Source organism: Panthera tigris, chromosome D1, assembly GCF_018350195.1.
Source record: "Panthera tigris isolate Pti1 chromosome D1, P.tigris_Pti1_mat1.1, whole genome shotgun sequence".
Classification (NCBI taxonomy): Eukaryota; Metazoa; Chordata; class Mammalia; order Carnivora; family Felidae; genus Panthera; species Panthera tigris.
Window position 1 is genome coordinate 16,978,703 of NC_056669.1, and position 139,533 is coordinate 17,118,235.

Genomic DNA, 139,533 nt, shown 5'->3' on the forward strand with positions numbered 1-139,533 from the left:
GGATCCACCGTGGCATTTGTGGTGAGCGCGCTTCCCCTGCTGTTCCCGTCCCTGAGCAGCAGGGCCAGGTGCTGGCGTAGGCCGTTCTGGCAGGACTTCTCCGACTCCGGCTGGAGGGTTCGCCACGGGCCCAGCGGCAGCTTTCACAGAGCTGTGCCGCAGCCTGAGATTTGTCCCACGTGCTCCGCCCTTCTTCCCCACTCCTTCCTCAGGGCCGGACCTGTGTTGAGGCCAGACCTGCCTTCTGTCCCCTCTGCTTTGGCCTCCACAGGCCTTCCCTCCCAGGGAAGCTCCCGTCCATCACATCTTGTCATCTCTTCCAGGAGGCCTCGAACTAGCACCGGTGACACCGGGAACGGCCCGAGAAGGATAGGTGGCAACAGGTAACCTGGGCATTTGGGCCTGGCAGCAAGGAGGACCTGGGAGAAGCGCCCTGGTGGAGGGGATGCTCTGTCAGGCTCGGTGATTCAGCCGCTGGAGACGTGCAGGAAGCAGTGTCAGGGAAGTGACGGACTTGGCTGGTTATTTGGTGATGCTGGCACTTAGGGATAATGAGAAGCTGGGAGTCACCGACAGCGAGGGGCTCGATGTGAGAGCCGGAGGCCCTTGTAGGGGGAGACAGAGAGGCCCCACCTCCACCTGCAGCCGACCCAGCAGCGGGGCAGATCCAGGATTTGAGAATAAGCATCACAGAGCTCCAGAGATGCTTGGCCAAGCCAGGTGTGTTGTGCTAGGGCTCCGGCTGGGAAAATCTGGAACTCGGGAACTGAGGTGACAGTAAATGGATGTGTCCCCTCAGAGCACGCAGGTGGCCCACCCATCCCCGGCAAGAGTGAGCACCATTCCAGGCCGGAAGACGCTGCGGGGGTCTTCCCCCTGCAAGGCCACAGGTGCCTCCCTCGGGAGCTGCCCCACTTCTGTTCTGGGCTGCCAGGCTGATAACTGAAGATAAAGTCTGGAGTGACCCAGCTGGGGACAGCTGGCCTGATGAAAGAGGAGAGATGCCACCCAGGGAGAATGCGGTGGTAGGAATTAACTGGCTTGTCCCGGCAAAAACCAGGCTAGCGCTCCTGGGTTGGAGTTGGGAGGTTCTGGATCAAAGGGGCCAGAACCAAGGCTGGATAGGCAAGAATGCTTTTACTTGGGGGTGTCTTCACGGGACATGGGATTCAACACCCTGGCAAGGACCTCAGAGAACAGGGCAAATTCATTGCTAGGCGGCATGGCATTTGACGTGCTCATACCGCATTGGACCCTTGGTCTGTGGGACAAGAGCCAGGTGGAAACCTCTGGAAATGCCCCCACCAGCCAAGAGGGCAAGTCAAAAGTGATGTCATTGCTGAGGTCGGGGAGAGACTAATGCTGTCATTACAGCCCAGAAGGATACAGGGGTGGTCTCTGTCTTAGTTCCGTTTAACCCATAGTCTCTGCCCTGCAGAAACTGGATGGAGCCCAGAGAAGGATTGTTGGCTACCAGAGGCTTAATTGAATGGCAGCCCCATTTGTAGCTCCTGGACTATCCAAATGCCAGCAGAAGTACTAGCTCGGTGGCAATACTTTGAAAGCCTCCATAGGGTGCTGTGTCCCCAGCAGGGAAATACATGGGTCTGAAGACCCAAGGGAAAACAGGGGTGGCCCCACTGACCATCACTCCCAGTGGCCCAGCGGGGGAAGCTCTGTTTCCCAGCCTCACAACCGTGGGCCCTGGAGGGCAGAGGGCCCCACTGCACATTGAACTCAGGCTACTACCGGGGCACTTGCCTGCTGGTGTTCAGGCACCCTTCTTGGTGGAGCCCTTCTTGGTGGAGCTAATTGGCTCTGATCGGCAGGAGGAGGCGGGGCTGCTGTCACACAGGGAGGGATATGTGCAGGGCACAGGTGACTACTGGGGCTTCTACTTTAATGGTGAATGGGCACATGCAACGGCCCCCGGCTGAGCAGGGTGTGCTGGTCAAGGGCTCAGACTCCTCAGGAATGAAGATTTGGGTCGTGGCACTGGGAAAGCCACCGAGACCTGCCGAGGCGGTAGCTGAGGGAGAGGAATCTAGAAGGGGGGTGGAAAGGACAGATGCGTACCAGCTGTGACCCTGAGATCTTCTGGAGCGACAGGGGTCACGTCCCTCAGGAAGAGGGGCCCGCGTGGCACGGAGCAGACCTCCGTGGTGCCAGGGTGGACCATGGCGGCCGTGGACATGCGCCACTCAGGGCTGCTGTGGGCAGTGTGGCTGACGCAGCCGGAGCTGGATCCCTTGCCGTGTCTGTGCTGAGGTCACAGCCCTCCGGCTGCTCCCACCAAGGACTGAGCATGGCGGGGATCCCGTGCGGGACCGTTCCTGCGGGGGCAGGACTTTGCTAGCAGTGAATGAGTGACTGTGGCTCCAGGACCCTGCGGCCTGCCCCAAACTTTTGTAGAACGTGAGGCAACCCGAGACTCTTCCCACCCAACCCTCCTTCCTTCCCCACCCCCTTCCCAGGTGTCAGGCCTGAAGCAGGGGCTGACAACTCTCCCTGACTGCTCCCTCCTTGGTCCCTCACAGCTGCCCTCCCCCCCCCCCCCCCCCACTGCATCTAATCCCATCTGGGTGGCTCCTTCTTGAGAGACACAGTAGTTTCAGAACTCCGTCCCTCCAAAGGTCGTGGTGTCTAGTCTTCTGCTCCGAGCCTGGGCTTTGTCTCTCCTTCGAGACAAGGCAATGTCTCCTCCTGTTGGTCTCCTAGAGTTCATGGCTCCGCTCTGGAGCCTCTGGGAGTCCTTCCTGAGTTCTAGCCTCCGGAGCCACCAAGCACGGGCACTGGGCCACCCAGGCTCTAGTTGCTGGGCCCCTGGACCCCCTGCAGCCCTCTCACTCTCCTCCCCAGCCCTGCTTCTGCGAACAGTGCATGCTCCCTGCCTGGCTCCCTCTCACCACTTGTTGGGAAGGAGAATTGATGACGACATCAATAATGTGACTTGTATACAAGCCGCACTGCCAACAGACCAGAGCGCCGGGGATAAATCCTCTCCCGGCCCGGTAATTGCTCTGTGAGCCAAAAGGAATTACACTTCTTTTGGCGACAACACCACTGCCTCCCCAGGACACCAGAGTTGACCTCCCTACGCCACCCTACAGGCCATTCTCATGCGCACGCATCCGCCCCAGTGCCCTAGTCGCGTGGCCTCTGGGTTCGGGACCGTAGATGTCCCCATCATCTGGCCCCGTCTGCGCCGTGGCTGATTGGTAGAGGTTGGCTCGCTCTGTTCTGTGTCCCAAGTGGTCTTGTTGTGTTTCTTGAATGCATAAGCTCAATCGGGGTTTCCTTCAATCCGATATGAGCAGAGGCCGGGGAGGGAGGGCTAGGAGGGAGGGGACAGGGTCGGAGCCACGTGCCGAGGTTTGGGGCTTATAGGAGAGAGGTTGCAGGGGGAGTGTGATTGGGGGTGCGGGGCCGAGGCGGGCTGTCCTGGGGTGAGGGGCTTGTACGAGAGAGGGCGTGTGTGTGTGTTAAGTGTGAGCATGTGCTTTGTGGGGGGCTGAGGTGGTGGGGCTGTCCTTGAGCTGTCCGGCCCCTCCTGTGCCCCCAGGGAGGGCTCTGCGTGCCAGGCTGAGGGGGCAGCAGTCAGAGCGCAGGACTGGGAAGTCGTTAGTGGGGACTGGGGCCAGCCGGCTGCAGCTGTCCCGTTACATCACAGCGATTTTTATGCCGAGCCTGGGCCCCTCTTCAGGGGATCCCGTTGGAGGCTTCCGTGACTTTCTAAATCACCAGCCTCTCCCCCCTGTGCCTCAGCCCTCCCCCCGCCCCCATTTCTGCTTCTTTCCCTCCCTCCCCCCTTCTCTGTCCACCCAGGGCTCTGACAAGTTTACGGATTCTTGGCTAGGGCCTGAGCTGAGGAGCGAGGCTGATTTGGAGAATCCTAAACAGGGCATGGCTTTCTCCTTTCTGGAAATATCAGGGTCCCTGCACTCCCTCCTACCTTAACCATGCTCAGGCCTGGGAAGAATGTCCTTTCTCACCGTCCGGAGGAAGGGGTGGGTGAGCCGAATCTCTGTGTTTGTGTGGCCCAAAGTGACACCCAGCAATGAACTCAGAACGCCAGACCCGAGCTCTCAGGGGCTGGCTTGTGTGCTCTCTGGGTCCCTGGAGCTGAGGGACAGCCCGGCAGCGGAGCTGGGCATTCTGTTTCAGACAGGATGCCTGGGGCTGAAGGACGCTCTGCATCAGCTGGTTCCCACCCGGAGGCTCTGCAAGTCTCGAGGCTCCTGTTTTTAGGTGAACTCCCCACCGGTCTGCTCATCCTAGTGGCTGCTGCGTGGTTAGGGCCTGGACTTGGGAGCCAGGGGACCAGGGGTTTGAATAACGCTTTTCCCAGCGCTCTCTGGGTGATGTTGGACAAACCTCGCAACTCCACTGAGCCTCAGTTTCCTCCTCTAGAAAATGGGGGCGATAACAGGACTTAACAACGTAGGTGGTGGTGAGGGTTGAACAGAACAGTGTTTGGAACCTCCCCACATAGCAACTGCTCACGCCGCCATTATGGTCCCTTCTGTTGGAATTGACAGGACCACGCAGTGCAGCCTGGGACGCAGGGTTGGGCGTGCACCCTCACTTGGGAAGGGGCTGTCTAGCTGCTGTCTAAGGAGCGGACTTTGTGTCCCCAGCGTGTCCTAGCTTGCTTCCAAATCTCTAGGCTGGTTGAGGAACAATAAATGGCTGGGGGTCTCCTTACCCCCTGCATAGAATCAGAGGGTAGGGGCTAGGTTGGTCCTCTGGGCTTGGCATCCTGGGAACGCTACCCCCACCAGGGGCTGGATTTGGCATCTCAAGATGGGCTCACTTTGGCTCTCCCAGCAGAGAGGGAGGATGGCTGTGCCCTGAAGACAAAGGCCTGGTTCTCCCACCAGTGCCAGGAGAGAATGTGTTATCTTTGGGCCCAGGTGGTCTGGCCTGGGTCTCTGGGCTGGTGCCGTCTAGGTGCCGCCCCAGCCCCCATGTCTGCTGAAAGGCAGAAGCTGTGGGCAGAGATGGCAGCCATTCGAGTGGACGCTGGCCCTCTGAGCGGCTGGGAGTGGGGCCAGGAGGAGGGGCCGCTGCTGGCTTTTGGGTGGTCGTTGGCAGGACTGAGGACTGGGGTGCAGGACGCAGAGATGGAGGGCGGGGCTTGGGGGAGAGAGAGTTGGGCTTCAGGTTGGGGTTCCACCCCACTGGAAGCCCCACTCTCCTGCCCTGGTCTGTCAGCATCCGAGACCCCGCTTTGCCCAGGGAACCCGCTGCCACCATGAAGGGCCACCCCTCCCCTCCCTAGTGGGCTGACCTGTGCCTTCCCTGCCCCATCTCCTGGGCTTCCTCTGCCCTCTTTCCCTCTAGGCAGCTGGGCTCGTGGCCAGGCTGAATGGAGCTGGGTTTGGGGAACCCTCCCGGAGGTTCGGTGGTCCTTACCGAGGGGCAGTAGGAGGGGGAGGTTCCCAGGTCATAGTAGGGGGTCTGCAGGACCAGCTGTTGCATTTCTTTTTCTTCCGGCTGCACCTGCTGCTTCCCTGGCTCCAGGTGGAGAATCTGGAAGAGAAGGAGGCCAGCGGCTGGCTACCCGGCCTATTCCCTGCACCCTGCTCCCTGCAGCCGTCTTGGACCCCCCCCAGTCTGGTTCCCATGCATCCCCATCCTGGCACTCACCACGCTCGTGGCTGTCTGGGAGGCACAAGTGATCAGCACAGGGTCAGGCATCTGCTGGGTACTTGATTTTTTTTTTTTTTTAATGAATGAATGCACCGAGCAGTGGAGGAAGAGCTTCCCCTGTGGGCCCTGGGCAGGGAGGGAGGATCCTAGTTTGTCGTTTCTGTAGGGGGAGGGGAAAGCCTGGGCCATGGCCTCTCACCCAGGCCTGGCCTTTTGGGAACTGGCCAGGGTTAGCATCGTGCTGGGGACTGGTTAGAGGCCCATGCATGTGGGAGGGCTCTGCCTTCAGGTGGCCATCTCCCAGTTTTCCTCCCCAGCCCCCCATTCCAGGGCCTCAGGCCCACCTGGATGTCCTCAGGTGCAAGGTGGCTCTGCCTGTGGTGGGGAGGCTCCAGCTTCTGGGAGGAGGGCATTGAAGTCCTGGGGGAACAGAATAAGTCTCACATGGGGGTTCTGTTCCAGGCAGGCCATCTGACAATCCTGGTCCCTGACGGCCCCCCAGTGCTCTGCTCCTAGGCAGCTTCCCAGATGGTCTGAGCTTGGGGTGTGGTTACTCAGCATAGCTGGGTAGAGGCTGAGAGTGCCCCTCCTATCTCTCTGGGCATCTCTGCTCCCAGCCCAGCCTGTCCCTCCCTCCAGCTCGGGTATGGGAACCGTGTGAGACTCCGGTGTCCTGGCCTGGAGAACAGTGGGAAATCCCGAGGATGCATTCGGGCTACGACCAGGGTGACGGGAGCAAGACCTCAAGTGCAAAGCTTATGGGGGCCCCAGAAGTGTCAGTCATCACGATAAATAATAGTTGAATACAATATATTTAAAACTAAAATTAATGCAAAAAAGTCCAAGACGAACAAAGTATCAGCATTTTAAAATAAGGTAGGAGAAGGGCGCCTGGGTGGTTTAGCTGGTTAAGTGTCTGCTTTCGGCTCAGGTCACCATCTCATGGTTGGTGAGTTCAAGCCCCACCTTGGACTCTGTGCTGTCAGCACAGAACCGGCTTTGGATCCTCTGTCCCCCACTTCTCGCTGCCCTTCCCCCGCTCATGTGCGTGCACGCTCTCTCTCTCAAAAATAAAAATACTTAAAAAAAAATAACATAAAAGTTTAAAAAGTAGGATTAGTATTACTGATTTTTCCTTTCACCTCATGCTCCAAAATAGCTTGCAATGATACTATTTCTGATCCTGTCTTGACTTAACATGTTGACATTCCGTTCATCATGGACTTTTGCCTTCACCCTTTGTCAGCGGCTGGGGTGAACGTGTGTAAAGCATTTAACCTGTGTGCCTCATTTCCTCATCTGTAAACCGTGGATTATAATCGCACACCTGCTTCTCAGAAAGGGCAGCGGCAGCTGAAAGGGGGCGTCTGGGTGGGCCGATGGGTGGGCTTGCCAACACTCACCCGCCACAGTCCGGCTCCATCTGGTTCTTCTGCTGTCGGTGATGCAGTATGAAGATGGCAAGAGCCACGCCAAGGATGAGGACAACGGCCACGGTACCCCCTAGAAACCTGGCCACATTTCCAGGGTCTTCCTGGGGGAGGGGCTTTTCTAGAGCCGAGAGAGGAAGGTGGAGAGAGAGAGAGGTTGAGAGAGAGAGAGAGAGAGAAAGAGAGGGAGAGGACTCTCGGAGTCAGAGAGGTGGGCACAAAGCAAGAGAACCAGACCCTGAGGCAATGCCCCAGCCTGGTCCCCCTCCCCCTCCCCTGTCGTGCCCGTCCTCCATCCCGCTCCAGTTCTGGGAGGGGCTGGCCCAGTTAGGGTGGGGTAGACCTCCTACTCTGGCTCCCCAGGGCCCCATAATCTCAGGCTCTGATCTGGGGATCTGGGGCATGGAGATGGGGGTGGGGGGTGGGGAGCCAGGGCAGGCAGAGGGGTGCTCAGAGATGGGGGTCCCCACCCCCTAATTCTATCTCTGGCCCTGCAGGGAAGATTCCTGTTGAGGAGTTTAATTTTCTTCCCCTCCCTACCCAATTAAACAAGCAAATGAACTAATTGGTGCTTTGCCCTCCCAGCTCTGGAGAGGGAGGGAGGACCGGAGGGAAGGCAGACACGCCGAGATTGCAGGGGGACCCTGGGTTGGTGGCAAGCCAAGTTTGTCCAGCGTGGAAGCTGAAGAACTCAGAGGGCCTCCGTCTAAGCCCCGGGGGCTGTCTGGACATACCTGGCTGTTCTCCCAGGAGCATTAGCCCCACGGTCAAGAGTGGGGCTGGGGTGCAGGAGCTCCTCGCCACCTGCTCTGTGGTGGGTGGGGCAAATCACTCAATCTCTCTGGGCCTGGGAAAGCAAGGCGTCCTGGGGGTTTGTGAAGGTTTGTTGACTGATTTCTCAGCCTGAGCCAGAGCCACTGGCTGTCCCTGAGGGCGAAGACGCCACGGGGCTGCTGGAAAGGCGTCTATGGCAGGAAAGTGGGGAGCACACGCTGCTTTCTGGCCCGGCCCTGCTGCCCCAGGTTGGCATACAAGGCCACGGCCACGCCAGGCTTTCTTTTCCCTCCCTCTGCTGGGCTCCATTTCTCACCTCTGACCCTTACATCATGCAGGGAGGGAGGGACTGGTGGGAAAATCATAAATGCTTCCTCCCCTCTTTCCTCCCCGCACCGTATTATATATAATTAAACACAAGAGCACCTGAATAGGGATGCTAAATTGCAGTTTGCAATAAACATCATGGAGCCAATTTTCCTGAAGCGGGATTGACAAGCACCCGCCTCTCTCTGCTCCATCCCAGTGCCCTGACTGAGGCGGTGCCCGCGGGAGACCTCAGCACCAGCCTGGCTCCCAGCGAATCCGCAGCCCCTCTCTGGCTGGGCTGCTGTCCATCCCCAGCCGGTGGGCTGCGGCCCCATTGGGAGGGCAGTGTCTGTGTGTATCATGGGGACTCAGGAGCCCCAGACACCCTGGACTCTGTGCCAGCACCGTCTCTTCTTGACTGTCACAGCCCCCTGGGTGGGGATAACTGCCATCGGTTAAACAAACCTGCCCCCTTTTCTCCAAACCGTAGCATCTTACCACCCCACCCTCCTTCCTGGCCTTTCTTCCTTATCCTCAAACCTTCCTGCTTCCTCCCCTGCCGTCTTCCAACTCTGCTTCTCCTTTGGTTTTGCAGGCACTTCTTTGCTCCTCTGCTGCGTTCCAGGCACTGTTCTGGTGCCGGGCAACAGAAGGGCACAGGCCCTGCCTCTGAACGCCGCTGGGTCCCATTCATCTTCCTTCTGCCTCGTGGACAGTTCGCAAGTACGGCTGTGCCTCCCTGGCTCCGGTGCCTCCACGCCGGTCCACACCGCCAGCATCCGGACCTAGCCTCCCTGCTCCCAGTCTTGTCCCCTCTGAGCCCTTCTCCACCCTGAGCCTGAGTGACCTTTCTAAAATCAAAACTCATCAGGCTACATCCCTGCTTAAAACTTTCCAAGAGGCCCTCGTGGCCCCAGCAAAGTGTCTGAGCTTCAAGGCTTTGACCTGGACCCTGCTCATTCTGGAGGAGGTGACTCAGTGCTTCCCATGGCTCGGCTTGTGCAGCCCACCCAGGCTACTTGCAGGTCCCAGTGGCGGTGGCGAGGCGGGGGTGGGGGGGGGGCGCGTCCCCTGCTCCCTCCCTCCACCAGGCTCTTTCTCTCATGCACCCTCCTCGCCAGGCCAACCAGTCCTCTGGGGGAACCCTCCCTTCTCCTTGGCTGGAATGGGCGTCTTCCTTTTCTGATATGACCGTGAATGCGTGTCTGGTTAGTCTCTGTCCCCCTAGTCCTCTGCACAGCACCTAGTATGTGGGAAGTTCTCCGGAAGGGTTGACGAATCAGTCAATGCTCGCTTGAACAAAGGCAGCTGGCGGTTCCTGAGCCCGCCTGTCCCTTGGAATCTCCGCTCCCACCGGGGGGTACAGAGTCTTCAGCCCCTCTGCGCTGGACCTGGGAATTCTGTTTCTGGGGGCACAACCCAAACCTATCTCCCCGTTTCCTCTCCGCACAGCGGAGGCAGGCTGGCGCTTCAAAGGACTGGGTGGGCAGAGCAGTGGGGGAAATGAACAAAGAGGCATTAGCACAGGTACCGGGTCTGGCTCACACGGTTCAGGTTTCTCTCCTCCCACAGCCAGCTCACCATGGGGCTTGGGGGCGACCCCATGGGGGAATCCGGGCAGGAGGGAGAGACAGTTTCACATCGGCCCTGCCTCGGCTCCCTGCTTCCAGGTGACCTCCCCCTGGAACTCTGGAGCCACTTCAGCAGAAGAGGGAGGCAGCTGTCCTTCTAAGGGGCCTTCTGTCGTGCTTACGGTACAGACAATAACATGGTAAGTGAGATTGTGAATGCGCCAGTGTGGGCATCGGGGAAAGGATCATAATGGGTGGGATGCTGTGGGCAAGGCCTCAAAGGTGCCAGGACCAGAGTGGATAACTCTGGTTTTGTTCCCTCCCAGCTGCCCTCTCTGCATGTCCCACCCTCACAAAATAGGAGTGCAAGATCCCAAGAGCCCCTGGGCCCTGCCTGATCCCCCTGGAGGGTGCCCCCCTGGTGGAAGACATAATAGCAGAGGAAGAATGAGAAATGGAGACTAAGGAAAGACAAGGAGAAGAGATTGGCCTGAAGTCTGGGCCAGGCACCTGGGCTGATGTGGGGTTGGTTTGATCCTCACATCAAGCCTGTAAAATTAGATAAATGTTACTCTCAAGGAGGAAAACAAGACTCAGAGAGGTTAAGTAATTTGCTCAAGGTCACCCAGCCAGTCAGTGGCAGGGTGGGCACCGGAACCTGCATCTGTCTGACATTCTCTGATGAGGCTGCGGGTTTTCTTAGTAATCCTGGTCCCTCGTATGGCAAGAAGCAGTTCCCCCACCCCCCTTGACAGACACATCCCTACCGACCCCCTCGCCTTGGGTTGCTTTGTGTCTGAGCCTCCCCTTGACAGCTGTGAGGTGGGGGCCCAGCGCTGGCCCCAGCTGGAGCCCTGGCACTGAGCCCTCAGACATTCTCTGGTTACACCGGGACGAATCCGCTCCCCCAGCCCCAGCTCCACAGGCTTGAGGGCAGGGCTGGTCACCTACAGGCAGCCGGGCCTGGCTGGGGCTGGAGTGCAGGGCCTGGGAGAGGGGGGATCAGTGTGCGAGGGAGGAGGATCTGGAGAGCATCTCCTGGGAGGCGGGCTGGGTGCTGGGCTGAGGCTGGTTGTGTTGGCCTTATCCTACTGAGAAAGCTCACAGAGGTCAAGTTGGTTGTCCAGAGTCCCACAGCCAGGAACGCCACAGCTGGAATCGGACAAGGTCGACTTCTGAAATCCCTCTTTCTCCTTTTGTCCGCAGGGGCTGGTGTCTCTGTGACCCAGGAGCCCCTCCCCAGGCAGCGCCTGCCCTCGCCCTGGCTCAGGCCCCAAGGACCACCTGCCTCTGGCCTGTATCTAGGGCCACACCAGTGACATCTCCAAGCCTCGGTGTTCTCACCTGTCACATGGTGACGTCACACCTGGCTTTCCTGCCCTCTGACTGAGCAAGTGAAATCCCCAGGTAGGACATAAACACAGACCTAGGTTCCAGTCTGGGGGGCTGCAGGCCAGGGAGGGTCAGGGGCTTCTTGGCTCTTCTTCAAACCAGATCTGCCCTCCGCCCTGAGGCCCCAGGGTGGGGAGTGTGAAAAGCTCGGATCCCACCCAATGTTCAATAATCCCAGCCTGCTTCTCCCCACCTCGCTCTCAGCCAGATCTCCGCGGTCCTGAACACCCGCCCTAGGTCAGTAGGTCAGTGACTTCACAGCGTGCTCGCTTGCTCCGCCCCCTGCCCCTCCTTCAGTTCAATAAACTTGTCCCGAGCACCTTCTATGGTGCCAAGCGCTGTGACAGGTGCTGGGGGGCTTGCCCCTGGCTCAGGGGCAGGGAGGGGAGTCAGAAATGTACACAAATAAGCACCGTCTTTTGTGATTCCTCAAAACAAGTCTGTCCAAGGCCCAGGACAGGTGTAGAGAAGATTAGCTCCGGGAGTTCATGGCTTCACACAGGAGGGGCCTTTTGAGCAGGGTTTTGAAAGCGTACGAGGAGTTTACCAGGAGAAAAGGAGACGGGCATTGAAGGCAGCGCGAGGAGCGGTGCAGGGACACGTGTGTGAAACGTGGGCTGTATGAGGGAAATTCCAAGGACTGGATCTGCTGGGAAATGGGATGCGAGGGGAGACGGGCAGGACAGGAATCTGGGGCAGGGGAGGAGGCAGACCCCACTCAGAGGTTTAGATTTTACCCGGAAGTAATGTAGCACCTTCTCTCCTGCTCCCCCTGCCTGGGGACAGAAACACTGCCTTCTCAGGAGCTGGACTGACCAGGGCTCCCTTGTGGTTGCCTCTTAATGAGCCCCTCGGGGCAGCACCCGGCTGTTCTGCTCACAGAGCTGTCCTGGGGGCGGGGGCCACCCTCAGCATCCTGTGACGCAGGCACAACAGGTGTTTCTGGGGGACCAGGGGTTTAGAGGAGGCTGGGTGTCTGGATTTGGCCCCAGTGCCCCAAGGTAGGACAGGCCGGTGGAGGAGGGGCTGTTTATACTGCCTAGGGCCTGCCTGGTGGGTCAGAGGCCATCTGGCTATTTCCCCAGCCCAGGTGTGCAGGAGTGGCTCCTTCCTGACGGCCAGAGGCAGGTGGCAAGGGCTTGAGCGAGGGCGCTCTGGACCACTCTCCCCTCTCGGGAAGGTCTGAAGGCCCCCCAGCAGTCTCATGGGTACCCCGCATTTCTAAGTGCCAGACGGAGGCAGGGCTCCCAAGATCCATTTTAACCTTGTCGCCGTACAGAATGTCAACTGTGAGAATACAGGTCCTGATCCACAGGCGATAGGGGGCTTCTGACCGCACAGGCCGGGGCACCACTGAGCCTGGGACAGTGAGGGGCAGGGAGCTTCTGGCACAGCCCTCTGCACTAGGGAACAAGCACTGGTATCCCTGTAGCTCTGTGGCCTTGGCATCGAGACCAAGCTCCCAGCCTGCCCTCCAGGGCCCCGCGTGAACTCCCTGCCGGGCCGCACATCCCTTCCGCACAGCCTGGTTGTGCGTTCCGGCTTGCTCCAGATCTCTGCGTCTCTCTCTCTTTTCAATTCTTCCTTCCCGGGACTCCTGGGTGGTTGCTGTAGTGCCCCACTTGGAGATTGTGGAAATCTCCTCCCCTTTGCCCGGGAGCAGACGTATCCCTCTCTTCTCCAGTTTGGCCCCTACGGGAGGCACTTTCCTCTGACCCAGGGAGGTGAGGGAACCCACCCAGAGGGCTGGAACTGATGTAGCCAGCCAGTGGTTACCTTGGACTCAGCCAGGCCTCTGCCTTGGCCTTTCCTTGGGCTATAGAGGCAGGAGGCCTGGCCCGTTAGCTTATAGCCTGAGGTGGCCCTGGGCTGGCGCTGGGCTTGAAGCTGGGGGAGTCCCCCGCCTGCCTCTTCCCTGGGGTGGGCTCCGGGTCGCTCCCTCTGCCTTGGACTGCGTTGCACTTCAGCCCTGTATCTGCCCTGGTGTATATCAGGATTAGCGCAAATAGCCTTTTCTCTTCGGCCACAGAATTTGCTAGGTTCTGAACCCAGGTGGCGGTCCCTTTGCGGTCACCTTCTTCAGGCCTCCTAGTTGGAGCCTGGAGGCTCCAGGTTGCTGTAGCCCTCCCTCTCGTCTCCCTCGCCCCTGACTTCCGTTCCGCCTGTCTCGAGCAGACGCGGATTATGGAAGGTGCTCGGCACAGTGATTGGCACATAGTCGGCATGTAACACGTGCTCAGTAGTTTTGTTGTTACTATTCAATAAATGTAAATTGATGGTGATGACGTTGTTGCTGACGGTGATGTCGGTGCTGATAATGACAGTGATGATGTTGGTCCCTGGAAGCTTGGCGTCTTTACCCAAAGCCCATGGGCCCCGTTACCCCCGAGGCCACACTGGGATATCACTTTTATCGTACGCATATGCATTTTTACTTCAATGATCTCATTTGAGCCTCCACCCCTTTGCCTCTGTTGTCAGGTGGGTAAGTGGAGGCTCAGAGAAATTTAGGAAAATGCTCAGGGTCACGCAGCTCACTGGTGATGGATATGGGACAGGAACCCAGGCATCCCCTTCCTCAGGGCAGTGCTCTGACCCGCCCCCTCGAGGACCCTGACTGGGGCCTTTTTCCTGCCCTCTGCTGCCTCCATTTCTAGGTATATCTGCGGAGGAAGACAGGCCAGCTGTCTTGAGTTTGCCGCTTACGTAGCTGTATAATCTCGGGCAATTAGGAAACCTTCTGAGCCTCAGTGTCTTCACCTGTAAAATGGGAATAACAGGGTTGCTGTCAAGTGTAAGTGAGGTAATGGATGTTCAGGCTCAGGCCCTTAGCACGGTGTCTGTGCCTACTTACAGCTAGGAAGCTTTGTTTCTAGAAGGGCAGGGACATGTCTGCTCCTTGGGCAAATCCCAGGCAGCCGGGGCTCTGACCTCTGCTCTAATCCTGTCTGTTGGCCTCTTAGCCTTGCCCTCAGCTTTCCCTATACTTTGCCAGTCGTGACCCACAGACCCCAACTTGCGTAGGGCCGTGCGCGGGCTCTAGGACAAGGGGTCAGGGCCTCCCACTCCGGGTGAGCATGTGCAGTGTGAGAGACTATGGCACTCGGCACACCATGTTCGGCCATCTGGAATGTTCTCCCCCGTGTCACCAGGCCTCCCAGCCCCTCCCAACCGGCTCTTCACACCTTGAGTTGTCATTAGGAGAAAAAAGGATCCCGAAGAGGCTCACTTTCCCAGAAGCTCACCCCCATCACAGGGTTTGTCAGAGCCGCCTCCAAGGTCAGGACCAGCTGGAGAGAGTTACTGAGATTTCACGCACATTCCTAGGGGGAGGAGGACTATCTCTCTGATGGGGATCCTGCCAGGCAGGGACCTGACCCCCATCCCTCTCTGAGGGAGGGGATGAGTGAGGGGTATGCAGCCAGGGGGTAGGGCTGGGGGCACAGGGAAACCATTTATCTGCCTCCACCCCACAGGGCACGGTCGGTCTGCGGTGTAAGTGGTGGTGGGGAGGGCAGGGGTAAGAAACAGTCTGACTGCCCCTCCCCCACTCCAAAATACACACTACCCCAGGTCTCAGAAACAGCCTGTCCTCTGAGCCCCCTGCTGCCCGTTCAAGGGGGCCCATCACTCCCTCCCAGTCTTGGTGGTACCCAAGGAATCCCTCACCCACCCCACGAGGCCCAGGGCTTCCCCCGTGTGGATTGAGGATGGCCTGTGAAGGGCTGTACCTCTCACAGGCTCTTCTCTTCCTGATGGCCCTCTCAACAGGCCCTGACTCTGGGGTGGGGGTGGGGGTCCTCGACCCCCTCCCCCACGCCACGTGGCCCTGCCAGCCTGAACTTCTTGCCACGCCAATTACTACCCGTAGGGCCAGGTCATTCTGTCACTTTATTCCACTGGGACAAACTGAGCATTTTTCAAAGGGAACGTTACTAGGAAAATAAGAACAGGCAGGCAATAGGGGCCCCTGGGTGGCTCAGTCGGTTAGGCGCCTGACTTCTGACGGCGGCTCAGGTCATGATCTCACCCTTCTCGAGAGTTGGAGCCCGCGTCGGGCTCTGTGCTGACAACTCAGAGCCTGGAGCCTGCTTCAGATTCTGTCTTCCTCCCTCTCTGCGCCCCTCCCCCGCTTGCACTCTGTCACTCTGTCTCTCTTTCTCAAAAATAAATAAACATTAAAAAAAAAAAGAACAGGCAATATAAGAACACAGGAGTGGCCAAGTTCACGGAGAAGCTATTTCTTCTCCTAATGTAATTTGTCATCCAGCCACAGACTCACTAGGAATCTCTGAAGGTCAAGTGCTGCTGGCAGAAAGCTTGGGCTTCCCTGGAAGGAAGTGAGGTCCCTGTCATTGGAGGTGTTCTAGCAGGGCCCTGATGGCTCCTTGGTGGGAGGTGATTTTGAAAGGTCAGTACATAAGGAGGATTCTTTACATCCACTCTGAACTTCAGGGTTTACGTAGGGCTTTCAGCTGTTTTCTGATGTCTTTGGTATAATCCTAGAAAATAGAATATGGATCACTGTCACTGTTTTACAGGTAAGAAAACTGAGGCATAAGAGAAAAGTGGCTTTTTCAAAGGTGCCTCGAGGTAGTGACCACCCTGGCTGGGATTCACATGGGGAGGCCCCTGGGGTACCCCGAGCTGCTTCAGCTTCGGGCCCCCCCCACTCTTGTTCTGCCCCCATCAAACTGGAGGTAAGGGTGGCCCACATTTGCAAGGTACTTAGGAGGTGGCCAGAGGTGATTCTGGAATTAATGGCCTTCAGCAGGGACAGTGGAGGCATCACTTCCCCCAAAGGGCGTATTAGCATGACAGACTGGGGTGGGTGGGGATGGGGGTCTCAAGGCTACTGGGAGGGGCTAGGAGGGCAGGGGACCAGAAAGGGTAGAACTCCCAAAACAAAGGCAGGAAGCCGAGGGGCAGTCTCCCTGGGGGTGATGGGTGTTGATGGTCTAGCAGTCTGTCCATCCCAGGCAGGGGGCCCTCCATCATCTCAGGACCCCACACCATGGCCTCTCCTTGTAGAAAATCTCCCACATCAAATGTAGAATGAGAGTAACCACGCACCATGTGGAGTTATTGAAACGAGAGGGGATTTAGATATGAAAATGCTCATGCTAAAATGTAATGACCCTTAATGGCTTTTCTCTGGGCCTTGCCAAGGTGGCAGGCACAGAACCCCTCCACTCAGGAGGGGCTCTGGTTCTTAGAGGGGGTGTGTTGGGGCAGGTTGGCGATGAGCTTCGAAACCCTAGGGGGCGCAGAAGACTCCAGAATTCTGGAGGTCTCAAGACCTGGACACATCTAGGAAGGCGAGGAGGAGCAGGCCAGCTTAGTTCCAGCAAGTTCTATGAGCGACACCATGGGACGCCTCAGAGAGATGATTTGAGTCATCTGTTTTCCCCAGGGGAAAACAATCTCAAAGAGAGAAGTGGGGACACCTGGGCTCCAGGTCCTTCCTGGAAGAGACGCTGGAGGACATCTGATGGGGACTGGGCTGTGAGACTTGGGTGGGGGCGTGGGGCTGGGTGGGGGTGGCACGGAGAGGGTATTTCCTGTGCATAGGTTCCTCAGTTTTTCCCTACATACCCCTCACGGCGGCCCTTGAAATAGGGGTTCTCATCTCCGTTTTATACTCCTGGTCTCAAATCGCCAAGCTAACACGACACAGATTTGGTGGCTGCACCCGGGCCTGTGTAACCCCAGAAGCAGGCCTGCCCGCCAGTGTTCGCAAGTGTCTGGGCTGTGCTTTAAGGCCCTGGAGCACGACCTCGGATGGGACTGTGTGTGTGTTCAATGTGTTTTGCAAGTTACAAACCATTGCAAAATCGTGAGGCACGGTGGCATTTTGGTTCTTTTTAATGTGAAGTTCGGTACATTGCAAAGAGCACTTGGCTTGGAGTCAGAAGGCCTGGGTCCAAGTTATGAGTCGCCTCCTCACCACCTGTGTGACTTTGGGCACGACACTGAACTTCCTGAGCCTCTGGTTAATCATCAGCTAAATGGGGCCGGGAGGACCTGCCTCCTGCTTGCCTCCCCAGCTGGCCGTGAGAATCCTGGGGCACAGAGCTTCCCTTCCTGCAGCCCAAGGGGCCTGGCCTCGTCTGGTCGATTCCTGCTGCAAACGTTTGCACGGAGGTCCTCCCGGTGCTGGGTGTTTGACAGCTTTTGCAGATCATTTCCGCTTTGCCACGTCATCTTTGGTACGACCTTTTTCCAGGAAACCTTTTCCTGGGAGCCCCGCCTGCCTTGGATGACTCCATCCGATAGCAAACATCGTTCCCACAAGCCCGGTTGTACCCGCCTGGGGCACTTGCTGCTTTGTGGGCGTACTGAAACTTGTGTCAGGCCCAGGACCGCCCCCCCCCCCCCCCATGCGTCAGGCTGGTGTGGCCCCTTCTCCTGGCCCTCCTCCTACCCTGTCGTCAGGACGTGGCTCTGATCTTCAGGGTCTTGATGGTGGCAGGCAGTGCGCACGCTGTAAAGCGGTTAGAGACACAGCTTCTGCGGCCAGGCCGCCCCCTTCCTGTGCCAGCCGACTCTGTCACTCAGCAGCTCCCTTCATGTCTTCGTTTCTGTGTCTTGGGATGATGGCACGAATACTACCTTACCTCCCAAGGCTGAGGTAAGGGCTTCTTATCATAAAGTCCTTTGAACAGTGCCAGGCACTTAGTGAGCGATATTGTAAGTCTTAACTATCAGTAGAAGCCCTTGGGTCATTCTGTAATTTCCAAACATTACGTAACGGTAAGGAATTCTTACGGTTATTAGCCTTCTAGGACTCAACTTCCCCATCTGAGGGTTGGGGCAAATGATCTTTGAGGTTCCTCTGGTTTTAGTGACTTATAATTCTAAAACAGGTAGGTGAATGTCTTGCTTGGGACCCGCATGTGTTGCGCTGTAGGGACCGAAGCACAGGGCACGGGGGTGACACCCAAACGCCCAGACTTTGGGACAGAGAATCCGGTAGCTGGAAGGTGATGGCAGAAAACACGCAGGAGGAGGGGCAGACGTTAGATGGTGAGCCTTCCCAACCAGGGCGGCCCTGTGTGCTGTCTTTATCTGGAGCCTGTAGGAAGGCCAGGACCAGCCAGCTGGGGGCCCCAGTTCCCAATGGGGGGCTGGGATGCCTCCTGAAAGAGCTGTTTGTAAGGGACCAGCACTTCTCACTGACCAAACCCCCCAACTTTTTCCTTCTGTGGAGGAAAACCCTGGAGACAGACAGATAGCGGCCACAGTCTTTCTTGGGGTTCTGGCCTTCCCCCGACCCTGGTACTCCCTAAGTGGGTTGTCAGAAGAGACATTCTCACCCATTCTCATTGTGATCTTCTCTGTTGGGGACCCCTTCTCTGCTCTGCTCAGGTAGGTCTTTGCTCTGTTAGCAAGGCAGATTCTTCACTTCTGTGCAGAGGAGGGCAGAGCAGGGAGGCTCAGCAGCAAGCGGGGTGAGAACAGCCCAACGGGCTGCTGTCCACCCTCCCACACGCTCCCACTGCTGCAGCAGGCCGGACTCTTCTGGAAGCTTCCCTGGCCACTATCACCCTGGACACCTGGGCTCAGGATCACTTGTAGTAGATAGAGGTGATGGATGGGGTGTGGTGACTCATCACTGTCCTGCCGGGGAGCTCTGGGGGACCTGCTACCCCAGCCCTACTTGGTGTCTGGGAGAGGCTGCCAAGCTCCCGTCCTCCAGGCTCTTGGTTCTCCATGCAGATAGGCATGGACTCAGGTGAAGAGCCTCGCTGGAGAAGTGGCCATGATGGAAGGAGAGCCCCAGTCCCAGTCCAAGACTCTTCCTGCCTCTTGCCCGTCCTCGGGCTCTGACATCCCTCCAACCCATCACAGCCATCAGTGAAAACTGCATCTGGGTGTGGCTCACCGTCCCCTGCCCTCCTTGTGAAACCCCAGGAAGCCCGCATTGCTTAGGAGTCCATCCAGGCAGCAGAGGAAGGTTTCCCAGCTGGCCCCACCCAGCGTGGCCATTATGGCACCTCAACACCTCATCGTGGCCACAGGGCATCACCCTGTTTTGTGTCAGGATTGGCATTTCCTGATCGCTGGCCCTTCCTTCCCGCTGCTCGGGGGCTCCTCCAGAGACACACCATCCTCCCTCCACTTCTGGCTCTCCCCATCCTGTCCTGCCTCCCCAGTGCCTCCTGGGCCCCCCAGAACAGGGACCTGAGGAGGATCACAGCGTAGCTGGATGGACACCAACCCCTCCTCCTGGGAATGCATGACAATGCGTCTTCAAGCTTTTTTTTTTTTTTAAAGTCCTTTCAAAACCCCAACTATCAGATAGTCATACGAAAATGTGCTTGACATTCTTAGTCATCAGAGAAAGGCAAATAAAAATCACAATGGGATGCCACTACGCCCTTGCCAGAATTGCTCCAACAGAAAGACCAGATGGTATCATGCCTAGGCAAGGAAGTTGAGTAACTAGACCCCCTCATATTCTCCTGATGGGGGCATATCTTGGCACAACCACTTTGGAAGACTGTCTGGTTGTATCTGCTAATCCTCATTCTACTCCCAAGTATATACCAAAACAGCAATGAACGTCGTGTGCCCGAAAGTTACATATAAGAATGCTGTAGCAACCTTATTCATAATTGGCCCAAACCGGAAACAACACACACGTATCTGTTGATGACAGCGTAGAAGTAATACATTGCAACACATTCACACAATGCGATGTTACACAGCACGCAAAAACACTCCACGTGGATATATCTCACAGATATCATATGGAGTGAAAGAAGCCAGGCAGACAAGTAATTGTATACTTTGTACGATTCCATTCATGCAAATTTCCAAAATAGGGGTATTGTCTGGGAGGGAGCTTGAGTGACCGTCTGTGTCTTGTCTGAGGGGGTAGTGACGTGGGTGTATACGTGTGCAGCTGTACCCTTAAGACTGGTATGCTCTAGGGTCACCTGGGTGGCTCAGTCAGTTAAGCGTCTGACTGTTGGTTTCAGTTCAGCTCACGATCTCACGGTTTCCTGAGTTTGAGCCCTACATCGGGCTCCCCGCCGACAGTGTGGAACCTGTTTGGGATTCTCTCCCTCTCTCTCTGTCCCTCTCCCACTCGTGCTGTCTCTGTCTCTCTCAAAATAAAAAAAATTTTAAGATTGGTATACTCTATTGTTGGTATGGTATCCCTCACCTTAAAAAAAATACAAAAAGTTAAAAACAACAAAGAACGAAAACCTTACATGGAGCCTTGGTGGGTAAAACAGGTGGAAGCCAATACCCATCCTCTTGCTTCCCACATCGGGAGCCTCCTGGGGCATTTCTGCAGATACCACTCTGGAGGACACACTGGAAGCTTGTACCCCGGAGTAAACATGGCCTCAGGGGCCTCAGTCAGGGTCCTGCCTCTGAGGGACACATCCTAGCTTCTCCATGCCCTTGTCCCTCCCACAAGATGGCAGGTATTATGGGACGATGCAAATAATGGTGGTCACCACCGAGCCAGGAAGGCCCAGAGCTGGGCAACTAGCTGGGACTTGGCAAGTGTCCTAAAACCTGATGTCATTTCCATGACAGGTTCTGTTTGCCTGCTGTAGTTTGCTGCTTAGGGCAGATAGGCAGGGGTGGAAAGAATAGTAAGAGATAATTCTATCCCCACTTAACTTGGCTGAGCACTCACTCTGTTCCAGGCATTGTGTCAAGTGCTTTACAAAGGGATGATTCTCCTTTAATCCCTGCAGCAGCCTTCTGTGGTAGGTGCCACTATTATCTGCTTTACAAATAACTTCCTCTATATACAACTGTTTTTATTCATCTCAGCAGTCAATTCATGTAGCTTGAGTTATAAAGCTCAGGGAAGGCAAGCAACTTGCCTTAGGTCCACACAGCTGATAAATGGTACAACTAGGGATGGAATCAAGGTCAGTTGGACCCTGAAGCCTTCCTCTTTCCTTTCACCAGGGTTTCAACAAATGTCTGCTGTGAACTGAACTGATGATAGAATCGTCGAAAAGGACCACAATGGGCTGAAATACTGACCCAGATCATTAAGATAAATGGATAGCAGAGAAATCACCACATTTAGAGAGAAAAGTAGACAGTACAAGTACTGAATAAGAGAGATCTGCTTAGAAATAGCACACATGAAAAAGACTCAAAGATTTACTCATCCATCCACCCATCTATCCACTCACCTATCCATCCACTCACTCATCTACCCACGCATCTACCCACCTACTCACCCATCCATCCATCCACCCATTCATCCATCCATCCATACATCCAAACCATCCATCCATCCATCCATCCATCCATCCATCCATCCATCCATCCACTCACCTATCCATCCACTCACCCATCCATCCATCCACCCATTCATCCATCCGTCTGTCCATCCAAACCATCCATCCATCCATCCATCCATCCATCTATCCATCCATCCATCCACTCACCCGTCCATCTGTCCATCCATCCATCCATCCATCCACCCACCCACCCACCCACCCAGAAGCTTAACCACCAGGATGGAGCCCACGCCACCAGGTGTTTCATGTCACCACTATTATTGAGGTCAGCTGGGTTGGGTATATCCACGGTGTAAGAGGAATAGGCCAGGTTCAGGGAGGATACTCAGACAATCCTTCCACCCCTCCATCTCCCATTCCCTGCTGGTCAGATCAGTTCCAGGGAAGACTATTTTATCCCTGGTCCTCAGAATGAGCAGGAGCTGGTTATGTGTTGTTTTTCCAAAGAGCTGGAGTATCAGATTATGTTTTTTTTTTTAAAGACAATTTTTTAGGAGCAGTTTCAGGTTCACAGCAAAATTGAGTGGAAGATATAGATATTTCCCATATACCCTGTGACCCCATTATGCACAGCCTCCCCTACTACCAAAATCCCGCACAAGAGTGGTACATTTGTTATAATCCACTTTGTTACAATCAATAAACTTCTGATACATTATGACCACCCAAAGTCCATAGGTAGAGGCAGGTGGGGGGATGGGTTAAATAGGTGATGGGGATTAAGGAGTGCACTTGTGATGAGGACAAAAGTCCATAGAGTCCAAAGTCCATAGGTAACTGGGATTTTTTTAATTTATTTATTTTTATTATTTTTTAAAACATTTTATCTTTGAGAGAGAGAGAGAGAGCATGAGCAGGGGAGGGGCAGAAAGAGACACACACACAGAATCTGAAGCAGGCTCCAGGCTCTGAGCCGTCGGCACAGAGCCGGATGCGGGTCTTGAACTCACGAACCATGAGATTATGACCTGAGATGAACTCGGATGCTTAATTGACTGAGCCATCCAGGCGCCCTGGTACCTGGGATTTTTGATGTGGCTTTGAGAGCTTGCTCTATGCTGAGCATTGCGATAATGCTTTTCTACAGCTACTGGTCACCTGAGCCGAGACTTGAACCCAGGTTTGCCTGACTCAAGTCCAGGCTTCTAACAGATGTGTTGCTAAGTGGCCTGATGTTTCGAGCAGAGGGATAAACACATGCGGAAGAAGTTTGGCCAGGACTAACCATCTCCAAATATTTGAAGGACTGTCCTAAGAAGGCCAGGCCAGCTTCTCAGGGAAATACTTGGACCCGTGGGTAAAACTTAGTGGAGGGGGATTTTGTCTGAGTAGAGGAGTTGCCATATGATGGTGGGGCTTAATTCGAGAGGTAGTGAGCTGCCCGTCCCCAGAGGTACCTGGGATGCTTGAAGCAAAACCCTGCCTTAAGGGAGGTTGGGTCATTCCACCTACAAGGTCTTTTCGATTCCCGCTTTGATAACGTTTAGTTGTGTTCAAGCTTTATTGAGCACTTACTGTGTGCCTGCCCCGGGCCAGGCACTGCGGATGAATAAGCCCTGATTCTAGCCTTCAAGGGGCTTCCAGCCTATGGGCAAGGCAGCTCGTATGGCTCTGTACTTGCCTCCAGGTACTGGCCTCCACTACAGTCACTAGCATCCAGGGTCCCAGGTCTCAGAGGTGATGATGATGGCGATGATCTTGTCATGACAATAAATAGCATATTGGCGCATATAAGCTCTTACGTGCTTATCCACTGCATCGCCCACCTAGCCACCCCTGGATCCAGTCTCCTATCTCAGGACCTGCTTCTTCCTCATGATTGACACCTGGGGTGGCCTCTGCCTCCACACCATTAGAATCTCCTGGGTAGCTTGTTGAGAATACACCTGTGTGGGTCCAACTCCCAGAGGCTCTGACCCTCTTCATCTGGGGTGGGGCCTGGATATTTGTGTTTTTAACCCCCGAGTGATTTGGGTCTGTTCCCGGGCCCGATGGAGCCAGTGATGTGTGCGGATGGTGCCCTGGAGCTGGTTCTCGAGCCAAACAAGGCTATTCCTGTGCCCTTCCTAGCAGAGTTCAAGATGAGCTTGGATGCACCAGGCCGGAGGGGCCAGCTTGGATGAGGCCCCAGGCAGTGGAGTGTGTGTGCGGAGGGGAGGGAAGAGGGCAGGGCCTGTAGCTTCTCATCTGGAGGTTGAGTGTGGAGCTAGAGTGAGGATTGGCCTGGCTCTCCCATCAAGCCTGCAGACCAGGGGAGAAAATAGGGCGTGGGGGCCCACAGAAGCCAGTACCAAGGTGGTGCCCAAGGATTGCTCCCCAAAAGTATCTGGCCCTGGGGGCAGGGCAGAGGTGCCTCCAGGAGCCGGGGCTCCCCTCCAGCTTGCACAGGAGGCCTTGCCCCTGACCCACCTACCTCCCATTCTTCAAAAGCATGGCAGATATCACCCTATATTGTGATTTATAATAAGAAGCACGCATTTGGTCTTTGTCCTGGTTCCTGGCACAAAGCTCCTACAACCCTTGGAATTTCCTAAGCGATAAGAGCCATAAAAGGTGTCTTCACGCTCAGAAGAAATCCTTTCAGCCACACCTGGGTTTAAGTTAATGAAGTTTGGAAAACACCTAAGAATGGGGGCTGGCTGCCAGGGGAGCCAAGCATGTGATAAGAAGTTTGGAACTTTCCGCCCCACCTCTGACCTCCAGGGAGAAGGGAGGGGCTGGAGACTGAGTTCAGTTGCCAGTGGCCGATAAGTCAGTCAATCAGGCCTGTGTAACGAGGCCTCCATAAATACCCAAAGGGACGGGATTCGAGAGCTTTCCGGGTTGGTGGACACCCGCAGGTGCGGGAAGAGAAGCTCCCAGCCCCTTCCCATGCACCTTGCCCTAGGCGGCTCTTCCATGAGTCACAGCCCTTTATAATAAACAGGTGATCTACTGAGTTAACTGGCTTCCTACGTTCTGTGAGCCACTCTCGCAAATTATCCGAACCCGAGGAACCTCTCTGATTTATAGCCAGTCGGTCAGAGGCACAGGTGGCATCCTGCAGGTGACCCTGGCGTTTGGAGTCGGGGACAGTCAGTCTTACGGGACTGAGCCCCTGGCCTGTGGGATCCGATGCTCCCTCCGGGTCCGTAGCGTCAGAACTGAGTTTATTGCTTGGTGGCGTGGAAGAAAAGGCACACGGGCCCTGGAGCCAGAATTGTACCGTCTTTTCCACCGAACACACCAAATGTGGCGCCCGCGAGCCCAGCTGATAACCCGCGGGGGTTCGCTCTGCTCCGTGGGTGAATCGAAAGTGGTGTCAGCTCTAGCATTCTCCAGTCAGGCGGGTGCCACCCCCTTCCCTGGCTTCCTCCCCCCCACCCCCCACCGCTCTCAACACCTGGCTCTGGTTCTGGCCCAGAGCATGTTCAGCATGTGTTCTCTGCTGGTCTGGTCGCCAAGCCTTAGTTTCCTCCTCTAGGCTTCTGTTCTCACCGTGCTGACTAAGTGTGTTGGACTAGAATGATCTCTTTTAGAACAACTGATATAAGATGCTAAAGTCTCAAGTTAGCCTGGGATGCTCTTAACACACCTCTGGTCTGGAGAACTCCTGCACATCCTTCAGGCCCAGGGGGAAATCGTCACATCTTCCATCAAACCTTTCAGACCTTCCCAAGCGAAATGAGCCATTCCCGTTCTGTGCTATCGTAGGGCTCCGCACACAGCCCTGCTCCAACCTGTGGCCAGCAGGCACTGGCTGTTTTGGAATTTGGGACCCCTGGAGCCTCCGAATTCTTTCAAAGCAGGGACTCTGGGTGGCACTATCACAGTATCTCACAGGGCCTGGCCCAGAGTGGCCAAACGAATGAATGCACGCGTGAGTGAAGGATGCAACCCTCAAGTTCTTCAAGTTCATTCTCTTAACCGTCGGCAAGCAGAGTGCTCAAGGTAAAGAGGAAGGGAAAGAGGCCTCCACGGTATCCAGAAAGCAGCTCTGGGTGCCCAGCTATCTTAGTCCTGTTCCACAGCTGAGGTAGGGCAATGGTGGGCACACCCAGGGGGACCTTAGCCACCCAGACAGGTCCTGTCCCCAGGACCCCAGGACCCCTGTCCCCAGCGTTTGGTCCTCTGCTGTGCTGAGGGTGGGGATGCGGGGACAGGGCCGAGGGTTGAGGTTGGGGCAGAAGGACCCTAACGAGCCAAGTTCTTCCCGCACCCAGCTCAGCTAGCACCTAGAAAGCTAGGTGTTCCCTGGACTCCCGGGACCCTGGGGGAAGGGGCCAGATCGGGCTCCTCCCGCCAGGAGAGGCTGTGCCGGGGACTAATTGGCTTGCCCTCCTTCCGATGCCGGAGAAAGTCTTGGCTAATTTGCCGGAACACTCTAGTTAAATGCCAATTAGGACGTTCTGTCCACTGCTCTCTTCCAATATATTAATAATGTAATTAAGCATTTATTGCCTGCGCAAATTAAAAATTAACTTGAACGGACAGCCTGGAAAACTGAGGAAGTGACCACTTAAACAACCAATTTGCATCTCGTTCGCGAATCCGCATCTAAACACAGTCTAGGGTGCTGGGTTTGGCCTTCCAGTGAGGGGCCCAGCCAGCTGCCAACAGCTGCCGGCTGCTTCTCCCGGCCCGATTCCGCCTGATTCCTGCTGGCCCTGGCCTCCCCACCCCGATCCTAGGAAAGGAGGACGGGGCTTCCCCCCCAAATGTGCAGGAGGGCTTTCCGCTAAGTGGCCACCTTGGCTCTCAGCATCCCTACCCCCTTTTCTCAGAGGTGTATGGTGTGGATTTCAGGGAAAAGAGGCTACCGGGGGTGACTGGGGGAGGTGAAGCCCCTGCCACTCCCACCTAGGATCGATTTGTCCTGCATTCCAGCCCTGGAGATGGGAAGCAGATGGTGGTGGAGCGGGGAGGGGAGGTAAGCAAGGAATGAGGACACCCTCCCTGCACCCAGCCCTGCTCCCCCCACCCCTGGAGATGAAGGGCTGGGTCTCTTGGAGAGACCTGGCAGGGGACAGAAGATAAAGCTCCCCATCTCTTCTCTGTCTGACACGGCGGGCGATAACTGTTGGCTTTCCTCTCCAAAAGACCACAGGAGGCGAACTGGCAGGAAGGAGCAGGGCAGCAGGGAGTGGGCGAGAAGGGGGAAGGGAAGAAGCCTGAGCTGTGCTCGGCTGCTGGAGGGCAGCAGAGGCCTAAACTCAGGAAGGCAGGGACTCCGGCCAGCACAGGGAGGGCCCTGCCTCCTCCCTGCCTGTGCCTGTAGAGGCCCAGCCTTCCCGCCTCTGCTGCCCACCAGTCTTCCCGGGTGTGGGTGCTACTTCCTGGCAGCCTGGGAGCTGGGGTGACATTTCAGGCAGGACCCTGACCGCCCCCCACCCCGGGAGGCAGGCTCCTGCAGGGGTCGGTGTCACTGTCCCAGAACCATGGGACCTGGGCACCGGCCAGAGGCTCCCTCCCCTTCACTACTGTGCTGGCCCATCTCTAGCTCTCCCCTGTCCCCGTGCCCCCAGCACGGCCACCGCAGGGAGACGAGCGACACAGGCAACCAACGTTGTTTTAAACACTTTATTTATAAAAAAGTACATTTTTTTTCCCTCAGTACATTTTTCAACTCATCATTTTTTTTTTTTATACAAGTAAAAGGGGGTGATGCAAACACCCCCTGGGTCAGAACCAGGAGAATCTGCTGGGTCGTCCCGGGAGCAAAGACGAACACGGTGACGAAGAAACTGATGCCAAGGTAGCGCATCGCACTCGGAGGTGAGGGGTGGCAGCTTCTCCTGGATTTTGCTTCCATTTGTACAAAAAGAGAAAACCGTTTTTTTTTTTTTTCCTTTTTTCCGGCCAAGAATCCCGTTCCTCACAGCAGGAGTTAGGAGAACAGCACCGGCAGGCAGGGGGCTCGGCTGGGCCTTAGGGTCGGGGCAGCAGCGGCAGCAGCAGAGGTGAGGCCTCGGGAGCCCCTCACGGCACCCGTAGCCACAGCAGGTCTCTTTGTGGCCTGGGAGGGGCCCACGTGCTCCTTAGCAGGAGAGGGCTCCTGGTGGCTTCAGAGGTCTCTGTCTGGGCCCCTGTCCTCCCAGGTGGGCCACCCACATCCACCTAACACAGTTCCCGATTCCTCTGCTTGGAGGGTGGCAGAAAAATTATTGCACCAGTGACTTGGGCACATGGAGGGGGCTGATGAGGGGGGGGGGCTGTACGCCTGGGAAACGAGGCCCCTGTGAGTCTCTCTTGCGGCCTGAGCACTGGGAAATCACGTCTCTGCTGCGGGGCTTTCGGCAGGACCAGCCCGTTCCTCTGCCGTGTCTGAGCGTCTGTGCGTGTGCACCTGTCGGAGGGGAGCGTGCCCCGTGTGCGCGCAGACTGGGCCCGAGGGGGCCGCGCTTGCCTGCTCGTGGTCACCGATTCCCTGCTGCTGCTTTTCGGCTCCTGATGAAAGGGGACTCGGGGTGGTTCGCTTACACGTTAGAACAATATCAAAATCTTAAAGAAATAGGGGGAGCAGGGTCGGGGGCAAGAAGAGGGAGGGTAACAAGAGGCAGGGTGACAACGGGGGAGGCCTTGGCACAATGAATATCGAGTTTATTTCATCTCCAGCAAAGGCAGAAGGCTCAGCTCATGCTGGGAGCACAAAGGAGAAGCAGAAGATCCTCATCTCTCTGTCGGGCCACACCTCCCCTTTGCCCGCTGGCTGTGTCTGTGGGCCCGGCGGCAGTGCCCACCTTCCCGCAGACTCGGGGCGCAGAAAGCCCCATCTCCCCAGGCCCGAGCGCCGACCCCTGCCTGCCCCTGGCCTACCCTGGGCCCCTGAGGAGCGACCGCCCTGCTGGGTGTGCTGCTGCTGGACAAGGTAGGCAGGAGCCTCCCACGCGGCCCATGCGTGTGGCATGGATCCCATACTTTGTGCTTTGCTTGGGGTGAGGGCATGGAGGTGTCTTAACGGGGACTCAGGGCTTTGGCTGGGCCCAGGGACCCTCCTAAGTACGTCACATAATGAGGAATAGGGGGTGGCAGGAGGGAGACTTTCGGTTTCATGGTTTCAAGGGGTCAGAGAATGCCTCTATCAGGGAGGCCCCTGGGATTTCCTCCTGCCAGGGGGTGAGGAGGGGGGGGGGGCAGGAGACCAAGCAGAGGGGCCAGAGTGCCGTGAGGTGGAATGGGGCAATGATGTGATATGGAAAAGGTCCTCTGCCCTGGGATGACACTAATACTGCTGGGAGAGGCAGCCCGGCTCCTTCACCCCTCTCTGCCCTGTGGCTTGAAAGACCCCAGAATTTTCTCCCCCGTCTCCACCCAATGCCAAGAGGGGAGAGCTGCCCCAGGGCTGGCATGGCTTCAGACTTCTGCTACGTGGCTACTGGGCAGCCAGGGCTGGGGCTGGGGCAGTGGGGGCCGGGTGAGGGTGGCCCAGCTGGTGGGCCCAGGGTCGCCAGGGCAGAGACGGGGCTGGTGGGGGGGGGGGGGGTGGTTAATAGCAGCACCAGGGAGGGGAGGGGAGGGAGAGGCCTGGGGCCTGGGGCTCCCTTGGGAAGCCTATGGCAGGGTAGGTCAGTGCCCGTGGGGCACAGAGTGGTCTGCTTCCCTCCCCCCGCAACACTTGCCATCCCACAGAGCCCCTGATGGCCTAGGTTAACCGGAACCCTAATGGGCAGGCATGAGCCTGCTCTCCCATCCCAGGGTCTTTCCTATCTAGAGTGCCCGGGGGGGACCGGGGTGGGCAGATGAAGGAACTGAGGCACTTTGAGCTGGGGGAACTGAGAGAGCTGGGAGGGGCCTGTCCCCCACTGTACAGACAGGAAACCCTCGTCTTGGGTGACGGATGGGCCCCGGAGCCCCATTCAAGGAGGGAATCTGTAACTCAAAGGGAAAGCTTCCCCAAGGTCCCTCCCGCCCCATCCCAGAACGGAGACCAGGGATAGCTGAGCGGGGAGTGGAGAGCAGGGAGCAGGAGCTGCAGAATCGGGATTCCTGGCTCCCCCATGCCCCTTGCACTTTCTGGCAAGCCCAGAACATCTGCATTGGCCTTGGCGGGTGAGCCACCACCTACACTCTTCAGCATCTGTGTCTGCAAAGCTTCTACGCGGTGGACTCCCTTCCCTGCGCCCTCCATGGTGGTGCTCAGTCACCTGTGACTCCCGGACAGCCTAGGGACCCCCCCGCCCTGACTCCCCAGGAGAATCCAGACAGAGTTGCTAGCACGTGATAGAGAAGGGAGAAATCTGAGGACCTCCCGTGCTGAAAGAAGCAATTTAGGGCCAGCATGAGCTCCTAGGGTGGAGGCTCCAGGGGGCCCTGGTCTCTGCCGTCCCTGGAGGCTTCCGAAGGCTGTCCCCATCCTCAGCTGGGAGGGAAGAGGTGGGGCAGGGAGGGGTGGGCCTCGGGCAGTGTCCGGCCGGAGAGGGCCTGTGACCCCAGGGGAACGAGGGGCAGACACGAGTGGCGAGTGTGCATGTGGGTGCGTGTATGCGTTGGTGGAGGCGTACGGGAAGTGTGGGCCACCTAAAGTCCCACTATGTGGGGAGCAGAGAGGGGTCAAGAGGACAGACACACCAGAGCTGGGCCAACTTCACTCTCTGCTGGCCAATGGGGACAAAAAGTGTAAAACCAACCTCACCAGGAGAACGTACTGCCCAAGGCCCCCCCCCCCCCCCCCCCCCCCCCCCCCCCCCGGTAGGGACCTCGATTCGATTCGCTTAACAAACAAGACAACCCTGGGTGCTTTGGAGAAGCCTCTCCCTGTCTCTTGGGTGCAACGACTGTCTAGAGCGGGGTCCCCAGCTCCTGGCTGCTCGGGGCAAGGGGTGTGGGTTCCCCCTCCCTGGGAAAAGAAGAGCGGCATCCGGGGTGGCTTGGGGCTTTTCCTCTCGGAGCCCCTCAGCCCTCCACCCCCAGTGGAAAGAACACAAACAAATTCCAGTGTTGGGGGGCCGGGGAGGGCTGGCTCCCCAAACCCTGGAGGGACGCCCAGGTACACAAGACGAGAACAGGGCTCCCCACAGAGAGGGCAGGCGGGGGGGGGGTGGGGGGCGGGTGGTGGCGGTGGTCAGGGGAGGGAAGGTACAGCGACACCAAAGCCACAGTGAACACAACACCACGGGGAGGGCGGGGGACAGGGAGGAAATCAAAACAAAGCCGGGTCGTGTCTGCCCCGGGCTCCCCGCTCCCCGGCAGTGTGGGGCTGGCTTTGGGCAGCCGGGCGAGTCTCTGTCGAGCTCCTGGAGGAGTGGGCGAGTGGGGGAGGGCAGGGGGCGTGCGGGTGGGGGCCGGGGAGAAAGGGGAGCCGACAGAGGCTCCGGAGAGGGAGGCTACACGTACCACTCCTTCTTGGAAATGAAAGACCCGTCGTTCTGAGAAACCATGTTCTCGGCCAAGTCCAGCTGCTCAGGGTCATACTGGTAGCCCAGAGTCCGGTCCCCGTAGCCGTCCTGACGGGCCTCTGCCTCATCCACCGTGAAGTAGGGCCGCTTGGCGTCCTCGTCGTATTTGGGGTGGGGGCCGCCCACCTTGCGCTCGCCCCCTCCGCCGCCCTCCTCCTCCTCTTCTTCCTCGTAGCTGCTCCCGCCCAGGGGGCCGGCCTTCTTCTCATCGTCCGAGTCATCAGGGTACTGCAGGTTCTGGGCCATGGGCGGGTGGTGCTGGGGGATGCCCGCCTTGCTGTAGCCGTTGCCATACACGTGTTTCTTGGTGCTGTAGTCGCCCTTGAAGGTGTGCCTGCGCCGGCGCAGGGCGACCACGATCCCGCCGACCACGATCACCACCAGCAGGATGCTCCCTGCCACGCCCCCAATGATGGCCGTGGGCACCGGCCCGGCGCGCCGCCCGTGCTCGGGAGGAGACGGGGTGTAGGGGAATTCTGGGTGAGGAAAAGACACGGAGGGGGACAGTGTCAGTGACTGCTCCTGGGGGTGGGGGCGTCAGCAGGGATGGCAGGGAGGGAGCGAGGCAGGGGATGGAAAGGCCGGGAAGTGGGCCCAAGGCCCAAGGGCGGCTCCAGTTCCACAGGCCCCTCGGTGCCCCAGCCCTCCAGTGCGCCGCAGTATTGTGGCTGAAGCGGGCGAAGAGGCAGCGAGTCCCGGACCCCCGGAGGCTCCATGCTGGCTTTCTCCTTGGCTGTGGTGCCAGCCTGGATCACCCCCATTAGTGGAGCCCACCGTGGACCCAGTGTCCCCTAGCTGCCAGTCACCATCACAGCACCTTGAGAAACAAGTATGCTGTTAATTTCTAGCCAATGCACCAGGCAACACGTCTTAGGTTAAATAGCTTGCCTGTGGCCACCAGCCAGTGATTGACATTGGTTCTCTTGCACGGAAACCCTGTGCAAACGTCCCCAAAAGTGTCCGCCGCCTGCTGGTCACTGGGTACCCCACGCCTGATTTCACCTGCTCCCAGGGCACAGGGAAGAGGGCGGGTTCCCAGGCTGGCCCCATAGATGCCCTGTGAGTGCCAGAAACCGGGGCTGTGGCTCTCGGCTGCAGTCTGGCCCTGAAGGGCAAGGTGGGTGCCAAGGGTGCTGCCAGCCTGGGCTGTGAGCAAAAGACACTCAGCATGGCTGTGCAGAGACGGGGCACGAGCGCACGTGAGTTCACGGCCACGATGACGAGTGGCGTCACAAGGGAGCGCGTGCCCGGGCACACCCTGGCCCTTCACGGCGAGCCTGCATACCTGTGCTGATGCGATGAACGTATGTGTACGAACATGTGCGCGCTGAGGACAGGGTGGAAACAAGAAAGCAGGAAAGGTGGAAAGGAGGGAAAGGAAGTAGGTGGGAGGGAGGGAAGGCTGGGCGGGTGACTGCCCGCGCTGTGGTCAATGCTGCCCGGAGGGGAGACTGAGGGAGGCGGTTCCCAGCACCGCCACAGGGTGGCACCGGAGACCACGGTTGGCCCCGGTCAGGAGGCACAGGTGGGCAGGTTTTCCAGGGAACCTGGGAGGGCTGCTGGGCTATTCTAGGCCCTCCTCTCTTTAGGCCAGGGTAAAGGTGTATGGTTTGGGCATTTGTTCCGGTCCCTGGGAATCGGTTTCTGCCAGCTCACTCCCTGATTGAGCATCACTCATTCCAAGGGAATCCTGCTCCTCCTATGGGCCCACTCCCTCCTCCCAGAGGTAAAGCCGGCCCACTCCAGCCATGTGTGTGAGTGGGTGGGGTGCTGGCAGCAGCAGGCAAGAGCAGGGCAGAGGCCCTAGAAGAGAAGAGGAAAGGACTTCCGGGAGTCCAGGCTGGAAGGGCTGATGAAATCACGGGGGCCCCGACAAGGGGAGGCGATTTGCCTGCAGTCACATGGCTGAGCAGGGACCACCCAGATGCTCCCGTTCCCGGCCTCTCCACATGCAGGAGTTGGCAGAGAAACACAACCACTTGTCACCACTGTGTCCTCAGTGTAGGTCACCGAGTGGCTGCCCAATAAATATTTATTGAATATTTGTCCTCACTGCTCACTTCCAGAACGGTTTCCGTGGAACCTCAAGCTTCTCTTGCTTCACCAGGTCTGTTTACTGCCTTTAAAAGGGCTGCACACCTGCTCCCCAGGAAGTGGGAGCTGCCTCCACAAGGCACACCCAAAAGGCAGCTAATAGGAACCTGGCCTCTTCCATACTTTCTACCTGTCTGCTCCCTCTTCAGTTCTCACCCCATATCTGAGTGCTCTCTCCTCTGTACATCTGCCTCATTGCTTCACCCGTATACCCACCCATCCACTAATCTGTCCATCCATCTATCCATCCACGCACCCACCCGCCCACCCATCCACTTATCCATCCATCCATCCATCCATCCATTCATCCATCCATCCACTCACTCATCTATTTATCCATCCATCCATCCACCCACCCACCCACCCATCTATCCATCCACCCATCCATCTACCCAACCATCCACTGATCCATCCATCCATCCATCCATCCATCCATTCATCCATCCATCCATCCACTCATCTATCTATCTATCCATCCATCCATCCATCCACCCACCCACCCATCCATCTATCCATCCACCCATCCATCTACCCAACCATCCACTGATCCATCCACCCATCCATCCATCCATCCATCCATACATACATCCACCCATCCACCCACACACCTACCCATACATCTATCCCCCCACCCATCCCCCCACCCATCTACCCATCTGTCCATCCATCCACCTATCCACCCATGTACCCATCTACCAATCCACTCATCGACCCACCTATCCAATCAATTTGCTAGTCACAGGATACAAAAAACTCACAGCCTATCTGGGGAACCAAATGACACCCTTAGGGATAAAACCGCCCGCAGACAATCAAGGACAGTGGCAGAGAAGTGCCTCAGGAATGCAGGGGAAAGAGGGCACTGTGGCCTGGAGTCAGAAAATGTTTCTCAGAAAGACTTAAGCCAAGCCTTGAAGGATGGCAAGGACTTGGAGAGGCCCAGAGAATAAGAAAGGTATCCAAATGGAGGGAACTGCATTTCAAGTCTTTCCATCAAATCTTGTTGACTTCTCCTATTCAATTTCTTACCACTTCATGCCAGGTTTTACTGTAGATTCCTGAATCTCCCACCTTCATTTGGTCTCTGTTCTCTTTCAGTCACCGTCCACAGTCACCAGGTTAATTTCCATTGCATACACACTGCCACTCCCTTTCTCAAAGACTAGCAATAACGTCCCTCCCCACTGCCTGCTGGACCACGCCAGTCTGGGCTTCAGAGCTTTCATCATGCCACTTGATCTTGGCCTTGGCTAACTCACCATCCTTGCTGAATCCAAGTTGACTCTTTCCTTCAAGCCTTTGCTCATGCTGTTCACTCTGCCAGGAATGCCCTTCCTCATCCCCTCGTGCCCATTTCCGTTCTTCAGTCCTGTCTTTGTGCAGCCTGGCCTTCTCCAGCTCACACTTCCCTGTTCTCTTTTGAACTTTTATGTATTAATGGTCTACACATCTCATTCTAGTAGAAACAATACCCAATTCCATTCCATTTGTCATATACCGATATATGATGGTAAAGCCTCTGATGAAACACCCTGTAGTAAATGCAAATCAGGATCCACCACAACTGGCTCTGGTCCTTCCGCCAGTTTTCAAATGGCTAAAGTTCTCCCCCGAAGGAGCGAGGAGAAGAGCTGGGGAAATGGCGGTCTCATGATAATTTGGGACTGCTTCCATTCAATGTGTTACAGTTGTGTGCAGTAGAAGTTCCATTATATTTATTCTTATGCTTTTTGCACCAGCAGAGACCCAATGAAAATAAAGCTCTCCTATGTTTTATTTGAATAGATTGAATTTTTTGGACCCCACTAATCACAGTATGGTAGTTTACTACCCGTTTCATGGGAGTGGCTTGTGTCCCAAATTAGTGAATAAGTTTGAATTTAAAGTAAATCTAGAATCTGACCATTTCCCACCACCACCACCTCTCTAATCCATCATCGGTCACCTGGATTATTGTAGTAATTGCCTAACCGGCTTCCCCGATTCTACCTTTTTCCTCTATAGATGATCTTGAACACAGGAGCCACAGAGATCCCGTTAAGTCTGAAGAGCTTCAAATGCTCTATACGACCTGTGCCTCTGCTCTCCACCTCTGATTCCATCTCTTGCTTTCCTCCTGGCTCACTCTGCTCCAAACGTCCTCAGGGCCTTCGCACTGGCTGCTCTCCACCCCGGAAGACTCTGCTCCCATGTCTCAGGTTACTCCTTCACCTCCTTCAGGGCCTGGATCAAACTTCCCATTGACATCACCTTCTCACCAACGCCTCCCCTGACTGCCCTGTTTAAAACCACAGCTCACAAACCCCACCCCTGTACTTGGGACCCCTTGACCTTGCTCTTTTCTCCAAGTCACCTTCAAAATGACTACGTAATTTTTCAAATGTATTCTGTTTGCTGTCCTCCTTCTGTGCTAAAACATAGACTCCAGAGGGACAGGGACAGGCCACTGCCTGGCATGTGGCCGGAGTTCAAGAACATTTGTTGAATGAATTGTGTCAAGGCAAAGCTTGTCTTAGAGCTGAGCCTCTGGGTCCCCCTCTAGGTCCTTCTGTTTCACTTTTCTTCCCCAAGTCCTAAGGGAGTTTACTCTTCCCTGGGGTTCTTTTGGGACCAAAGGGAACCCTGGTTATCTGCTTTAGGGCCAGGTCTGCCTAGAGGTAGACAAGTGGCTGAGATGACTGTCCAGCATCGCAGACTTCCGTGTGAAGATGCCATATGGGGACCTCATTCATCTGGAAGGAGAGGCGGCTGCTTGGTGTGGAATGAAGCACCCGCCCGCCCCCTCCGTCCTTCCAGCTGTCACGGTCAGCTAGTAGTTCCTGGGGCACCAGAAGCAGAGCCTCAAGGGCCTCTGCTGGCCGGGGAGAGAAGAGCTGGGTGGTGGGGTCTCACGGGCCTCCCTTACATCGTCTTACAAAGCGGGCAGCTCAGCCCCCTTTCCTGAAGGACTGCAGCCTCCATTCTGGGATGGCAGGCTGGCCGGGACCCTGGGGGCAGTGGGAGCTCTGCATTCCTTTGGGGCCAAGGTTTCCTGACTGGGACGGGTGGGCTGGTACAGGGGCTTTGGATGGATCTGAGGTGGAGGGCAGGTTAGGGTTTATAGTCTGGTTCTGGGATCTGGAGGAGTTTTAGTGTCAAAGAGGATGTTTGGGCTTGCTTCTAGAACCAACGCCTGGTGCTTCCTCAGGCAGGCGGGAAATGCTCTAGCATCACGGGATGAGGCCGGGAAGCTGCTGGAACTACAGCTCCCAGTGTGCAGTGCAGGGGCCGCAGGGAGAGTGGGAAGGCCCAGGGTCAGACAGCTGCAGCAGCTGTGTAGGCCACGGGGCAGGGCCTCGTCATGCTGGAGCAGGACCGAATCCTCCCAGGCGCGCAGACACAGCTGTCTGTTCGGGGGCTCCCCGACACACCCTGCCATCTGCCCGCCCGCAGAAAGGCACGTCTGCCCATGGCACAGCCAGGGTTCCCGTGTGCCCGCTCGGCCTGCACATAGGCACTCGTCTGCTTGCATTTACACGCTCAGAGGCATGCGCCCTCCGTCCCAAAAGGACCCCGAAGCCCCACCAACACACGGTCACGGGAACACCCGGTCTAAGAGGGAGGAGCCCTGTTACCTTCACCTTCAAGTGGTTGTCCCCAGTGGACGAACCTGGGGCTTCCCTGGAAATGGGAACTGGGCCAGACGCTTGCACCACAGTGGCCTCCCTGCTCTGCTCCTAGAGCGGCCTGGATACTCTTCTCCCAACAGTCCCCGTCCCAGGGATAGATGCCGCCCCATTTGGCCTCTTTCATCTGGTCAAGGCTGTACCCTGAGCGCCCCTCCCCACCTTTCACATTACCCCTGGAGGGAGAAGGGAAGGAAGCTCACTGGGTTGTTTTGTGACTGTTGGGCTAACCCCATGAAATTGCTCTCAGTACTCAGATCTCAAAAATGGGCCTGTGTGAGGGCCCCGGGCCCCATGGACACGTCCACGCCAATTCTGGGGAGTCTGTCTCTTCGTCCTCATGACCACAGCCGAGGCCTGTTGCTTCCCACTAGGGACATCCTCACTGTACAGCCCCTCCCAAACGCTTGGTCTAAACCACCTGCTTCTCTGCTGAGAACCCTTGAGAGGCTCCCCTTTGGCGACACAGAGAAAGCCCCACTCCTTCCAGTGCTCCCACCGTTCTCCTCCCACAAGCTTCCCCTGCCTGGGGACCCCCACCCTCCATCACTGCCCACTCATCCTTGTAGGAACAACTCAAATGCCACCTTCTCCAGGGTCCGGGACCCTGAGAAGCCTGTGCAGGTGCAGTGCCCCGCACACGTGTGCCCTGCACACACACGTGTCTCTGGCACACACCCTGCGGCCCGCCTCCTCCCACCCCTGCCCCGGCTTCTCTTCATTTTCCTCTCCAGATGCGCCCAGGGCAAAGCTATTACCCGAACGGATGGCCAGAATGAAAAATTAAATTTCCACTTATCCGTCTCGCTGATGCATTCCCTCCTGACCAGTGGGGCTTGGAGCACGGGGCATGGCTGTGCCCCCACAGTGGACCCCCAGAGAACGTGATAGGCACCGGCTGATGTGGGACAAGGGCCGGTGGTGTCAGCGGCTGCTCGGAGATTTTCTGTGAGCCCCAGAACACATGGCTGTGAAAAGGCTCAGGCTTCCCGGCTGAGCTGTCTTGCGGGCCCGAGAGGTCCTCCCTCGGGAGGGCCGGCTAAACGGCTCCCGGGCCCATCAGTGATTCAGTGGGCACCACGCATCCCTGGCTTCTGCCTAACTGGGCTGTCAACAAGAGTGTCCTCATGCAAGTCACCTGCCTGTGACTTTGCTTACCAGCCCTGTCTCTTTCTGTGCCTCCGGGAGCACGGGAGGCTATGTCGCATGCATCTTCCAGCTGGAGCCCTGGGCAGCTTGGGCCGCCTGCCACAGGCCAGCTAGGCCTGACCACAGATCCCACGCAGGGCATCCCACTGCTGCCATCAGCCCCAAGGAGACGGCCCGCCTCCACGGCTGGCTTCGCTTCCTCCCTTTCCTCTCTTTTCTTTAGCCTGGGCCTGGGAAGTGCCCCCTTCCCTTCCTCCCTGCTCCCGGATGCCATTGAGTCCCTGATGAGCAGCGTGCATTCACAGTCATCCTGCCTCCTCTCGAGCTTTGGGAGAAGGGAGGCCCCGACTTAGCTGGGTAGCGCCACCTGGCCCCATCAGCCTAGAAGGGCCTCTGGCTGGTCCACTCATGCCAGGGGTAGGATCACGGGAGATCACTGCTCCCGTTTCTTGGCCCCCTCCCCTGACTTCCCAGTCAGCAGTGTCTCCAGCCAGCGGAGTATGCATCTGGCCTGAGATAAGTATGATGATCTCTGCCATACAGACTGGGAAGCTGAGACTCTGTGAGACGTGAAAGCGACACAGCCGGGAAGAACCGCTACGTGACCACACTCAGGCCAAGTCTGACATGGCCCCCGTACGACATGCCTCCCTGTGGCGTGGTTATGCTCCCTTATGAATACTCCTCATCCCTGTCTGTCCCGTGGCCCCACGGCCAGAGCTCGGGCACCCGTGAGGCTCTTACTGAGCTTTGCCCAAATTCTCTCCAGGAGGGGAGAAGTCTGTGCTTCTGGCCCTCCCCCTCCCCACCGCCCCCAACCCTAGCCTGGAGGACGGGCTGCCGTAGCTTTTCCCAGGCTCCACCTCGGACGCTTCTACTTCTGGTTCATGGGCAGGGAGTTGACCAGTGTGAGAGCCACGGGCAGGGAGTTGAAGAAAACAGCAATCGACAAGCGACTCCACCTCCCCCTGGTGAGAGTGGGACGGAACGGCCCTGAGTGTGACTGCACAGGTAGGTGCAGACCCTGGACAGCTCCTTTTGCCGCTGTGCCTCGGATGGACCCACACATGAGGTCTCCTACTTCTGGGACGCGGGCCCGGAGCCGATGCGTCTGTAGGGCTTGCCCAAGTCCTGTGCCTGGAGTCCAGCAACCACTGCCCAACTTCCCAGACTCCGGAGCCCAGTCCAACATCTCCCTGAGGTCACTTCCTGTCCATCCCCCCAGCCGCATGACACCCCTGCCCGTCCCAGGTGGTTCTTTCTGTCACTTTCTTTTCCTGCAACTACCTCAGCCACAATGTTAAGGACACTCCCTCTTCTGGCTGTGAAGCTGTGATGGCAAGTTTACCCCTCTCTTGGCTTGTTTTGATCCTCCCATTAATAATGATAATGACAGGGGTGAAGATAATGATCACAGAGCAGGGGCCATTTATTGACAGGCTGGTCTGCGCTAGGACCTTGGCCCACATTACGTACATTCCGACAAGAAGCTTTCAAGGCACCTCGAATTATGCCCATTTTCCGAGGAGCGCTTGTCCACGTCCCCGCTGTCTGACATTAAAACCCATGCTCCCTTCATGGCCCACATGAAGGCTCCCCCAGGACATCCTAGCTCTTTGCTCCCTTTGCCCCGAGAGGGTCAGGCGGCCGAATCTCTTCATCTGCACCGACACAGGGAAAAATGCAGGGAAGACAGCAATTCAGGGCACACACCCACCATGGCTCTGGGCTGTCTCCTTGTGTTTCCTCCAGTGTCCCTGCTTGAGGACAGCCTCACCCTCCCGCCCGCCCGTGCGGGTTTCCTGAACTGCAGGAGCAAATGAGCTCCACCTCCAAGCCCAGCCCCACCAAGCCGGCATCACAGGACCTGGGCAGGCTCTAACACCTGTCCCCCCACCGTTCCCCCACCCGCAACAGCACTTACTTCCTCTCTGCTGGAGCCTCTCTCTGATCCCTCTCCGATCGGGGGTCACCCTATTTCACACACAGCCTCGACAGAGGAAAGAGAAAAGCAAAGCAAGGCCAGTGGCCAGAGCTCAGGAGAGAACCAGAGGAAGGGGAGACAGAAACTTCCTGCAGTGACCTAGCCCAAAGGCAGAGCAGTGGGTGGGGAGAGGCAGGACAGGGGACAGCTTCCTACCCGTGATGTTGACCTCCACCTGGCCCGAGCGGGTGCCGATGGGGTTGGTGGCCTCACACACGTAGGTCCCTGCCAGGCTGTAGTTGATAGGCCCCCTGAAGAAGAGGGTTCTGTTCTGGGCCTCCACGCCCTTGGGGAGAGAGCCATTCAGCCTGCAGGGATGGGGAGACATGGCAGTGGGTTATGACCCTCCAGCCCAGAAGCTTCCCCGGGTGTCACCCAGCCTCCAAGACTCCCAGCCGTCTTGCTGAGTTGATAGGCAGGGTCTGTCTTGGACGGAGTACCAACAATAACCACAACAATAATCTCTTGCGTTTGGCAGACTCCCGTTATTCGGCATCTCACGCTCATGTCCCAGCACCGAGATGTAGACAGGCCGGAAAGGGACTGGTCCCACTGAACAGATGAGAAGCTCTTTGAGTTCAGGGTCAAAGAACACAGCTAGTAAGTGACAGAACTGGGGCTCTAGCCAGGTCTTTGGCTCCTGGCACGGCGCTCTCCCAACTACGCCTGGTTCCTGGTGCTAGTTGATAATATAGACGTTCGGGTTCTCACCCCAGATCTACTGAGGTTGAGCCGCTGGAGCCACAGCTTGGAGATCTGTATCTTAACAAGCTGCTCAAGTGATGAGATGTGACCCATGTAGAGGAATCGTGCTCCGGTACACTCTCTCATTTTCTTGCTGGGCATATCATAGGCCATTTTCCTGGGGGAGACACAGGGGAGCCTCCTCCTGGTTTTCGATGTCACAAAGCTATTATTCTGTTGGACCTAGCAGCTCCCTGGTACACAGAGCCGAAACTGGTCACCTGTACCTTCAGATAACCCTTCTGGCTCCAGAAAGTGGAGGGTGAGAACTAGCTAGGGCAGGCCAATGCCTTCTACTTCCAGGAAACAGAGTGTAGACAATGTGGGCAGCCATCTCCTGGCCATCCATGTCAACCCGCTTCCTGGCTTCCCCACATCTGCCTTTCTATGCGTCCCATCCAGCTTTTCTCTGGGAAGAACCTTGGCTCGGGCCATCAGAGCCGGCTGGAGGGGCAGACAGGACCCTTCAAGAGCCAGGCTGTGAAGCCAAGAATGGCACGGCGGGGTACGGGGCAAGCGCTCCACGGACGCAGGCATTCTGGGGTGACGGCTGCCCCCTCCTTGAGAATCTGGGGGTGCTGGAGAGAAGGAACGGGAACAAAGAAAGATCTGGGATGCTCCAGAAAGCCAGCTTCCCTGGGGACACCTCGATAAAAATAAATACCGGGGGCTGGGGTGGGAGTGACTCAGACTGAATCACCAAAGGAGAACGACTAGATTCTTTATTAGGGGGAAGAAGGCAGGCGGTTGATGAGGGGATCCCCCTCTGGCAGAATGGTTTGTCCCACTGACCCTGATGCTGTCGTGGCTGGGGTCTCTCGCAGCCCCTCCCCTTCTCACGAGAATCCTGAACCAAGACCCTAACTTTCTCCCCACGTAACGCTCCTGGAGGTGGGGTGGGGTGCCTCCCTGTGACCAGCTAGGCACCCTGCAAGGCGACCAGCCAGCCCCAGAGCACTTACGTGGTCCAGTGGTAGTCGGTGGCAGGGGGGTTAGCATCGGCTTTGCACGTGAGCTTCACATCCGTCCGCTGCAGGTACCAGTTCCCATCAAACCCCTCGATGGTCACCTCGGGCTCGTCTGTGGGGCAAGGGACGATGTTTGAGAAGGGTGAGGTCAGGAGAGCAGGGCTTGGGGCGAGGGAGTGAGCCTCAGATGGGGCTGGGGTGGAAGGGGCAGTGACATGGAAAGAGCTGGCAGACGGGGAGAGACGGGGGAGGACCCTCGGAACAGAAGCAGCAAGGGAATGGAGGAAGGAGGAGGACAGATGGGCACAGGAAGGAGATGGGGAAGAGAGAGGGGGGAGGACAGCGCACCCCTGAAAAGAGAAAGGGAGGGGAAGGCTGGGGGGTGGGCAGGAGCAGAAAGGGGGCAAAGGAAGCAAAGGAAGAGAGATCGGAGCAAAGGAGGAGGGAGGGCTGGCAAGAGTGGGGCGGTAGGAGGGGACAGCAGCACCCCCCACCCCGAAACCCGCCTGCGCTGCGCCCTGCTCACACTGCACGTTGAGGGTGAGGCTTTCCCGGAAGCGGTCCATGTGGTAGTTGACGATGCAGGCCAGGGTCTGCCGGTGGGCTTCCCGGCTGGGCACCAGGCGGTAGCGGCTAATGACGGTCACCGTGCCGTTGGGGTTCCGGATCTCTTGGTACTCCGCCTCGCCCTTCAGGCGCGTTTCCCAGGACACCACGCTGGGAGGCTTCCCGTTGGCCGAGGTGCAGGTGGCCACCAGGACCTTGTCATCCTGCCCCTTCTTGGCTCGAAGCACCGTCTGGGTGCCCTCTACCCAGTTGGTGGGTTTGGCTGCGGGGAAGCAGAGGGAGCCGTGGGGCTAGCGCTACGGCTTCATCCAAAGTGTGCTGGCCCAGGAGGTCACCCTGGCCATCCCTGCCTCTGAGCTGTGCCCAAAGCCCCTCCCAGCCCTTCTCATGGGGACTGCTTCATGTCTAACCTGTGTCCTTCCTGCCCTACCTGGCACCCCCTTTGGTCAAGCGGAGGCCTTCCTGGAGTCTTGGCGTGCTCAAGGCTGGCGGCTCACGTGGCCCTTTTCCTTACCGTGGTGTCAGAAGCTTCTGCCTGCTTCCTGGTCACCCACAAAGTACCCTGTGGTGGGGGCTTCCAACCCGAACCGTGCCCCTCAGCTCTGTGCACAGCTAAGGCCTTGCACCCAATCCCGAGTGAGCTGTGGGACAGCCTGGCCGGAAGGGACCGGAAGCTTTGGGGGCATGCCAACCAAGAAGACTGGGGCCACCGAGGCACACGATGAGGGTGGCCAAGCCCCAGGCCACGGGCCTCTGCATGAGCAGGGAGGGGGGGTGGTGAGGCCAGCTTACCCATTACAGTGAGGTTGAGCTGGCTCTCTCGATTGCCAGCAGGGAAGGTGGCGAACTCGCAGATGTAGACGCCCTCGTCCTCCAGCTCAAGGCGGGAGAGGCGGATGGTGCCGTCGGTGAAAGAGGGCCGCAGGAATTCTACGCGCTCACGGTAGGGAGCCAGCACGGAGACGCCCATGGCGGGGTTGTAGATGGCCACATTCTGCTTGGAGCCGTTGGTGGCCTTCTGCCACGTGACCTGGGTGATCTTCACGCCGGGCAGCGGGTTGGCGAAGCTGCAGTGCAGGACCACGTCCGTGCCGATGAAACCGTACATGGAGTCGTTCACCTGGACCACCTGGGTGTGGGCGCCTGGTCAAAGGAACCGGCGGGACTGGTCAGTGACAGGCACAGCCGCCCGCCCACCCCCCCCCCCCGCCCCCGACTCCCTGTGCGCTGCTCTTTTCTTTCTACCCCTTGTTACTCTTGATTCTGATCATAAGAATAAATAATTGCTTGTTACTAAAGCACTCTGGAGGATGCTGAAAAAGACCGTGATCCCCACCACTCAGAAGGATCACTGATCGTCTTGTAGGAAATCCCTTCTTTTATTTTTTTCTCGCTATATTAATTTCTCGATCTCCAGGTTTCTCTGCATGACCATCTTTTTTTTAAGACGAAATCAGAATGATACTGTACGTATTGTTCCATAGCTGCCTTTTCGTCTAGCGATGCATTACCCATAGTGCTCCATTGGGCAGTAAATACATACCTACACCCTTATTTTTAATAAGGAGTCGAATGCACTGCTTTCCCTAGGAGCCATCAACTGCCTCACCTTCCTGGGCCTCAGTTCCCTTCTGGCAAATGGGGCATAGAATCCAGTCCTCTACCTCACGGGGTTGCTGGGAGAACCAAATGAGACTAACTAGAGAGTCTCAGGAGGCAGGAGGCGCTGACCATGCGGGCTCACGGTGGCCACCATTATGCTCCCCGCCATGGTCTTCTCCCTCAAGGCGGAGTGCCTGTGCCCTGGGGTGCGCTGGCTCTGTCCCTCTCACGGGGCCCGGGCCGCTGCTCAGAACATGCCATGTTTCCATGTTCCCTTCCTCTCTCTCTCCCTCCTCCTATCACTCCTAGACCCTTGCTCGTGCAGTTCCCTAGAAAGCCCTAGAAGGCTCTCCCCCCTCCTTCCCCTGTGGATCTCCCACTCGGGCCACCTCCTTTGGGAAGCTTCCCAGATCTTCCCTGCACGTGTGAATCCAGCCACTTCTGTCACAGATCTTTTCTGCCTCCGGATGTGGTTGTTCACGCCTGTGACTTCTCCGCCAGCACAGGGTCTGTGTCTTTCCCAGTCGCCCCAGCCCCAGCGCCCAGCCCAGCATCTGGCACACAGTAGGTACTCAGTAGATAGGTCTGGCCAGGCAGACTGCAACGGAACCCATGGGAATAGAGATTTGCAAGAAGGAGGGAGTGATCAGTGGCGTTGGATGAATGAATAAATTCCCCCCAGTCTCCTTACTGATTGCTTTGTTTCGCTAGAACGGCTTGTTTGAGCTTTTCCCTGATCCTGAATGCAGGGCAGAGACCCTCCAGCGGGTCTCTCTGGCCCAGGCTCTTTCTTGAGCTCTGTTATTGGCCACGCATCTGTACCCTTCATATTGTCGTATCCTTACTTCACTCAGTGTATTGAGCACCATCGATAATATCAATGCCGGGTCCTGTACTGACCTAGAGGCGGGGGGATGGCCTCAGTGGCTCCCCAAGGGAGTGGAAACTCGGGGCTCACCTTAGCCTCTGCATGGTGGAGGCACAAGAGCAGGGCACACTCCTCTGAGGGCTTGGAAGCCCATGATAGGGGAAGCTGTCCCCCCCCACCCCTCCCCTAAGGAGGGCACGGGCTGTGTCTCCCAGGTCACTGCAGTGTCCTCTGTGTGTACCATACAGCAGATACTCAAAAATTTGCTGAATAAATAGATCTTTGGCCCCTTGTCATGCCCTGAAAGCTTCCCCAGTGCTCCCTCCTTCTTTATGCCTATTCACATCCATGCAGCCCTTCAAGGCCCACCTGGGAGTGCCCCCACCCCTACCCCTCCAGTTGTCCCCCTGGCCGGTGTGTGGGGTTCTGACATGTCCTTGGGCAGAGAGCACCGTGGGCTGGTGGGAGTACAGGAGGAAGCACCCACCAGGGAGGCAGGAGGGTTGGGTTCTGCTCAGCCCTATTTTGAGCTGAGACCTTGGCCGGTCACTTCTCCCTCCCAAGCCCTATCTTCCTCCTCTATGAGAGAGCGGGCTGGACTCCCCAGTCTTAGTGGTCCCTTCTGGGCCTGAGTCTGATCCCCTGAACCGCAGCCCAGCCTCGCTGAGGCCCCACCCCAGATAGAGTCCCATGGTGAGGTCAGCGGGCCAGACAGCCCAGTACTCCTGCTGACTGGCCAGCTGGCAGGCGGCTAAGCCCCAGGCCCTCCCAGGAGGATAAGTGGGTGCTCCCCCCCCCCCCCCGCCTCCACTCACCAACCTGCTGGAGGTTGCCCAGCAGCTGAGATAATGTGGGTATAATTGGGGAACTTTCACCACACAAAGCCAGAAACAGGAAAAGCCAGTTGGGAGGGCTTGGGCTATAGGTTGTGTGTATGTGTGTGTGTGTGTGTGTGTGTGTGTGTGTGGTGGGGGGGGGTTGGCGTGTGGGCACCAGGAACTACCTTGGGATTGGTGCCAGGGCATGGGGGGGCCTATAGCCGGACACAGCCCACCAAGCCTGCCGCGACCCCCTCCGCCTCCCCACCCCCCGCTCCCCGCAGGTGTGGGGACAGGCAGGCTTCAGCGGCCGGCACACACACTGCCATTCATTTGCTGCGTCTTCAGCAGTGACCTCACCCTTCAGAGCTGTGAATGCCAGGAGCGAAGATCGCTGATAGTGGCCTGGGCGTGGGGGCGGGGCGGCCGCTGCCAGGGGCCCGGGCACCCTAGCGGCCCCGTCTCCTGCATCGGTGCCTCACCAGGCCAAGGAGGCCTTCCCCACCCTAATGTCTGTTTTGGGGTTAAGGCCCCTCTCTCCTCTCCAGTGTGGCTCTCCCAGAAGCAACCCCACAGGGAGCAGTAAGGAGAGTGCCTGGGGTGTCCACCCACTGCACACAAAGTGGGTTCTCCTGGCCCTTGCCCCTTTTGCGCTAGTGAAGAGTGGGCAGGCCAGAGTGGGAGAGGACCTCTAAGGTGCAGGCAGACTTATTCTGGTGTTCGCCTCTCCATCCACAGCCTAGTGGGCACGAGGGAGCTTTTGGAGCATAGGGTTTGGGGCCACTCCCTGAGCCCAGAGGAAGTGGGAGGGGCTGGGGCCACTGGCAAGGTCTGAAGACGCTCCCTTAGCCCTCCACCCCACTCTGGGCTAAGGGACCCAGAGCTCTTGCTTCTGGCTTGGGGCTTCCCGTCTTTTTTCTTTTTTTTAATGAGAGAGAAAGAGAGAGAGAGAGTGCTTACGCGTGTGTAAGCACAAGCACGAATGGGGGAGGGACAGACAGAGAGGGACAGAGAGGATCTCCACGCTGTCAGCTTAGAGTCTAACTAGGGGCTCGAACTCACAAGCTGGAAGATCATGACCTGAGCCGAAATCAAGAGTCGGACGCTCAACTGGCTGAGCCACCCAGGTTCCCCGGGGCTGCCAGTCTTGGACCGAGGGTGCAGGGTTGGGGAGAATGTCCCTCATTCTTTAGACTGGTCAGGTTGGGAAACTTTCAGAGAAGGGGGCAGACCTCCAGGGTCTGGGTGCGGCAACGAACGGGAAAGTGGGGATCCCCACTGAAAAGGCAGAGAAAGGGCTGGATCAGGGCAGGAACCCAGGAGGAGGGCCCTCCTCTGTGCAGGAAGAGGTAGAACCATAGGCCTCGTCTGGAAGGCCCGGGGCCAAGGGGCAGAAGCAGGAGGGCAGGCTGGTCCAAGTGTCTGCACCAACCACTCAGGCCCAGATGACCTGGAAGGTGAGCTCGCTGCCCGAGCTCCTCCCACCCTCTGAGGGGCTGCCCCTGCCCCCCTCACCCCCCCTCAGTATTGCATGGGCTTGCGAAGAGCCAGACGGTGTGGCTTTGCAGACTCCCTCTGTCACTTACGAGCCGAGAAACGTTGGGCAAACGACTCAACCGCTCTGTGCCTCAGTTTGCACTGAGATTTCTCGTCTGTGAAACGGGGATTACAACAGCACCTATCCCATGCAGTGGTCCTAAGGATCAAATGACCACACGGGAAGCTAGAGAGCGGCACTTAGCACAGAACGGGACGGTCAGTAAGTGCTGGCTGCCATCATCCTCCTCCTCCTCACCACCACCTTCGTCCTCATCTGTATCCCTTTATTTTCTGTTTCCTGGCGTGCACGTCTAGCGTGTTTCTTGTTGTGTGTCCCCCGGCTCCCAACAGATCGCGACTCCCTGTGTGAGAGGCAAGGCACCGGCGAGACCTCGGGTTTTGTTTGGCCACATCGCGGCTCCCTGGCAGGGTCTAGGGCCTGGAGACTACCCTGCTAACTTTCTGTGGTTCCCCGGGCAGTTAGGGTGGTCCACACAAGGCATCGTCTCTCCTTCCTCACAGGCCCCCTCTTACGTGAGAGGCAGGGGCTGTCCCAGATGTGGAAACCAGGACCACTAAAATGGTACCACACTGGACCTCAGTGGAACACGTGATCCATGGTTTTACAAAGGAGGAGTCCAGAGTCCACGAGGGGCTTGGGGACATGGAGGGGCAAATCCAACCCAGTGCGCTTCCCACCCTGCCTTTTTATAAGGGACTCCCGTTCTCAACCTAACCCCCCAGGGCCTCCCTCCCTCTGGGCGGTGTCCCTCCTGGAATAAAGCTCAGAGCCTCTCTTGCTCCCTTTGATAAGTGGCAGGAATACCGGTTACATTACCGTAGCCACAGTGCCCGGGGGCTGCCCTGCACTGGGCTTGGTGGTGGTGGGGGGGCGTTGGGGGCCAGGGGTAAAGTGCAGTGGAAGCCAGGTGGGGGCACCTCCAGGAGGCTATGTACAGAGGAGGGAGGAGCCAGAGAGGTGGGGAGTGAAAGGTAGAGGGATCCATGGGAACCTCTGCCCTCAGTAGAGAGGTTCTTGCATCCCAGGGATATCAAGGAATGTTTTTCTTTTTGATCTCAAGCACTGCCTGTATTCTCCCTGACCACCCTATGGGCTCCACGGTCTGGGACTCAGGCCCCTGGGGCCTGTGTGCCAGTGCCTCAGTTTCCCCATTGGAGCTCCGGTTGGGCGGTTCGGGCTGCCTTCGTGGCTGCCCAGAAGTGCTGAGCCAACAAGGCAGGCGACGGGCCGGCCCCCCCGAGACGTCACAGACGTGCAAAAGCCCGAGCTCAGCAACAAAACACAAAGGCTCCTCAGTTGTGGCCGACAAACCTGCTCCCCAGGGCCCTGCCCGCCTGCCCTGCCCGCCATGGAGCTAATCTGAGGCTGGGGCCATGGGTTCCCACGCAGCGGGGTGTGGCCCGGAATGGGGGGGGCACTCTGCTCCCCGTACCCACCTCAAGCAGTTTCTCTTCCCGCCCTTTGAAACTTCAGACCCTTCTCTCCCTGGCCAGGCAGGCTGGGACTGGGCCCATGTGGGTGAAAGTGGCGGGGGGGGGGGGGGGCGGGGGGGGGGGGGGGACGGACACAGGCAAGGGGGGAGGGGTTCTGGGATTTCTGGCACAGACCACCTCTTTTTGTGTCCCCCACCCCCGCCGGGGTACCCTCAGTTGGGCGGTCAGCAGTGGCAGACCTGGCCTGGAGGCAACCGGGGACACCCTGGGGGAGGAGCGCTGGGGACCTCACCGGGGGCCTCTCTGAGACCAGAATCCTTTGGGGTCCATCTCTAGAGCTTCCCAGGGATCCCCCTCCCTCCCACCACCCCAGAACTGGCAGAAAGGAAGAGGACCATCCGGTCAGAAACCAGCTAAGTGGTAAGTGGGGATGACTCACCTATGGGGGCGGGGGGAGGGGAGGGCCTCCAGCCGAAACCCTGCTGAGTCAGCACAGCGACCTGAAGGCTACAGGGCCCCTCCTCCCAGTGCAGCTACTTCCCCAAATGTCAACTCCCAGGCTGGCCAGCTCCTCACTTTTGGATGCCAAGGCTGATCCACCCGGGGGAGAGGCTGGCAAGGAGACGGTGTGATCAGGAGGGAATCCCCTTTCTAGGGCCCCCTCCTCTGGGCAAGGTTTGGCCAGTCAGTGTTGCCCAGACCCAATCGCTCTGCCCCCAAGGACCCACACGAGCAGGCTTCTCACTGAGGTCCTCTGAACTTGTCCTGTCCCGTATCTATGTCTCCTCATTATTCAGGAGCCCCCTAGGGCCCAGGCTGCACCTCTACCCTCGGACTCCCCGGCCATGCCCGGGACGGGGTCCAGGGTGTCCCCAGGTCAGAGGGCACAGAAGCATCAACTGACCCGGTCCTTGTCCCCACACCCCTAGCCATCCCTCGCTGGGGCTCAGTGCCCCTGCCTCCTGCACGCAGGTGCTCTGCCTGGTGGGTGTGGGCCCTGGGGGACCCTGTCTGGGAGCAGTGCCTGCTGGGATGGCTCCAGGTGTCCTGGGGCCTTGAGTCCCCGCTGCATCCACCTTGCCGGCAGAGGTGATAACATCCCATGATCCCACAGTCAGGGCTAATTGCTACTGTCCAAACCCAGGCGCCTCCGCCCCTTCATTTGGGGTCACAGAAATTGCCGATGTTTTCTTCTTCTTGGCTGATGCCCCCCCCCACCCCAACCCCCGACTCCCCGACACAGAGTTGGTTAATGATGGGCTGTGGGGCTGGCGCCGGAGCCTTGGGCGGGTGAGTGCAGTGCGTGGGAGAGGAGGGGGCGCGGCAGCCTGGGAAAAGCAGGAGAAGGAGCCCAGGATCTTCCAGACGGGCTGGGCCAGCCCAATCCCCAGCAGCATGAAAGCCGGGAAGCCCCGGGGTTGTGGTGACGGCGCTGGGGGCTGCTCTGGCAAGTCCCGTCTCTCTGAAACCTAGCAGGACAGGTTGGGGGACAGGGATGAATCAGGGAACTGCGTTTTGTCTTTTCCCACCGAGGAGCAAGTGGCCAGGGACATCTGGATCTCTCCGACAGGCCAGTTTCACATTGGCTACCCCCTCCCCAAGGCCCAGGGCAAGGCCAGTCCCGAGCAGCACCTCTTGGCTCTGCCCCTCTCCATCTCTAGCCTTCTGGTTCCACCTTTTGGTCCCCTCTGTACCACTCACCCTTTACCTGTCACACTCCCTCTGGCCAGGCGGTGGGGAGGAAGGGTACATATCGGAGATCAGGAGAGAAGTCTCTGGTCCCCACTACTTGGTTACGGTTTTCTAGATGGCCTTAGGTAGGTAGGCCAGTTCCCCTCCCTGGCCTCAGTGTCCCTTTCTTTAAAATGAGAGTGTTGGGACCCCATGACCCTGGAAGACTATACTTTGGACATAACCTGTCTGGCCCTCTCTCTGCCCTACCTCTGCACCTTCCCTGGACCAGACTCTGGACTGTTTCTACCAAGTGGCTGCTCCACCTCTGTATACTGCCCAGCTCCTCCAGGAAGGCCTCCCAGATCGACTGGGATGCCAGGCAAATCCAGGCTACACGCACAGGGTTCTTCCGCGTCCGCGCGAGCACAGTGGGAATTCATCTTTGTTCTCTATCCCCACTGGCCCCAATCCAGACTCCCCCTGAGCCCCCTCCCGCCAGCGCAGCCCCTTCCCTGCCCCCCCACCTCCAGCAGAGTCTCACTTCCTTATTTTCTCAACACTCCTGGGCCACGACTGCAGCCCAGCTAAGCAAATCCCAGACCCTTCCCTTTGCCCCTTAGCACCCACCATCTCGCTCCTCCTGCCTTGTCCCCTCCTTCTTCCCAAGACCTGCCCCGGTGCAGGCCACAGTCACCGCTTACCCGGCCACTGTAGCATGACGCCAAGCCTACGTAACTGCCTCCAGGCCTTCCCCTAACCCGTTGGCCACTTTTTTTATTTTAATGTTTTTATTTATTTTTGCGAGAGACAGCTTGGGCAGGGGAGGGGCAGAGAGAGAGAGAGAGAGAGAGAGAGAGAATCCCAAGCGGGCTCTGTGTTGCCAGCACGGAGCCCGAGGCGGGGCTTGAAGCCACCAACCGTGAGATCGTGACCTGAGCAGAAACCAAGAAAGAGCTGGATGCTTAACCAACTGAGCCACCCAGGTGACCCCGCTGGCCACTTTCTAAATCTGGAATCCTTTTCTGTTTAAAATCCTTCCATGGTTTCCTGCAGCCCCCGGATCAAGTCCAAAGCCCTTTTGGGCTCTGGACCTCATCTTGGGCGTCAGAGCCTGCAGCCACCTCCTCTCCCTCCTCTCTCTCTCCTGCCATATGGAACAATACCATCCATTCCCTGCACTGTTACTCCCTCTGCCGAAAGCACATACCCCATTTCCCTGTCTCGGTCCTCTTCATCCGTAGTCAATGAGCTGAGCCTTGATTTTGAGGAGGTGGCTTCCTGGGGCACACCCCCTGCCCCCGAGTGGGGTAGTCCAGCAGCCCGAGGGCCCAGTACCTGCACACACATCCATCACAGCATCTCCCCGGCTGAGGGCAAAGGCCGGGGCTTCAGCCAGTGCCTGGCATACAATAGGGTAAGGGGGCCCCGAGCAGCTGGTGAAGGCTGCAAGCCAGATGGGGCTCCAGACCAGGCTCGGCAGGTAGGGCAGGAGGAAAGAGCTGGGAGGTGAGGCCTCCCGGCTGCACCGAGGGCCAGCAGGTCAGGGCCGGAATCTTCTCCCTGACTGGAGCCGGGAAGCTGCACCCCAAAAGGTAGAGGTCCGCCTGACCTCTTGCCTCCCCACGGCGTCGCATCCTCTGCCGGCTTCCCAGTTGTCACTTCTTGCTTCCTTCCCTCTCTCCTCTGTCCCACTTCCTAGCACCCAGCCCCACGTCCTTCCTCACTCTAGACCAGAGGTGAAAAATATTCTTCTCACCCAAGCAAGCTGCAGCCGGAGGCCCTGCTCCCAAGGTCTTCGCCCTGCGAGGCCTACACCACCCGCCCCCCGCACCCCCCCGCCCCCCCGGTGCCATTCCCTTCCCAACACACGGCCTGGGTTTCTCCTGGCCTGGCCTTTTGAGGCCTCGAAGGCCTGGCTCTAAGTCTGGGGTTTCCACGGGTCCCGTCTCCGCAGCCCACGCCGACCGCGTCCACCCCACCTGCGCAGACGACACGTCTCACAACAGACGCCCACGGCGGCCAGGGCTCCCCTCAGCGAGGGTGCGTCTTTAATGCCATATTTTGGGGAGCGTAGGCGGCAGCCTCTTCAGAAGGCTCGTGTGGGGGTGGGAGAGGCTGGGGGCTGCCTGAAAACAGAGGGAGAATTCCCTGGGCCTCCCCAGAAGAACCTCTTAAAATCTCAGTATCAACATATGCATTGTCTCAGTCCTGTGGGTTCTGTGCCGATGTTCACCACCTGTTTGGAAGTGGAAATCTCTAGATGTGCCTCTTGCCAGGAGGGACCAGTCTGACCACCCCGGTGCCCAGCCGTGCCCACGCGCCGTCCGGCTCCAGTCAGCTGTCTGCACCCGAGGCTGGGGGCTCGGCCGGTGCCGAGAGGGGACCGAGAATGTACCTGCCTCTGTGCGGGTACATTCTGAGAGGGAAGGGTTGGGTGGGAGACTGACAGGGAAGGGGTTAAGAGGACGGTGGCGGGGGCGTAGAAGGTCAGTCATCCATGAGCACCGAGCTGGAGTTGAGATGGGCCCGGGCTTGTACATGCGACTCACTGGCTGGGTGACTGAGCAAGCGTCAACCTCTCTGTGCCTCAGTTTTCTCATGCAAGAAGTGGGAATAATTAATACTGCCGTTGCCTAGGGTTGACGTGACGATTAAGTGAGATAATTCATACACGCTCTCAGTGCGGCGCTGGGCACGTAGTTATGCTGCATAAAGGGCCATATTATTGTTATTACAGTCTCAGGGGAAGAAGCTGCCCAGAGATCAGGTAGGCTGGCTTCCATTCTGCTTCTGCTAACCGCCGGGAGATCTTGCGCAAGTCCTTGCTATGGCGAGGCCACTGCCCCCGAGCAGAGGTCCTCGACCTCCGCACCGTTGACGTTTGGGGCCTGATGATTCTTTGTTGCAGGGCTGACCTGTGTTTGGTGCCACCGCTGGCCTCTGCCTACCCTTCCTCCGTCGTGACAACCGAAAGTATCTCGAGAAGGTGCCAAATGTTCCCTACGGGGCAAAAGGACTGTCCTAGAGGAGAGGGCATGGAGCTCGGGCAGGGGTGCTGGCGTGAGTGAGGGATGTGCAGGGCAGACCCACGCCAGCCAGGGCAGGAGGGTAGGGGCGGGTGGGCTCTCTGGAGGGGAAGTATCCTGCGTCCTGGGACAGAGGGCCCAGCGGTGGATCAGAGCAGGGGTGCAGGCCTTCCGGTGTGGAGAGCCTGCCGTCAGCTCTGTAGGAGGAGGAGTGTGAGGTGTGTGTTTGGGGAAGACAGGTGGAGAGGACTGGAGGCCCCGGGGAGCCTCGGAGCTGACTGCCCCGTGCTGTCAGAACATGGGTTACAGAATGGCACGTTCTCAGAGGACAGATCAGGAGAGACGCAGACAGTGGAAGGGTGGCTGGAAGCCTTGGGTAGGGAGGCGGGGAGGCTGCGGAGACCAGGGCGTGTGTTTCTGAGAGCGGAAACGAGGTCAGGCAGCGTCTTCCTCCGGCTGGTAAACCGCTATCATTTCGGAAGGTTTGCACCTCATTTGGTTCCTGCTTAAGTGAAATCCACAACATGTGTTCCCTGCATTAGTGGAGTGTTTGTGCTTAATTAGTGGCAAATTCTTTCATATTAAAGTCATTAAGTTTTGCCGTTTGCTCTTCTCACCCCGGGCCTGGCTCTCTTCTGTCTTTCCTTTTAATGCAGGCGGCCTGACTACAGGTTGTTCAGTTTCTCGGCCTCGGGAGGCATGCACGCGCATGTGCACATCCTTCCCCCCCCCACCCCCCCCGCCCCGCGGGCATTCGGACCCTCCAGCATCAGCCCTTGTGCCCGTCCCACCCTGGGCTGGCATTTGTAGCTCCCAGCACCTCCGTCCCGTGCCAGGTTCCTCCATGTGGGCCGCCAGCTCTGCCTCCTGCCCCTGGGGGCTCCTCCTAGGGCTGGGCTGGCAGGGGCCTTCCAGACTTCTGGGTACGGGCCGGGGCACAGCAGCTGGTGGGGAAATGAGCCCAAGCCCACAGCAAGGCCTTGGTCTCAGCGGTCCCTCGTGCTGAAACGCGGGACCTCCGTGAAGATGCCCGTAGCCACCGCATGGTGGTGATGCCATTCGGGCCCAAGACAACCTCCTCACCTGCTTCTGAGGCAGCCCTAAGAAGGTGCCTGCTACAGGTCCTGAACCTGTTTCATTTCTGGGCAGGACTCACTGGTCTGGACAGTGGAGCTGTCTCAGAAATCCAGGCTACGTCTGGGTAGCACCCCAGTGGGGCCTGGGGCTGACTGGATCCCAACACGGGTGAGCGGAACTTAGGGAAAAGGGAAGGGAGTGTCTTTTAATGGCCCTTCTGTCACATTCACAACCTCCCTACTGCTCTGGCTCAGACACCGCCTCTAATTCCGGTTCTCTCCCCAGTCTGAGGCTCAAGTGAACATGAACATTTCTCTTCCAAATATAAGCCACAGGTGCTGAATCCCTCGAGCCCTTCCAGCCTCTCTGATGACACTGTACCCACCCTGCCACTAGCCCTGAGAAGCAGCCTCCCCAGCCGCAACGTAAACCCCAACACCAGCCCCGGCCCAATCCCAAAGTCAACACCAAACCAGACCCTGAGACCTGGGTTATCGTATCGCCCTACCCCTGGTGGTAAGCTCTTACTGGTTTCAACCACAGGAAGAAGTGGAACGCGACGTGTGGCCGCCATTTCAACCCTAATCTCAATTCACCCCTGGTCTGGACTCAGCCTCAGCTGGGGGGCACCCCAGGAGGAAGGAAGTCTGGCTCACAGTTTTGTTTTCTTTTCCCATCTGACAGTCTTCCCTTTTGGCGTAGCCAGAGGAAGTGGGGTCTTCAAAGGGTCCTGACGTCACAATGAAGGGAGAGGCTGGCTGAGGTTGAAGGCCTCCCCTGGGTGGGTGGGTCTGCTTGACGGGAGGGGGGCACTGGGCTTCCCATGCCATCTCGCTCTCCCACCATGCCACCTGCAGCTGGGCCATGTAGACATGGGCAGTCCCTGGAGAAAAGCCTGCCCTGGGCTGTCCCTTCCCCAGCGCCCAGGAGGCTGAAAGAGGTGGTGGGTGGGCACTCACTTTCTAGTTTGTCCTGAGCATTTCAGCCTCAGCTCTTACTCTAGCAGTAGGACCCAACGCCTCCCCGAAGCCCAGCCTTCTCACCCACAAAATAGGCCCAAAGCAAGGCCACCTTGTTTGGCTGAGGAAGGAGGGAGGGCATCTGTATAAAAGGACTTCCTTGGTCCTGGGGCCTCCGGGGACACCGCCTGCCTGGCCTCCCTGGGCTGCCGGCCTCAGGCTGTCACCTTGCCTCCTTCCTCAGCATTGAAATCATCACCCTCTTCTTGGCAAAATGCTGAGGGGAGCGGGTCCCTACCGTTGCCACGGCCTGTCCTCTTCCTGCCCCACGGGGCAGGGCTACAGGGGATGAGGGGACCCATGAGGCAGGAGGTGAAAACCCCAAGACCCAGCCATTCCCCTCAGCACCCCTGTCACTGGGAGTGTCAGAGTTTTTAATAGAGGGGGGTTGTCTCGCCCATGCTCTTCCCCCCCCCCCCGCCCGCCACCCCGCCATCCCTTTGCCCAACATAAATCTATCAGGAGCCGCGCCCAGTCCCGCTTCCAGCTCAGACTTGTTGGGGTTTCAGGAGTCACTGGGTAGGGGCCCGGCATGCCAAGACCTGTTTCCTGTCCTGCCTTGCAGAAAGAGTGAGCACGTAGGCAGTGGGGCATGGCGCCCAGCTGGAGGGGTGCAGCCCAGCCTCCTGGCCACCCGCTTCCCCTCGCTCCCCTCCTTCCCCCTCCTGCCCATTCTCATGCCCTCTTTGCCATGCCCACCACACTGCTCAGAATGGTCCCCGGAAGCCCAGGGGTGGCTGGTGGCAGAGGTGTGTGTGTTGTGGGGGGGGGAGGGGGTTCACATTCTGCCATGTCTGAGAAGGGTGCTGCCTGCCACCTTCAGCTGCCCCAAGATTGGGTGCTTAGCAGCACAAGCCAGGGGTCTCACATGCTCCCATGTGACCCCAGGAGAGAAAGTACAGAAGGATGATGTTCCCTGCCAGGCCCTTGCCAATGGATGGCAACAACAGTTAACACATGTGTATAACTTATCTGTGCCAGGCCCAGGCCTGAGTGTTTACTTATATTAACTCACTTAATCCTCATAACCACTCCGGAGCTGGGTAGTCTTATTGTCTCCATTTCAGAGATGAGGAAACAGAGAGGTCAAGTAACCTGCCTAAGGTCACACTGTCTATGAAGCCGATTCCACGCACGCGGTCTCCACGAGGCTCAGTTCAGGGAGAGGCTACGCTCTTCACCACGACACGGGCTGCCCTTGGCCTTCCTTTCTTCCCTTCCTGGGGAGACGAGTGGCCCACACACACCCGCAAGCCCCAGAATCACGGGAAAGGGTGGGACTTGATGCACGGGACCCTTGCCAATTGGGAGCCAAGGTGATGGGGTTCTTTGTTGGGAGGGCAGACGGCACCCCCTCTATTCCCACCCGTCAGGACCACAGGGCTGGCTGGGACCGGGGCCTTCCTAGCCAATGAGATGTTACTGGAAGCCTGAAACACATAAAACCATCATTCTCCCCTTGTTCCCTTTCCCTTCCGGCTCAGGAGTTACAAAACTTGACCCCTAGTCTAAACTCTGCCAATCTCTGGCTATGGGTCTTCCTCCTTCTGTTCCTGGGATTCTCCACCTGGGAGATGGAAGGGTCACATCCTCCCTCATTGCCTCTGGGGCCTTGGGACGACCAGGTGTGGATGCCAAAGCTCTGGAAATTCGAATGATGGCCACCGCTGATGATGTGTCAGGCGTTTACATATATAATCTCACTTGGTCTTCATGGCCAGCCCACGAGAGGAGTCCCCTCAGCCCCAGGGTCAAAGAGGAGAGTGACTGCCAACGTCTGTCCTTTCCCCAAACCCCAGAAATGTGGGGTTCTGCTACTCTTCTCATTTTTCATCCCTGCTCCTCCTACCTGGCACGCGTTGCCCACCTACTCTGGGTAGTTAACTACCCTGAAGCCCAGGAAGTGGTCAGCAGGTGCTCAGGAAAAATCGGCAGAGATTCTTCACCCCCCTCCCTGAGCAGGGGACTGGAGGCCTGGAGGGGGTACTGTGGGGTCCACTCGGTGCCCGAGGTGAGCGTAGAGCGCGGACAGAGAGCTCCCAGCCAGCTCCACTGGCGGGCTTCCCACCAGAGGCTGCCGGGATAGCATGTCAAATTAGCTTAATGAGCGAGGCCCCAGCTTTAATTGGGGCCCTCTGCTTTGCTGTGCTGTCTCCTGCTTTCATTTTTAATGCTGGGAAAGGGTGGGTTTTCTTTCTCGCGCCTGTGCGTTTTCACCCTGGCTAATGGCTCCTCGCTCCGAAAGGCCCCTACAATGCTAATTGGGTTTAATTACTGGGGTAATTAATGATTCTATTGGAAAACTGAAATGTCGTGGGTGAATTCTGTGTGTAAATAGACAGGAAAGTCAAAGGGACAGAGGGATGCAGAATGAGACCCCCGGGAGAGACTGGGGGTGACGGGAGAGGCCAGGCGGAGAATCCTTCGGCTGGTGGTGGGGACCACCTAGCCCAAGAGCTCCCCCGTTCGTGGATGAGGAAACAGAGGTGCAGAGAAAAGCAACGCAACCGAGATCGCCAAGGGGTTGGTGGGGATGGAGGCAGGAGGAGCTGGCGGAGCTGGGCCCTGGAAGAACAGGGGTGGGAACGTGTGACTTGAGCCTCCGAAGGTTCAATAATGTGATAATGGACGTGAGCGTGCCTGGGGAACAGCTATCAGCCCGACGCCGGCCCATGGAAACATACTGTGGTTGTGTCTGGTTGCAGTGACAAAGGCCCTGCCTCTGGGTCAGTAGGGAAGCAAAGAGCTCCTCAAGCCCGGAGGCAGCCACGTGTAGAAAGGAGTAGTGGTGGGCGGGTCGTGGAAGGCCCTGGAAGGCCACCGCCTCTACACCACTTCTGGATGTGCATCTTTCCCCCTCTCTGTTCCTTAGGGACAGAACCGGGTGGGGCGTCTCTTGAGGTATCTCCTGTATCTTTCCTGCTTGGCTCGGACCCACGAGCCTGATCCCGAAGGGTTGCGGAGGAGGGACAGATAGAGAAGACATCTGCCCCTTGAACTTCACGGTGGCCTGTAGGTTTGGCACCTTGCTGGGGAGGGAGGGGACTGGGGTTGGAATGGGAGACGAGAAGCGGGTGGGAGAGGACCGGATGCCTGGGGGGTGGCTACCCGGCCCCCACTGTAGGGTGAGCCCACGTGTCCCACGGCCTGGAGGACGCCTGTATGTCGGGGGCCCTGAATCCAAGCTGTCCAGCAGCCAAGTGGGCACCTCACCCTCCCAGGGCCCCACTACACCAGTCACCTCTTTGCATCCCGTGGACCCCGTGCTCTGAGTTTCCAGAACACAGTCCTTGACCTCCCGATCCTTACTACGGCTTGGCTGGGAGGTCAGGCCCCCACCTTTTCCTATCTGGGATCCAGGCACTAATAGCACTGAAAAGAGCCAACCTTTAATGAGCACTCACTATCTACGTGGTATTGTGAGGCACTGAACCTCCTCTCATCCTCGCGAAAATCCTCCAAGAGGGGTCTTCCTGTTACTGCCAGGAAACTTGAGACTCAGGCTGGCGAAGGGTCCAACCACAGCCACGCTGTTAAATGGGTCTGAATACAGACCTGACCTTGTCGCACAGGTCCTAGCTCTCCGCTGCCCTGGGGGGACGTCCGAGATGGATCGGAGCTACTGATCAGCCTTCACAGTCTGTCTCTGCCTGTGCTCCCGGCTTCTCTGCTGTCCTTCCCACGTCCCCGCCCTCCACATCGGCCGCCATAGAAAACTTGCACCCACCCTGCCACCAGCTCCGTGCCCAGGTTCCCACACAGCAGCTCTTGGGGGCACAGTGCTGGGCTTTGCCAGAGACGGGTCATCTCTGAAGCCCCAGCATCCCTGCTCGGGATGGGGCCTCCACCTGTGTTTGTTCAACGACCTGAGCCAGGCTAGTCAAATCTCAGAGAGCACACTCGGGGGACGTGGGGCTCGGTCGACTTCTCCAGTCCTTGGGATTCTTTAATCAAGACTTCTTAGGAAGCTCACGATCAAAGGAGGAGCAGACTCCCTGGAGAATGCCATGATTATTTGTGAAAAGGAAGGCTTCTCTGTAAGAGAAGGGCTGAGAGGCCCACGTGTGGGAGAAGCATCCAACTCCTTCTCCCCCAGTGGGAGGTGGGAGGCCCCCTTCCTCTGCTCTCCAGTCTGGTCTGCCAAGGCCAAATCCCATCGCTCTGCTCTTCTAGCCCCCTTTACCCTGATGATCCTAGCTTCTGGAATGATTCAGGGAAGGGGGGGCCACCCATTTCACAGATGTCCAAGTGAGGTGACTTACTGAGGCTCTGCAGTCAATTAACTGAGAAGCCAAGGACAGAATCTGAGTCTCTTGCCCCTTCTTTTACTTTCCTGGTCCCAAAGGGATGAGGAAGGCAGGAGGAATTGCCCCTGGCTGAGTGAGGGCTTCTGGGTAGCAGTCTTTGGAAGGCAGGTTGGCCTGAGTGAAGGTGAGATGGGTGCCCCCCCTTGCCCCCCCCCCCCACTAGGCCTCAGCAGCCCCAGGCTGGGTCCTGGCTGGGTGCAATCAGGAGGTGCTCTGGAGTTCACCCCGGCCTGCTCCCTTGCGGAGGGGGTGGAGGAGGGAGGGAAGCCTAAAGAAGCAGGTCAAAGCAAATCCTCCCCACATGCCCCACCCCCACTGAGGGCGGGCAGAGCAGGAGCCTGTAGGACCAGAATTCAGGCGCCCTGTCCTGACACGTCCCAGGGAAACAGCTTGACTGGGAAGTGAGGGAGTGAGTTAAGGGGTTGGGGGGCTGAGAAAGTGAGGGGGAAGGACAGGGAGGGGCAGGCAGGGGGCTGGGTGGTCTGTCCCACCTCAGGGGACACGGGGACCAAGGCTGGCAGGAGGTAGGGAAAGGGTGGGCTTGGTGGGGGTGGGTGGGGGAAATGAAGAGTGTTGGCTCAGCGGGTCTTTGGCCCAAGGCCCCTGCCTCCCCGGTCGGTCGCAGGCTCAGACAGGTCCGGAAGGCAGGGCTGCTGGCTGCAGAGAGGGGCAAGGTGGGAAGCAGTATCTAGTCTCATTGTCTGGGGAAGAATCAGGACAACGAGCTACAATCAACCTCTGGCAGGCAGAGGTGGGGGGCTGCCTACTCTCCTATCTCCCTCCCTGCCTCCCACCAGGCCTGCCGACTCTGGGTGCGCAGTGGGCAGCGGGGGGGGGCCCCCCCGGAAGGCCAGCGCCCACAGTGGATGTGGGAGGTGGGGGCGGGATTAGGGCGGGGAGACACTTTGAACTCAAGAAAGACTGGTGGGAACTGGTTCTTGACTCAAGGCAGAGAAAGGGGGCGGTGGGGGGGCGGGAATGGCCAGGCTTGTGCCTTTTTTTTTTTCTTTTATGAGATGTGGACTCAAGCAATTAAAAATCTGCATTTTGTTCTACACAACCTGCCTTGCTGTGTCTCTCCGTCTTTGCTCTATCTAGCTCTGGCCCTCTCAGAATGGCCGCAGTCACCATTGGCCTTCAAAGTGATGAGACCAACTGAGTGCGTCCCCAAGTTTTTACAAGGCTCAGCTCCCCCTCCTTGTAGGTTCCCTCATCCCTAAAAAGAAATACTGGTGGGCAAAATTTGTGCTTTCTGCCTCTCAGAATTCTAGCAGCAAGTTATATTATTTCCACCGATGTTGACTGAACACCTCTTATGTACCAGGCATTGGGAAGTGTTTCCTGCTTAGGGTCTCATAGTATTTCACTTCCATCCTTTGGAGCAAGTATTGATATTCCCACTTTACAGAGGAGAAAACTGAGGCCCAGTGGTGGAGAGCTTTGCCAAGTCGCAAAGCCAGAAAGTGGTCCGTCCGGACTTGAGCTGCAGCCTTCTGGCTTCTGTGCACTGTACTTCCTTTCGGAATGAGAACGCCCTCTGTTTTTCTGTCTGCTCAGTTACAGCCTCTCCTAAGCAGATTCCAGCTTTCTAGGCATGCAGTGCCTAACTCAGAGCCCAAACTGGCTGACATTCACAGGTCCTCTGCGGACTTGCTTAAGAGAACAGGGTGAGTTTCCCCGGAGGACAGGGTGGGCATCAGAGGTTGAAGACCCGCCCGGTCTGGGTTTCCTCCCAGCCCGTTCTGGAAGCAGGGAAGGGAAAGGGAGTAAGACCGGGGTTTTGGAGTAGCTGAGCTCTCACGGTGGAGTCGACGAGTGCCTGGACAGGTAGCTGGGGACCACACCTGCCCAGGCCCTGCCCTACCCTGCCCAACATGCTGCCCCAGGCACCACCAGCTGGCAAGGGCTACCAAATGGACTTGGGCAAGAAAGCGTGTCCTTGGAAAGGCGACACTGTGCTTGACCCCCTGGGCCAGGTGGTAGCAGCAGAGGCATGCCCAGCCAGAGCTGGGGGCCTGAGCCTCTGAACTGCCCAAGCAGAGGTTAGAGAGAGGGGCTGTCAGGGGCGCCTGGGTGGCGCAGTCGGTTGAGCGTCCGACTTCAGCCAGGTCACGATCTCGCGGTCCGTGAGTTCGAGCCCCGCGTCAGGCTCTGGGCTGATGGCTCGGAGCCTGGAGCCTGTTTCCGATTCTGTGTCTCCCTCTCTCTCTGCCCCTCCCCCGTTCATGCTCTGTCTCTCTCTCTGTCCCAAAAATAAATAAAAAACGTTGAAAAAAAAATTAAAAAAAAAAAAAGAGAGAGGGGCTGTCATAGACTACTCTCTGTCCCTGGCAAGGTTTTACCCTAAAAACCTTCACCCAGGTGACTAAATAAATCTTTCCCCCTTCTTTTAAGGTCTTCATCGTAGGAGATCCTACCCTTTCCTACTGGGGAAACTGCTAAAATGTTCTACACCCTTCACTGATGGAGAAGTTCTTCCTGATGTCTGTCTTCAATTGCTTTTGTTGCAATGGAAGCAGACTCTGTCCTGTGGTGTTCTTGGGCCTCTTGAACCCGGTACCAGAGCTGGAGATCAAGCAGGCCCTCCTCTTAAGGAGAGAAGAGGAAGAGTAGGGAGGGGACGTATGCGGCAGACAGACCTGGGCTGGGCTCTTCCAAGCACTGGTAATGAGCCTCAGTGAGCCTGTTTCCTCATCTGTAAAATGGACTTAATATTTACAAAAATGACTATAAGCAGTCAATGAAATAACGTATACACATGGTGGGTGCGACACAGAGTGATTGATCAGGATGTGGCAGCTGGTATGCAGATACTTTGAGGTCATGGACAGAGCCCATAAGCTGAGATCCTTCCTGAAGACTGGAGCAGACCGTTTCCAGCACCCCAAAGGCCAAGGCTACCCCCACATGCCTGGATCCTGGAAGCTACCTGTGTCCTCCTGCAGAAGAATGAGCAGCCTCAGAGCTCCACACCAAGTCTCAGCACAATTGCCTTCCCCACCCCCCAAATCAGCATCCTTACTCTGGCCTATCGTGCCTGGCCTGGTCCTGGGGTCCTATGGCAAGGGGGGACCCAGAAATGCTCTGCAGGGCACCCCAGTATGTTCCTGCAGAGGGTTAGTGGCAGCGCCCCTGTGTCTCTGCCAGCTGGCCTCCTGAGCGGGTGCCAGCACAGACCCGTATTCACACCTCGGGCCCTGAGGATGCAGAAGAAAGAAGGACTAGAGGTTCTAGACGTTTGACGTGGGTGGAGGGCCTTCCTCCAACCTCCTCCCCCAGTTCTGGGAGTCTAAGAGCGTTCTGAGTGTCCTTATGGGAATTCTGGGACTCCTTCACCCGTCCGGCCAGCAGATGCCAACTCTGCCAGCTCCTCCCTACCACCCCAAGCCAGCCACACCCAGCCGAGTCCTGGAGAGCAGAGGCCCCCGTCCGAGCTGCCCGCCCTCCGGGCCTGGCTAGAGTAGTCACAGGATGGCTGGGAGGGCCCCATTCCACCAGCTCGCCCTGCTTCCTCATTACCCACAAACGTGCGAGGGACCGTGGCAGGAGCCTGGGGTAGGGCCTTTTGAGAGACACTGGGCGGACTCACTGGGCACTGGCTCGCCTGGCTCAGGAGCTGCTTAGCGTGACCTTCCGGGGCAAGCGCTAGGAGACAGCTGAGGAAGAGGAGGCTCGGCGGCACTCGGGCACTCAGGCACGGTCAGTCAGTGGTGGAGTGGTGGAGTCAGGATGAAAACCCAGGTCTGCCCCCTGGCTTGCCCCTCCCCCACAAGGCTTCCAGAATGAGGAGACCTCAAGACCAAACCCAGAGTGGCCACCCCCAGCACCCCTGCTCTTCCCTAGCACCTCTGCTCTTACAGGCTTGTTGAAGACATCGAAAAAGACCAACTCTGCAGAGAGGGCTGAGTGGCCAGACCAGAGGTGCCCAGCTACTACCGGTCCATGATGTGGGGACACGGGACGGGACTCTGTCCCCCGTGGGGGTGGGCCGCCCCCCGAGAGCTTTGCCAGGGGTCCTGGAGGGGGTGGGGGCAGTGACTCGCCCCCAGACCCGCGCCCTGCGGTCCGGCCACGTTGGCGAATGTCCTATCCCGCAGGGGCATTGCACCGTCTGGCCACCGCCAGGTCCTCAGCCTGTTTTTGGCTCTGAGGGTCCCTGATGTGACAAATTCATTTTGTTTTGATGTCATAGCCCAAGCACTAACACCTAGTTCCTGAAAGGCGCCTGGGCTGGGAGTCGGGAGTCCTGGGTTCTAATCCCGGTGCTGCCACGGGCCAGTGAAGCGTGCGACTTCCTTCGTGTGGGCCTCAGTTTCCTCATTTAAATGTAGGAGCTAGTCAGTTCAGGCTTCCTGCAGGTTCCTTCGGGCGTGGCTGGCCTGGGAGTCTCTGCTCCGTAGCCAGCCCCCAGCGGGCTGCAGGTGCAGAAAGCAACAGGCTCAGGGGCCTCAGGGGGACGCTGCTGGGTGGGGGTGTTCACCTCCGTGTGTTCCCAGGGGCCCCGGGAGGGAGGGGGCTGCAGGTTGGCAGCAGTGGAACCTTTGGGACGCTATCGCTGCACAACAGGACAGAGAACAGACTGGATTTTGCAATTCTCCGAGGCGTTGCAAACAAGGTGTGGCTGGTCCTCAAGGGCTTCTCATGCGCCTGGTGTGGAGGGGTGTTTCTGGGAGCTGGTTACTCGCTGAAATGGCAGGGCTGGGCCCTGTTCTGGGACAGGGGTGGGTGTCTGAGGGAAGCCACCAACTCCACAGAACGAATGCAGGCTCTTGCCCAAGCCGAGGGGCAGCCTGCAGAAGTGCCCGAGCTTTGGTAGCTGGGGAGGCCCCTGGGCTGGAGACCTTGAACTCACACCCAGGAAATGAGGCGTCTGTTAGTAAGTGAGACTCCGGCAGTGAGTCAGGTGTCGGGTCCCCGCAGAGCCCAGGGACAGGGGTGGGTGGCTCAGGCCTGGAAACGGAGCTCTTGCCCAGCTGGGCTCTGATCCCATCTCTGCAGCCATTTGCTGTGTGGTCTCAATAAGGTACCTAACCACTCTGTGCTTCCTTTCTGTCACCTGTGAAACAGGAATACTGGTGACGGCTCTTAACACCTCCTGAGATTATCGTTAGGTGGCCTTTGAATACGAAAGAACTCGGAGACCTTTGCAGTGCCCCAGCTCTGTCTCTCAAAGCAGCATCGAAGGCTGACCGCACCGGGCACTTACTGCCTCCCACTCTCCTGACACCCGGGGTCAGGGGGCTGGGGGGAGGCAGGCCCTGACTCGGCTTCACCGATAAGGTACTGGAAGCTCAGAGGGGTGAAGTAATGAGACCTGGCGCTGGGGTTTCTGGGGCTCCAGCCCTCACTGGTGCCATCCCCGACGGGACCCAGGGAAGCGGACGAGATGACTTTGTGGACCTTGAGGCCCAAAGTCTGGCCTCTCACAGACTCCTCCCTTCCTCCTGCTCAGGGGGGCATCTGGAGAGGAGACGAATCTGGGGGAGATGTTAATTAGTTCTGACAAATTAATAAAGAAAGCCTAATTTATTCTCCGGATCTAATTTCCTTCCCCGTGCTTTATTTTCCTGCCCAACAAGCTGCTGCTTGGGAAATGGAGGGGAAAGGTGGCGGCGGCGGGGTCATCTGAAGACGGGTCCGGCCCAAATCAACCTGCCTCCTCCTCGCTGGCCACCCCGCGCCACCCCGCCCCTCCCCGGACATTAAGCTGTCAAGCCACTCCCAATTATCTCCCTCCATGCCCGCCGGCTCCAGGGGCGACAGTGGTAGCAAGCTGGCGTTGACTCATTCTGTCACCGGCCTGCCCTGCTTCGGGAAAATGCAATTTAATGAAGTCCGATGGCAGGGCTGGGGCAGACAGGGTCCCAGGAAGAGGGTGGCGCTAGCTTGGGGACGGCGGATAGCCTCCTCTCTCCGTGGGGCGGGGTCTTCGATCCGCCTGACATTATGTCATTTTCAGCGCCCAGCCAAATACCAGCGGGAGGGGTCATTCCTCTAGGTTCCTCTGCCTCCACTCACCCCTTCTGCGGCTCTGAGCAGCCAAGGCGTTGACCTTCTCCACGAGGGCCTCCACCTCCCCCGGCTGCCTGTTTTAATAGCGTATGGTCATGACAGCTCGGAAATTCTTCCCGCTGTTTAATCTTGATCCCTTTCGCTGAAAGGCAAGTGCATTTCCCCATGCCTTTTGATACGGAATCTGGGAGAGGGTCAGCCACTGCCAGAAACCACCAGGCCAGTCCGGGGTTGGGGAAAGAGGCCGTGCGTGAATTGGCAGGCCAGCTCTGGTGCCGGAAGGAAGCGGGTCTTCCCTTTGGGTTTGGGTTCGCTTGGGCTCGGCCCTGCCTTTTGCACGCTCCCGGTCCTGCCTCGTCAGTGGCATTTGCTCCTCCTGAGCAGGAGGAAGGGAGGAGTCTGTGAGAGGCCAGACCTTGGGCCTCAAGGTCCACAGAGTCATCTCGTCTGCTTCCCTGGGTCCCGTCGGGGATGGCACACAGACTGGTGTGTTTTCTGGTGGGGTAGCAGAGAGGTCCCAGCTCCAGGCTCCTGGGTTCAAAGCCCGGCTCTGCCGCTGGCTTGCTGTGTGACTTTAGACTTTCTGTTCTGGTTTCCTCACGTGTACAAACGGAATGGCAGTAGTAACTTCCTCTTGGTTGTTGGAAAGATTAGCGCCCTCACCCGTTAAGACCCCCTTGTGGCGCGTTCCCGCCGGGCCGTCATCGTCTTTGGCCATCGCTACACCCGGAAGACCTTGTTCACTGTCCGTCCCCCACTGGGCCGGGGCTCCGGGAGAACCCTGATGGCGCCCGCCTGCTCAAGCTGGACCCCAGCGCCCCGCCAGGGCCTGCACTCAGCCCCTCAGTCTCTAGAAGTCGATTGATATATGGCGTGACTGGGAGGCCACGGTGTCTGGGACTGAGACAGTTTCGAGAAGTGCTCCTGGCAGGGACAGAGGGGGCCGGCTCGGATCGTAAGCCTCTCCTGCCTGGCTCCATTCTGGGTCCCACATGCAGGAGGCCCAAAAGTAGTTGGGAAGGACTTTCCCACTGGTGGCCAAAGGGACAGAGGAATGTCTTACGGTAAAGGCAGTTAGACATCTCTAGACCTCAGAGACCGGCCGGCCCCTGGGAAGTCACAGCACCCCATTCTTTTGTGCCCTTCCTGGCCTCGGAGGGCCTTGGACTTGACCACGTGGTGGAGGACAGCTATGGGCCCTGCTTGCATCCACCGTGCGCCAAGGATGGGCCAGAAGAGCCTGGACAGGACCGACTGATCCGACCCTCGTGCTGTACAGACAAGGATACAGGGGCTGGACAGTGCCAGGGTGACCTGGCCGGCAGGTGGCTGAGGCAGGACTCCTAACTCTGAGGCTCTTTCCCCTGCTCACAAACAAACAGAAAGCAAACCTGCTTTCTGTCTGATTCCCACATTTGATTCCCGTCACCCTGGATTACTGTGAAAGTAACTTCCCCGTCCAGTGCTCCAAGTGAGGTCCCAAAAAGGATCGATCACGTACGGTGCAAGACGTTCACAATGCCAGGTTAAAGAAATGTGCACTTGGCTCTTCCAGACCGTCTACTCCACTGCGTCCATGCCTCTTCTCCAAGACCAGTCGCTGCCTCCCCCCGACCCCCCCCCCGGACGCTACTCCTTCAGGAAGCCTGCCCCTATGAGTGCCACCAGCTCCTGGCTCGGGGACCCTGCCTTAGCACCCAGTGGAAGGAGCACCTCTGGTGGCTCACCCAAGGCCACACGGCTGGCATTTTTGGTTGCCATCTTGTTTCTGCACGCGCACTGGCGGGCAGGGCTGTCTCCCTCCTCCCTCTGGATCTTTCCCGGGACCACCCCAGTTGTTTCTGGAGATGGAGAGGGCCCAGGGCTGTAAGAGAAGGGCTTCCGGGGACAAGAGGGCTGTCCTCAGTGTAAAAATAGGTTCCTTGGGCCCTCCCAGCTTCCACCTCCCCATCTATAATTTGGTTTACTGAGCACCGTGAGGGCTCACTGAAGGTCTGACTCTCCTCCTTGGGGTAAGCGCAGGCCCCGGAGGTGCTGAGAATACCCCTGCCACATGCCCAGCCAGGTGGACGGACGCAGGGACAGGGCTGAAGATTCAGCTGTGACTGTGTGCAGGGAGGGAGGGGAGAGGGGCGGGAGGGGACCCAGCTGAGCCGGGACAGGGGCAGCTGGCGGTCAGCAGGAGCCAGGCCAAGACCCAGACTGCCCTTGGCTGTGAAGGGAGAGCTACTCCCAGGACAAGTCAGTGTGCATCCCTGGCCCAGTGTCAGACCCGAGGCTGGGGCCGGGCTCGGACATTCTCCCACTCACAGCCTGGTGGGAGCTTCTGTGGCAAATGTGGACAGCACCGTCTAAGAGCCTGCTGCTCAAGGTGGGGTTCTCCCAGAACTTTCCGCAAATGTAAAACAGGGATGACCACCCTGACCTCTGGAGGCTGCAAGGGGATGAGGTTGTGAGCCCTCGGTGGATGCTACAAAGTAGGAAGAGTGGCCCTGGCAGGGGACAGGGCGGCATGGCTGGTCAGGGTCAGCTCCCGGAGCAGGCTGTGGAGAGCAGGATTTTCAAGGAGAGTGTATGTGTGTGTGTGTGTGTGTGTGTGTGTGTGTGTGTGTACACAGAGGACTATTGAAGATGAAGGGTGGCCAGGAAGGCCTCATTGCGAGAGGCGACATTTGAGCCAAGAGCCAAGTACCAACCATGTGTCTGCCTTGGAGAACATTCCAGGTGCAGAGGCCTGAGGTGGGAGTGCGCCTGGGAAGTCATCTGGCCCATGTGGCTGGAAGGGAGGGAGGCAGGGAGGCTACCGCAATCACCTGGGACAGCTCAGCAGCCCCTGCAGAGTTGGGGAGGGACAGCCAAGGCCCCAGGGGGTGTGGCAGGGCGGGCACCCGGGTCTCAAGGGCCCACCTCTCCCACCTCTCCGGGTGAGGCAGCTGGCTGCTCACCCCTACCTGCAGACAAGCTGGCCTCCCATCCAGGGCCTGAAAGGGAGGTGGGAGGGGCAGGGGTGAGGAGAAAGCCCTCCACAAAACCATGGCCTTGAGCCAGGACAACAGAGATGCTTGTTCTCCTTTATTTATGATAGTTGTTGGGAGAAATAAAGCCAGCACCCTCCCCTTCCACCTTTCCCTTCCGTCCCACCTCTTCCCTGGGCACAGGCTTTCCTCTGACACACAGAGATCAAATAACTTTTCACTCAAAGGGAAAGATATTATCTCCCCTTACAATTCAGCACCAACACGAGCACACCGACATCCCCAGATTAAAAGGCAATTAGGCAGCTTTGTTTCTGCAGGGGCAGAAGGTCTGCTTGGCACCCTCCTTGGGAACTGGATGCCACCGTGGGGAGGGCCAGCGGCTCCGGTGACTCCCCGTGGAGAAGGCTGCTGGCCTCGGCTGGGTCCTACACCTGGCCCGGCCCCCAGCCCCTCACCGGCCCCCCCGGGGAGCACCACTGTAGCTTTTCTCTGCACACCCTTGCCCTTGGAGAGTGAAGGCTGTGTTTGTGATCCACCGGCCACCCCCAATATGACGGCTTTCGAGCCCATTTCACACGGCCTGGACCCGCCCCCGTCAGCATTCCCAATCTTTTGGAAACGACGACGTAAAAGACAAGGAGGGAAGGGGCCTCGGCTCCTTCACTTGGTTGGCTGTGCTGATAAGCACACGTGGGGGTTAAGGCCCACACGGCCCCTTCAGAGCATCTATGTCCCAGCTCATCGAATCCTTGGAGTCGGTGGTGTTACCCCGCTTTCGTGCTCAGGTGGTCAACATTCAGAGGGGCAGAAACTGAGGGTCAGAGAAGCGGACTAGGATGTCCAAGGCACAAAGCTAGGATGTGGCAGGCAACCCCAGTCCGCCCCTGCCCTTCAACTCCTCCCCGTGGGGCTGGCTGAGGAAGGGGAGGGTTTTAAAACCCATCGTTCGCCTTTTAGTAGTTTCCATGTGCGGAGGACAGCCACCCTTGCCAGCTGGGGTGGTCAGGGAAAGTCCGTCCATCCTTAAGTGGCCCTTGAAGGACGGGGAGGTTTTCATCAGAGACAGGTGCATAGGTCACTATGCTCAGCTCGTCGTAAAGCTCCCTGGGCAACTGGGGTCCCGTTCATCCCACCAGCCTGAGCTTCAGCCAGCCCTCCCCCTCCCCCATGCCAGGCTCTCTCCTCCAGGATATTTTAGGCTCTGCCTTGCCTCTGGGCCTTTGCACAAGCTGTTGCGTCTGCTGGGGTACCTTCCTCTCCTGTACCCGCCGCTCTCCTTTTCTAGCTAAGGGTCGCCCTCTGCTCTCTTTTGCTGCCCCTCCCCCACTCGGCCTCCACCCTTTTGCCAAACTTTCCACCCCATCTCCCATGCTAGTGATGACCCAGGCGCCCCGCTCCGCAAAGGCTTTCTAACTCAGGGAAGGACACCTCCCCGCCTTCTGTCACCTTGAGCATCCACACGAAGGCAGCTCTCAGACCCAGCCACACCCAGCCAGTCTTTGCTACGTCAGGATGCCGAAACCTCCCCTCCTTCCGGGTCCTTCTCCGGGGTCACCTCTCCCAGATGAACTCTACCGGCTCTGGCTTTCCTAGTTCCCTCGCCTTTATCTCTCAAGTGTTACCGAGTGTATACTCGGAGTCAAGCACCGGGCCAGCTTCCCTTGGGTGGAGGTGACAGCCATGGTGGCTGATGGTAAGAGGTGGGAGGATGGATAGAGGGATGAGAAAGGATAAGGCATTTTCTTTTTCTCCAGAGGCTCTGTCTAGCAGGGAACCCAGGCGTGCAAACAAATAATTCTCGAGTTAAGTGCTATGTTTCGTTTGTTTTTTGAAGTACGAACCAAAAGCGATGGGAGTCCAAGAGGAAAAGCGATTCTGAGGGGGATGCAGGGATCGGAGGAGAGGGAGGTTTTTAGCTGGGTCTTGCAGGGTAAGCAGGAGCCCCTCGGAGAGAGAAGAGGGAGCAGGAACAGGACAGCGTCTTTTACAGCCTGAATGTCGCTGAGCATTGGCTCCTGGTGCAGAGGTGAATGGGGCGGGAGATGGGCGCTGGTTTAAAGAGGGCTCTGTAGGCGACAAGAGTCTGCATGTCACCCTGTAGCAACTGGGGGGCTGCCGACACTCTCTAAGCAGGGTGGTGACACAGAAGCAGGCACATGGAATGTACAGTGAAAGACATCGGCCACCAAAAGGCCACACGGTGTGATTCCATTTATAGGAAATGTCCAGAACAGGAAAATCCATAGGCGCAGAAGTAGATTAGTGGTTGCCAGGGGTTGGAAGAATGGATGGTGGGGGGCTGGATACCACCACTGCCCCGACGGACCCAGGCTGGCCACTGGGAGACCCTCGGCAAGGCTGCAGCACCCTCAAATGTAGAGGTCCCCGCTCAGCACAGCTGCTCCGAGCAACGACCTTCTGCAGGGTGCAGGCCACTGGAGAGATCCCGGGACCACCCCCCCATCTGGGGCAGGCTCCCCGTCTCCCTATGCTCAAGAGGTGTGGCTGGCACCTTTCGCCTGGGACCTGAGCGACAGACAGGTCACCTGACAAGCCACAGCACTTAATTTTGAAGACAGGCAGGTCCCCCGGTAATAGAGCAGGCAGGGAAGCGGCTTTGCCATAGACGGAGAAATTAGGGCAGAAAATAACACCGTGAAAACGGAACTGTCCAGAAATAGGAGAGAGGGAGCCTTACTCACATCCCAGTGTGTCAGGGCCTGTCTGAGCTCCTGGGAGCCCAGGGACAACCAGTTTCTCTGCTGGGCTCTGAGCTCTTTTATGGGCCACGTACTTGGTGGGGCCCACTCTGCACCAGGGGTAGAGGGAGGCCCCTGGGGAGCAAGGTGCTCTGACAGAGTCCTTTGTGTGTGGTCCTGAGCGACTATAACAGGGCTGTGAGGGAGCACTCACCCCCGAGGTTGGGAAGCAAAGGACCCCATTCTCAAAGCCCTGTCACCTAGAAGGTCTGGGGACTCGGGTTCCCTGGACACCGGCATTGGGGAAGGGGGGAGACGGATCAGCCATCACAAGTGGGTTGAAATTTCTGATGCTTGTACAGTGGTGTGTGTGTGTGTGTGTGTGTGTGTGTGTGTGTGTGTGTGTAGTCTTTGGTTGAAGATTTTGACACTCGGATGGGGTGAGGAAGAGGTCTGGAGGCAGGGGTGGCTGAAGCTTGAAACTATAGGAAAACCTGCAGGCTTTCACGTCTCCAGGTTTTCCTTTTGGTCCCAGGGCGGGCAGAGGGCAGGACCAGCCCCCCTCCCACCCCCCACCCTGGTCTGCATGGGGGCAAGTGCTTGTGAATGGAAGCCGGAGGAAGCCCAAAGCAGCCTGGGAAAGGAAGGTGATGCCCTCCCGACTCCCTGGTGGGCAGTAGCTTTATTCTTACTCTGGGCTTGGGGGCGAGGGCAGGGCAGAGAGGAGAAGGCGAGGCGGAGCAGGTGTGAGGGGGAGGGCCTCAGTGATTTTTCCCAGCATCCCCTAGGCCACTTCTCTCACTACAAACCTCAGTCTCAAGCCACTTGGTTGTCATGGAAACAGGCGGAATAGAACAGATGGTCTCCACTAGCCAAATTCCAATTAAACCGGGCAGAGATGGATGGAGAAAGGGGTGTATGCGACTAGGCCACAGAGGGCTCTGTCCCCCAACCCAGCCTGCCCGCCCTGGGCTCCCCGAGGATGGACAGGAAGCCCCCGATCCCTTCCGGCAGATCAGGGACTGGGGTCAGAAGGACGTTCTGGGAGGTGGGTGGAGAAAGCTGGCCGGAGGAGGGTCCCCACTCAGTCCCCTCTAACCTCACCCCTTGGCAAAGGTTGAGGGAATGCCACCTTGGAGAGGGGCACTACCGGGGGGTGGGGGTGGGGACACACATTTAAATCTACAGAAACGCTGGAACAGAGATGCACGCGCACATGTACACCCAAACATCCACGTGCGACGAAACAGTGCTGCACACGTATACGTGCGCATGTCCGTGCACACGCACACGCACAGAAACCCATGAGGGCACGCGCAGAAAGGTTACGCAAAGCCATTAATCAGAGACACGCTTAGAATAGTACAAAGAAAATACTCTGGAAAATAAAGTAAGCAATTTATTTCAATTTATTTAATAAACATGTATTAAGAAAGTAGGAATTGCAAACACACACACACACACACACACACACACACACGTGCATGCACGACATGGTCCCAGGCTCAAGGACACAGGAAATATTAACCACTAACGCGATCAATGTGCTATGGCAAGAATGCTCGAAAGTGCCATGACGATACTGGGGGGGAAATGATGAATTGGGGGCAGGGGATTCTTGCCAGGCCACGAAGCAAGGCCCGCCAAGCAGAGGGACAGCAAGAGCAAAGGCCTGGTGGGGTGAAAGGTGAGAAACAGCAAGCAGAGGGCACGAGCTCAGCGTGAGTGGGGTCTGGACGCCACACACGGACACACCTGCCAGCACGCACCTGCCTGCGGAAGCACACAGCCACGCCCGACTTCACACACGCAGCCACAGCGCCCTCCGGTCCCCCCAGGGCTCGATGCCCAGGAGATACTTAGCAAATGTGAACGACACGAGAAAAGATGCTTTTGTTTGCCGCAAACAACATGAGGTGGGTATGGGAGGTGTCAGGAAGGAGAAAGGGAAGCGTCGGAAGTTTGCACATCTTGGCTACGGGGGTTACGCAAAGTGCCAACAACACGGAGAGGTGCGCAGAAGAAGGAAACCTCATCGTCGCTTACTAGGGGCTGAGAAGGAGGGAAGCCAGCCAGCTCCCATCAGTTTACTGTACGATTACGGAGCATCTACTGTGTACAAGGCACCGAGCTAAGGCCTGCAGAGATCTTAAGGCTGAGCCCTCTCCTTCAAAGGGCTCCGTGTCTGGGGCGAGGGGAGGACAGAAAGTACGAGACCATGCAGGAGGTTCTGGCTACAGTGAGACCCTGGACCAGTGGTTCTCACCTGGGGTGCCTCTGCCTCCCAGGGACGTTTAGCAATGTCTAAAGGCATTTTTTAAGTGTCACGCAGTGGGGGGTGAGGGAGGACACTGCTGGCTTCTACTGGGTAGAGACCGAACGTCCTACAGTGCACAGGATAGTCCCACATAAAAAGGAATTATCTGGCCCCAAACGTCCAGATAGTGCTGGCTGGGGCTGAGAAACCCCGACGTGGACCATGGGGTCTGTACTTAAGTCACTAGCACTGGGGAGCTTGAGAGAGCTTCAGACAGAGCAGGGCTGTGACACATCACACTTCTTGCTCTGACAGGGGTGTGCGGGCTCCCCAGGAATGGGGAGAGGCCCCCAGGATGTCTCAGAGGGTGGTGGTTGTGGACGGGGGAGGGGCCGCTTCAGCCACTCCTACTCAGACTCCAGCTCTCAGCCTCAAGGTCACTGCTCCAGGGCCCAGATTAGGGCCCCACCCCCACCCCATGTCCCCTTCAGAGCGCCGTGCCTAGTTTACTCACTCGGGAAATTCTCTGCACCGCTCTGTGCATCTCTGTGCCCAGAGAACAGGAATGACACCTGTTTGGAGCGCCGGGCCTCCCTACCAGCTCCCGCAAAGGATTGAAACAGGTGGGAGAGGTTCCTCTTTCCCACCTCCCCATCCCCTGACCACACGCCTTATAAAAACAGGTCTCAAGGAACTGTTCCGGCACCCATCGGGTGGGATAGCACCAAGGATCCGGATGGAGGAGGAGGCCTGGAAACCCACACGGCCCAACAGCAAGTTTTCTAGCAGTTGGAGATGAAAATGTCGCCCCAAAGCCCAAGCTCAAGGACGCGTGGCCCCCTCTCCCCCTCACCCTGAACCTCCAATCCTGTTTCCACTTGGGGAGTCACCTGGTCTTCAAGTGCCCCCTGAGGCACATTAGCCTTTTAATAAAGCCTTGAACCTCTGTTTGAGCTGCTGAAAGCACTTTGTCTTGACACAAGGGACCTGGCACCTATAGATAAACATCTGTTGACTAACTGACCTCACCTAAAGGATTAGGGAAGCATTACCCACAGGGTCACCCCAGGACCCTGCCTGGCCAGCGGCAAGGTCAGCCAAGTGAGTCAACAGAGGCCAGGGGCCCTGCTAAGGAGATGCCTTCTGGGGTGGTCGTGGGGCCCGCCCTCCCAGCAGGAAATATCTAGGGGCATCCAAAGAGCTTGTGGGGGGAGGCTGGCTAAAACAGGCCACTAATCTCTCTTGAAGATTAAATACCACACTGGCTCCAGGGACCAGAAACCAGCTGGGGGGGAGGGGACAGGGGGGAGGTGGCGGCCCGGGGCAGGGGCGGAGGTGGGGGCTTCTTTTTCAGAGGCCTGGGCAGAGCCTAGAAGGTGGGGGTGGGGGAGCTGAAATTGGGGGAAAAACACTAATGATTAACCAGAGCTACTAATTATTAACCAGCTAGACTCTTGGACTTGAGCGCCCCATTTCTGGCTTCACCCCTTCACCGGTGTTGAATCCCAAGCATCCCTAGATCTCCCTGCCCCTCCTCCTAGCGTGGAGACTATCTCCAGGCCTGGCCTTGCATTTTATCTCCCGGTGCCCTTCCCAGAGGTGGCGGCTGCTATTGAATATCAACCCCCACTCCCAGCCCTGGGAGGGTGTCGGGAGAGACTAGGATGACAAGTGATTGAAACTATTATTTGGGGCAGGTCCCATGCTTAGTCTGGAGGACCCGAAGGCAGCCAGCGGTCCTTGGGATCCATCCCCTCTTGGCCTCCAACCCCCACCCTCACCCTCTGGAGGGTAGCTCAGCCCCTTATCTCTCCCTGCTCAGCCTCAGGGTTTGGCAGGGGCGGGGGAGGCCGGAGGAGTAGGGAAAAGGAGGGAGGGGAGCTCCCAAATGTGCTGCTAGGGAGGGGTCTGGTGACAGGGAGGGTGGCAGGGATCGGGAAGCCTCGGGGACGTGGGAGAAGGGGTTCCAAGCTGAGCCTCCCGGGCTTTGGGCAGGGGCACTGGAGCTGAGAAGGGCAGAGGCATGCTGGGGTTCAGGAGGGAGGCTGCTGGGTTACCTTCAGGATTCAGGGAAGCCCAGATGCTCCAGGGGCGAGAGCCTCATCTAACAACGGGCCACAGGAAGCCATGGTTAATTCAGTCTCAACTGAGAAACAAAGTGGGTCACAAGGGTCTGCCTACGGGCTATGTAGTGCCTGGATGGTACCGATGAACTGCCTGCAGGGTGGTGGACCATATCACGGCCTCCGTATCACAGTGTCAGACAGCGGGGTGCGGTGCCTCACCCGGCCACATGCCCCAGCTCGCCCTTAGTGCCGCGACATGCCATGGAGCCGCTGCCCCATGTCGTGAGGCGCTAATGGGCGACACGAGAGGCTGCCAGGAGATCACCCCATGTGCGCGTCCCTGTGGTGCACTGCCTCCCACGGTGACCACACCCATTCCAACTGGCCCCCACCCGTCCCCATCAGGGCACAGGCTGCTGGGAGAATTAGGGGCTGCTCCTGCTGTCTCCAGGGCAAAGTGACAGTGACGGCAGGCGGCCCTTCCCCACTGCCCTCCCCGCTGTCCTCCCTATGCCCTGAATCTGTGCAATATGCTCCCTTTCTCAGGCCCTTCTCTCCCCATCACCAACTTAATTCCTTAATTCCCGCTGGAGATAAGCGGATCTTTCACTGCAATTTATTGTTAATCCAAAGGAAAACAGGGTTCGGAAGGGGTGAGGTGGAGGTGGGGAGGCGTGAAGGCAGCCGACCCACTGTGCCAACTCCCGGATCCTAGGGTGGTTGTAGTGGCTGGGGAATCCTAGGCCAAAATCCTCGGGCAGGTCAGCCGTATTTGGGGCATCACACCGGCCACCGGGGATCGAGAGAGCGTGTCAGACCTGGTCAAAAGCACTCGTGGGAGAGAAAACTGAGAGCTGGAGACCCTCTTTAATGCCTGAAGTATATCACGTGCAAGATCAGACGCGCTCCACACGATCCCAAGTGGGCAGAAGAAGCAGGATTAATGGGTGGGAGCTTCAGGCATGCAGACTTCAACTCCGTGTGAGGAAGAATCTGGGGCAGTGAGAGCTGTAGGGGCATCCACGTAGGGTGGTGAGTTCCCCATCGTTGGAGGTATTCATGCTGAAGCTGGATGTTCAACCAGCTGGTAGCGCTGCAGTTGAGGGGTTTTAAGAAGGATCATTTGACTCTCCTTCCAATGCCAGGTTTCTCCTGACTTACCCAGTCTATCCTCCACAGGGAAGGGAGTTATCTTCCCCTGCAGGGAAGGGAGGTACCCTCAGCTGATAGCTGGGAGGCTCTTTTTGGACCCGAGGATGGGAGGGGAGGGGAACGCATAGGCTCAGAAATTTAACCCGCCTGCAAGGGGGCAGGAGAACGCACTCCCTGTCCCTAGCCCCTTCACAGCCCAGCAGGGAAGGCTTAGGAGGAGTGATAGGTTTACTTGGGCCGACCCTACAAGGCCCCAGCTCCTTCTCTCCATCTCCCAGCCAGGCCGCTGTCCTGTGGCCACTAAGAGAGGGCACCCTCAGCTGTCACCTGCTGTGTGTCAGGTCAGAGGGCAGGTGCCGTCCCCTGTTAGGCCAAGTTGAGGAGTGACAGGAACTCAGCCGAGGGACCCCTGCAGTGTGCTGGGCCAGGCTGCCCCGGTCCCAGGGAACTGCCCCTCCCCTCGATGGAGGCTCCCCGGGCCAGCAGCACCTAACAATAACCAAGTGGTGTGCAGGCTCGCTCTGGAGCAGGCACTGTGTTCATCACACCACATGCATTATTTACCTTTTCTAAACCTCTCATCACATCCCTGCTTTCCAGGGAAGGGAACTCAAGTTTAGAGGAGACGAGACGCAGATACGCGTGAGGGCGCACGTAAGTGATAAGAGACGGGGACCACGTGGTTCCAATGCAGCCGGTGGGTTCAATTTGCTGGGGAGGAAACAGTCAAACCAGTTGTTTGTGATCCTATAGACAAAACAATTATCCAAGATTGACCTTCTGCATTCTCTAACTGGCGGCTGGGGGGCAGTGCAGACCCTGCCTCTGACGGTCATCGTCTTTGATTGCCTGCCTCTCCCCCCAACTTCCTGCCCCTGCCCCCCAGTATCCAGGCTCTGCCCATTCCCCTCCCCCAGCCGGGGAAGAGCCCCCTGCCTCTGTGGGGGAGAAGATGGCAATCAGAGTCTAATCGGGAGCGCGTACGCGCGCGCGCGCACACACACACACACACACACACACACACACACACACACACACCATAAACCTCTCTCATACACACACAGAGGACATAAAAACACTTGTAAAGAAACACATAAAGCAGCACAAATTATCATTACAGCTCGAGCTGTATACACAAGTGCCGAGGGGGTAGGAGTGATGGAGTGAGAAGGTGGGAGAGGAGAATCGAGCCATTTCCTGGGCAGGATGTTTCTGAGTCGGGGGGGGGGGGGGGCGCTGGTCCCCAGCAAAGTGGCCTGGTGGCTCTGTCTGCCCCTGCTCCAGGCTCTCTGGGAGGAAGGGAGAGCCACAGAGACCCTTCCCGCTTATCGCTGCCACAGTGCCAAGAGGTGGGTCCTACGGACGTTGCGGCCTCCCTCCCCCATTGCCACCCCTTTGGTAGGGGCAGGGAGGCCCATCATCTGACTCTGGGGAGGTGACTCAGGTTGGGAAGGGTGCCGGGCGGGCTGGGGCAGGCACGGGGAGTGGGGGGCTGTTGCCTAAGTTCCCCAAAGGCCCATCTATCAGCCGAATGGAGATAATCAGAGAGCTCAGCCGGCCCAGGACACTGATTACTCTCCGGGCACCATAAACACAGGGAATAAATCTGGGAAGGGGCTGGGTAGGAGGGCGGCTCGGTAGCAGGGCTGGCCACCCTGCCTGGGAAGGGGGAGGCAGCCCATCCATCATTCTGAGAGATGTAGCTATCTAGGCCAATGAGATGGAGGACAGTTCGGGGGGCGGGGGAGGTGGGCAATCATAATAAAATAATCCGGTGCAGTGTGGCTGCTGTGCTCTGATCTTATATACACTCAGGAGGAGGCTGTCCCTGCCCCTGCTTCAATTTTTACCCAGTAGCCACCGCAGGAAGCTTCTGCCACTGACACCAAACTCTCGGAGGACATCTGGCCCACAGGGTAGAGAAGAGGGGCACGGAGGTGGTGTGGCTCGAGAGTGCGGCTGGGCATCCGCGGGCCCAGGGCAATGCGGGTCCCTTGGTGCCGACAAAGGGCGCTCCTCCTTAGGTTTGGATGGGGGCCAGGTGGGTCCGGAGCCCTCCATCCTACTATTCCTTCCAAGCACTTCCTGGGCGCCGGGCAGATTCCGGGCCCAGGAACCAATCGCATAGCGCTGGCCTGTGTCTGGGCCACAGAGGCCGCGCCGTAATTCAAGCTAACGGAGCATGGATAATCTAGAACAGCAGAGGGTCTAGGAGGAATTTCTCTTTGGCGTCGAAACCTATCAGATGACTGTTTTGCAGCCCAGTTACCCTCCTAATTAAGCAAGTTTGTGAGGCCTGAGTCCACGTGGTGATGTGCGGGGTCAGGGTGTGCCGAGCGGAGCATCGGCCCGGGGTCACCCTCCAGAGGACAATCTGCATGTGGGCGATCTGGAGGTCGCTTAGTCCTCAGCCACAACGTCCAGAGAGCGTTTTGATTTTTCTGCTCCCACGACCCTCTTCCCTGGGATAGTTCTCTAAGCCGGCTCGGCTCCGTGGCTGCCAGGCCTCTGTCCTCAGCTCCCTGCTCTGAACCTGCCTCGGGCAGAGGAAGCACCGGCCCTTTCATCCCAGGGGATCAAAGCAGCCAGCACAAGTGAACACCCTAAATCCTCCCCACCTCCCCAGGTAGGGGCCCCTCCCTTGCCATCTTTTGGGATCTCTGGGTGAGGGCCTGCGAGACCAGAACCTTCCAGAAGCTTTGGATAGGCACTGGCATAGGATCAGCTTGCTGAGCTGCGGACCCACCCAGGACCAGGGGCTTGCCTGGGAACACCCGCTGCGGATAGTTCCAGGCGGCTTCTTTGGGAGAAGCTGTTCCACCTGGCCCTAGTCTCGTCAGTGAAGCATGGGAGGAGCCCCCCCCTCCCCCCGCAGGTGGCATCAGTGATACCCAGAAGCTCAGCGGATGAAACAGTGATGACATTGAGACATTTCTTTCCAGCAGAGCCACATTCACACTCCCAAGAGAAAACAGGGACTGCAGTGGAATCTACCAGCAGTGCAATGGTTGTTACTTCGAGCACCTGTAAGGTATCCAAGGACACAGTAATGACCACCGAGACTCTGATGATGGGCACTAATAACCTCACCCGCTCCAGGGCCGCACCAGGTTATTCCTGCGCCATCAAAGGGAGCAGGGGGCGCTGAGCGATATACGAGGGTGGTGGGCATCCCGGACGCAGGGTCTTGTGTTAGTCCAGGAGTGGTAAGCCGTCTTTCTCCGTCACCCATCCACCCAGGAGAGAGGCAGCTTAGCTAAGCGGTATGATCGCGGACACTGGGCCCGACTTCCTGGAGCTGAATCCCGGCTCTGCCACCTAGTAGCTGTGGGACCACGGGCGGGTGGTCTAACCTTTGCCTGGGCCTCATCTTTCCACGTGTGAAAAAAGGGAGAAGAGAAGGGCCCTCTACATGAGTGGTAATGAAGATTAAGTCGGTGATTACATGTGAGGTGTTTATAACAGTGTCGGGCACCCAAGAAGTCTCAATATAAAGTTTGTTATCACCACCATCGTCATCAGCTGCCCAAACAACCAACCATGTATCCACCTGGCCCACGATGTGGCCAAGCCTGTACTAGGCCCCGGGGACACCGAGATCCATCAGCAGTGGACTTGTCCTTTTGGAGCTCTTGGTCTTGGGGAGAAGAAAAACCCCAGGCTCAAATAACTATACAGCAAGATGCAGAGTGGTTAATGCCATAGGGGGCATGGAGGAGGTGCCAGGGGGCTTTGAGATGGGAGAGGTTATCCCCAGCTGGGAGAGGGGGTGGGTCACGAGGTTCATGACAGAAGTGGCTCTTGATCTCAGTATTTAGATATGGGAAGGAAGGGAGAACTTTAGGCGGTGGGGGGGGGGGGGTGCTGGCATGTGCAAAGGCACTGAGGTGGGAAAACGTGGGACATGAATAGAGGGGTGTGTGGCTCGGTGGGCCTGGCGTGCGGGGGAGGGCAGTGAGAGAGGAGCTAGGGAGGGGATAGCCATTGGATGCTTCTGGGCCTGTGAGCGTCTTTCTCACGTGCCCTTTAGGTGTATCCATCCAAGAAGCCGTGTGAGCAGACTGGAGCCAGAGAGCCAGGAGGCAGGGGCTGTGGCAACAGTCCCGTGAACAAGGGCGCTACTAACAGCCCCTCCCGAGGTGGGGCCCATATCAAGTGGTGGCAAGGCTGGCTTGGCTCTGAGGCACCTTCTCTAACTTTCTTTGTCCTAGCAGGCTGGCAGCATTTGCCCACAAGATACCAGGACTGAGGGAGGGCGTGCTGGGGGCGCGGCTCGGGCCCCAGGAACCAGAGCGCATGGAGGCAGCCTCACCGATCCCCCTTGGGGCCAGCACTCCAGACCGGCTCGAGACTAGGGCCCTACGGGGGAGCCCCAGGAGCCAGTACAGGTCTCTAGTCCCCTTTTCTCCAGAGCGAGGCGGACTCGCGTCTGCCCAAACAGATCGGCCCTCCCAGCTCCGCTGACTCATTTGGCGGGCAAACCAGCTCATGCGCCAAAGCGTGGGCTGGCCTGTGTGACCCTCCATGGAAGCGTACCAAGTGAGCTCGTGTGCGCTAAGAACAAGTTATTTGCGCCTGTCGCTTACTTTTCCTCCACAAGACGGAGGTACCAGGAAGGGGCGAGCTTTCCTTTGCTCTGGGCTTGTTTTTTATGGTGATGACCACTGAGCCCCGGTGGTATTCTGGTGACCAGCAGGTATATGCGGAGGATTGTAGGAAAAGAGAGATCAAGATAAAGCGGAGAGGGGAAGGCAGAGGCAGAGAGGAGCCGGGCTGTCGACAGGCACTCGACTCTGCTGAGCGAGAAATAATCCCGGCTCTGGTGGGGAGAACCCCATGACGGCACCCAAGCCTCCGTCACAGCAACTGTGGACAAGTTACCCCACCTCAGGGAGCGGTGTGAGACCGGTGAGACCCTGTCCTAGCTGTCAGGTGACAGAAGTGCATCTTCAGGGAGGAAAAATGTTTCCACCGTGGGGTCCCCAGGTCTCCACCCCCACGGGGCAGGAGGATGGGCCAGGATTCTCAAGCCAGCGTGGCCGTGAGGAAGCCAAACTCATCTCTACTGCTGGGATGTGACTCTCAGACCTACGGGTGAGCGTGGGGAGCCGTCCCCTGACCCCAAGGCCCCCCTCCGCAGGATGGTGTTTTGCTAAGCTTCTCAGCCAGCTCGTGCCAGACAAGGCGGGCTCCTACGAACAGCCCTGGAGGGAGCGTGTGCTTCTCCCCTTCAGGCAGGGGACAGAACTGGGGATTCGAGTGGGCAGGAGGGAACCTGTGTTTGCAGCTTTGGGGAGCACACATTCCAGGACAGGGAACGGGGAGGCAAAGAACTCCATTTAAGCCCACAGATCGAACTCCAACTCCCAATGGGACCTTCTCATGCCCATGGCCACTGGCCTGCTTTGCTTCCTGGGCCACGCCTGCCGCTGTCTCCCAGTGGAGCTACCAGCCAGTGGAACTAATGTCCTCTAATGAGATCCGGGCCAGAGTGGCCGGGCGGGTTTTATTGTCTGTGGCTTGGTAATGAGACTCCTCATAAACTGGGAATGACATTGGGGTCTGTGCAGGCCAGAGCGGGGCGGGGAGTGGCCCAGGAGAGGGAGTCCGCTCTGCCTGCCAAATCTCACCCCTTCCCCTCTCTGTGGCTCTGTGCGTCCGCGTGCTCTCGGAGCGCCACTCTCTGCCCCAGTGCCTGCCTGTGCCCTGGGGCTCTGTGCTCATACCTCAGGGCCCTGCCCATGTCTCAGGCTAGATCTCCAGGGGGTGATGCTCTAGCTTCCAGAGGGACACTGTTCTCCCTGGCTCCCCTAGCTGTTCTTGCTGGGCGTGCCGACCTGGGCTCCACGGTCAGCTCCCTCCGGCTGGGCCACCCTCCAACCTATGTCCTCCCCTTTTCCCTCCATTCCCCAGGGAGCTCTGGCTTGTTGTAGGGGGAGAATGGTGGTGGCTGGTGAAGTGAATGACCGTCTCACGGGACACGTTCTGTGGTGGCCCGGCTCAGCCTCTTCTGTATCGGTGCATCTCAGCCTGTGTCATCTCCCTCATCTACTGGATTTGAAGTCACAAGTTCTGGCACCTGATTTGGCCTCCCTGGCTTGAGATGGTCAGCAAATGACTAAGCCTGACTCACTTTCCTCATCTGTGAAATGGAAGGGCCAGGAATACCATTCTCCCCGGGGCTACTGGGGAGAAACTGGAAGAGGGCTTCCTGCCAGTGAGAAGGGGGTGACGCCAGGAGGGATGCTCTATCTGGCTGTACCGTCTTGCCAGATGAGTGGGCTGCGGGAGAGAGGGTCGTGCTGCCCACCCTTCCCCCAAACGTGGAATTTTGAAGGAAGGCAGGGGCTGAGCCCCAGGCCCTCCCTGCCGGCCCCGGCTTCTACCACAGCCAGTACTCCAGATGTAGCCAGGGAGTGAGGAGGGTGCCGGGGAGAGTCCCTGGTGACAGGCTGCAGAGCAAAGACCACACAGCACCTGCTGCTTGTGAGTACACGACCACCGGGGTCGGGCGCGCAGGTGCCTGGAGCCCACCAGGCCATCTGAGCCCCCAGGGGCTGCTGCAGCCCCTGCCCTCATTTCCAGGCGGGGCTCAATGAGCAGCTGCCGGTTGGCGACAAGGGAAGAGAGGTCAGCACTGGGCAGGCAGCTGAGTGGCTCTTTCTCAAGGGAGTACAAAGTGGCCACTGCCCAGCTGGCAGCTGAGAGGGCGCCGGGACCACTCAGAGGACGGGCGTGGAGAATAGGAGTAGCTGCCACTTTACTGCATGTTTATCACAGGCCGGGCGACGAGCTAAGTAAGCACTTTTCATACTTTATTGTCCATCTACACTTCACAACCTCTGGAATCTGTATTAACAGAAACCCATTTTACAGATGGGAAAAACTGAGGCTTACAAAGTAACTTAGCCACTCAGCCAGCAAGTAGGAGAGCTGGGATTCAAACCCAGTCCACCTGGCTGCACTCTGCTGTCTCACTATGCTGGGTGGCCACGATGGGGTCCTTCCTAGGCTGCAGGGAGAGGACCCAAGCCGTCTGCCGCTCTCTCAGAACTAGGGCCCGAGACCGCTGTTTCCTTGCCTTAGAAGACTGTGAAAGGCACAGATCCCATGAGCCCGGGGCGGGGCGGGGGGGAATACATACCATTGCTCCCCTCCCCCATTCAAGGATAAACCTTGGGATTATCCACTGCCCTAAAGTAAAGAGCCCGTCATCTGCCACCAGGAAGACTTCCTTTGTGTCCTTGTCGGGTCTCTCCTATTGCACTGTGTTCATCTGTCCTTCGGGAACGGGTCAGGGTTCAGGTGCTAGGCTTGATGTGTTTTCTTCCCACCCCTTCCCTCCCCCCACCTCCCAGATCAGCACAATCCAGAGTTTCAAGGGTTAACTGGACTAAGGGGTGTTATCTCCAACGCAGGGCATTCCCTCTGCAAAGCGATCCCTGCTCAGATCTTAAGTTACCTCCTGCCCCCGCCAGCACATCTGCTGCTGGCTCCGCGGACCTGGTCTCTATGGAGAGGGGCGGGCATCGTGGGGGAGAAACACCTGCCAGCCGGTCTTGGGCACGGGGTCCTGGGTTCCCAGGACAGGCAAAGTTCTTCCCTGCCTCTCGCCCCTCATTCCCTCTCAGGGGGCTCTCCCATTCTGCTGCACGGAGCCCAGGGTGGTTCCAGGCACGTGTATGTTGCCGACCTGAGTACGCCTGTGGTTGGTTCCACGGGGCTATTTTCGTGGAGGACCCAAACCCGCACTCCTGCCCCTTTTAAAATGCCCAGAGTTGGCCACCTTTCTCCTCAGATGATCCCCTTTCCCCCAAGTGTTCAGGCACAAAGTAAAGATGCCCAATGAGTAGCTGCAAACCTATCTCCCGGGGCCCCTCCCAGCCTTCTAGGGATCTGGAGAAGCCCTGGGGCAAGCCGGGCCCCAGTCGACACCAGGATCCAGATACCATGGGCCAGGGAGACAAGACAGGAAAGTCTCCTTCCTCACCAGGTGAGCATGCAGAGGCCCAGTGTAAAGCCAAGGGCAAGAACAGAAAAAGAAACCAGTGTAAAGGCTTCCGGCTCTCAAAGGACCCAGCAGCCCACCTGGCAAGTCCTAGGTCTCTTCCCCAAATCACCTCTCTGACCCTGTGACATCAACACAGGTCTTATCAAGGCTCAGAGCCACTCACAAAACCCTAGTGGGAAAGACAGAAGAGATCGGTTATATGTGAATATACACCTGATATACAGTTATAGCCCTAGTCCCGTGCCGACCCACAGCCACCAGCGCCCAAGACCTCCTTGCCCTCGCGCCCGTGGGTCTGCCCGCGCACAGGGGATTGCAGATCACCGACGCAAGCACACAAAGCCTGGCACGTGTGTGTGCCAATCCACACGGATGGTGAGACGATATGCAGGCTGTCAGAAATGTCACCGCCGGAGCGCCACAGCTGGCTGGTGTCCAGTCTAGTCCGGCACGCGGGCTGACGGTCAGAGTCAAAACAACAACAACGACAACGACGGTAAATCAGGCGAATACACAGGTACCCCCTCGGTCTGTCTCTCCCCCAGGTGGGAGCCACTCAAGTTACCAGGTTAACCAGGAAAAGATACAATCAGGAAAATCGAAGGTATATTCACACCTCCCTCGGGTGTTTTCTGTTTGTGCCGAACAATGAACGTAAGTCAGCTGCTAAACAATGGCAGTATCGTAAGACGCAGCAACGGGGGCAGACCCTCTGCCCGTGCCCCGGCCCCGCGCCACCCCCTGCCCCCCCAAGCCTGGCCCACTTGCTCGCTTGCTGAGCCATCGGCACCAGGGTTCTGCTGGCTGGCATGACCGTCCTGGCAGCATTCAACGGGGTCCTGGGTCAGGAAGTGGCTAACGAGTAGGTGGGTTCATTGTGCAAAGCTGAGTGGCTGAGACGGGAACTGGTATCATCATCTTGGCCGGCATCGGGCAACAAGGGACCACCTGTCCCCCTGAGCCACAGATATTCAGGCTCAGAGATGCCTTACGGGCTGCTCAGCCAGGGCTGCGGGGCCCAGGCTCTGCAAGATCTTCTCCTCCCCTCCAGCTTGGACTGTCAGGCCTTGAATCTGATTCTGAGACGCTCTCTACAGCGCAGCCTCCAAAGCGGGCACTGAGATTGCTGTTCGCACACGCTGTAATCCCCAGGCCGGCAGAATTGGTTTTGCCATAATGTCCTGCCCAGCAAGCCTGAGCACATCACTGTCTGTGAGAAATGGGGAGAGAGGAAAATAGCCCAGCAGCTCCGACACTCGGAGTTTTGAAGGAAACCACCTTCTGCAGGCTCTGTACAGACTGCAGAGAAGGGATGTGCCGCGGGCCCGACAGGTCTTCCGAGGGTGTGCACGACACCTGGGGTGTGTGTTCTCTTTCCAGACAAAAGGTTTGGGGAAGCCAATTAGGGAGGGTGTGGTGTAGGTGGGACACCGGCTCTGTGCACCTGCTTCTAAGGCAGGTTCTCTGCCTCCTCCCCAGGGCTCCTCCTGTCCCTCTTCGGGGGTGTAGTCCCTATGCTCCACTGGCCATCTCCTCTGAGTTGACCTGTAGGAACCACAGACTGTTATCTCCGAAGCTTGTGGGCTTTACCACCCAGCCTGGTAAAGGCTGTGTTGTTGAAAACATACTTCTGTGTTTACACGTCAATGGCCAGACTGAGTGTTTTTATTTTTTTTTTTAGTCAGAGGGCCATCGCACATACTGGGGGCTGCCCCCACCTGCTTCGCCCCAGAGAGAGGACCTCTCTTTGCCCTCCATGCTCCCTGACACAGCCCAGGAGAACCCAGAAAAGAGCATCCGGCTGGCAAGTCTCCAGAGAGGAGCAACAGAAAGCACTCAGGAGGGAGCTGGCGAGTGGTGGAAAATGGGGTGTGGGCAGGCAACTTCTGAGCCCCCCAGCCTCCATCCAGTGTCAGAGGGGCACAACCACACCCGCCCGCCTCCCTTTGCAGGGGCACAGGGCACACAGGCGGGTGTGCGAGGGAGCTTGGCCAGCGGGGGGGATGAATTCTGGCTGCCCCTGATGCCACCCCGGCCATAACAATGACAGTCGACCGAGGAGGGCTTAAGTGCCTGAGTTGTAGTTCTCTGTCTGCATCCCACCCCTCAATCTGCAGTTTTGGGGAGAGGGGAGTGTCTACACTGAGCCAGGTGAGACTGCCATCTCCCTGACCCCACTTCCTGAGTGGGGTGGAGCAGGGCAGGCTTCCAGCCCCCCAGAGGAGTTAACCACTATGTACCTCAAAGCTGGGGGAAGAGAACAACGAAAGGAGTGGAAAAGGGGGTGAGTCCATTCTTTGCCCCCAAGCCTTTCCACTCTTTGTCCGATGGGAATGAGGTTAACCCCTGGTGTGCCAGACCAGCTAGAGCTCCCCAAAAGCTCTCCTTTCCCTAGCATCTGGGTGTGGACACTATGCAACTGAAGGGTTCCCAGAAGCTCACCGCACCCCCCTTCCCGTGGTCAGAGAAGTCCTAGGGCCTAAGCTCTGGCTGGCTTCCCAGGAGGTCCGGTGTGAGAGAAAGACCTCTCACTCACCACGACCACCCTGCGGGGGAAGGGGGGGTCGACTCAGGCCCCTAGAAATGGATAATGCTGCTTGTGTGCCCTAGAATTCCCGCCCCCCACCTAGCAGGGCAGCACCCCACAGGCTGCAGGGGTGGGGGCACCGTGGTGCCGGCCTCCACAAAGTGCTTTTGCTACCATAGGCCATTCAGCCAGATCGGTGGAGCCCTGGCAGTGAGCTGGAGGCAGAAGGGGCATAGAATTGAATGAGGCCAGGTTCCTGCCTTCCAGGGGTACACCCCAGCCCCGGACCGCGGCAGCCAAGCTCGCCCCCCGGGGTAACAAACTAGCCCGCGAGTCTGCGGCACCGCTGGCGTCTCCAACGGGCCGCTGCCGGCGGCGCTCCAGATGTGATATTCTTGCCCCATGCGGAGCTGGTCTCTCCCTACTCCGACCCCTTATCCTAAGGCCAGACCACGTGCTCCAGCCAACCCCCGCCCTCCCCCACAAAACCCCCCCATCTAGCCCGGGCGGGAGGTCGTCTCAGGTTTCCTCCCGGAGGGCTGGAGGCACCCCCACCCCCACCCTGACCCCCGCTGGTGTCACCAGCTACCGTGGGAGCCTAGCAGCTTCCCCAGGGACACAAAGGGTTAAACCCAGGCGAGGGGACTCGGTCGGATTTGCCTCCTAAACGCATTTTCCAGTTCATTCCCCAGCACAATACGCCGGGGCCGGTCCCAGCCTCCGCCCCCACCCCACCCGTCAGATGGGCCACCGCGGGCCACCCCAGGGTCGGGCATCGGGTTAACCCCTCGGCCGCCGGCCGCCTCGAGGAAGGACACGCGGGGCAGCCTCGGGAAAGTGGGTCATGCAGCCACCTGGCTGGCACCGAGCCCGCGGCGCTTCCTCCGGGGAGAGCCCCCCAACCCGGCGCGGAGTTCCGAGGCGAAGTCCGGCTCGCGCAAGGCGGGGAGGTTGCGAGCCCGCGCGGCCCGGGCCTCACCCACCGGGATAGGAACCGCAGGTGAGCGAGAAGCTGTCTCTGACGCAGGAGCCGGCTCTCCGCGCCCGCGTGTGGCTGCGTGGGGCGGGAGGGGGCCCGAGCGCGCGGAGCCGTCTGGCGAAGGGGCCGGCGACAGAGACGAAGCCCCCCTGCCATCCTCCAAACCCGCAGCCCACCAGCTCCGAGACTGACGCCCTCCCCCTGGGGCTGTTGTCTCATACCCCGAGACGGCGATTACGGTGATTATTTTGCATTTATGTAACATGCAGTGTTTCCAAACTGCTTCCCGAGCTGAGAGCTGGTTATTAAATAAATAGAACGCGATTACATATTATTATTTTTGTGAAAAACAGAGCGGAGAAAGTGCTTTCTTGCTACACAGAGACGTGCATCCGACTGCTTCCCTGCAGGGCAGGCTGTGAGGCTTCTCATCCTCTCTTTCTCCGCCGTGCCACTCGCACCCCCCTTACCTAAGCCGTGACCCAACTTTTCTGCCTCCTTCTGCTGCCTGTAACCCAGACGTGCCCGCCGTCCAGCTCCCAGCCTCGGGAAGGCATTGGATGGTGGCGGGGAAGGGGGGGGGGTGGGGGGAGAGTGGAAGGCAGAGGAGGAACGCGCTTACCTGGGAGGAAGAATGCGGTCAAGCCGAGAGCGAGTCCCCACCAGCGTCCAGCGGCGCCCGCAAGCCCCATCCGAGCCATCGGGGTCCGGGGGTCCGGCGAGAGGGGCCGCGAGGAGAGCGCTCCCCGCGCTCCAGAAACCAGCCCGGAAGACGAAGGCCGATCGCTGCCGGCCGCCGGGCGCTCCGAGGATCCAGGTCAGCCGCAGCCGTCGGCCGGGGCGGGGTGGGCTGGGTGGGATCCGCGCGGCCGCAATCCGGGCCCCGGGCCGCCGGCGGCTCAGAGGCTCGGTGGATGCCCGCCGCAAGTTGCACGAGTCATGCCCCCTTCTCCTCCTCCGCTCTCCTCCCCGTGCCGGTCCCCGCCCTCTTCTTCCACGCAGAGCCGGGCTGGGGAGAGGGACCCACCCCCGGCGCGCCCGGCTGCCCGGCTGCGCGGCGCGGGCTCCCGGCCCCCGGCGCGCTCACACCCTCCCGCTCGGCTCCAACTTGCAGGCGTCCATGGCCGGCCGTCCTCCGAGGGCGGCGGGACGAGCCCAGGCGGCGGGCGGGCGGCGCGGTGGGCTCGGGGCCCAGGCGGCGGGCGGGCGGGCGGGCGCGCGGCTCGGCTGCTCGGGCGGTGCGGCTCCGCGCGCGGAGGGCGAGCCGGGTGCGCCGCGCGTCCCCCCCTCCCCGCGCCGCCGCCGCTCGCGCTGCCGGGTCCCGGCCGATCCGCAACAATGTGGAGCTGCCCGGGCGCCGAGTCGCGCCGCGCTCGCCGCTCTCGCTCTTTCTCTCACTCGCCGAGCTCCAGCCTCTCAGCCGCTCTGCCCGTGATGTCAGACCGAGGGGGAGGGGTTAGCGTTAACTCCCTCCTGGCTCCGACGCGCGGCCCGCGCCCGCCCGGCCCCGGCCGGGCCGCGCGCACCTTCCGGCCCCCGGCGGAGGCGGGTCCCGGGCGAGGGCCGTGGGGGCGGCCGCGGCCCACTGGCTCGGGAGGTGCCCCTTCGGTCGCCTTCCCGCCCGGGCGAGGGCCGGAGGGCTAGCCGCCCTCCTCCTCGCTGACAAAGGGAGGCAGTGACCCCTAGCGGCCGGCGTGGGGGGAGAAGCCGCTCGGTGGGGGTGGAGTTAAGATGGGGCGGGGGTGGGGGCTGTGGAGGAGCGAGCGTGCAGTATGGAGCCTCCTGGATCCGGCGAAGTCCAGCTGAAAGGGCGTCTGCAGGCCCTCTGCGCCAGCCTTGGCCCCATTTTACAGATGCGGAAACAAAGGCCCAGAGGAAGGGAAGGCGACTCGCCCAGAGGCACGAGCTTGGACTAGAACCCGAGAGCCAGAGCTCCCCCCACCCCTCCTCTGCATCTCCTGAACGCTGAAGGGAGAGGCAGCTCTGCGGGGACGACCGGAAGCTGCCAGACAAGTCGGTGGTGGGCATCCGTGGGTGAGATGGGGCCACCGAGGTTTCTGGCCTTTTCTAATCTCCGCCGCTTTTCAGGGGTCTCCTCTCCCGAGACTGAAGCCCCCTCCTCTTCTGAAGTCAGCGGGAAACCGAGCTCTGCTTCCTCTGCCAGAACCTTGGTTTTGAGTGATTTGCAGAAATCCCGCGAAAGTGACCCATCCAGTCAGTGTCCGCGGCAGGGCAGGGACTCTCCAGTCCATCCCGTTCACCACCCACCACACTGGGGTGTGTTTGGCTTCCTGCCAAGGGGGCTGGACCTTCAGGGCCCTCGGCAGCCAGAAGCCTGTCCTCTGTGCCTTCTCTGTGGACGTCCTACCCTCGTCCTGCACCCTGGGAGTAGGCAGACAGACAGACAGACAGACAGACGGTTTCCCACCAGAAGTTCTCCCCAGATGTTTGACCAGATAATGTTCCCTTTGCCCATTGCTGCCATTTGCCCAGCGGGTAGGAGCCAGAGGAAGCACCAGTTTTCTGATAACATGTAAATACCAGTTCCTGGGTGTAGGAGGAACAGAAGGAGGATGGGCAAGGAGGGCACCATTTTCTCACTTTTTGGGATCTGGCCCTGGAGTGTCTCTTGTTTTCCTGCCGAAGTGGTCTAGTTTGGCACTCACATGGACGTTTGTGCCCTCGTGTGTATATCTTCTACATTTAACAAATGTAATCGAGCTGTCTTTGTGCCAAGCAGGGTGTCAGGCTTGGAGATATAGAGACCTTGTCATTGCCCTAAAGGCACAACATCTAGTTGGGGGGGTGGGCAAAGGGAGAAGACAGATATAGAAACAGATATTGTATTTAAATAAGTATTTAACGTGTGTAGTGTGTCCCAGGGGTGCACACCCAGGATTTGGTGGGTTTTGGAGAAGGTGCTGAGTTCAGCCTGGGGTGGGATGGGGATCAGGAAAGGCTTCTGGGGAGCAGCGACACGGGCTGGTGAGTCATCTGGTAGGTATGTACTGGAGTGGGGAGGCATTGAGGAGACTGGATTTAAGGTTGGGGGAGGTCCGTGTAAGGAAAGGCACGAAGACCGGCAATAATTGGGGAGTAGGACCCACGAACTGGTTGTAGCCTGAGCCTAAGACTTGGGGAAGGCCTGTGGGTCTGTGAATGTCTGGGGGACCACCAGGAGGTGGAGCCCAGTCCGATGGTAGCTACCTCCTCTCTGGCCCGGAAGTACTTTAAGGGCCAGGGCTCAGTTGGTTCATTGCTGTGGTCTGAGACTCTGCCTGGCGTATTGCAGGAGACGAATGGATGGGTTCGAGAGGGTCATTCCAGATGCACCAGTACCCACCAGTGCCCTGCGCATGTTCTCCCGCCTCTTCATCCTTGGCTAAGGGTTCTCTGATCTGCTCTTAAATGAGCTTCCAGAGAGGGTGTGTCTGGGGGTTAGCATGGCTGTCTGGGGATGGGGTTGGGTGGAAAAGAAGAAGACAAGTAAATGAGATAGTATGGTCATTCATTCATCACCTTTAAACAGACCCTGAAATATGCAAAGCACCAAATAGGTGCCGTGTGTGTGTGTGTGTGTGTGTGTGTGTGTGTGTGTGTGTGTACTGGGTTACAGGGGACAGATAAGAGAGCCAGGGGAGGCACAGAGGAAAATAAGATAGAGATTGTTTACTCAGAGAGTAGACAGATGTCTTTCTGAGTGTCTACTGTGCTAGGCACTGACGGGACGAAAGTGCACAGCCAAGGCCTTACTCAAATAAGTATATTATAGCGTGGAAGCTGGTCGTGGCCAAAGACCGCCCCCCGAACACAGCCACCTAGAGGGAGGAGTGAGTGCTTCTCATTGTGGAGAACAGGGAAGGGCTTCTGGAAGAGGTGTCCTTTGTTTGAGGCTCTGAAAGGTGGATCAGATTTGGACCAAGGGGGACCGAGGAGAGAACTTTGGTGGAGGGAACAGCTTGTACGAGCACATGGAGGTGGGAGAGGTTGGGACCCTGTGGGGGAACGACCAGCAGTTTGTTTGTTTGGGGTTTTTTTTTGTTTGTTTGTTTTTTTGTTGTTTTGCTTTTTATGTTTTTCTTTTCTTTTCTTTTCTTTTCTTTTCTTTTCTTTTCTTTTCTTTTCTTTTCTTTTTTTTTTTTTTTGCATTCTGGGGATGTGTAAGAGAAAGGGACAGAAAATTGCAGCCAGATTTCAAAAGGTCTGAAAGGGTCCTTCGGTGGCAGGAAGGAGCACAGGGCCACGTGGTAGGAGGCTAGACTCTGGTCCCTCCTCTTAAGCTGGAAGCCCAGGAGTCATCCATTGCTGCTGCTTTGTCTTCAACCAGCATATTCTAATCCAAAAGCAAACACTGTTCATTCTACCTCCAGCATTATCTTAAGTCTAGTGACTTTGCCCCATTTCTACTGTTAGCACACTATCCACGTGCTCATCAGCAGTATAGACAGTGCACCCCGAGGGGAGGGAGTAAAATGGTCCAGCACGTGGGACTCTGGAGTTAGACTGCCTGGATTTGAATCCTTAACCCCCTGCCCTGCCATGCAGTAGCTGTGTGCCCTTGGGCAAGTGACTTCACCTCTCTGGGCCCGGGTTCCTCCCCTGTAAAATGAGGGGGAGATACTAGCACCTACTTCCCGGACTTGTTGTGAGGATCAGATGGGTTGGACAACATGAAGTCCTTGGAACAGTGTCTGGGATACATAAAGAACGGTGTGTGTTAGCCGTCAGTGTAACTGTAATCTCTCTCTCCCCACACCAGTTTGGCTCTTCTCTGCCCTGGTGCTAGAGGGATACGTGAATTGTTAAAACGTTGATTTTCAAGTGATTTGGGATCTACAGAAGAGTGGCAAAGGTGGAACAGAGTTTCCAGGTGTCCTTCATCCAGCTTCCTTTCATGTAGATACCTGATGCGCCCATGGTGTATTTGTTGAAACCAGGAAATTAGCATTGGCATAATACTATTAGCTACAGAATTTGTCTGGATTTCTCAGTTTTCTACTAATGTCTGCTCGGTGTGCCAGGCTCCAATCCACAATTCTACACTGCGTTTAGTTTTTCTTTTTGTTTTTTAGGTTTATTTATTTTGAGAGAGAGCAAATGGGAGAGGGGCAGAGAGAGAGGGAGGGAGAGAGAGAGAGAGAGAGAGAATCCCAAGCCAGTTCCACACCATCAGGGCAGAGACCCACGTGGGGCTTGAAACGTGAGATCATGACCTGAGCCAAAGTCAGATGCTTAACCAACTGAGCCACCCAGGCGCCCCAATACTACATTGCATTTAGCAGCGGATTATGTTCTAATGCAAATGAGCAGGACCCCATACGAGAGACCCCTTCCTTGGCCTGCCCGCCTCGGAGGCCTGTGTCAAATTCTCTTCAAGGCCTGTGGGGCTGCATGTTTCCTCCGCCCGGTCTCACCCAGCTCCAGGGCTTTGAGTAGGAGCCACTGGGCTTTCCTGAAGTTTCTTGAGGCCATCTAGTTCGCCTCCTTGGCCTTTACTCATCTGCACCGATGCTCTTCGTCTTCCTTTCGGCCAGCCACTTATCTCTTATGGCTCAGTTTACATGTGTCGTTTCCCCAGAATGGTCCACTCTACCCTTTAGACCGGGCGAGTCCCCTTCTATATGTTCTCACAGCTCCCTCGCATGCTTGTAACCCTTCAGCAAGTGTTTATAATACGTGATTCTTTCCCCACTGGGCTCTCAGCCCCTCCAGGGCAGACCTTGTGGGTCTCGTCTGCTCTATCCCTAGCATCTGGAATGTGCCTGCCGCTTGGTCCGCACTCAGCGAAAACGTGTTGCTTGACTAACTCACACCCTGTGCCACTTGCTAGCAGTTGCTTCTCCTTTCTGGGCTTCAGTTGTCTTCTCTGCAGCCTGAGGAATAGCATTTGTTCAGTGGTTTTCCAATTGCTCTTTGAAAGCCCTACATTTTCCTGGGTTCCCCACTCCCTGCTTCAATTAGGAGCCATGTTTAAAGAGCACCTTGTTTTACGCTCTTTAAACATGGGGCTTTTTGAGGAAGTTTCCTCTTAATGGATTCTGCTGCTTAAAATGTTTGACCCCCCCAACCCGACATATTATTGCATTATGTATTCTGTATCACATAGACGGTTGACTCTTGAACAACACAGAGGTTAGGGGCACCAGCTTCCCGCACAGTTGCAAATCTGCATATGACTTTTGACTTCTCTCAAACTTAACTACTAACAGCCTACTGTTAATAAGGCTGTTAATAACAGCCTACTTATTAATAAGACCGGAAGGCTTATTAATAACATAAGCAGTCGGTTAACACATTTTGTATATTCTACGTATTATATACTGTATTCTTACGATAAAGTGAACCAGGGGAATGAGAGTGTTATTAAGAAAATCATGGGGCGCCTGGGTGGCTCCGTCGGTTAAGCGTCAGTCGGTTGGCTCAGGTCACGATCTCACGGTTCGTGGGTTTGAGCCCCGCATTGGGATCTGTGCTGACAGCTCGGAGCCTGCAGCCTGCTTCGGATTCTGTGTCTCCCTCTCTCTCTGCCCCTCCCCTGCTCACACTCTGTCTCTCTCTCTCTCTCTCAAAAAGAAAAAAAGAAAAAGAAAAAAATCGTAAGGAAGAGGAAATACATTTGTAGCACTGGACTGTATTTATTGCAAAAAAAAAAAAAAAAAAGCCACGTGTAAGTGGACCCGTGTAGTTCAAACATGCATTTTTTCCAAGGGTTAACCGTAGTCGCATTATTTTAGAACTCCTTGATTTATTTTTTCTGCAGGCAGCAGTGAGCCATGGAAGGTCTCTGGGCAGAGAAGCACTTATTGGGGGCTGCCGGGACTGTGGTTCAGGAGATGAATCTGGCAATATCATGGGCACGATGGTCAGAGGCGGACTGGTCAGTGAGGGAGGAGGGGAGTGTGGAGATAGGGTTGTCATGGAAGCCAAGCGAGGAGAGGATTTATTGGAGGAGGAGGTGGCCAGTAGTGTCTGATGTTGCAGAAAGCAGGTAGGGATCAGAAGGGGGTCTTTGGAAACAGGGGCAGAAACACCAGTGGCCCGTTGGAGTCATGGTGATGGCAGAGTCGGGGCAGAAGCAAATGGAAGGTGAGCCAGCAGAGGCAGCAGGCGTCCACCCCGCTCCTGAGAAGTTTGGTAGTGGTCGGAATGAGCGAAATGGCTCAGAAGCTCGGAGAGACTTGGCGTGACAGAGATCAGGGGGCTTATGTTCCCCTCTTTGCTGGAAAATCAGAAGCTACTCTGAGCCACTTGCAGGCAGTGAGAAAAGAGCTAGTGAACAGTGAGACCTGGGAAACAGGTGTAAGGTGTGAAAAAGGGTGCACTTCATGGAGTGGGCCCTGGACGAAGCACGGGTGGTGGCACCTGGGTGGAGGAGGGATCAGCCTTAGAAAAGAAGGGACTTCTCTTCTTCTGAGCCTGGAGGGAATGTGAAGAGGGCGGTGAAGACGGAGGTTTTGGGGTGGCGATCGGGGAAATGAATGATAAGGTCGTTGCAGTGAGGTAGGAGATGGAGTTACCTGCCCAGAGACGAGAGAGGTGGCTTCAGACCTCACAAAGGAGAAGGGCCAGAGGAGGGGGAAGGGAGGTGTGGTTAGCGATCTTCCAAAACCCGAAGGGAAAAGGAACATGCGTGGTCTGCGTGCCTTCGTAGAGAAGAATCAGGACCAGTGGGCATATGTGGGGGGGGAAGTAGATTTTGGTTTCGTCTGGGAAGACTGTTTAGGGAACTGAAAATGGAATAAATTCCCTGTCTCTTTTCCCACTCAGGCCTCAGGTCCGTGTACCGGCATTGCTTGCTGTATACGGGATCCTTGTCCCCGGGGTGGAGAGTGGCCCATATGAATTCCATGTTCTCTCCTGGCTCTGAGACTGATGGCCGCAGGAATAACACTCAAAGGACAGGCACTTGAATTCACCTGTCTCACCAACCCCGTGTCTGGGGCCAGTGATCACACAGAGATCAGCTCCGAGGAAGGTGCCATCACCAGGAAACTGTCCCAAGGTCCCCCCCCCCCCCCCCCCCCGCCTCTCAGCTTCCACAGGCTCTTTCATAGAGGCAGCTGTTGGGCTTGGAAAAGACCCAAAGTCAACATAATAAGGACTTCCCCTCCCGGCCATATTCCAGGCCTCTCTGTGTCATTTAGTAATTGGCTAATAAAGCTCACTTTGATGTGCGGGGAGCCCTCTTAAGAAGTCCCCAAGATTCCCCAATACCCCAAAATCTGTTGACAGAAGATAAGCTTGAACATATATTAGAATGGTGTGCCGAATGGGGGTCACCCTTTCCTGTGACCCTGGTCCCGGGTCTAGGGTCAATGGAGGCTGAGGGCAAGGGGAGAGGAGAGGAGGAGGGGAACCCCGTAGAGGAAGTATGGCTAAGCCCTAGCCAGCCCCAGAGAGGACCCACTGGTGTGGGTGCCCCCTTGCCTAACCTGACAGGCCAAGCTCACCCCAGGCAGTGGGAAACCACAACACCTAATTACTGTTATCACCACCTTGGTAGCTGTGGTGATTATGATGGTGCCTGTGTATCCCACAGTGCTTAGAGACGTTTAATTATTGTTATTCTTACAGAGATCATTGCAGAGCCTCCCTATCGCCACGGCTGCCATTGCTCTTGGGGATGACAGATCAGCTGAACACGGCTCTACCCCAGGTACAATGACGACCAGGTCAGAGCGGTACCAAGATGGCTAACAGCCAGCCAGCCTCTCCCTTGTGGGCCGTGCTGTCCCAGGGATCTCCATGCCTTTGGGAGCGAGAGCTCTGAGCAATGATAGAAGGCCCCAGTTGCACCTCGAACCACCCAATTCTCCAGAAGGAAAGGGCCCAGAAGGCAAATCGGTCTACACCCTGGCTCTGGTTAGAAGGCCCTCAGTGCATTCCTGTGAATCACCATGTCCAAAGTCCTAGGGGATCCTATTTATTTTGAGAGAGAAAGAGAGAGAGACAGAGAGAGAGAAAGAGAGAGAGAGAGAGACCCCAAAGGATTCTAGATGTGAGTGGAGGCACCATTTCTGATTTGGGAATACCTAAAACTCAACAGTGGTACCAAGAAGAAGCTTCTGCTGAGGACCTGCATGGGCCAGGGAGCTTCGACCAAGACACGGGAAGGGGCTGAGAAGGTTTCCACCTGCAGCATACGTGATGGGGAAGGCCGGAGGGAGGAGAGCAAGGACGAAGACCCTCGGCCTCCCACCCACACTCCCTTTTCTTCGCTGGTGCCTTCAGATCGGGGGCGGGTGGAGGTTGTGGTCAGGATAATGATCAGGATGTACTACTTGTCTAGAGGAACCAGATTTTTTTATTTTTTATTTTTTATTTTTTTGAGAGCCATGTGGAAGTCAAGAAGTGGGCTTGATCTTAAGGGAGGAACAGAGATCCTGGGTCAACACAAGCCTTGTAGAGAAAGCGCGTGGTGGACATTGGCCCTGGGAGCCGGGGATGAGGCTGTTTGCTCTTCTCCGGAGCACTGTGGAGTGTGGCTCTTGACCTCTTTGGGCCTCAGACCTCTTCAGGATCCGTCAGAAGCTGTCTCCCTCTGCTCTGCCGGCCGCACACATGCACAGGACAGCGTTTACGCGGCAGCCCCTCAGAAGCCCAGCTGGGCCCTGCGTTAGGAAGGAGTCTTTCAGGAAGGGGACAGCCCTGAGCCCAGGCTCCCTGGTATCTGGGCTAATGAGGGATGTTAATGACATGGAGGGTCCAGAATGAGGAAAATCGAAACCAGATTTCTATCGCGTGAGCTAAAAAGAAGCACGACACACGTCCCACGTTGCAATTTTGTAAAAAAGATAACACCGGTAAAGAGAGAACGGTGAAGGCCATGTGGAGAAATGAAAACAATCTGCAGGTAAAGTGGTTTTTTTTTTTTTTTTAATTTTAAAATTTACTTTAACGTCATTATAAAGTTATTTTATGCTAGATTTACTTTTTTTTTCCCTTCTGTATCAGGTACAGTGCTTTTCCTCCAGAAATGAGGTTCTGAATTATATTTGATTTAGGTTAATATTAATGCCCTGTATTCCTTGAGTACATGCTTCTGGGCACAGCTCCTCCAGGAGCGTGTCAAGTGGCCTGGATGTGACATCCGAAGGGAAGACAATGCCCATGCGAAGTCACTGAACTTTGAGGAGGCCTGGGAGGCAGCTGAGCAGGGAGGGGTGTGTGTACGATTCAGAGTCAGGAGTCCCAGGTTTGCGTCCTGGATCTGCCACGTGAGGACCGTGGACAAGAAGGGGGACGAACTGTCCCAGTTTTCCCGGGACCGAAGGGGTTTCCCAGGACATGGGGCTCTCAGTGCTACCACGGGGAAAGTTCTGGGCAAACCGGGGGATGGCCATCCTGTTCACGAGCCCTTTACCTCTCTGCGTCTCAGTTTGCTCGTTCGTAAGATCGTGTCGTTGACTTCCATTTGTGGAAGTCGGGGATGGGGATTATTGCCGTTAAGATGGGATGAAGGAGAGGGACTGGGGAGAGGGGGCAGTTCTCCTCAGCCCGGAGATCCGAGACACCCAAAGCCGTACAGACGCACGCTGTGATGCAACGTGGAGAACTCAAGGGAGCCACTCTCTCACCAAAGGCTTTAGCAGCGATTCGTTAACAAGTATTTATGGACCACCTATGACCGGGTACCACGCTAAGCGTTGGAATAAAGCCATGAACCACTAAGGCATGCTCTGCCCCTTCCCGGGGCCCGAGTCGATGGGAGAAGAGAGGGCGAATAAGGAAGCGGGACACTAGGGGAATCTAGGGGCCTACAGGAATGTCGGGGGTGTGGGGACACCTCCCTAATCCGGGGGGTCGGAAAGGACGAGGGAAGCATTCCTGTGGAGGTGAGCGGAACCTCGTGGGAGCCAGGACTGGCCAGCCAGGGATGTTGCATGGAGAAATCAGACAGGGGAAAGGCAGCGAAAAGACCCATGGGTCCAAGCGCATCTTAGGACCGCGAGTAGTCCAGTCTGCCTGGTGCGGTGCAAGGAGGGGTGGGGGGAGAAGGGGCTGGGAGGTATGTGCCGGGTGTGGGCCTTGTGCTCTGCCTGAGGGTGTTTGGACTTAATCCCGAGAGCAGCGATGAGCCACGGTGGGGGTGCAGCAGAGCAAGGATGTTTCACTCCTGGCCACTGGGCAGCCACGACCGGTATTATGCTAAGGTGGTAGTCTCGGGCCGGGCCCTGGGTTCAGCTTGTTAGAGCCAGGTCGTCTGGACCTAAAGGTGCCAGCTCTGTCTGTCCTGCTCCCAGGGCCCCTGAGCCCGACCCATCTGCTGAGCACTCCTGCGGCTCCAAGTCTGGTGTCGTCAATCTGTGCAGTTCCCCGGCAGGGGCCCTGCTGCCTGGCACAGAGCGTGGCTCCAGAGAGCAGAGTGGCGCCCCCCTCCCAAGCATGCTGCTGTCACCACAATGTGTGTGTGGGCTTGATGGCTGCGTGGCAGCGAGCTCAGGGCAAGCAGGGGGCTCACGTAGCCCAGGCAGCTGATAAATAACGAACAATTACACCAATCCGTCCGGGAACAGGGAGGTGGGTGTGCACCCATGTGCACGCGCGTGCAGACACGTGCATGTGCACATACGCTCAGATTCACTGACATTTAGGCCCACACCATCACTGACCCCCGGGCAAGCACATGGAGGGATTCCCCGCTGCCGGTATGACACGAATAGTCACACGTTCCATTGCATTCCTCCAGCACTGACGCGTATATTGCAAATGCTCTGCACACCTATGCGGACGCACACCCCTGTATCAAGTGCTTAGCACAATGCCCGGCACTCAAGATTATTATATTATTATGTATCAATGTGGTATTCTATGAAGATACTGGAATGTGTGCACATGTCCCCATATTCTCATAGACACCCATACATTGCCCCATACATTCCTGTATTTTTAAAAAAATGTTCTTGAAGTTTGTTTATTTAATTTGAGACAGAGACAGAGCATGGTGAGCAGGGGAGGGGTGAGAGAGAATCCCAAGCAGGCAGATGCGGGGCTCGAACCCACAAACCGCAAGATCATGACCTGAGCTGCAACCAAGAGTTAGACGCTTAACCGACTGAGCCACCCAGGCGTCCCTGCCCCATACACTCCTTTAAATGCAGGTGCAGGGGCGCCTGGGTGGCTCAGTCGGTTAAGTGTCCTACTTCGGCTCAGGTCATGATCTCGCGGTTCGTGAGTTGGAGCCCCTGCATCTGGCTCTGTGTTGACAGCTCAGAGCCTAGGGCCCCTTCAGACTCTGTGTCTCCCTCTCTCTCTGCCCCGCTCCCACTCATGCTCTGTCTCTCTCCTTCAAAAATAAATAAACATTAAAAAAAAAAAAAGGCAGGTGCAAACACTAGAACTCCATCCTTCCACAACACAGGTACATACACTCCCGTGTGCAAAAACGGGCTTTACTCTCAAAGATGTACAGGTTGCTATTATTTGCTCTCCCAGCCGCACCTACACAAAATCACAACAGCAATAATAATAACAGCAAAACCGGCTTGGGTGATTGCTTTATATTTTTCAAAGGGTTTTCAAGCCTATAATCTCATTTGGTTCTCACAGTGGCCTGGTGAGGCGGGTGGGTGGAGCAGGCTTTATTACCCCAGGTTTATGGTTGAAGAAGCAGAAGCCAGGAGAGGTGAAATACACCATCTGGGAGGCGGCCTGGAACCCAGATCTGACTTCTCCACAGCGAGCTTCCACGGGGGCGGGGGGGGTGGGGGGGAGGCCCAGGCCTGTTTGACAACTTCCAGCTCGCACTGTGGAAAGCAGCAAGCGGGGCACTGGCTTGCTGCTGGATTCTGGATTCCTGGTCAAAACATTTCCCCGAGTCAACCCTGGCTGAGAAGTGGGAATTGGAGGCTGATAAAGGGAAACCGCCATCATTAGGAATCCCATAAAGTCTCATTTACAACTCCAGTCAGATGAAAGGAGCAATTGACTGCGTTGGAGGGAAAAGCAAATACCCAGCTCCTTGAGGACGGTGGCCTCAGACAGCTGATCCCGGGGAGGGCACGGAGGTCCTGGGCTGGGCGGAGCCCGTCCCATCTGGGCGCTCCCCTACTCTGTGCACTTCCTCTCCCCTCTGTCTGGGCTGGCCTCGGGGGGTCCTTGAGCTCTGGTTCTTGGAGAAGGGGACAAAAGGACAATAAAAGGTCTCTCCCTTCCCCAGAGCCCCTCTCCCCCACGCCACAGCAGAAGCCTCCCTCTTTTGCTCAGTCCTGAGCCTTCAGGGCATCCAGCACCGTGCCTTCTATTGGCTGGGGCAGAAATGCGGAACAGGCTGCCAGTCCCCTTACACCTGGCCTGCCACAGCCACGGGGGCCAGACCCTTAGGCTTGAGATCCAATTACTCGGAAAGGTGACAAAGACAGTTTTCTTCAAAGGCCTGGGCTCTGTGGGGAGGTGGCAAAAGGACAGCCAGTGTGATCATCCTTCTTTGCTTCTGCCGCTGCTGCTTCACTCTGGTTTCATCATCACTGGTGCCTCAGTTTCTGCATCTGCAAAATGGGGATATTAAGACCACCCTTACACTGCTGTGGTGAGGGCCAGATGAGATGAGGTGTATAAAGCCCCCTGCACAGTGCCTGGTGCGCCGCTGGGCTCCATGGTGTCAGTGTCCCGGGGAGGGCCTCCGCGGCCAGGACTGGAGGGGTGGTGTGGCGAGAGGCGCTCCCCCAGCCTCCTGGGTGTGCCGGCTCTGGCTGGGAGGGAGGGAGGGGCAGGGAGGGGACATCTGTTTGACACTCTTGTCAGCATCCGTTACCTGGTGTGTATTTTCCCAGGAGCTGATTACATTACAGCATGTGTTGATAAACATTGGGAGTCGGAGCGGAGTGGAAACTGAGCGGAATGTTAAGCGGGTGGAGGTTTGGTCAGGAGATGCTGAGAAAGGGCTGGCTGTGAAGAATGGGAGGTGGTGATGGGGGGGGGGCGGCAATCTGGTGACTTTTTAGCCCGCCCTGCCCCTTTCTCGTTCTCTCGCTCCCTTTCCGTGTTCCCTGCCTCGGCTTCCAGCAGGGCATCCAGACAGGGTCCCAGAGCCGGTGCTTTATAGTAGAGGAGGTGTGGGATTTGGACCCAGGCAGTTGTGGGTTCGAAGCCCAGCTCTGCCACAGGCTGGCTCTTGGCACCCCGGGCTAGTCCCTTAACTTCCCCAAGCTCAATCTCTTCCTCTGTAAAGTGGGCTTAACCTACACTCCACAGAGTGAAGATTGAGAAGTGAGGACAAGAGATACCCCAGCCCTGAGTTTGCTTCGGATGTCAGGCAACTTTTTAAGTCTACTTTGGACCAAGGGGAAGGGGGCCCGCGTCTTCCATAGGACAGCTTCCCCACCTCTGACCCTGGTTAGGACTGGTCAGGTGACCCGGGGTGACTGGAACATTCCACCCTAAATCTTTATATACCTGTGTACTTCACAACAGCTGCAGTTAGTTAATTATTTGTTTAGTTATCTCCCTGATGTCTTTCTCCCTCACTGGTCCACAAACTCTCTGAGGGCAGGGATGGTCCCCTGGTCACAAGGGAATGCTCAGAGCCTCGGTGGGTGCCTGGCACCAGAAGGAATGGGCGACTCTCGGCCGTCCCATTGGTTCGTAGCAGAATGTCAAGGTAACCCCTCTCAGAGGTGTGTGGTGCCTTATTCTGTGGTTGTTTCTAGACTGAAAGCGCCGGCTGTACTTCTCACTTGGCCTTTGTAATAACTTTTCCCGTGGGTATCTCCTGTCGCGGAGGCTGTGCGAGCTTCCCCAGGACTGGGGTGTTTTTAAGATTCAAGAGGACAGGCAACTGAGTGCGGCAGAGATCCCACAGACACGTCTCAACGGAGGAAGGATGCTGCTCCTGTCCCCCCTCCCCCACCCCTGCGGGTCCCTGCCTCGACACCGGCCACTCCAGCCCACGTCCAGGTGCCCCACGCCGCCTGGCGCCTCCGAGGCTGCTGGGGCTGCCTCCGAAGCGGGTCGGAGGAGCACGACTGCCCGGCGCCACCTAGCGGGCGCGGGGCCGGGGGAGAGCGCGCCCGGGTCTTCCCAGGCCTGCGGGAGAGCGACCGCCCCCCCCCCCCCCCCCCCCCCCCCCCCCCCCGGCGCAGAGTAGGGAGGCCAGGGCCACCGCCCCACTAGACCCCTTTCTCGACGTCCAGAGAATGCAGGCCCTCCGGGGAAGCGCGCTCGTCCCAGGTTCCGGGGAGCCCTGGCCCCGACGGCAGCAGTTGGGGGTCCTGCGCGTCCTGCCGTCCTCAGCACGGCCTTCCACCCCTCCCCCTGCACTTCGCGTCGTCGTTCCCGTCTTTCCGCAGCCACAAAGAGGCCATTGATTGGGAAGAGTAGCCGGGTTGTGGTAGAAAAGCTGGAGGGGACGCGCGCGCGGACACACACACACACACACACACACACACACACACGCCCTGCCTCCTGCAGCGCCCAGCACTCTTGCTGGGGGCGGGGGTGGGGGCCGCGGCGGCGGCACGGGGCTGGACGACAGGGCCTGGGGAGAGCTCTGCGCCTCGCCCACTTCTCCTTCTCTGCCCTCTGCGGTCCTTCCCCCCCCCCTCCCCCCCGCCCCGTCGCGCCTCATTTCTGCACCCGCGATCCACCTCTGGACGAATCCGCAGCGAATGGTTCATCCCCAGAGGCTGGCCTAGCTCCCCATCCTCCCCATCGCCCCCCAGGTGTGGTCTCCTCTCCCAGCAAAGATGTTCGGGGCACTTAGGGGCCCTTTTTAATACCAGGCGAAGCCAGTATTGTTAGGAACCAGGAACCGCTGTCGCTGCTGCTGCGAAGACAAATAACATGCAGTAATGCATCCGGGGCTGATAGGAAGGTTTGACCATGCTGCCGCTCTGGTTTATCAGCACTCGGTCCTCTCTGTAGAATGGCACGCAGCACCCAGAGGAAGTGCTGGGGGCGGGGGATGGGGACGGGGGATATGCCAGGTGGGGTGGGAGACCGGAGAGGGCAGGGGCAGGAATAGTTCTGGAGCAAGGATTCCCTGAGTCTCTCTTCTTATCCTACTCCTCGAGGGCGGAACTACGTTTGAGCCTTGGCGTGAGGCAGGACTTCTGACCCTTCTGCAAACTCCTGCTTTATCAACGTCTGTGAAAAGGAAACCGCCTCCGCATTCTGGGCACCTTGACCCTTTAGAGGCCAGGGCTGTCCCAGGTTCCCTACCTTGCGAGGCTCCTGGTCCCTGCCCCCATCCTGTCTTAGAGCTGGGTGCAGTGGAGATGGGGAGGGGGGGATGCTGGCAGTTGGTGCCTGGAAATACAGAACTGGGAGTGGCAGGAAACAGACTCCTTGAAATCCCACTTGGTGCCTCCCTCAAAGCTTCTGCTTGCCACCTGGATACCTGTGTGCACACAGGAATTGGCTGGATGCTGGGGGAGGGGCTGGCTGGGGGTGCTGGCTTGCCTGCTTTGAAACACTCCTTCCTAGTCCTCAAAGCTGATATGGAGGCTGTGCCCTTGTATCTGTGTCCCCATTTGTTGGCAAGGCTGTGCCCACACGGGTGCCTAGAGATGTAGTTTTTTTTTTTTTTTTTCACATATTCACAGTCTATCTGGGTTTGAAGGGACTTTGGAAGAGCTCACTCTCTGCCCCACCCCCTGCCCCATTCTGCCCCAACTCTGCCGAGTGCTCATCGGTATTCTGCTTGATTGCTCCCAGTGACAGGGAGCTCACTACTCTCCAAGGCAGTCCATCCCTGCTCTGGCAGTTGGAATACTGAGATGGAGACTCTGCCAGGCAGCCTAGACAATGTCCTTTCCCACCCCCACCCCTGACTGCAGGAAAACAGGACCAGGACAAGGTGTCAAGAGACAGCAACCCAATATATTTACAGCCAGTGTTTACTGAGTGCTGGCTATCAGCCAGGCCCTGTGCTAAGTATTGCACATACATCGGCTCTCCTAATCTCCATAAAAATCTATGAAGTTATGTCTGTTGTTACCTAATTGTATGGAAGAGGAACCTGAGGCACAGAGTAGTTAAGGCACTTGCCTGAAATCTCATAGCCAAGAAGTGGGAAAACCAGGTCTCAAAACCAGAAAGTCTGGTTCTGCCTGAGCTTAATCACCATATTATAATGGTAGGCACCACCCAGAGAGAGAGAGAGAGAGAGAGAGAGAGAGAGAGAGGGAATGTGTGTGTGTGTGTGTGTGTGTGTGTGTGTGTGTGTGTATCTTCACCTTCATTTCAGGTTTAGCAGTATTAGAGGTTCGCGGTAATCCTGGACAAGAAATTAAGGCATCAAGAATTGCCTTTCTTTCTTTCTTTCTTTCTTTCTTTCTTTCTTTCTTTCTTTCTTTCTTTCTTCCTCTTTCTTTCTTTCTTTCTCTCTCTCTCTCTCTCTCGCTCTCTCTCAATGTTTATTCGTCTTAGAGAGAGAGAGAGAGAGAGAGACAGAGGGGGAGGGGCAGAGAGAGAGGGAGACAGAAGATCTGAAACAGGCTCTACATTGAGAGCAGAGAGCCCGATGTGGGGCTCGAACCCACGAGCTGCAAGATCATGACCTGAGCTGATGTCAGCTGTTTAACTGAGTGAGCCGCCCAGATGCCGCAAATTGCCCTTCTTTCCTTTCCTCTCCTTCCCTCTCGCCCTTCCCCCCCTCCCCTTCTTCTTCATCACCATCACCCTCCCCTTTGTCTAAATTAAAAGTCATCTTCTGAGCACTTGTGTGTTCAGGGGTTCTCCTGAGGCAGTAAGCACAGTCTGAGAGCCTCCAGGCCAAGACAGATGTACGGGCCTAGAGGGACATAGGGGACATACTCACAGTGAAGAGGTGTGGGATAAATGCGGTTGGTGGGCAGGAAACAAATGGGGACGATCTGTATTTATGTTCCACACCAGCCAAGGGTTAGGTGGTACACAGTTCGGAGAGTTTTATGTTCAATTTTATGTCTAGACAGAGTTTGGGATGAGGTTATCACTTTTCTTCTAATTAGTGCAGGAAGGCTTCCCCAGGCACCGCTTTCAGGAGCTCTCTGGCTGTCTTGGCTTTGCCATCTGTCCCCAAGAGTGAGTAGCCGAGGGAATAAGCACCAGATTGGGAGTCAGGACACCTGGATCTTTGGCCTTGGGTCTGCCCCCAGCTTGGTGTAGGACCTTGGATAAATTACCCTGCCCTTCTCCCCTTTCTCATTTCTAAAATGAGGGGTCTATCAGACCCCTAAAATGTGGGTCTATCAGACCCCTACAGTGGGTATACTCTGCAGCTGTTCAAACGGGGCTGCTGTGCACAGGTGGGCAGGTTGTGCATCGTGCAAGGACACTTGGCCAAGAGGTGGATGGGGGCTGAATCTGCCCTAGGCTGTTCTCACCAGGCTATGCATGGACGGGGCCTACGTCCACCTGGGGAAAGAGGCCCTTTTTCTAATTTGCGCAGAGGTACCACATGGGTCCTAGGTAGTGACCCTGCAAGGTCCCCATGCAGATTGGGCCCCTGTGGTTGGTCAGAGTTGGGGTGGTGGTGGTAAAGGGAATTTCTGTATCAGAAGGTGAGGTTGTGGGCTGGGGGGCTGGAGAGAGGAACAAAGAGAAGTTCCGTGGCCCATGAACTGCCCGCCAGGAAGGGGTGGGCAAGTGTCTGTAGGAAGCTAATCTTTAGACAGAAAGGGAGTTTGAGGGGCTGGGGGTGTAGGGAAGCAGGTCTCAGCCGGCAGTAGGTGACCACATGGGATGGGCTCCTTGGCGAAGGGAACGGGTGTCCCTGGGAGCAGTGGCTCTCCCTGTCCCCTCAGCCTGGCTCACTCCCGTCTCCAGTTAGCTCCAAAGCAGCTGGTCTCTTTGAGGTGGCTCTTTGTGCTGAGTTCCCCTTGTGAGTGAGATGGGAAGGGGTAAGGTTTTTTTCCAGGGCCTTCTGAGAGGGCTGTAGATTTTTAGAGGTGTTCCTTTACCCAACAAATGGAGGTCCACTCCGGGCCAGGCCCTGTGGCAGATTGACAGCGTGAACCCTGTCCTCAGGGAACTTCCAGTCTAACGGTGATTTGCCCATGAGTCTAAGAGGAAATGGCCTTTGTCCCGAGAGGCCTGTCGACATCATTGGGCAGTCTGGTACCTGTACTGGGCTTAGTCTGGTCGGAGGCTGAAGGCTCTGAGAGGGACCACAGGGCCTCACTGACTTCCTGAGAAGAAGGAGATCTAGTGGGGACAGATCTCTGAGGTCTCTCAGTATCCGGGGAGAATGTGGGGTGTCACTGAGAAGGAAAACTGGGGGTGAAGGAGGAAAGGGAGGTACATAGGCTGGGGGGGGTGTCTGTCGGGGGAAAGCCTCACTTTCGCTTGGCTGGGGGAGTGACTGCGAATGAGGGGTGTGGGGGTGAGCCCTGAGGGGAGCTTGTTCTGTGAGGGCGACCACTGCTGATCACAGACCAGGCCTCTGGAGACCATCCGTCTCCCTCCCCCATCCCGCCTCCATCACACAGCTGCTCGGAAGGCTCCCGGCAGATGCTGCGGTACCTGGCGTTGTTTCACGGGGGAAAGTCCCCCCTTCCGTCTGGCGAAGTCGTTCCTATTGCGGGTCCTGCCATATTCCCACGCGCACAGCAGGTGCAAGTTTTGGGTGCCAAGCCGCTGGAGTGGCCAGGCCTCTCCCGCTGTGCGTGGTTGGAACGGGGAGCAGTTAAGCCCCGGAGCTGTCATCTCTCCGGTGACAATGTCGGGGTCAGGCAGGCCCACGCCCCTCTCCCAGGGGGCCCCCCATGGCTCTTCTTTAAAAGAAAGGCATCACAGGGAGGCCAGTCCTCTGCCTCTTGCTCATAGGGAGTGCGCCAAGGGACATTGTTTTGAGGATGTTCCCTACTCCCTGGCTGCCTTGTACTTACTCTCCAGTGCTTAGCTGAGTGTGATTCCGGCTTGGAGAAGCTCACACTGGACAGGCGGCTGCCGGGGGCGGGGTGGAGGCAGCAGGGTGTCTCTGCCCTGGGCCATAACAATGGTGGTGGTGATGACAGACAGAGCCGACATCGAGTTCTGACTATGTGCTTACACACCAGTATGTGTGAGCTTCCTGTTGAAGCTGTGACAAGTGACCACAAACGTGGTGGTTTAAGGCAACGCAGATTAATCTTGTGGTTCTCTGTGGGTTAGAGGTCTGACGCAGGTCTCACGGGGCTGAAAGTCAAGGTGCAGGGAGGGTCGTGTTCCTTTCTGGTGATTCTAGGGGTGCTTCCATTTTCTTACCTTTTATAGCTTCCATAAGCCTGCATTCCTTGGCTTGTGGCCCCCTCCTCCGTCTTCAAAGCCAGCAGTGCTGCCTCTCTCTGGTGCTTCCTCCAGTCGCACGTCTCTCCCTAACCCAGCCAGGAGAGATTCTCTGCTCTTAAGGACGCATGTGATTAGGCTGGGCCCACCTGGATAATCCAGGATCATCTCTCCATCTCAAGGGCCGTACTTTAAACGCCTCCACAAACGCCCTTTGCCGTGTAAGGTGACATTTTCACAGGTCCCAGGGATTAGGGCGTGGGCATCTTTGGGATCCATTATTCTGCTACCTCGGCGTACTTGTGTTTTTTCATATAATGGACCCGTGAGGTAGGTAGTGCTGTTACCCCCATTTTAAAGATAAGGAAACGGAGGCACAGAGAAGCTCAGTAGTTGCCCAAGATTACCTTGCCGGTACTAATCTATTTGGGATTCAAACCGGGGCAGCCTGACTCCAGAGTTGTACTTTAGTTACTGTGACAAAAGCAGAACCAGAGAGCAGGAGGCAGAAGATGTCCAAGCTTCCGATGGCATAAGGCCAGGTCTCCTTAGGTCAGCCAAGCCGTGGAGCAACATGTGTTTATTGAGCATCTGCTACGGGCCGGGCCCCGGGAGGGGCTCCTAGGAAGATGCCACAGGTCTCTAGCCTGAGCCCTGGTTCTAAGCCCCTCCTCTTTCCACTTCCTATTGCCGTGTGAAGGGATGGGCCCCGTCCTGCAGAGGTTAACTGGGAGAAAGGATTGTGTTCTAGTGGGCTCGGGCCCCGGGGGCTCTGGGTGAGCCCCGGTGGAGGACTAGGTTGCCCTGCACCCCACAGGACCCTGCTGGATCACGGGAGCTGGCTCACCAGGCCCACTATTCCTGCCCATCCATCACGAGGGAGACCGGGCCCTCGGTGAGCCCGGGACCTGCAAATCATGGAAATTAAGACCAATTAGAGGGGGAACCAGCAGCCCCTTGGCAGGCCTTCCGGCCTCAGAGGCGGCTCGGGAACTTTATGGATGTTTCCTTCTATTTTGTGGTCCAGCTGGGAGGCAGAAACATGCCAGCTCAGCACAAGGCCTTGTCTAGATGCTTCTCAGCAACTGGGAGGGAGGGCGCCACCTCGCCAGGGTCCGTGGCTCCCTCTCCAGCTCCCCGAGGGTTGTGCTCTGCCAGCCCCAGGGAGGCGAGAGCCGGCGTCTAGTTTGTGGGGCCTTCTTCGCCGCACACCAGGCTCCTTTCTCTACTCGGCTCTGTCCTCCACACAAGGCCTCTGGAGAATCAAGCCCCGGGAGCCAGAGGAGGGAGAGCGACAACGACAGGTCACCTTGCTGGGCGAGCGGTGTGCTGCCGGGCCTGCCCCTGCTCCCCCCTCCCCTCCCTCCGTGCTCCCACGTCTCCCAGCTAGAGGCAAGGACTTCCCCTCCCCTGCCACGGGCCCCTCCCGATCAAACCCTTCCCCTTGGTTTTTTCCCCAGCAAAAAGGAGACTGAGCTCTTGGCAGGTGTGCAGACCGAAGTAGCAGGGACCTCATGGTCCCCGGGGGCAGCGGCAGGATGGCGCTATAGGCACGGAGACACAAGCAAAAATAATTCTCCAGCTTCCCAGGTCCTTTTTGGGCTTTAACTCCTGCCCCCTTGCCCTGGCCCCTCACCCCGTGCCCTGTGATGAAGGCAGAGACGGACCTGTGCACTGTGGGGAGGGCCGGCCCCAAAGGGGCCCAAGGAAGGGGGGCAGGGGTGTCCGGTACAGAGGTGACACTGCAAGGGGCACCCCTTGTCCCCACCCTGCCCCGAGGTCTGTTTTATTAAAAAATTTTTTGTTTTTAATGTTTATTTAATTTTGAGAGAGAGAGACACACAGGGTGCGAGTGGGGAGGGGCAGAGAGAGAGGGAGATAGAACCGGAAGCAGGCTCCAGGCTCTGAGCCGTCGGCACAGAGCCCCACACGGGGCTCGAACTCACGGACTGTGAGATCGTGACCTGAGCCGAAGTCGGACGCTTAACTGACTGAGCCACCCAGGTGTCCTGAGTCTGGGTTTTTAGGATAGGCCCATTGTGCTGGGTTGAAGCCATCTTCTGGAAGAAAACCCAAGCGGAAAGGAGGGGCCACCTTGCCCCAAGGCCTCTGAGCCGGCCATCAGCTGACCCTCTTCCTTCATTGGCTCAGCTGTAGAGGGAGCCTCCCGAGAGGGTCCGCAGGGCCTGGGGGTAACAGGGAGACAGAGCCGGACAAGGCAGATAAGGCGGTGCCCAGGCCGTGGCCAGCACGGCGAGCCAGAGGGGGTTGTGGAGGGCAAGTTCCCAAGGGAAGCGGAGGCCCCTGGATACCTGGAGACAGATAGGGGAGAGGGGCAGCACGGGGAGCGGCAGGGGATGTGGCCGGGCGCGGAGTGGCTCCACAACGACGTCCGTCCCTCCCTCTGGGCCTCCAGCTGGGGGCTGCCGAGGTCATGCTCAGCCCCGCTGTTCTGTGACTCTCATCTTGGCCACTGTCCCTCAGGGCTCATCCAACTGGCCTTGGGCCCCTGGCTTCACTTAACCTCTCTGTGCCTCAGTTTCCTGACCCGTACCACGAGATTAACAATAGCATCTCCCTCAGAGGGTTATTTTTTTTATGGGGGTTGAGTGATTTCAATTCACAGTGGTACCTGCCCCATAGAAAGTGTTGTAAATATTAGCCATTACATGAATTATCGTTCCTCGTGTTATTAAAAAGATCATATGATGTCGCTGCAGGGTCTGGAGTCGAGCAGGCCTAGGTTGGAGTCCTAGCTGTTCCACTACTCCTAACGTATGACTGTGGGAAAGTGGCTTAACCTTTCGGAGCCTCAGTTTCTTGATCTACAAAACCGGTGCGAACAATGAGAGCGACACCGACTTCACAGTGTTGCCGCGGTGATTAAACGAGACGGCTGAATAAATCTGCGATATAAACTGTAAAGTACCTAGCACAGTACGTTGCTTTGTCTTCCTGGCTGAAGACCAGATTTAGGACAGCCTGGAAGGGAGAAGGTAGGACTCCTGACAAATGGCCGTGACCTTCGGAGTGGCCGGATTGTGCCGGGAAATTCCGCAGGAAGAGTGCCTCCTCTTGGTTGGACAGAATGAGGGATCAGAGCAGGACTTCTGGTTCTATTCCCAGGCCACCCCAGGTCCCGAAGTGGGGTGGCAGTGGCAGGCCAGGCGAGGGGGACTCGGCCCTGCCTGGGCTTCTCACATGGAGAGGGAGCAGATACTCCGCTGCCACCAGACCCGTGAAGGGCACAGATGGGCTTTGTCCTCGGTGGGTGCCGGCTGCCGGGCATGGCACACCCGGGGTGGTCAGACTCAGCAGGGAGGAGCGAGATAAGCATCACACCTGAAAGAGCCTTCCCTGACCCAAGAATCTGTCGGGTCCCCTGTTGTATGCTCCGAATGCTCTATTTTTTGCCTTTATTGTCTCTCATTGCAATTTGTAAGTAGACTTTTTTTTTTTTTTTTTTTAATTTTAGTGATTATTGACTGTCTCCCTCACTAAAATGTCAGCTCCCTGAGAGTAGAGACCATGTCTGGATGGCTTGCCTGGGGTTTGAAAGAGCACCTACAATGTAGTCAGTGCTCAGTAACATTTTGATGACTGAATAAGTAATAACGACAGCGAGTACTTACCCGGTTTTTTAAAATGTGCCAGCCATTAGCCCAAGCACTTGCCATATATTAACCTATTTAAACTTCACAAGACTCTTATGAGCTAGTTATTCACATCATCCCTATTTTACAGGTGAGGAAACAGATACAGAGAGGTTAAGTGACTTGCCCAAGGCCACACAGCCATCAGCTGGTGGAGCTAGGATTCAAGCCATCCGGTTTGGCCCCAGAGTCCACGCTCTTAGGGACAGCGCTGTGCTGCCTTTCAGAAGGCGCGGGTGAGGGAGCCACGTTCCACGTTTATCATGCGTGCTGCATGTGGACAAGAGGGTTTTCGGGGAGGGAGCGAACGGTGTGACTCCTATAGACTGGGCCATGTGGTCCTGAGGAGCAGGACACAACCGGCCCCCATTTATCTGCAGAGGGACAGGAGGTCCTGGGGGGGCCTTGGGGCCCATCGTCCGCCCCCTCCCCGGTCACGTGCTGAGCGCATTCAGGGCCCCCTGACTTGCCGTAGTTCCTGGTTCCCTCTGCCTAGCATTACGGAAGTGCAGGGAGACCAGCACGGATGTGTGAACCCCTGAATTCCCTGTGCTGGTGTCTGCCTCCTGCCAGGCCTCCTGTGTCCCTGGAAGCCCTGTGGACAGAGTGGGGGTCAGGGGGCTGCTTCGTTCCTGTCTTCCAGGAGGGGATCTGTTTTGGCACAATCCCTCCAGCCCTAGCACTAGGTGATCCTGTTGGCCAGGACAGAAGTGTATTAAGGACACAGAGCCAGAATAAAGGGCCAGATTTCTAGGCTCCTTGGCACTGGTCTGTGCCACAGAAGTATCATGGGATGGAGAAGCCTGTAATAACTTGAGATCCTTTCCTTTAGGGAGAGGGTGGCGTGTGGTTGGGGGGAATCGTTTGATCGCTTACAATCGGTGGGGGCTAACCCCCCTAGGGACACATGAGAGGGGCCACAGATGGGCATTAACCTGCTTTCAAGCGACAGTGGGGTGGGGCGGGGGGAGCAGGGAGGATCCAGTTCTCTGCAGAGCTTTTGGCTTTGCTAAGTGGGAATGCAAGTCGGGGGCCAGAGCAGAATTGCACAGAACTCTGGAAGGAGTCATGGCTCTATCCTGCCGTGTCCTCCTCCCCTGCCCTCTGCCCGGCCCACACCCCAGGACTCAGTCTTACCTCCAGACCAGTGGGAACAAACCTTCCAAGAATGGCACGGTGAAATCCTCTGGCTCTGGCTGAAGGCAGAAAGCTGAAGGCTGATGGTAGTAAAGTAGGAGAAATGTAGTCTGGTCTCAGCTCCAGTATTAACACAAGTTACACCTCTGTGAGCCTCACGTCTTCACCTACAACACGGGCATGCGGTGGCTCTTGGACCTCCTGACTTCTAAGGTCACTTCCAGCTTTAGGATTTTAAGGAGGTGGTGCAACTTGGGAAGCCCCTGGGGCTCTGAGACAAAAACCTACCCATGGGGGCTTGAAGCAGAGAGACTGGAAAATACTAGTAACTACTTTATGGTTGGCATAGTGCCAGGGGCTTCAAGAAATATCTTATTTATTTCTTATAGGAACTCTATTCTTTTTTTTTTTTTTTAAACAGAAGAAACTAGGGCTTAGAAAGGCCTGAGTAACTTGTCCAAGGTCACACAAATAGAAGAGGGAGAGACAAAATCTGAAGGTGGGTTGTGCAACTCAGGGCCTGTGTTTGGTGCTCTGCTCAGAGACAGAAGCGGGTGTGGGGGCGGGCAGGTGTTTGCTGGCTTCTGGGGACTGTCACATGCCAGGGACATGCAACCCTGGGGAGGAAGGAGGAGACTCCTGGGCAGAGGGGCGGGGTGGCAAGCGTGGGAGGTGAAGGCAGGAGAGGGTCCAAGTGGCAGCAGAAGGAGGCTGTCCGAGGAAGGGGACCCTGGGGGGCAGCCTGGCCCCCAGAAGGGTGAGCGCACATCCACGAGCGGGCATCCGGTCCTGGGGGCTGCTGGCTGTGGGACGCCGTGGCCTGCCTTCCTCATTCTCCCTCCGGGCCCCTGCGGCAAGCCCCAGTTGCACACGTGCACCGACACGCTCTGTTGTCCTTTGTCACACACCCATCAGACACAAACAGGCCTGCACCCTGGCTTGTTCTGACGGTGCTTCACTTCCTGGCACTCACCTTGGCTCTCCTGTTCCCAGCCTCGCCCACATCCGGGGTGTGTGTGTGTGTGTGTGTGTGTGTGTGTGTGTGTGTTCATCCGCAGTGGCTTCTCTTGGGTTTGTACAGACATATGCACAGCGTCATAATCCCTCTGCTGTGTCTCCTTCACACACACACACACACACACACACACACACACACACACACACACACTTCTGTCTATCCCCCTGCTTCTCCGCTGATCTTTGTTTCTCTCCAATCCGGGCACATCCCTGGGTCCCAGAGAACCCCATTAATCTTTAATGGGTCTGGGCTCTTTCTCTTGTTCTTCTTCTCGCTGCTATACTGCAGGGCCGGGCGGGCCCCCTCCTCGAAGTGGCATCCACAGGAACAGCTGGCCAAGGAATGGCTACGTGGGTGGGGGCAGGCAGGGCCGGGAAGGGATTTATTTGCCTGGGATGCTTTTCTGCGAACATTTTTGTCCATTTGCCACGATGTTTCATGGGTTTCAGCTGATGTCATTCTGGTGCGTGGGAGAGGCTTTGACACCCACATGGTGGAGGGTGAGCCCTGACACCGGAGTCGGGAAACCCTGGTTCTAGCTCCCGAGGAACCTCGGTTTTCTCATCAGATGGACGAGGGGTTTGGAACGGATGACCTTTAGTTTCATTCCAAAACGTTGACATTCTAGGAGTCTTCTGCCCTATTTAGAACCTGTCTGCACCCTGATCATTTCAATTACAATCTCTCTTTCTCTTGAACTCATTTGTATGCACAGACATCATACATGCACACATGAAGACACACACACATGCACACATCCGAAGGAAGCTTTGCTACTGTATGTTTTCCAGGAACTTCTCCAACTCATCTGGGCCCCAGGCCCTTTTCCAGGGTGGGGGCTGCAAGCACAGGTGTGTGTGTGTGTGTGTGCGTGCACACAGGTCCCACGTCACCCAGAGGTGCATCTCTGAGTTGAAATGTACCTCCCGATGGCGATGACCCAGGAACTCATCCGCTTTTCCACCTAGTCTCACAGCCCCTCCTAAGAGTCGGGACCCGAATCCTCAGCCGTGTTCTTGCTGCCCCCATCCCTGACTGTGAAGGAGAAACGGGATGAGCAGGGGACCCTGCAACGTCCGAGCTGGAAGGGCTAATCTGGTTGACAGGTTTTCAAACACTTCACCTAAAGCATGGGACCTCGGTTCTGACCAACTCTTACCTGGGCACGAGAACAAACAGCCGACTGATGATGCCAAACTGCTGGGGGTAGGGTGGGTGGGGGCTGGGGACTGGGGGCCAGCCAACTCAGCATCCCCCAGCCCCCATTACCACTCCCGCATGCCCTTTGAGGGAGCGAGCTTGCTGCAACCCCTTGGAGCTTTGACAAATACAGCTTAAAATCCAGCCAGCCAGCCGTTGAGTTCTCCACTGTGGTCCCGGAAGCAGCAGCACCACATGCAGACTTATTGGAGATGCAAAGTCTCAGGAGGCCCCTCCCCAGTCCGGCTGAATCCGAAATCAGAGGGTGGGGCTAGTGATCTGTGCATAAGCCTTCCAGCTGATTCTGATGCGTGTGCCAGTTTGAGAAGCGCTGGGTCGGTCCAACCCCTTAAGGTCCAACGACCTTATCATTCATTTCCCCGATCGCCACCCCAAAACCTCCGTCTTCACTGCCCTCTTCACATTCCCTCCAGGCTCAGAAGAAGAGAAGTCCCTTCTTTTCTAAGGCTGATCCCTCCTCCACCCAGGTGCCACCACCCGTGCTTCGTCCAGGGCCCACTCCATGAAGTGCACCCTTTTTCACACCTTACACCTGTTTACAGATTTGGAACTGAGGCCCGGAGAGGGGCGTGTCTTACCCAAGATCTCAGCAAGTGGCATTAGGTTCAGGCTATGACTCTAGGTGACCTGTCTGTGAACATCTATATGATGTTCCTGCCTCTTGCCTCTCCTTCCCCTGGGCTGGCAGAAATACTCAGGGACAGGTTAGTTTGGAGCACTTTTTCCTTAGGGAGGCTGCTCTGAGTGGTGGGCAGTGAGGGCAGCCCCCTGGGCCGGTATGAATGAGGGGGGTTGCGTATTAGGCCCCGCTGAGGACAAAGACTTAGGACGTGTGGTTGGTCATCCCCCACGTGGTGCATCTAGGGAGTCTTCTTGGAAGAGGCACACAAGACTTTAGGAACCAGAGGCGGTGGTTTTGCACAGGCCAGTGTGAGGGAGTGGGAGGGGTGGCAAGGTTGGCCCAGAGGATGAGACCCAGGACGGCCCCGGGCTGGGAGCGTGCTGGCAGGGGAGGGGCTGGCACCGGATGGAGGGGGTAGGAGGAGTGGAAGAACTCAGTTTGCCAGCCCTGCTGCCAGTCCCCCAGAAGCCTGGGGACTTCACCGAGGAATTAGGGAGCGTTTAACATCTCTGGCTAATTAGCTGCCGCCTGCTACCGAGGAAGGAGGAGAGGGGAGTTGGAGCCAGGCAGCTTTGAAAGGCAATGCTGCTCCTTGACAAAGCCGGCCTGGGGAGGTTTCAAAGACAACTTCTGAGCAGCCCGCACGTTTCATGTTCATTAGATCCTCGCTTCCCAGGCTCCAAAGACAAACAGTGGGATTTAAGGGTTTTCTTCCCTTTTTGGAGACATTTCATTCTGAGCTGTGAGCTTTCAGCTGGGGAGGAGGCCGAGCCGGCTGAGCTCCTGCTCCTCCAAATCCACAGCCTAAGCAGAGCCTGGCTTCACCTACTCTGCACACTAGAAGCTTCCCAGGGGCCCCCCAAAGCTCGACACCAACCCCCTTACCGAGGCTAGTTGAGCAGGTGCGGTGGGCACTGAGGGGTACTGCTGGACTTTATGCTCAGCGAGGACAGGACCCAGAATTTTTGTTTGTCTTTATCTCCCCAGCACTTGGGTGCTCAGTCAGTGTTGGCCGAAGGAGTGAGTGAGTGAACGAATGAATGAGTGTGCTGGTCCTTTGTTGCTCCCAGGTCCATTTCCTGCCTTACCCGGTCTTGTTTGGTGGCACAGGGAACTACATTTCCCAGGCTCCCTTACCTTTGGGCAGGTGCAGACAATCAGAGGCAGTGGAAGAAGGTGGAGGGTGGGAGGAGGGCAAGGCCAGGGTATTTCTTGCCTCGCTCAGTTTCCAGCCAGGTCCCTGCAGAGTCTGTGTCTGCTCTTTGGCTCCTGCTGAGCAGCCGGCACGGCCCAGCTCCCTCTGGCAGGCCTGCAGTGGTTCCCACTTCTGTCTGGTGGCCTGAGCTCCCGGGCCCCTAGAACACAGCCTTCCCCTGGCAGCCCCAAGGAGGTGGTGGCTAATCTCTGGGTTGTCCCGCCTCTTCCGTTACCTTACAACCAAATCCCTGATGTAAATCCCTCCGGTTGAAAGGCCTAGAGTGGTTTCTGTTTTCTCCGTGGGCTTCATGAAATGAATGACTAAATTGCTGCTTATTCTGTTTGGAAAGAAGGCTCCGTGAGACCAGCCAGGTTTGATGTGCCTGGGACCTGTTGGCCTACAGAGCTGGCAGCCTTTCTCCACTGCCAGGGCACATGTCTTGAGGACACAGGTGCAGCTCTAAGCCCAGGAGACGCCTCCCTCCTGTCCCCCCCATTGTTCTTTCCCTCTGAACTTGGCTCTGCTGCATGATGCCCTAGTGGAAACCTATGGCGTAAAAGGACAGCAAGGTGCAGAGGAAAAAGCTGCCTACTGCCAGTGGGACCCTGTGCAGCCCTTTATAGTCTCTGACTCCTTGGAGGCTCACAGTGACACTGCTGGGTAGACCGTCTTGTCCCCATCTTAAGTGGGCAGAGCCCGAGACTCTTAAGAGCTTATGTGGCATCGCTCCTCTTTCACAACCGCGTGGCCACTTAGTTCTGTGCATTCAGGGTCACTTTTGTCCCTCTTCTCACCCACTGCCCGTCCTTGCTGTTTCTGCTCCCCTCAAACACTGAGGGTCTGTTGCCAGCCTCCTAGCTGGTCTGCCTGCCCCAAGCTCACCATCTTCCATGCAACTTCCACAGCCCTTCCAGGGCCGTTTTCTACAACACAAAAAATACCCCCTTAAGCACCCCACTGTTTAAACCCTGTTATCTAGCTCCTTATTGCTTAAGGAGTAAGGTCCAATCTCCTCAGGTGGTAACAAGGCCCTCTGAGATGTGGTCCAGCCCCTCTCCAGCTGTGTCTCTGGGGTCTACTAGAGCTTCTCCAAAAAAGCTGGTGGTTCACACCAGGGCCACGCTCTCAGCGCCGAGGACCCCCATCTTCCTGGGAAGCTCCTGCTCTTTCTCCAAGACCTGTCTGTGGCATCCCCCTCTCTGGGACACCGTGCCCAGCTCCCCTGCTCCGGGTGGATCCCTTCCCCCATGACCTGCGTCTTCTTGTTCCTGTTGTGTTCATCACACTGAATTCCAACCATCTATCCGTGCCTCAATTCCCCCTCCTAGGCTGCAAGTTCCTTGAGGGTGGGGATATGTTTCATTGACTCACTTATTTAAAAATGCTTACCGAGGGGCGCCTGGGTGGCTCAGTCGGTCGAGCTCCCGACTTCAGCTCAGGTCGTGATCTCGTGGTCCGTGAGTTCGAGCCCCGCGTCGCGCTCTGTGCTGACAGCTCGGAGCCTGGAGCCCGCTTCGGATTCCGTGTCTGCCCCTCCCCTCCTCATCCTCTGTCTCTGTCTCAAAAAAAAATTAAAAAAAAAAATTAAAAAAATTTTTTTAAAAGCCTACCAAGCACGGACTTTACACCCAGCACTGTGGCAGATGCTGGGATACTTGGTTTGTATCTTGAAGTATATGGTCTAGCGTGGAGTAATCGCTCATGCCAGGGACACCAGCGACAGAGGGTCACACTAACATGTATGCGATTATAGGTCAGGAAGGAAAAGGAAGGAGTGTGACAGCTTTGGTGTCTGGTACCGGGAGGTGTTCCCTAAAGGCTACTTTTCTTCCCCGGCCTCAGCCCCAGGCACGAGGATGTGCATTTATGGCTGTATTTATCGTGCTGTTCCCACAGTGGACTGGGTACTAACCGCTGGTCTGTGAGCTCCCTGTGGGAGGGATTCGGTCCCTTCAACTCCTCTCTCCAAGGCCTGATGGCATGTAATAGCCATATGACGAATGTGAGTTTAGTTAGAAATAGAGTTGCATCCCTGTATATGAGTCGGGATGGAGCCGAGGCCACTGGGCAGTGGGGTCAGCGCTCTGGGCGTGATCGCCCTTCCTCTCCCTGAATATGGACCACAGGAAAAGGGGAGTCCTTCCACCTCTGTGACTTCCTAGCTGTGCGACCTCGGACAAGTCACGTAGCTTCTCGGAGCCTCACTTCCTTCACGTGTAAAATGGACGTGATGATAGTACCTGTCGTGAGCTCACTATGAGGAAGCTTAAACACACAGGAAGTGTTAAGAGTCAGGCCGGGCACAGAGTAGGTGCTCTGTTAGTCTGCGGCATTATTATCACGATTATTATTGTTACTACCATTTCTACGGCCGGTTCCCAGTGAATGACCTATGGTCTTCTGCACGCGTCTCCCCAGCAATCCCACACCCGGCCCAGCCCCCTCTGGGTCTGGCACGCGACTGGAGTCCCATCTTTCCTCTTGCTAGGAAGCTGTGGGTAACTGGGGCTTAATTAAGCATGCTTGACTGGGGTGCGATTAGCAGCTGCTGTGAGTCAGCAGAGGCCCGGGCCGGGGGGGGCGGGGGGGAGGACAGAGGAGGGTGCAGAAAGCTTCTGGTGCACGGGGCTGTGTTTCCAGGCCCAGTCAGCTCACGTAGTTCGACAAGTGAGGGGGACAGGGTGAGCAATCCTGCAGTCTCTCCGATTCCTCTGGTAGCTCTCACCAGCCACCTGGCCCTCGCTAGAGCTCTGTGGTTGTTATCATTCATTCATTCATTCATTCATGCGTTCATTCAGCAAATACCGCTTGCTTCCTATCTGCCATTAATTGTCGTAGGTGCTGAGTATGATGCAGTGAAGATCATGGGCGTAGGTTATTGCCCCCATGTGACATACAGGCAGGAATAGAGATTAAAATATGTTGTGGAAGGGGTGCCCGGGTGGCCCAGTCGGTCAAGCGTCGACTTTGGTTCAGGTCATGATCTCACGGTTCTTGAGTTCAAGCCCCCGCACTGGGCTCTGTGCTCTGAGCACCGAGCCAGCTTTGGATCCTCTGTCCCCTCTCTCTCTCTCTCTCTGCTCCTCCCCCACTTGTGCTCTCTCTCTCTAAAATAAATAAACATTAAAAAAAATAATAAAATAGGATGTGACATCTGCCACCGTGGGGTGGGGAGGCAGCACACAGGAAACCCAGGAAGAGCTGGGGTCTCCCTGCTCTGGATGCCCTGTCCTGCACAGCCTCCCATCTGGTGGCATTACTTCCTTATCTGACTATCTTGCCCACCTACTGTTGGCAATCTTAAGCCATGGCCTAGGTGACATTCTCGGTCCCTCCAGTTCACAGCACAGTGCTTGGGACATAGCAGGCGCTCAAAGAATTGGCTGGTTTGTTGGCTGAATGAACCCCAGCTTAGGAAGCAACTTAGGATGTGTGACCCCCACCCCCTCCTCAGAACAGGGGTTGGCAAACTGTAGCCTGCGGGCTCTATGCCCCCTGCAGCCAGCCTATTTTGTAGAGCCCTCGAGCCGAGAACGGTGCGCACATTTTCGAAGGGGTGGGTTGGAAACCATAAAAAAATTATCAAAGGATAATATGTTGCAGAGATGCGTGTGGTCACAAGGTGTAAAATATTTTCTCTTTGGTGTTTTACAGAAAATGTTTGCTGATCCCTGGTCTAGAAGCCTGGCTCTGCACCTTGCTCTCCTCGTCTGTGTAATGTGGAATCCGAGTTAAGTACCGCGAAAGCTCCTTCCTGGCGTGTGGTGGAGTCATTCTGCATTCCACGGTTCTCGCTCTGCCCTTGAGGGCCCGCGTTGCACACATCTTTGTGTCACTAGCAGCCCCGTGATGCCTGCACCGAGCAGGTGCTCAGGCAGCATCAGCTGACTGGTGTTATGGTGGCCGGAGAGGGAGCTCAGAGCCCGGCCCTGTTGCCGCACGGCTGCGTGAGCTTAGGCAGCACTTTGAGTCTCTGAGCCTCAGTTTCCTCACTTGAAAAATGGGCATAATAACTTAGCACCGACTTGCTAGGGTTGCGATGAGAATGAAGGAGATAAGTACCCAGGGAGGTGCCTTCGGAAGTCTTCGGTGCTGTCCAAATGCTAGCAGCTACTGTCACTGCTGTTACTGGGCATGTCACACGTACTCGGCTTTGTTGCCTAGTTCCATTTGGCGTGCTTTAACTCATAGGATGGTTTCCCTAAGGATGGTTGGGTTCTTGAGGGTCAAGGTGATTCTAAAGTTGCCCATCAGAAAGGTCCCAGGTGAGTGGTCTCAGTGATGGCATGTGTGTGGCCCTGGGGCACCCCCTGCCTGATCACTGCTTGCTCCTTTAGTTGTGAGGGCAGAGAAGGACTGGGAAGGGATAGTTTATTAAGACTTGGGGAGGGTGGACCCCCTGAGTCTTGGTCCCTGATCATTCCCAGGGCGGGGGAGGGAGCCAGACCTGCACAGTGGGCTCAGTCCTGCCCCCACAGCCACCTCTGTTCATTGAGACAGAGGATTGGGCTCTCCCGCCCAGGCTGCCTGCCCCCTGCCCGGCGGATCATCCTGCCACAGGATCTAGCTTTGTCTCTTGATAACCTTGACCGGCCTTTGTTTAGCATTTTCTTTTCAATGAGCTCTCCCACAGACATCATTTTGTCTTCCATAAGAATCCCATGTGGTAGGGATTTTATCTACCCCCCTTATAAATGAAGATGCTGAGGTTCAGGGAGGTTAAGACACTTGCCCACAGTGAGTGTCCCAGCTGGGATGGGATCTGCATCCCTTAATGCTAGGGCTCTTTCTGTCACACCAAGTTGCCTCTCTTCACCTGCCTCAGTTGTACCAATGAACCTGTCTTCTCCCAGTCCCTCTCCCACTCCTGCGTGGCTTTGTCCCGGCTGACCCCCAGGCCTGGGAGAGTCCCCTTCACCCCCATGTTGGTATAGAGGCTGGCCCTCTCCTGCAATGGAAACCTAGTGTGACAGCAGGGGTTCTGGAACGCCCCTTGCCTGGTCCCGACCCCTGGGTCCAGGGCGGGGAGGTAGAGATGGCTAGGGAAGGCGCACACTGGGGGTGCCAGGGAAGACATGTCAGATTCAGTTACCATGACGTGGAATATTTATGCTGCCACGGGGCCCTGGGTGTCATACTGCATTAAGTGGGCACTCAGTGCCCACTCCCTCCAGCCACGAGATCAGCTGCCTTCCCCTCTCTCCCTTCTTCCTGCTGGATGCCATAGTCGGTGGCATCCCTGACCCCTGGGGATACAGTCAGGGCCTCCTGGGTGCCCAGCCTTTGGGAGGCGCCACTTCCTAGGGACTGAGGGTTTGACTGAGGGAAGGAAGCTTTGACCCCTTAACACATCATTCTGGTGTCTCCAGGGGGGCAGGCTCCTATTTCACGGTTTGGTGGGGAGAGTTCAGGCTCCGAGGACCCATCAGACCCTCTCTGTTAAGCTCAGCGCAGAGGCGATGCCCAACGAAGCTCAGCGCAGAGGCGATGCCCAACAAGGGGAAGATGGGTACAAGCCTGGATGTCACGGGGAAGAAACTCAGACCTTGCCTCCCGAAAGGAGAAGACCCTGTCAGTCCTGTAGGGACGCCCAGCAGGCCCCCGCCATCAATGTGGTTTCCCTTCTGCTTTGCTCAACTTCAGTTTTGTCTCTGCAACTCCCCCCCCCGCTTTCCTCTGTACGGCCTGAGGTTGAAGATGGCAGGGCTGGGCAGCAGAGGGAGAGCAGACAGGGCACGTAACCACACCCCTGAGGAAGAAGGTGGTTCGGGGGGTGGGTACGAGGCTCTGTGGGGTACCCAGAATAAGGAGCGAAGGGGGAAGGGATAGAGAGCGTGAGCCTGGTGCAAGCTGAGCCCCGGGGTGCAGGGTGCATCCTCCCCTTCCCCCCAGGCCTTCCTAGCTACCCCCTCGGGGTCTGGCCTGAGCTGCCCTCTCCAGGTCCATTACCCCAGACCTTGTCACTGTTTATCCAGACTCGAGGCCACTCTACAGCCTTAACCGGCCGCCATTGCATCCACCAGGCTAATGCTGACCGTTATCGCCTTCCTACCCTCGATCCTGCAGTAACTTCCCATTGCCGACAGGACCACATCTAACTTTTGAGCCTGGCGCCTGTGGTCCATCCGTGGTTTAGCCCTGCTTTGCCCTGCAGCCTGCTTCTCCCTACTCCGTACTCCAAGGCTGTCCTCTGGCCCTGGGAACGCGCAAGGCCCCAGACACAGCGTGCTCGCTCCCATCTTGAATGCTGGGACGCGCTGACACTCTGCCAGGTTGGACCGTGACCCGACTTCATCCTCTAGAGAGGTGCTCCCCACCCTTTGTGTCTCCTCTCAAGATCCACCTGCACCGTGAGGCTTCCCTTGGCCTCTCCTTCCACGGAAATGCCACCCAGTGAGGCACACATCTCCGCTGTAACAACTATCTGCTTTTACTTTGGTTATTCGCGGATGTTTCTCCCTGACTCTTGACAGGGAGTAACTGAGGGTTGAGACAGTGTCTGAATCACCTTGGGGCCCTCGGCAATCGCTCTGCGTTTGACCTACGTTGCCGATGTTTAGTAAACGGAAAACGCACCAAAAAACGTTTGGAAAATGCTTAGATCAGTAAACTAATCCATGCCACGAGGAGTCCTCCCCGCTCCCTGTTCCTTTAGCAGTGTCCCTCACGCCTCCCCGTGGGACAGGGCGAGACGGGGCTCCGAGCCCATCGTGTTCTGTCCAAATTTCTCGCATGCAAAGCCGAATCCGGCTTCAGAGCCCAACACGCTAAGCCCATCTGATGAGCTGCATGTATTGTGGCAAATGTCAGCCTCGGCCAGCTCCAAACTAGGTCAGGCCCGGCTGCCAGCCACCAGGAGTCGGCCAGCACTGACTGCCCAGTGGTCTGGCCACGTGGTTGCAGCTTCTGGGTAGAGAGAGCAGGCGGGGATGCGGCTGAAATAGGAGGGTGGTAGCTGGGGGCGCCCTTGACCTGGGGTGGAGGAGAGGATCCGACACGGAGGCCAAGGCAGATTGAAATGTTTCCCTTGCTCTGCATTCATGATTTAATTAGTGAATTCGCCATTCATTCCTTCACTTATTTAGTCAACGTACATTTACTGTACCTGCCTGGTGCCAGGTACTGTACTAGGTGCTGGGGCAGGAGGAAGAGATCTTCGGCCAGAGAAGGGAGGCAGGTATAACCAACCACAGTAAGTTGAGCTGGAGAGACACCAAGGTTTGTACTGGACACACTGGGCTGCCCAGGGGAGGGTCTGTGGAGATCCGAGAGCCACCATGTCCCGAGGGCCAGCTGCTTGCACGGATGCAGGAGCCGGCCTTGACCTCACACCCGGCCGGTGAGCATGCACTCTCCACCCCCGCCCCCTGCCTGGGTGGCCACTGCCCGGACTTGAGCCCCCTTTTGCCTTTCACCATGAAATAGGATGTCCGCTGCATTATTGTGATTATGCATTTTTGTAGGTTCCCTTCATCGGTTTGAGGAAGTTCCTTCCTTTTCTCTGGTTTGCGGAGAGTTTTTATCAAGAATGGATGTTGGATTTGTGTCCAATGCCTTTTCTGCGTCTTTTGAGAGGAGCATTATGGCTTTTCTTTTGGAGTCTATTAACACGGTGAGTTACATCAATTGATTTTTGAATTTTAAACCCACTCTGTATTCCTGAGATGCGCTCCCCTTAGTTGTGATGTGTTGTCCTTTTACTATATTGTTGGGATACATTTCTTGAAAGTTGGTTTGGAATTTTTGCATCTGTCAGCATGAAACATATTGGTCTGTAGTTTTCTTTAAAAAAATTTTTTTAAAAATGTTTATTTATTTTGAGAGAGACAGAACACTATTGGGGGGGGGAGGGGCAGAGAGAGAGGGAGACACAGAATCGGAAGCAGGTTCCAGGCTCTGAGCTGTCAGCACAGAACCCAACATGGGGCTCGACCTCATGGACTGCAAGATCGTGACCTGAGCTGGAGTCGGACACAATCGACTGAGCCACCCAGGTACCCCCGTAGTTTTCTTAGAGTGTCTTTGTCTGGTTTTGGTATCAGAGTAATGCTGGCCTTATAAGATGAGTTTTGAATGATTCCTCATTGTAATTTTCTGGAAGAGTTTATATAGATCTGGTAATATTCGTTTCTCCAATGTTTGGTAGAATTTACCAGGGAGCCCTGCTGGGCCTGGAGTTTTCTTTGTGGGAAGATTTTTAACTGCAACTCCAATTTCTTTCATAAACACAGGCGAATTCAGTTCACTTCGTCTTAAATGAGTTTTGGTAGTTTGCCATTGCTCTATTCTTTGCACAGCCCTTTACATTGTATGATACGTTCTTGTTTATTTCCTTGATTTTTATATGTTGTTTCTGCTTTTCCCCTATAAAACTGAGCTCTGGGAGGATAGAGACTATGATTTTGCTTTTGTACTGGGCAGAGGATAAGCTCAATGAATCCTTGTGGAATGAGTGGAGGTTAATTTTAGCCTAAGAATACTGTAGCCTGGGTATTCCCATTCTACACCTGTGAAAGCTGAGGCTGAAAAGAGGTTAAGTAAATTGTCCTGTAGCCGCCGCATCACCTAACAAGTGGACCAAACATCTGATCTTGCTTCTAGATGGTTTTCTTTCTGGGTAAGTATTGCCTTGGTAGCAAAGCGTGAGAGTAACATCCACAGAGAAACTAGACAGCGGGTCTCAAACTTCTGTGCATGAGAGTCACTTGAAGAACGTGCTAACCGGGCAGGGAATCCGTATCCTCACCGGCTCCCCACGTGACTCTGGTGTACATCACCAAGAGGCCACGCTTTGGCTCAGCCCGTGCAAATGTGGGGGAAGTGTAAGGTCTGCTCTGCTCAGAGAAGGAGGAGATGCTTGGTGCGGAGTCCTAGAAGCACTGGAGGGGGGGTGGGGTGGGGTGGGGAGGGTGGGTTGTGAATTCTGAGCGTCTGGGATCCCTGTCTCCGAGGCACTTGTAGCTGCTTGCATACAAGCAGCGAAGGTGCTAAGTCAACTTCAGCAAGTCCTTTTGCAGAGCCGGTGGCTTGGGATCCAATTCCTTTCCACTCGTGTGTTTCTCCAGTGCCCAGAGATAGGACCAGTGCTATGTCTCTGCTTTTAATAAAAGAATAAACTCTAGGGGTCTTCCAGGCTCTTCTTGGATGAGGTCCCAGAAACCTCACTGCCCATCTAGCCCTTGGGGAAGTGAGGACCAGGATGGGAGGGGAGACAGGGAAACAGAGGAGTCCTGGGCTACTTACTAGGGAGAACTTAAGTGTCAGATGCCTCTCTCAGGGGCTTGGGGACAGCTGTCCTCTTGGCAGATTCAGGGGAGGGGCATGGGACGGATGAAAAGATTCTAGGCCCTAGGAATGTGCCATAGGATTTGCTCATCACTGGAAGGTCTCCTGGCTCACTATCGACCTGTGTGAGTCAGGGAAGGAGTGGGGTACACGTGGGGATGTGAGAGGGTTGGGAGGGGTGCTGAGACAAGGGGGGATAGGGCCTGTCCTCCACGCTCATGCCTTCCTAGGGCACATTCCAAAACCTCAGCTGAGTTCCCTGTCCCCTTGCCCTCCGATGTCACATTGGATGAGGCTTCTGCTGCAGTAAGGCAGAAGTGGCAGGCAGAGGCACTAGGGGCTGGTGCCCCATGGGGCAGGCAGCGAGGAGGGCAGGAGGGAGAACACGGAAGGAGGAAGGGCAGAGGGCCGGCGTCTGCACTAGGTGCCAAGGTGTTGTGTTATGGGGGGTGGGAGTGGGCACCCTCCTGGAGGCAATTTATCTAACGCATGGCTTGGCTGTCAATTGGCCTGGAAGCTAATGGAGTCATTTGCATGCCATTACCAGATTGGCTGGGAGAAATAGAAGGGCACTTGTCCCCTGGGGTGGCCTCTGCCATCCCGTGTCGGCACTGGACTGGACAGATGTCATCGCCTTCACATGGGAGGAGGCAGCACCTCCCTGGGTAGAGTAGCCCTTTGTCTTTGCGGCCTAGTCTCAGTGACTGGGGTCAGAGGGAGGGCTCTTAGGCAATTCCAAAACAGCCGAGGGGGCAGGCCACTTGTGCTTGGCATTGGAGTGGCATCCAGGCAACACCCTGTTAGGAGATGCTGGTGTGATGTTTTACCATCTGGTTAGATATTTCTGTTCACTTTCTATCGCTCGGTCACAGATGACCGCGAACCTGCGACCGCGACCGGCTTAAAACGACATGCAATTTCATCTCGTGGTTTCTGCGAGGCAGGAGTCCAAGCCACCCTAGCTTGGTCCTTTGCTCAGGGTCTCACAGAGCTGAAAGCCAGCCGTGGGCTGGTCCGTGGTCCTTTCTGGAGCGCAGGATCCTCTTCTAAGCTCATATGTTGGAATTCGGTTCCTTGTGGCTGTAAGACTGAAGTCCCATTCTCTTGTTGGCTGTCATCCAAGGGACTCTCTTGACCTCCAGAAGCCGCTCACGGTTTTCCTGACCTGTAGCACTGACACGGGCTCACTCACTTCACAGTGGCTTACTTCCGCGAGGTCTCTCTCTTCCTGGAAAGGGCCCCTCCCTCTATTATGTGCTTTCACCTAAGTAAGTCAGGCCCACCCAGGACAATCTTCCTTTTATGTAACTCAAAATCAACTTATTTGAAACCTCAATTATCTCATGATAATCATGATACAGGAGGAGGCAGGAATCTCGGGGCCACCCTACAATTCTACCCATGACAATATTTAATGGGAGGGGGCGCTGAGAGAGGGAGACAGAGAGGTATTTAGATGTTTATAGATGAGAGGGAATGATGCATATAGAACACAGGAGTCCTAAAGAGCCCACCTGCAATTCTGTTCTGCTGTGCTCTGCCCTCCCCTTCCTTACTTATAATGAAAACAGTTGATAATTCAGAATTTTAATTATAAACAGTGGCTGTTGCATGGAGAGGAACCAAAAAGAGCATTTGCTGTATGTGCTCACTTCTTACAGGGAATTGGTGGGAGCCAGCTCAACCAATGACTACTGCTATTGGCCATCTGCTGGGATGTGCGGATAGCTTATAGAATCTGAGAGTCACAGCCTACTGGAGCCAGAGGGGACTTTGGGGATCTTGTCATCCAACCTAGTCATCGTGCAGATGATGGAACCGAGGCCCAGAGAGGGGATGTGAGTTGTGTGCGGTCACACAGCTAGTTGGTCGCAAGGTTTGCCAGGAACCAGCTGATGCCCATTCGTTCAGCAAGCAGGTCTTGGGGGAGGATCGGAGAAGGCAGATGGGTCCTCGGTCACCTCGTGCACTTTCCACTACACCAGTTTGCCTCATTACATAGTCCCTGCCCTTCTAATGCACCTGGCTTCATAGAATTCTTAATGTGTAAAATATTCAATAGCGGTTGCCTTCCTTGTCCTGGTTGGCCATGGGGAGTAGGCAGAGGGGGCTGCAGCCTGAGCACAGATGGGGTGGCAGCAGGAGGAGGGGGCTCTGCAGGCTGCAGAATGGCAGTGTGTGTGTGTGTGTGTGTGTGTGTGTGTGTGTGTGTGAGATTAAACCCTGAAAGCGGGACTCAACCTTGCCTCTCCCTCCCCCATGCAATCACATCCCGCCTGTGACTTTGTCATCTCCATCCCTCCAGCCTTTATCAGTGTCACAGGTGCTGAGTCACCAGACACAGGTTACCAGGGAAGGTGATTAATGATGGCAGCTGTGGTCCTTCCTACTCTCCCAGCCTCCCTGACCTTGTCCTTCCCCTCTTCTTTCTAGTTTCTCTTACCCCCACCTTCCTCTAAGAAAAGAGATACACATTCAGCATCTGAGAGGGGAAGGAGGGGACATTGGGCCCTTCTGGAACAGCCACTCTGGGTCAGGCACCGTGCCAGGCTCTTTCATTTGTTCTCACTGCACAGTGTACATGGGGAGATGCTGCAGGGCGTCCTGGGATGCAGGGGAGGGCTGTGTTCTTCCCACGTCACCAGAGAAGGCAGTGCCAGGCTGATTTCCTGTAGACGCATTTGCCACCCTTTGGCACATATGTTGCTCATGTGGGCTCTGATGTGCATAGTTGTCAGCTTGCCAGGCTCCAGAGGACAAGCCCACGGAACCCCGGAGCCTTCAATGTCAAAGCTGTCAGGGACCTTAGCAATCGCTGACTTTCCTGGAAGGGTGAGACGGAGGCCCAGAGGAGAAATGACTCGCTCAAGGTCAAAGCCGGCCTTTCCCGATTCCCGTTCCAGAGTTTGTTCTCGCATCCAGCTTTCATTTCCCCTGCTGTACTTGTCTTCTCCTCCGGAAGCAGGGACATGGTCACTGAGAGGTTCAGAGCTGTAGGGTGAAGGGTGAGGAAGGGTAAAGGTCTCTAGTGAAGGACATTTAAGGCATGAGGATGGTCTCCTCCAACACCCAGCTCTGAGCAGCTTCACGCAGCTCCCTCCTTGAGTGATGGGTCCTGTTGTCACAGTGACTGGACCGGATGGCCTGCTCACTGACAGGGCCTGGGATGTGACGGAGCCTCTTATACTGAGGCCATCTCCATGCAATGTTCTCTGTCCTTAGTCCTTGCCATTGTGCCCGTGTGTGTAAGTGTGTGTGTGTGGGGTGCCTGGGGGGGGGGGCGTTGCAGGTAGAGGGCTGCAGACTGTATAGGGAGGGCTATGGTACTAATACACATACAGAACCCCAAGTCCAATTTCTGATTTGTGGAATACGAGAGTGGGTCTTCACGTCCCCTTACGTTCTTGGGAGTCCTGAGGAGTCATGCAAGTGGCTGACAGAGTACAACTCAGGAGGGCCTGGGGTGCTTTTCCTGCTTCCATTGGCTTCCTCTGGGTCAGGCTGGGAGGGTCCGAGAGGGGGCTGGGCCCAGCCCCCATCTTTCTGCCCTCTGCAAGCTGGGCCTTCGGTGAACTTGGCTGAGGGAGAAATGAGATCAGAGGAGACAGGACTGGGAACTCAGGTCTGGCCGATCGGAGAACACGAGCTAAACTCCAAGGGCCCTGTTTTCTTGAGAAGTGTCTGGGTGGGTAGTTGAGTCAAGTGGTATCTTCCCCCTTTGGAGGAGCCAGGCCTCTCTGTGAATGCAGAACCTCGGACGGGATTCATGACGGGGCCTATGAAGCTAGGAAGGTCCTTCATACCTTTTGGTGCCCCTACTAGGCCTGTGGGCCTGGTGGTCATGGGTGTCAGACACCCACAGCTCCTAGTAGATCCAGATCTGGGTCCCCAGGCTACTTACGGGGTAGGCTGGGCTTTCATGACTGGACCCTCAGAAGACTGGACTGCCTAGGAGTCACGGAGCTGGGGCTGTTCCTTCGGGTGGGGCGGGAGCGAGGGGGGTCATGGACCCGCTGCTCCATGGTAGTTGCTAGAACTGGATTTGAGGAGGTTAGTGCACAAGCACTGGTAAGTTTTTATCTCTTTGCCTTCTCAACGTTGTAAACTCAACGTTCTCAGTCGTTGTAAACTCAACGATAGGAACCGAGTAGGTCTTGTCCATTGCTGTGCCCCCAACACCTCACAGAGTGCCTGGCACATGGTAGGCGCTCTTCAGCGATTGGTTACTGAATGTGTTTTAAGGAAAGAGGCCACAGAAAGTGAAGTCTGGATTGGGAGCTCAAGAGGAACAAAGACAGGACCTTGGGTGGGCCTCTGTGGGGAGACATCGTCCCTGCCCTGATTCATTTTCGACTGCTGTCACCAGGAAACTCCTTCCTCAACCTCCCAGTCTCCCCAGTGCACCCCACTCCCCTACACCACGAATGCCTCTTTGCTCTCGACATTTGCCCACTTTGGACCTATCCTTCAGGGCTCTTCCCAAGGCCACCAGCCCTTCCTTCCTGACCCTTCCCTCACACTGCAGAGGGCTCTCTCACTCCTGAACTCCCAGGTTCTGACTCTCTGGACCCCTAGCACTAATAGGGAATTTGCGTTCTGCCCATGTGTGCCTTCGTTCCGTGTTGGGATGCCGTGGTTTAAACAGTTGTTTTAAATTTAATCATATATTTTATATAACCCAATAGGATCATTTCAACGTGTGCTCAATATTACAAAATTATTAACGAGATGTTTTACACTCTTCTTTTTTTTTTTTTAACTTTTTTTTTAAACGTTTATTTATTTTTGAGACAGGGAGAGACAGAGCATGAACGGGGGAGGGTCAGAGAGAGGGAGACACAGAATCTGAAACAGGCTCCAGGCTCCGAGCTGTCCGCACAGAGCCCGACGCGGGGCTCGAACTCACGGACCGCGAGATCATGACCCGAGCCGAAGCCGGATGCCTGACCGACTGAGCCACCCAGGCGCCCCTACGGTCTTCTTTTCAAATCCCATGGTGTGTTCTGTACCTGGAGCCCTTCTCATGTCCCCTGGCCGCATTTCCAGCGCTCCGTGGTCCCAGGTAGGGTGGACAGCACATCTAAACAACTTTTGGCGCTGGGAACGGGCCACCGGAGTGCATGTGGCATGAAGCACCAGCCGGGCCTCTTCCCTGGGGGCCAACAGGTCAGAGAGCCCCCCGCAAGCCAGGATCTTGGGTTCCCGCTCCATCCTTCCTGTTCTTTGCTCTGTAACTGTCAGCAGGGGCTGGTCCTCTGTGCTTCTGTCACCTGCTCCTGTAAACGTGGGGGATCATGTCTGCTTCCTCTCTGCAGCACCCGAAGGCTGTAACTTGTTATCTCAGGTTTCCCACAAATAGAAGGTGCTATATTTCCTTCCGCAGAAAAGATTTCAGCCTATATGGCCCTACATTCTACTTTGTATCACCTCTTCCTCCCCCTGCCCCCCCCCCCACAAGCTGTCCTAGAATATTGAGAAGCTCTCATTCTAATGGACTTGCCCACTTACCGCTGGCATAGGTGCCTTGACTGGTCCTGAGCTCCCCATTACTGAAGGTGACCAAGACTGTATACTCTTCCCTTGGGCTGATGTGAATTCTGCAGGAGCGAGAAGTCACGCAGGAGAACTTCAGGGAGCCACTTCTCACGTCGAGATGCCACGATTCTATCAAATACGTGGCACAAGTGCCCTAGAGGACTGGATAATGGGAGAGCAGAGGGGCCTGTGAATAGCATAGTGTGGAGGTGAGCGTGAGGGGTGAGGAGTAGTGTTGCCTCCACAACACTCGCTGATGCCCAGGCTGCTGTCCGGGTACCCCAGCGCTGACCCCGCACACTCCCTGCACGGTAGGCAGCCCCACCGCCTGCCACTCTAGAGCCTTCTCCTCTGTGGGTTAAGGATCCCTGCTCCTTCTCAGCTGTCTGTGTGCGGGAGGCAGCGGAGCTGGGGTTAGAGCACGATTCTGGAGCCAGATCTCCTGGGTTTGAGTCCTGACTGCACGAGGTGCCTGGGGGTTGACCTTGAGCAAGTTCATTAAGCTCTCTGCACTTCAGTTTCCTCATCCCTGCCAGGGGGCTGGAAATAGTGCCCGCCTCACACGGTCATCATGAGGATGCAGGGAGTTAGCAGTGTGCAGGGATAGAGCATTATAGAAGCATTTGGAAAATTAACTACAGGACATGGCGCCCTCCACCCCTCCCTCTTCTTGTCCCCCTGTGGAGGTGACTTGGTTGTCAGTGACCCTTCATGATGGGAGACCCAGGACTGAGCACAGAATGTCAGGAGCATGAGACCCTGACCTCCCTCCTCTGGCCACTATCCTATTGGCACAGCTCTGCCGAAGGTACGCACGTTGAGATGGGTCAGCGGCCCCATCGTGTTCTGGTCTCATCTCAAGCTGGTTTTCAGCTACACCCGGAGTCGGTTTTCCACATTCTGCTGCAAAGTGGGTTCCACCCCATCTTGTACTTGTGCAGCCAGACTTTGCCTCTAAGACCAGGAACGTCCCTTTCCCCTCTATCTGCTATTGTCCCAGACTTTTCCAGGTCCTTTGGGGGTCTGAGTCCTCGTGCCGGACATATGCATGCTATCTCTCTGCTCAGGAGCCCTTGGGGCCACTGCGCTTGCCATGGTCTCCAATAGGGAGAGGCCTCTGGGATGGGGGGACACTGAGAAAACAGACCTGGGTCTTGCGCCTTCCCTTTGGCCTTGGCGGTCTGACTCTTTTCCTTTGCCTTTGACCTGAGCCCTTGCTGGAAGGCCGAATGTTCTTGTGCGTATGCCTGGTCCCCTCGAAGTCTTTATGGCAGGTGCTAACCCTCATCTGCTTGTCTGCCCTCCCTCTTCCCAGCTGCTGGGACTTATCTCTGGGCCCGATGCCAGTCTGAGCTTCCTCTTCGCTTTCTGGATGGTTCTTGTCTCTGCCATTAAAAAAAGGAGGTCCCTGAGGGCAGCAGGCACGTCGCCTTCTCTTTTCTCACTATCACTGTTTGCGCACAGCACCAGTGACTAGCTTTGTCCTCTCTACCGAACAGATTACTAGTTCTTAGACAGTGTTTCAGAACTGTGGGTGCTCCCTTCCTTGGATCCATGAAGGGTGCCCCTACACAGGACCCTCAGTTGGAGCGATGCCACCAGAGAGAGGCAGATACAAGCAGGGAGATGCAGGGGAAGACAGAGAAAGACCGAGAAATATGCAGGGCCTCTCACCGTCGTGCAAACCAAAGAACGGAGCACGAGACAGAGAGGGCCAGGGGGAGAGGTCAGGGATAGAGTCACGGAGTAGTGTTCTTCCTTTCCAGATTCATGGAGTCCGAGCTGGGAGGGACCTCAGGGATCTCCTAGTCCCATCGCCTCGCTTTGTAGATGAAGAAACTGAGGCTTGGCGGGGAGCTGACTCCAGTCCACGCAGCTAGATTTTCCCCTTGTGTTGTCCTGAGCAAGATTGTGCATGGACGGAGCCCAGGATCGCCTCCCGCTGTCTCTCCTACAGACTTTCCAAGATGCCTTCACACCGAGGGCTAGCAGCCCAGGGCATTTCACCGCAGAGGATGGGCAGCAGAGGGGGCAATTCTTCACCCACAGAAACCACCTGAGAGCGCCTACCCCACTGTCTGTGAGCCTGGCTGAGGGTGGTTGCCGTTCAGGGCTCTGGGGGAATACAGGGCATGAACTCATGGCCTAGGGGGACTGATGGTTTCACGTCCAAGTTAAGAATGGGGTTTCCTTCTGGGTCTCAATGCGAGCCGTGTGATGGTGGCCCAGTCACTCAACTTCTCGGAGGCTCAGTTTTCCCGTCTAATAGGCGGAGACAGTACTTCTCTCCTCCTAGGAAGAGTGCTTGGGGTTTCTATGTCACGGCGGAAAAGGGGGGCAATATCACTACTCTCTCCTCCCCGTTCCTTTTTGTCACACTGCCCGACTCTCAGCTCTGAACGCTTCCTCGGGTTGGAGCATGGCCGCCGCTGCGGCCTCTTGGAAGAAGCCGCTGTCCCCTTGGCTGGTTGTGGAGAGACGCCAATCTTCCCGCGCCTCTTCATTGGCGCAGTTTCTTTCTTTCTACCCTCTGCTGAGTCCCAACCAGCCCTTCTCTTGATCTTCCACAGCCAGCAGCTTTTGGGGGGGGGGGTGGGAGGGAGGCTTTGAGCCCACACCAAGAGAGGGCAGTGGCCGTGCCCGCCACCGTCCAGCAGGCCAGCCCGGGCACAGAGGCAGCTCAGCTCTTCTCTTGCTGTCCCCGGAGGCGGGCATCGCCGCGTCTCTCAGACCGAGTGGCCGCAGCAGCGCACGCAGAGAGAGCCGACCACCCTCTCCCCGCTGATGCCGACGCGGCCCAGCCATCTGCAGAGCTAGGTGCGTGACTGAGCCCTCAGCAGGCTGCGGTGCCCGAGGCTGTCAGACGGCAGATTCTCATCCCGCCTCCTGAGGTGTTGAGGAAGCACGAGATGCGCCACCCAGCCCACACCGTGGTGGCGAACGTGGCTCTGCCATATGCCAGCCTGGGGGCGCTCCTGTCCGTGCTCCCTGGGTGTGGTACCCACCTTCCAGGTGGGAAGACACGATGCCCGCAGGGCAGCCGGAGATGGGCGGGGACAACTGGACGCTTCCTCCTGCCCCTGACTCCAGGAGCCCGGGCTCAGGGAAGGCAGCAGGGCCCCTCCCATGCCCGGGGGTGGGGGGAGGGACACGTCCAGATGCCGAACATCTGCAGGGCCAAGCGGCTACGGAGCACAGTTGGTCAGGGCATGCTGTTAAGGAGACGCTGACTCGGCGTGATTGTGGCCTGGTGCGGGGAGCGGGGGGCGGGGCAGCAGGGGGATGGAAGGAATGACCTGTCAGGGCACCTCCTCGAGCGAGGCACCCAGCTGGTGGGGCCTGGATCTGCCCTGCTTGGGGGGTAAAGGGTTGTGGGACAGGCAGCGAAGCATCTTCCTAGGACAGCACGTCTGCCAGCTGAACACTGTTCAGAGGCAAGTTGACACGGATTTATGCTCCTACACGGATTCAATAAACTCTACAACCCCCGCGCTCCTGCATGCAGGCTGGCAGATGGCTGCGGAGCCCCATGGCCCGTCTGCGAGGCTGAGGGCTCAGTTGGGGTGAATCGGGGTTCTGGAGACCCCGATGGAGGGGGTCGTTTGAAGGACCCAGGACGCAGCGGGGAGGGGGCGTTGGCTCCTGCCTTCGGGCGTCCCATGCGTGTCTCCCCCCGGGCGCGTGTCTGGCGGGGTCACCGGTGCTCTTGCCTTCCCCTGACTTCAGTGCCATGGTTTGTACGGTGAGGGGGTGGGACAGCGTGGCCTCTAGGCACTACTTTGATAGGCGCCCTGGGTCCCTGAGTTCCGCATCCACTTCCTTGTCCTCTCTGCACCCTCGCAGCCCTCTCTGCTCCTGGCTGGGCAGGACAATGATGTCCCAACCATGCCAGGAAGCCCATCCTCTGGGCTTCTGTTCTGGAAGGGGACACTGAGTATAGTCCCTCTTTTGGGGCCCGGCTCCGCCCCAGCCAGCAGTCCTCTGCTCTGGGATGGAGGGGAGAGGCTGTGGCCAGGGCCTCCAAAGCATCCATCACTGCACCTGGCCTGCTGCTACCCCAGTGTTGTCATTTTACATAGAGCCACCAAGGCCAGAGAGGGAAGGTCACTTGCTGGAGGCCCCAAAGGTGCCGCAGAGTGATACAAATGGCTTAGAAGGCAGGCCTCCTGGGTCTCAGCGTAGTACAGGTGCACTGTCCCAGGCTGCCTACTACAGTTCCCACCCTGGAAGGGACACAGGGAGCTCTCGGTGCAGCTCTGCTTTGTACCAGAACAGAGAAGTGGGGGACAATAGAGGCGACAACCGTCGGTTCCCCGATTTCAGTGGGCGGGATGGGCCATCTGTGTCCTGCTCTACCCGGCTCTTCGGTGCTCGCCACCCTCTAGCCCGGGGCAGCACTGGTCTGTAGTCCCTCCCCTTTTCACTGGGCCCTCCACCCCCCAACATCTGAAGTTGGCCACTTACAGAAAGGTCTTCAGGGAAAGGAAAGAGTGTGGATGCTAACGGTGGGGTCTGTGGCACAGTAAGAAGCAGGTGTGGAGGCAGTGCTTTGGGGAAGGGGCCTGACTCCCGGATGCTTCTGGGGCACCACGGGTTTGGGACGACATGACCTCAGGCCCCAGCATGCTCCCGGAAGCTGCTCTCCCCATGCTCCCACCGGGCTCCCCTCCGCCAGCTCGAGGGCCAATAGCTTCCGATGTCACAGCTGCTGCCCCTCCGGTGCCCCTCGTCCGCCACAACTGATTGCAGCGTGTGCCCTTCCATTTTTAACAGCTCTGCTCGGCCCAGGCTGCCTGAACCGATCCAGAGGCGGGCCCACTGTTGATTGCGGTACTAAAAATACCGGCATGGCTTCTGATGAGAGCAGGGGGCTTGGCTATCCCTTCACCCAGCACCTTGGCTCTTGGCTGCCTTCCTGAAGAGTACTTAGTGGGGCGACTCTGGAGCCTGGGGGTAGAGAGGCCCTGTTACTCCCATGCCCTTTGCAAGCATCCAGACAAAAAGCAAAACGGCTTTCCAGATATTTGGGGGCCAGATGGCATCTGGGGGCTTTCTGAAGTTTTCAGTGGTAGGTTATTTTGTGCTGTGTAGACAAGAGTCTTAAGGTCTTTTGTGATTCTAGGTGTGTGATTTGCTGCATCTATGCTGGGGAGGAAAGCTGGATGTTTCCCAGGCTTCTGTCCCTTTGTTCTCTCTGCTTCCTACTTCCAGTCAGTGGCCAAGTCCTATGGGTTCCTCCTCCTGTATAATCCCTCCCATTTCCCCCCCTCCTGCTCCTTTCCATGACCACCTTCTCTGTAGGGTTCAGGGCCTTGCCCAAGCCTTCTCACGGCCACTAGGAGTCCCCTCTCACCCCCTTGCATGGTCCAAGCCACACACTGCTGTCAGGATACCTTCCTAAGCTCATCGCTCATCAACCAGTCCTCCACTCTGAAAGCTAACTTCTTGGCCCAGCAAGTAACATCGTCCACAATCTAACTTTGACGGGTCACTCTAGTCTTGTTTTCCTCCGAGGCACCCTCAGTACGGGTCACACTGGGCTATCCTCTGTTCCTGGCATGACTCACAAGTTTAGCTTGCCTGTGTTTCCCTAGGGTGGTCCGACCGTGGGAGGCTGAACCCAAACCATTTCAGGGAAATCGCAGGTTAACATAGTCACAAAGTTTTATTGGCCCCTTTGCTGAGAAGTAGACTTTGGAACAGAACAGTAGAGCCTGTTCTGGGAGCCTGGTCATTTAGAACATGGTGATGTGGCCTACTGGTGTCTTCGTCTTTCCTTCCTTCCTTCCTTCCTTCCTTCCTTCCTTGTCTTCGTCTTTCCTTCCTTCCTTCCTTCCTTCCTTCCTTCCTTCCTTCCTTCCTTCCATCCATTTATTTATTCTTGAGACAGACAGAGATACAGAGTCCGAGCAGGGGAGGGGAAGAGAGAGCAGAGACACAGAACCCGAAGCAGGCTCCAGGCTCTGAGCTGTCAGCACAGAGCCTGCCGTGGGGCTCAAACTCACGAACCATGAGATCATGACCTGAGCTGAAGTCGGACGCTCAACTGACTGAGCCAACTGGGCGCCCCTCTTCTTGCTTTCAAATCTAAGTAAGCGACCTCACTGGAAACGAGGATGTTCTCCCTGAGGGCACCCTGGGCCTTGCCAATGTATTTAAAGTTCTTGGTCACAGTGTGTGCTGTCATTTCACTCCTGGACCCCTGTCTGAAGGTCTGGCACCCAGGATTAACAGAACATTCACAGAAAGACAAAATGAGACTGAGTCTTACCAGATGGGGCTCCCCTGGCCTGGTCTAGGGGCAGTTGCCCATCTGGCCCAGGCAAGCTGTTGGGGAAACCACTGAACGCTATCAAGCTGTGTAAAAACTCCACTCCCCAACCTTCCCCTCCCCCCAGCACCTGCCACCATAGACTCTCTAATGCCAAAGCTGCTAAGTCAACCTCCCTCGTTGACAGATGGGGAACTGAGGTTCAGCAAGGGGGAGGGGATCTTCTGAATTAATGACAGAATCAGAACCACAACCCAGGCCTCCTGGATTCCTGTCCAAGCATTTTCCCACCAAAGTCTGCTGTCTCCTTCATTCCCTCATCCAGAATGTCCTTCTTTTGTGTGGGAATTCTGCCCATCTTTCCCATGAGCTACTAAGGGCCCCTTCCTATGTGTCATTGAATGAGTGTCTTCTATGGAAGAACTTTTAAAGCTCCAAGAACTTTTAAAGCTCCCCAAGGACAGGGATTGGGTTGGATTCAAATGTGTACCCAGTTCAGGACCTGGTATATAGAAAGGGCTCAATGAATGTTTGTTGGAGGAGCTGATGAATAATTCAAAAGTCCATTCTACTGAACTTGCATTTGAAGGCGGATGTGGTTACTGTTGTCGGAATCGACATTGCTTTAAAACCAAATAATGCCCTCTCTCAGGGCGGCAGGAGCCCATGAACGAGTGAATTAGCTCTCCATCCAGATGCTGTCCTTCCCCTCTCCTTCCTACTTGCTGTTAGCATCACTGCCCAGGCCAGAGCCAACATCAGCCTACGAAGCCACCCCCCTTTCTGTAAGCCTACTGTCTTTCCTGCTCACCTCTGCCCAGAGGGATTGAGAGAAAAACCATCCGCCGTGGTGTCAGACTTTTCGTTCTCATTGCTGCTGGGTACCAGCCACGGGAAGAGTAATAACGATGCCGGAAGCAAACAACAGTGCGTAAGTTGAGTAAGTGTCTCGTTTTGTTTGTCTGGATTCCGCGGACTTAACAAGTGTGCGGTGAATGTGACAGTCTTGCCCAAAGGCTCTTCCTGGGAGGGTTGCAACAGGGACACGGCCCCTCTGTCTCCTCCCCCACCTTCAGCTCTTAGGCAGGATGGTCTGACTGCCTAGAAAAGAGCCACTCAAGCTTGCTTCAGGAATGGGGTTTACCATGAAGATGCAAGGGTGCCTCACGGGGGGACCCCCCCCCCCCCCGCCAAGAAGAACATCGGGCCTCGGGAGAGCTGAGAGGCACCCAGAACCCTGCGAACTGCCCTTCCCACCTGTTTCCCCCGCTTTGATGCCACGCTGGGTCGCATCCCTGCTGCCCTCCGAGCTCCATTCTCCCGCCTTACTCTGCAGATCAGCTTTCTTCGCTTGCTCATCAACACAGGGTCCTAAAATAGCTGC

The 139,533-nt window shown here is 56.9% G+C and overlaps 1 protein-coding gene and 4 long non-coding RNA genes across 7 annotated transcripts; 3 read left to right on the forward strand and 2 right to left on the reverse strand.

Moving 5' to 3' along the window:
• Positions 1 to 314: 314 nt before the first annotated feature.
• LOC122231102 lies at positions 315 to 28,467 on the forward strand. The gene is made up of 6 exons (XR_006208245.1): positions 315 to 383; positions 8,761 to 8,888; positions 9,836 to 9,936; positions 10,943 to 11,143; positions 27,043 to 27,165; positions 28,006 to 28,467. It is a non-coding gene; the product is annotated as an uncharacterized LOC122231102 (long non-coding RNA).
• Positions 28,468 to 30,436: 1,969 nt separating this feature from the next.
• Positions 30,437 to 89,049, reverse strand: NECTIN1 (nectin cell adhesion molecule 1). 2 transcript variants are annotated; one of them, XM_042958202.1, is made up of 6 exons: positions 88,645 to 89,049; positions 42,749 to 43,099; positions 41,916 to 42,218; positions 41,384 to 41,501; positions 39,834 to 39,985; positions 30,437 to 31,261 (listed from the first exon to the last, which is right to left on the reverse strand). In XM_042958202.1, the coding sequence occupies exons 1-6, from the start codon at positions 88,721 to 88,723 to the stop codon at positions 30,714 to 30,716; spliced, it is 1,551 nt and encodes a 516-aa protein (XP_042814136.1). In that variant the 5' UTR covers positions 88,724 to 89,049; the 3' UTR covers positions 30,437 to 30,713. The 2 variants fall into 2 exon arrangements, with proteins under 2 accessions (XP_042814136.1, XP_042814137.1); XM_042958203.1 differs by lacking the exon at positions 88,645 to 89,049 and adding an exon at positions 43,948 to 44,137.
• On the forward strand, positions 38,665 to 42,934 carry LOC122231105. Its single transcript, XR_006208250.1, has 3 exons — positions 38,665 to 38,704; positions 40,156 to 40,277; positions 42,788 to 42,934. It is a non-coding gene; the product is annotated as an uncharacterized LOC122231105 (long non-coding RNA).
• On the reverse strand, positions 51,927 to 54,712 carry LOC122231103. Of its 2 annotated transcripts, none has more exons than XR_006208247.1 (2): positions 54,544 to 54,712; positions 51,927 to 52,148 (listed from the first exon to the last, which is right to left on the reverse strand). It is a non-coding gene; the product is annotated as an uncharacterized LOC122231103 (long non-coding RNA). The 2 variants fall into 2 exon arrangements; XR_006208246.1 differs by having other exon boundaries at positions 51,927 to 52,912.
• On the forward strand, positions 71,881 to 74,240 carry LOC122231104. The gene is made up of 2 exons (XR_006208249.1): positions 71,881 to 72,078; positions 73,971 to 74,240. It is a non-coding gene; the product is annotated as an uncharacterized LOC122231104 (long non-coding RNA).
• Positions 89,050 to 139,533: the final 50,484 nt, after the last annotated feature.

Bases quoted from the DNA above. Each gene is read 5' to 3' on its own strand.
- NECTIN1 (XM_042958202.1), bottom strand. From the start codon at position 88,723: ATGGCTCGGATGGGGCTTGCGGGCGCCGCTGGACGCTGGTGGGGACTC. The intron at 39,986-41,383 runs GTAAGTGCTCTG...CCATCCCTGCAG, and splicing joins ACCGACTACCACTGGACCAC to GCTGAATGGCTCTCTCCCCA. The intron at 31,262-39,833 runs GTAGGAAGCTGT...TTCCTCACCCAG, and splicing joins GGTGGAGGTCAACATCACGG to AATTCCCCTACACCCCGTCT.